This window comes from Myiozetetes cayanensis, unplaced genomic scaffold (assembly GCF_022539395.1).
Source record: "Myiozetetes cayanensis isolate MyiCay16 unplaced genomic scaffold, myiCay2020 scf7, whole genome shotgun sequence".
In the NCBI taxonomy this organism is placed as follows: domain Eukaryota; kingdom Metazoa; phylum Chordata; class Aves; order Passeriformes; family Tyrannidae; genus Myiozetetes; species Myiozetetes cayanensis.
The window spans coordinates 24,830,859-24,952,754 of record NW_026087964.1 but is presented as its reverse complement, the minus strand read 5'-3'; the positions used below and the strand labels follow the sequence as shown (position 1 = coordinate 24,952,754).

General features: G+C 36.9%; 3 protein-coding genes across 14 annotated transcripts; all 3 read right to left on the bottom strand.

Annotated features, from left to right (window-relative positions):
* Window positions 1–1,890: 1,890 nt before the first annotated feature.
* Window positions 1,891–39,014, bottom strand: CEP135 (centrosomal protein 135). 3 transcript variants are annotated; one of them, XM_050338848.1, is made up of 27 exons: window positions 38,880–39,014; window positions 34,495–34,675; window positions 32,823–32,989; window positions 31,500–31,690; window positions 30,852–31,019; window positions 29,328–29,469; window positions 29,075–29,159; window positions 28,006–28,134; window positions 24,845–25,060; window positions 24,202–24,267; window positions 23,225–23,375; window positions 22,073–22,266; window positions 21,414–21,557; window positions 20,717–20,860; window positions 19,852–19,929; window positions 19,539–19,690; window positions 17,389–17,504; window positions 17,164–17,318; window positions 16,614–16,669; window positions 15,449–15,617; window positions 11,893–12,003; window positions 10,108–10,293; window positions 9,008–9,217; window positions 8,089–8,291; window positions 4,562–4,666; window positions 4,004–4,150; window positions 1,891–2,480 (listed from the first exon to the last, which is right to left on the bottom strand). In XM_050338848.1, exons 3-27 carry the CDS (start codon window positions 32,933–32,935, stop codon window positions 2,459–2,461), a joined length of 3,453 nt encoding a protein of 1,150 aa, XP_050194805.1. In that variant the 5' UTR covers window positions 32,936–32,989; window positions 34,495–34,675; window positions 38,880–39,014; the 3' UTR covers window positions 1,891–2,458. The 3 variants fall into 3 exon arrangements, 2 of the variants coding, with proteins under 2 accessions (XP_050194805.1, XP_050194806.1); XM_050338849.1 differs by having other exon boundaries at window positions 4,562–4,663; XR_007631898.1 differs by lacking the exon at window positions 1,891–2,480 and having other exon boundaries at window positions 4,115–4,150; window positions 4,562–5,810.
* Window positions 39,015–39,991: 977 nt separating this feature from the next.
* Window positions 39,992–68,336, bottom strand: EXOC1 (exocyst complex component 1). Of its 10 annotated transcripts, XM_050338858.1 has the most exons (23): window positions 68,162–68,336; window positions 66,410–66,463; window positions 65,196–65,329; window positions 64,232–64,362; window positions 62,070–62,229; window positions 61,219–61,239; window positions 60,262–60,449; window positions 59,384–59,611; window positions 59,040–59,172; window positions 58,738–58,847; window positions 58,162–58,215; window positions 53,838–53,987; window positions 52,620–52,725; window positions 49,662–49,706; window positions 48,377–48,540; window positions 46,735–46,845; window positions 46,157–46,233; window positions 45,408–45,636; window positions 44,303–44,486; window positions 42,818–43,017; window positions 41,447–41,641; window positions 40,504–40,658; window positions 39,992–40,471 (listed from the first exon to the last, which is right to left on the bottom strand). In XM_050338858.1, exons 3-22 carry the CDS (start codon window positions 65,317–65,319, stop codon window positions 40,506–40,508), a joined length of 2,763 nt encoding a protein of 920 aa, XP_050194815.1. In that variant the 5' UTR covers window positions 65,320–65,329; window positions 66,410–66,463; window positions 68,162–68,336; the 3' UTR covers window positions 39,992–40,471; window positions 40,504–40,505. The 10 variants fall into 10 exon arrangements, with proteins under 10 accessions (XP_050194815.1, XP_050194818.1, XP_050194819.1 ...); XM_050338861.1 differs by lacking the exon at window positions 61,219–61,239 and having other exon boundaries at window positions 39,992–40,658; XM_050338862.1 differs by lacking the exon at window positions 49,662–49,706 and having other exon boundaries at window positions 39,992–40,658; window positions 68,162–68,335.
* A 2,821-nt stretch (window positions 68,337–71,157) lies between these two features.
* On the bottom strand, window positions 71,158–78,582 carry EXOC1L (exocyst complex component 1 like). The gene is made up of 3 exons (XM_050338885.1): window positions 78,462–78,582; window positions 74,672–74,802; window positions 71,158–73,541 (listed from the first exon to the last, which is right to left on the bottom strand). Exons 1-3 carry the CDS (start codon window positions 78,580–78,582, stop codon window positions 73,278–73,280), a joined length of 516 nt encoding a protein of 171 aa, XP_050194842.1. The 3' UTR covers window positions 71,158–73,277.
* Between the last annotated feature and the right edge of the window lie 43,314 nt (window positions 78,583–121,896).

The window sequence follows — 121,896 nt, the reverse complement described above, 5'->3', positions numbered from 1 at the left end:
TTTATTATCTCTAGTTGCCCCTGCTTCTGACATTAGACTTTCCTTGTTTCATAGAAAAACAGCCCCAATGATTATTGCTTCACCTTTATTATTTTTCTAAAGTTATTTTTCCTCCCCCTCCAGCTGCAGATAACCTGAGTATGCAGAGTTTTCCCTTCATTTCATGTCTGCCACACTCTCAACACCAACTGAGGACTACAACAGGTCATGAGGCTCCCATGTGCTTCTGATCTTCCAGAAGCTGAGGACTGCACAGAAGCTTTTGAGCAGAGTTCAGATAGTCACATTAACATCCTGACTCACATAAGGCTTCTTTCATACATGACATATACAGTAGTCCAAGAATTTAAATATTCCACAAACTTGTGCTTGTTTTCTATTTCACAAAATGAAATACTTGATGTTAAAGCAAGGTTGTATAAAATTTACTTTTGTTTTCTTCTAGTTGTTTACGTGTATATAAAATAATAGTAACAAGAAGGCAAAACGACAGCTATACTACAACCGAATATTAGTAATGTTTTAATATTTTAATATGAGAAACCTGCAAAGGCTTTGGTCACCAAAATGATACCAGTTTTATTATAATAGCTGTGCTCGACGAGCTGCTAATTCTTCATAAGTTATATCCACGTAGGAATTACTATTAATTGAAGTATTATGGTTTTAATTGTAATGTCAAAATATATATCTTTTGGTAAGATGAAATATACTGCTTTCAATACAATGGAACACCTGCTTTTTAAAAAATTTAGATTCCAGTTTAAGAGGGTTTATATACAAAATAAAGTATTTAAAAGTAACCACTGAAGACATCAAGAGTCTTCTCTTTCTTACATGAGTTTTCTCTTTCTTACTGAGCTGCTTCACCCTGAATAATTAACGCCAATTAGCATCAGTGGAAACTACTGACTTAATTACAAACAGTATAAGTAACATTTAGAGATGACAACCTCCCCATTCCTATAACTGGCAAATGAAAGACCTAGAAAATAAAATGTATGAGATGCACTCACTATGAATATATATATTGTTCCTTCTATGGCTCAGAAAGCTATTTTCAGATACTTCTGAATGGGCATTCTGAGTTGGCTTTAAGTAGTAGAATTTAATATATATGACATAATATTTCCAGGTAATGCAATATTCTTTATAATTACTAAGTATAACAATCTTAGTGCAACATAGAAAAAATCTAAGAGCAAAAAAGGGATTTTTTTCCATGTTATTTAATATGTGGCTTACACTTCAGAGATGCTTGTAATGTTATCTGGAAATCACAGCTTTTTATTGAACAATAGGCAAGCAGAACACTACCTGTTGGCCAGTACAAGGATGTGCAGCAATGCATACTCCCATTTCTAGACCTCTCTATAAGTCCTATGAATTCACAACATGTCAAGCTGATGGTGTGTAGAGAAAACTGCATGTTCTCAAATAGAAGGATATGATACACAATTATTTGTATAGATGGACATTAAGAGTATATCCTGTGATCACTTAATCACATCTTACTTCAAAGCCCAAGTTTGAAATGCTCCTCTGCTAAATACACCAGATATTTTAAAGATTAGTTCTCGCTTCATTTACCTAATACGTATGTCACAACATAAAGTCCTGTGTCACCTCTTCAACAGCTTGAGCTTAACTGTGCAAAGGATTCCAGGTGTTGCTCTGAACTTTTAAAACAGACATTTGAAAAATATCTCCAGATATGATTCAAAAGTTTGAATATAAAGTATTTTAGAAATTTATAATATTTATAGCATTTTAATACATCTTTAAAATGTAATTTTTCTCTTAACTTTTTACTTAATATAGGGTTATTTAAAGAGTAATTTCACACAAAGGTTGAATAAAAGGAGAAAAGTTAGTTGACAAAAACAGTAATAAAGATTGATACATATTTTTATTAAGAAAAGGTAAACAAAATACATTCACAAAATAGACAAACAATACTTTTAAATACCATGAAGTATGACCTGCAAACAGAAAACAACTTGTTAGAAGCTTAAATATAGGAATTCATCATGAGTATAAAACATACACTGGCTCAGCATTTGTAAGACAATTGTGGATGTTATTCTGTTAGCTCATAATAAGATGAATGAACTTCTGCAATCATATGAGATAAGCAAACAAACACAATAGTAAAACGAAAACAAGAGATTGTCAAATCAAGTACTCGTTTCCTTCTTATAATTATTATGTTTCGAAAGTCATAACAAAACTTAGTCAGGCTTGATACAAAACCTGTCAAACAGCCAGCAGAAAAATAGCCATCCCCACCAGTTAGGAAAGTGGAATTTTGCAAAGTTGATTACTTCACCCTTTCTCAGAGATTTCAAAGGTAATCACTGATTTGAAGAAAACAGAGGTAGAATACAAGACAGTCTTCATAATTAAAAAAAAAAAAAGTCTTTATAACAAGATAAGGCTTCAGTTGCTTAAGTACTGGTTATTCCTTGAAGCTCACATTTCTGGTGGAGAAAGAAAAAATGTCAAAATAAAGTTAACTATTTTATTTTAGTAATAAATATTAGGATAAATAGTAATAATTAACTTTAGCCTCCTCATATTCTCTTCTGTTATTCCTGAATATCAACTATTAGCATATTATCTAAAACTCTGCATTCAGTTCATTGACTCGTTGCTCAATGAGTTACAAAGAGAAGGGAGATGAGAAGGAAGAAAAATTTTCTTGAGAAGATGGAATCAGATTAGAGAAGGAGACAGTCGTAACACTACAGAACAGTAATTACAAAATAGATTTTACTGTGGTGAGCTCCCAAGAAGAAATAAATAAGTAGGATGAAAGACAGTGACAGTACTGCTGAGATCATTCTACCGTAACGCCGACTGATTGGTTTAAAAGGCAAGACATGCATAACAACTGCATGTGAATTCAGTTGTTAAAACCCATTTCCTTTAAAAACACATACTTAATGAAAATGGGATATTTTCTGATAAGATATGGTACAGAGCTGTCATTGTTAAAGTATGCAAATATTAGGACAAAAATAGTGCACTACACTGTTTTCTTCAAATACAGCAACTGGACTTTTTTTGCTCTCAGGACTCGCTGTAACGCAAGGAAAGAACTCTTTCTCAAAAACATATTATATGTGATCATCTCAGTCAAAATGTTGATTTGCAACATAACAGGGTGCGCCTAATGGCTCACCAGTAAACCAAGAGTTGTAACTGCTGTTTCATCCCCACTGACATCTCATTTGCTAGTTTCTGTTTTTTCCTTTGCTCAAAAACTCTCAGAAGAGAAAAAATGCTGACAATGTGGTCAAGCTGAGCTCAGTTCTCAAGAAACCTGTATTTTTGTTAACAAAAGTAAACTTATGAACAAGCCATAAAAATAAACTTTAAAATCTGTCAGATTCATGAGCTGCTACAGCACATGTATTTCCGACAACAATCACTGTTTATCTCTCCCTATCCTTCTGCTCTTCACTGCAATTTATTATGCAATATAGGACAGGCAGGATATAAAGCCAATAACCAGGCCTAATTATTTTTATGCACTTGTTTTGGAGACAGCTTCATCTAATGCATAAGGTTCAAATGCATTTTAGTTGGACTCTCTTCTGTGGAGTGTTTGTCCTTCATTGCTGTACTTGAGAGAATTTCACAGCATTTCTCTCAATATGAACCATTTGTTGTTTGGAGATAACTGTTAACAATAATAAACTGGCAAAATATATTTGGATATAAGTAATGACAATAATAAGCAGGCAACACAAGCAGCTGTCAGCTTGTGCAAGACCATTAACAAAAACAGGAATGAGAATCCATTCTATTATATGGTCTTTCGAGAGCACTTTGCATCCACTATTCTCAATCAACATTTTATAGTAGGAGAGACAGCAAAAGCAGAACTTAGAAACATCTGAAGAGTTTAACAACTTCAAATAATCAGAAAGGTTTTATTTAGAAACAGCTTAAACTTAACTCTTAAACAGAAACAGCCTGCTAGAATCAAATGACTTACTTTTCAGCTGATGCCTGATCAGCTGTCCTTACAACGCTCCGTTCAGGGGAACGTGAGGGAGACCTGAACGTTGAACTGAGAGGAGGCGAAGCGCGTAGTGATGATGTCGAGAGACCATGTCGGCGCATTTCCTGAATTGCACGTTCTCTGCCAACAAACGGCAATTTTAGTTACACAGCACTTGGGACTGCACGATGTTAAAGGAAGAAAATATAACTTTTTTTCTCTGTATTTTTACTTGGTGATTTTTCACAACACTTTGCAAGAAGTTTTGTTTTCTTGTGAAGTCACTCAATTTTATTCTTGTTTTCATGAGAACGAATTTTTTTATTTTTAGAGGCAGTGGTTAACTCATAAAATTTACAAGAAAATTCAGAAACTATGTAAGATTTTTCTTTCTTTTTTAATTAAGCAGTTTTCAAGATGAGCATATTATATTTTGCTCAGCAAGAGGAACAGTCTCTTCCATAAAAGTTTCTTACTATTGAAAAAAGCAAGTTTTAAAAGTGAGAAAGAAGAAATGAGAAGAGCCAACTCACTGAAAAAGCAGCATCTTACCGTTCAAACCGCTCAGTTGTCAGTTGCCTTTTTAAAACATCGCAGTCAGTCTGCAGCTGTGCAGCTTTACTTCGAAGTAAGGAAACCTCTCTATTATGGCTGCTTCTAAAAAAAAAAAAAATCATGAAAAGCAACAAAGTTTTCTTTGAACACCATCAGCTAGGAGCTAAGATAATTTAGAGCAAGATAAAACAAAACCAGATACTAAACACGTTCCTTCACACAGACCAAATCAAAGACAAATTAGAAGCAAGAAAGTAAGAACCAAGTGCATGCAACACAGTGTTTCCAGAAGAAGTAAGGTGAGAATGAAGTGAGAAGCTCTCACTATATCTTAACTACATTGTGTTCTTTTTCAGACAAAGGTATACACAGACATGTTTTACAAAAACAGACAAACCAATTCAAACATTAATTTATTGATTTACTACCCTCTTTTGCAATGTGAGATAGTCTTTATGTGTACATTTAAAAAAAAGGGAAGAAAAAAGCAGTAAGAATCCACAAAAAATACCAACATAACAGTAAAAATTATATCAAGTAGCCTGGAACTATCTGGCTAGCAATGAAAACTACTGAATCAAATCTATGTAAAAAATGTACTAATGCAAACACCAGACCAGCACAACCCAGAGTCTCAAGGTTTGTCAACTCTAACCTTGTTGTTTGGGCCCAACTGTTTCAACTGCAAGAATCAAAATGAAAAGCAACCTTGAAAATCTTAACTAACATAATTGAATGTACTTCTTAGTAAATCATCAGCTTGACCAACTCAATGCTTGATTGCAAAATACTATTAATTCTTTATAAAGGAAGAAAAAAAAATATTGAGTGTAAAATAAGTTGTCTAAATGAGAATCTAGACATAAGTTGTTCTAAATGAGAATCTGTGTTATTCCATACAGTCTTCAAAGCCAGTATGAGGTGGAGTGCTCAAAAGTCACTTCTGGAGAAGCAAAGTTGTACTTGTCTATTGCTAAAGCACTGGACCGGAATTCTGAAAAACAAGTTCCAATCCTAGGTCAGTCACAGGCTTCCTGTCTGGCACCCGCTGGTCTTTGACTCCAGGAAGATGCAAACTACTTAAGAGATTTGTTCCAAAAAGAACTGCAGAACATTTTTTCCCACAGTCCCTATTCATCGGTAAAATTCCTAGAATGGTATCTTGATCCAGTATGTTGAGAACAGATGCAGAAGACAAGAGATCTCGATGATATTTTATTCTAAGTCCTTCAGAGACAGGCATATGCTTTCAGGATGGAGGTAAGAATTCGGGGCCAGTATCATTATTGTAAAACAAGAAAAGAAAGCAAACACTTTGTGAGTTCTCAGGTTATTCCATGTCAATGACAATTAAAATTAAGAGCATGAAGTAAATAACTCAAAATTTAGAAATATTGTAATTTGAAACCCTTATGCACAGTAATCATCATTTAAGTTTACACAATGATATACAATTTTCACAGGAAATCTGTCTTTTTCCCAGTAGATACAGATAGCTCTCAATAAGTAGTGTAGCTATTTCATATTCTTTAATACTTTATTCACTCTAGAGCCTCAAGATCTCCTTCACAATACTATCACCCAAATAGCACTCCAAGTAATGCAACTACTCACTCTACAGAGCTCATAATTACAGCACTGGAGAATTTCACAAGTTAAACTTATTTCTGAGAATCCTAAAGTCAGAGGTTGTTGCCAAGCCAAATGAATTTTTGTATTTTACAAGACACGAACCTAATTGTCACATACTTCAGTCACAACTGTGAGCATTTAAACTAAACTTCCTGTTCTTTAGACTGCAACTGCTACAAACCAAATAGTAGAAAACAAGGTATACACAGCTAGTTCTCACACGTGAATGTTTACCTAGCAACATGCAGAACCTTTGAGATAAACAGAGGAAAACAATTCAGTAGAATAGCCACTCTTCCTCCAAGAGGTTTTCCTTCTTCCTGCAGTATCCCATACTACTAAAAATGCAAGTACTGACATCTACAACAAACAAGAAATGAGCCCTACAATGTGTGCAGAAGAAAAATAGTGAAAAAATTACTATGAGGTTAGTTAAACAGAATTTTACAATGTTTGCACACAAAGTAACTAAATTCTATTTAAATTAAAACCTCCTTATTTCCTGGTTTTGGGGGGTTTGTGCTGGTTTGTGTTTTTATTAACTTTCACATTTAACTTTATAATTGTGACTTTCCATTAGTTTATGTTCATTGTATGCAAATAACATTTTTCCCCCAAAGTAAACCAAAATTGGCAATACTAAAGCAGGAAGCAATTAGTTGCACAAGGGTGATTAATACTGTTGTCATCTACAGAGCCATAGAGACTGCTGCTACTTGAGGTGGACCATCATCAGCCCTAAGCTGCAGCCTCTATGTAAATCAATCAAAAGCATTTTTCTTGCACATCTGTGTCACCAAGTCACAGACAGTTTTTATCTGCTTAAGGTTGCTACATTCTGTATCTCATAAGGAGCATTATCTGTCCTATTACCTTCCACACATTTTCTTTCTCTCCCTACCTTAGTGTTTACTAACTGTGGTGTATCTGTTTTCCTTTGTCTGAAATTCTACTTGGACTTTACTCTTCACTACCATCTCCATTCAGCTGCTACTCCTCCTTCCTGCTCTTTAATGCAGAGCTATCACTACAGTCACTGCCTAATGTTTCCCTTGGAGAACTATCATGTCATGATACTTGGCAGTCTTAGTTTAACAGTTTGACTTGGTGATCTTAACAGTCTTTCCCAATCTAAATGATTCTAAGATGACAAGTGTCATGGACACTTCAAATTCACTGGTCCATAACATGAAGAAAAACTTTTAACCCCTCCACTTCTCTCGTACATGAATTTCACATAGACAAAATATCCCCCCCTTAACTTCATTGCTCCAAACAGATTAGTCTTTCTTCTACAAGTGTGTTTAAAAGTTATTTCTTCTTCAGGCAGATGCACAGTATAAGAAGTTGCTCGCCACATATAGCGTAGGTGTTGGGTTCAGTTCTCTTTATATTTCAAAGGAGCAATAACTGGATACAGGACTTTTTCCTTAACAGTTAATATCAACAGCAGCAAAAGTACCTTTGCTTTTTTTAAGCACTATGACTTCACTATTTATTATGTAAGTGATTCTACTTTAATCAAAGTAAGGATAACAGGCATCTTCAGTAGATAAGCAATTCACACTTACAATGGATTTAACATACTTTGTAATTTTTTTGTGAGCCGTAAACATGTGTTAAAATTTTATTTGGAGTATGTTTTCTTTGGAACTCCTGTTTAAGTTTACAGCCTGCACTAAACAGCTGTCCATCAAAGTGCTGATTAATGAAAGCAGTATGAAAGATCTGTAAAGAAACTTTAAGTTAATGATGTCAAGAAAGACCAAAAGACATTGCTGCAAAAATCTGCTCGACCATACTGAACATCCAGATTTTGTGAATAAGCATTGTCACACAGAAATAGTTTTTTTTGTAAACCACGTAACACACATACACTTGTTAAAACTTACAGTTTGCTCTCAGCAAGTGTTAGCTTGTCTTTCAGTAACTGAATTTCGGTATCTTTCTCTTGGGATGTTAATTGGTTCTGAAATTCTTTGTCTCTACTAGTAGCCAGTAATGTTTCAAGATTCTGAACTGTAAGTCTCTCACTGGATAACTGCTTTTTCAGCAACTCTACTTCTGATTTTATATCTTCTAATTCTCCTAGAACCTAAGGCACAAATTTTATACATTATTAATACACTGGTTTACAAACACAGAGAATTCTATTTTGTGAAGAGTTGTTATAAAATCTGAAATAATCGTAAGTCTCATAAAAAAGAAAAGGAAACTGAGCTCACAAAACAAGTTAAAGCCTACAATTATTCTAAACTATACTTAGTTTAAAACTATTCAAGCTGTATATTTTGCTTAAAATGTAGGAATACTTGTTTTTCTCATAAGTTTTATGAATATAAACAAATTCTACTGTTCTTGAGATCTTGAATATACAGTACCAGAAAGCCTGACCAAGTCACTAAATAAAGACAAAATCAGCTGTATCTAAATTTCAATTTAACTGAAGAAAGCCATTAAGAAAAGGTCTTTAATATCTAAATAAGAAGTGCACTATTTGCTTTTGGTAAGTTGAAAATTTGAGCAAATTAAAAAACAAACAAAAAAACCCATATAACTTGTCTCTGGTATCGCAAAAACTACAGCTGCAACATTTTGCATTGATAACAAATGAAAGAAACTCCATCTTTTTGTACAAAACCCACAGATACAGATCTAAATACTGTAAAATTTATAATTCATATAAAAAATGGGAAACTAGTGATGTAAATTAAACTTGACTTGCTCTCAGAAGTTTCTTTTCTCCCAAAACCATTAAAAGCAAAGGAAGTTATCTTATTACAGCAAATTAAATTTGCCTTTTCTGCTTACCCTTTCATAATCCATGCTTTTGGATGTCAGTTGTCGAGACAAATGTTCTTTGCCAGACTCAAGTTTCACACAGAGTTCCCTCACAGAAGTCAGGTCTGCTAACAGAGCAGCCTTATCCTGATTTTCACGTTTAAGATCCTCTTCCAATTTGGACATATTTTTCGTAATGGAGGAGATCTGAGATTCATATACTTGATGTGCAACAATATGCTAAACAAAGACAAATACGGATACACCTTCAGTGTTAAACTGAACAGTCTTCTGTTTAATAACTTGGGCTTTCTTAATACTTTAGTTTCTCTTTAACTTTCCCTATAAAACTAACTTTATAGTACACTCCTTCCCTTTCCCTAAATCATAGCTGAGGACAACTAATAAAATTTTTAGTCACCATCTTGAAGAATTATACAAGTACTATAAAAGAGTGGAATGAGGCTGTATTCCAGCTTCAGAGAATTAAAAAGCTTAAACCTCCAAAAACACAGCTTATTGTTTACCCGGCTTACAACAGAGTCTCTAACTCTTTTTGGCATGAGACAAAATGTAGTCAATACACAATAATTATACTCTAGGACTTCACGTCCATGAAGTTATTGCTTCTATAATATAAACCTCATTATGTTCTATGATACTGGTCTAGGTTTCAGTATCATGGAATCCTGATTCTGGATTTGGACTATGTCTACCAGATTTTTACCTTGACTCCAGCCACCAATGCTTCAAATACCTCATTCAAAGCTTCAAAGAAATATAAAATCTAAGCTTAGAAAGTACTCATAAAAGCTACGTGCAAACATTTTGAAGCAATGTACAAAAGTTTCTTACAGAGACAGTATCATAATAGCAATAATAACCTAACAGAAGAGTTCCAAAACTACCAAAACATATGCCATTATTCTAACTTTGGGAAAGCAGGGAGGAGGAAAGCACATCTAAACAAAACCAGTCACTGTTTCAAAAACTCAAGTGTCCATATTTGAAACATTCACATATAGAAATTATTTTATATTAATATGTTAAAAATACCACATTGACTTCATTGAAAAACATCTGAATGTATCCCACTTTCCCTGAGAAAATTTCATTGCACAAGTTATTACCCCTTGAATCTCTTTTTCCAGAAGGTCTACTCTCTCTCGAAGATGTCTCCGATCTGTATCTACTGAAAGGAGTTCCAGTCGTATTGAGCTGCTTTCTCCTTCAGCCTGATGAGCCTTCATTTCCCAGTCTTCAGCTTGTGTATGGAGCATCTGGAATTTTGCTAACAATTCTTGGTTTTCTTGTTCCTAATAAAACAGTAAATCACTCTGTAACAATCAACATACCTTCAGGGTGATTGATCTTATTTCATGCCAACTCCCTACAATCTTTTTTGGTTTTTTTTCAGAAGAAAGTAGATCTTTCTTCATTTTCCTAATCCTGCTGTCTGGCAACTACTAAAGGGCATCATCCCTTTTGCAAGTCCAGACAGCAAATAAATACAGTGATGGCATTCAGTTTTATTAAAATGGACGTACTTACATTTAAAAGCTGTTAACGAGTATCAAGGCCCCAGGAGAGGGGTTATTTTAGATCTCTCTGCATTGTCAAGGGTCACATTACTGAGATATACTGAGTGCTGCCCTTTCCAAGAAATTCCAGCAGCAGTCCGTTTTCAGCTCTTTTACTTACTGTGCTCTAACACTGAAAATCTATTTGAGCATATACACCTAAGCAGTCTACCACAGAAGTACAAAACTGGAAGCTTTACCATTTGTGCAGTAAAAATAAATGTTGCTTGTAAATTTTAATTTGGCCAAACTGCAAGTGAATATTACGAAGTAGTGATTAATTTTTCTTATTTACCTACATTCCCTTCTTCCCTGCTCACATAATGCCCAGCAGGATATGCATGTTGCTAGTACGAGTCAGATTTACCTAAAGAGGAAGGCTAACGTTTTTGAAATTCCTTCATTTCCTGCAGAACTGTTCCTGCAGACAGGATCAGGCAGAGCATTAGGAAATAGAAACTCATGATTAAGCAAGTGAACACTGTGCAGAAAAGACAATCCTTGTCTCCATAGGCATTATCCAGATGTAACACTAGACAAAACTCTGAAATCAACCATTCATAACTGATCACTGTCTGTATATTCTACAGCTTCCTGGTACACACCCTGAATAACTGGATTCTCATTTGCCAAAGATGTGGCCAACCTGTAGCTGAAGTACTTTGGACATATGATATATTGTAAGATTCTTAAAAGCTAAGCTTCAAGTGTTTTAAATTGATAGTTCTAAGCTAACTATACTACTGACCTTAATTTTTCCACTAACCTTCAGTTTCTACTTGTAAAGAGTGCTTGAATTTACGTGCATTCATCAAGTTGAAGTCAGATCAAAACTCATTCTTCTCATTTTAATTTCATGTAATAAACTTGCCAGTTCATGTAGTCTTGACACAATTTCTACTTGTTTTAACTGTTTTTAAGTTTTAATTGATATACATCACACTTTTGAATCCAAATATTAGGATAAAATACACCTACCAAGAGCATTGTTTTGGCAGTACTATCTTTACACTCTCATGCACAACTAGATAAAAAATTTTCTTTTCAAAAAGAGTAAAATATTTAAGACCATTGTATAAGCTGCTTGTTGCCTACAATCACGAAGCAGTACCGGATATTTTACTAGTTGCCTTGTCAAAACCTAAAAATGCAAAACAATATTCAAACATGATATGTTTGTTATTCTGCAGCACTGTGGCCGAATGGAACATGATCAACAGTGCAGAGAAAAGAAGACAAAATAAAAGAAGGAAATGGGACAGGCAGGGAGAACGGACCCAACCCATACAAATCTTGCTGAAAACAGTAATGACTGCCTACAGACTATATTTTTACCTTTGAAGCTATCAAGGTCTCAAATCTGGAAACTTCAGTTATATAATTATGAACCCTGGTTTTCATTTCTTCTTTTTCACGTATTGCATCTTCAAGCTCGGTACTGATAGCCTAAAGAGGTAACATAAAGGCAAAACTGTGCATTACAGTAAATTAATCACTATATAATACTTTCTCAGATTAAATCAAAGTAATTGCCTAAGCCCTAGATTTTTTTCTATTCTACCTGCAAAAGCCTTTGGGATTTATATGGTTCAGAAATATTCCCTATCACCTTAGATACACCAAAGGGTTTCCAGGCAAGAACAATCACAGAAAACAATGACTATCACACCAGCTCATAAAATATGCAGCTTCCCTGATGACACACCATACTGATCTTTGGAAAATTCGACGTAATGATGTTTGGAAGCTGGAATTTTTATAGCCATAAGATTCACTATCCCTGAGTGAAGGCAAGTTTTAGGTCACTGGAAAATCAACTTTATAACAAAAGAACATGCATTTTAAAGTGGAATTGCAAGATAAAAAACCTAAATGCATTACTAAGATCATATTTAGACATCAAAAATGCACCATGGAACTTGTTATAGATATTTGAACTGCTGACTCTGGCCCTCTCAGGTTCAGCTCTCACCTTCCTCAGAGTCCTCTAGTCCAGAGAGCCAGAAAGGAAGTATCTTTTTCTATCCCCATGATCAAATGTGGGGGAAATAAAGGATACTGCCTCATTTCTTCCCCTTCTTCTCTTTGTCATCTATTAATATTAATTTTTGTACTTTTGTACTGTGTGTCTTATTTAGCATATGATGGAATCAGTCTGCTTATCTCAGTGGTAGCCTTCCCAAACACAATGGGAAAGCTTTAGTCATCACGTTACGATAATATTTAACATTTCATCTTATTAGATGCTTGGGAATGGCAGATCTAATTTCAATAATACATCCACATATTTATGTATTGCACTACAGGTTTTGCAAGAACTATTCAGGGTACTACATCACTTAAAACATGCTGCTTTATTGTACTCTCTAGCATCAGATTCAGCCAGGCCAACTGAAGAGAACTGAAATAAATGTTTTAGCTAACAAAGTCCTGATTATTTTTAGTGTTGGCATTTACAGCAAACTGAAACAAACATTTTAATCTCAGCATCAAAATTGTAAAGGTATCTGAGTCTCATGAGGGGCTGTAATAGTTGTATTTGCTATACAAATTGAATGTAATGAGTTGCAGTGGCATTTTGCGCTGGCTCTCTAGGTCACACTCACATATTCTCTACACGGTGTTTGTAATGCTTAGCTCACTAAAAAATGTCACTCGCCCTATAAGACACTGAACATTTTTATTATATATTGTCCATATGCACATTCTATCATACAGGGATATCCATATCATATACTTGGATCTGGAAGGCTTTTGGTCAGCAGCAATCAGCTGGTTCACAAAACCAACTCATTATTTCTCCAACTATGTGAGGGATTAACAAGCACATCAGGCTGCCCAAGCCACAGATCCCAGATCCAGAGAATTCCAAGAAAGAAGAGATGGAGCAATGACGATTGCTAAGAGTACAAAGGAGAAATACTATATAAGCCCCATAGGCTTTTGAAAGATTGAGCCTTACACACCAATGGTTGGTTTAATTGTGGACCCCAAGAGAACATCTCAAGATGAAGATGCCACAAGAACAATAACAATTATGGTAATTGAACAGTCCAATCCACTGAATCTTTCAACTGTTTCAGTCTTGCAACATTTTTATTTAATTTACATAAACTTCAGATAGCTCATCTTTCAACAAAATAGTCAGTGATAACCTACGGAAATGGCTTATTCCTCAAGACTTTCAAGATTTTATTTCAAGTCTGATTCTACAACTGACATATAAGTTCAAGTTAGGCCTTTATAGCATGCACTTTACAAGGAAATGGATTTAGCCATGAGCAGCTGAGAGGGACTTATGTAATTCCCAGCTGGAAATCTGACTGTGAATACACATGAACCAACTCAGTGGCCACTGGGCAATTATAACCCAAATCCCAGCTGCTTTCTGGCCTGAAGCTACTGACTGGCCAGCTGTTAGCATTGTACATTATGATTCTAAACTAATAGAGAGCTAAAGAAAGATAAAATCAAATAAAACTAATACAAATAAAAACTCTTCAAGCAGTCAAATAAAGCACCAGAACAGAATCTCCAAAAAAACCCCAAAATACACACACAAAACCCCTGCAATATACAGCTGAACCTGTGTGTATATATATTTCTATCTATGGATGTATAAAGGTGACACCTGTGTGTGTATGTATATACACAACACCTACTTTACCTATGTAAAATAAATAAATAATGGCCAGTCTTCGCGAGCGAAGATCCGGGGAAGGTCTTTCCACCTTCCAGCCTGCGCATTGGATTTTTTAGGTGAGACACAGTGTGCGTGGAACTGAGCCCACCCTTTAATCCTAAGGTTCATCTGCCGGGGCCAAGCGAGCTTGGACGGTGGCAGCGAGGTCCTTAGGACGTAGGTGGGTTGCCTTTAAGGGCTAACGAGCCCCACCTGCCCGGGACCTATGTAAAGATAATCCAACAAGAACATTTTTCCAGGGAAATAGATGGCACCTGTGAATTCACCGTCTAAAAAGCCCACACAACCTTGACATAATGAAAAGGGAACCCTTCCTATTCTCATTTATTGTGAATCCTTATCCATTCCTGAAATCAGGAAGCAAATTCAGACTATTCAGGACTATCATACCCTAAAAATAAGTATTCTTCAATCTCTCTGTCTCTTCTAGTTGTTAAGCCCTCTTATATTTTCTCCTCCAACATTAACCTTTTCCAACTCACCAGTGAAAGCAAAATCCCTGCAGAGAAACACACATGAATGGCAATTCACCTAGGGCTAGAAATTAAAAACTTGCCAATATCCCTTTACAGCCACTGTTACCAAAGCTCACAGAACACAAACATTAAAGTCTACATTCCAAAACATCCTAATCTCAAAACTTGGCAAAAATCCTCACTCAATAAATCCAATATTTCATGGAAACTAATGGTTGAAATTAATGAGTTACTATGCACCAGAATGAATTCAGACGTGCTAGCAATCTCCTTCCTCTCCCTCTCACTTTCCGACTAACAATTTGTTGTCTGCTTTTGTGGTTCCTTGCTCTCTCAATAATCACTTCCACAGATAATAAAATGTAATTTTTATCAATTAAATACCAACTACCTAGTGATATAACCAATTAACATAATTTCATTATATTAAAAACAATTATGTCCCAGATTTATTTTATTTAAAACTTTATTCAGATTTCTTTTTTAATCTGGGGGAGGATGACTAAACTGAAGGCTTGTCTATTTCCCCCCCACTGTACTGACTACACTTATGTTACCTGAAGTAGTTGCTTTTACAATTTCAACATCCCAGTGCTAAGAAATAACAATAATTAAACATACCAATCAAGACCGGGGATTACAGCAGTTTTGATGTAGCACTATATATAAGCAAACAATAAGCAGTTTAATACATCACTATTATGTACTGTACTTGGTTTTCTCTGGCCATTGTAGCTAGGTCATCTTGCAATCGTCTGTTTTCTTTCAGAGCCATTTCCTTTACTCTTCCCACTTCTGCAAGCTCTACTTGGGACGTATCAAGCTGGCGCTGTAGGCTGGATATCTCACGGTCTCTGCTGCTCAGCATGTCCTTCATGTGGCTATCAAGTGAAAATATTATTTAAGTTGTTCCTTCCTGTACTACACCACATAGTGCCAAAAATGATGAGACATGGACAATGCCTCTGCATTCTTGCTTACTCAAGGCTGATAAACTGAGTTGAAATATAAATGTAAGTCAAGTATGTAAAAGTCACGATGCAGAAATAAAATGGAATTCATTTTCAACTTTGAAGATTTATCTGGTATGATGCAACTTATTAAGCAAACAGCAATTAAAGATACTTATGTTTATCTGTGTTTAGTAGTGGTTACAGTATGTTACCCATTGCATATTTTATAAACCATAGGAGGAAGAAGATAGCTTACACCTGAAAGACAACAATCAAAAGAGTAAGAAAGAGACTAAACAAAAAAATAGAGATATAAATATGTGTGAATTTAAGTAAAATTTTGCATCAGTTTTTTGTCACAGATATTTCATGCATCAATGCAGCAAATATTCAATTATGTTGGTTTTAAAAGTTTAAATATTGGTGTTTAAATATTTTCTCTTAAGAAGCTATAGTTTTAGAAGTCATGCTCAAAAAGAGGCAAGAATGAAAGACCAGATGAAGCCCAGTTAAAAACTACATAAATATATTTTAATTAAGACTGTAATGGTAGTTTATGCTAGGACTAGATTGCCAATAATTAAGAATTCAGCTCTGAATTTTACCTGGGTTAATCTAATAATATCGAGTGGCGTGCTACAAAGCTACTTCTTGACTAATTTAAGAAATGTTCCCAATTTAGGGAAATAAATATAGATAAACTGTTAATGGTTGTCTTAATAGTATCCTGGCAGCCTGCAATATGATTGCAGAATAGGTCTCTTCAAAAGTTGTGTACATCTTTCTCAACACAGCACATTCCTTTACTTGACTTAAATGAATGAATTCAGTTTCATCAAAATAACTAAAATAGCCAAATACTTTCACTTTAAAACCACGAGGTAAAATAAAATCTCTGAAGAAGGCATCCTAGTCTTTACTTACTCTGTTGAGGACTCCAGTTCAGAGAGAGTTAGACGTAAATGAGTAATTGTTTTTTCCTAGGAAAATAAAAACAAAAGTTCTACTAGGTATCAGTATATTGCAATACAGTAGATACTTAAATTTAAACAACTTTTCATTCAAGCCTTTATTATAACTCTTTGCCAATAAATAATTGCATCTTTGTACATTCAAATTTCCAAGCTTCTTATCTTTACTGAGAAAGGATTGTCTTGTCATCAAAAAAGATGGAAGCCACAGATTTTGTCACCTCAGGCTAGAATCTTGTATCTCAATAAATACCTCCACATGCAAAATGCAAAAAAATACTTCTTTGTGTTCCTGGTGTGTTTAGAGAATACAGTAACATTCATAATTAAAGTGCTACTGAGTTGACAAATGACTCTTTGCATTGGCTATGTCCAATCATAGTGCCTGTGTGATGCCTAATGCTCTAAACGGGCTCTGTCATCCAGGAAAAATGTCTTCTTAAAAATTAACTGATTTAAAAATTCCCAAGTGGACTGCAAAGTAGTACTTTTACTGCACATACCTTGTTAGCTAAGTTGTCATCTAAGCATGCAATTCTTTCTGTTTTTTCATCCACGGTTTCTTGAAGACTGTCCTTTTCTTTATCCAAAACAGTAATAGTATTTCTAAGCACATTGACTGCTTCATCCTGTGAAGTGCTCCTCTGGTTTAACCTATCTATAAATAAAAGAATAAGTATTTTCTATTTTAAAAGCAGGAAATAAGCATAAAAATAACTACTGATTACCTATTTTATCCTTTAGCTTTACAATTTCTTCTTGAGCTGACTGTAGATCATCCTTCCTGACGGACAAGCGATGCTGTAAATCTTCAACAGACCTCTGGAGCTGGTCATTTAAGAGCCTGTAAAATCCGTGTACAGTTGAAAGAAGTTTGGGACCTATTCACAGTCTTCAATTTATGGCTCTTAAACTGCTTGAAGTGCTGGCACAATTCCAGCATAACCTCCTGAAAGGGCTGCATCACACCAACCTGCAGCATGGGGTTGTGTCATACTAACTAGTCCTCTTCCTTGAGGAGACAGAGGACTTAAGGATTTCTGAAGCCAACACACTTGTTTGCTCTAGACCCCAGCTGCAAGTCCACCTCAACACCATTACAAAATGCAGCAGTGGAACCTCAGTGGGATCACCATGATAACCCAAAACACTCACTTCCTCTGATTTCTGTTACTCTTCATCATGTGCCTCTTTACTTGTGTCTTTAGACTGTTGCTTTACGAAGATTTTGATATGTAGCTCATAGCAGTGATTATCAATGATACATTTTAAAAAGCAAACAAACTGACAGCTACAGTTTTGATCCTATTTTTAAGAAGTATAGAACCTGAAAGATACATTAAATCATCCACCTACATAGTTGTTTTTCTTGGAAAGAAATATCAGAGTGACTTAGGAAAAAAAAAAAGCAAAACGAAACTCCAAAGTAATTACATGGATTATTTACAAGACGAGTCAGGAAATAAAAATCCCTCCCAACTGAGATCCCACAAAAGCTACAGAAGTTTTTCATTATTAGGAAAACCCCACCAATCCAGAATGCAGCATGTTTGCAAATAAAGAGTACTCTCACCCAGTTCAGAGTGAAATTTTTGAGAGGAAATAAAAAAAGCAAGGGGAGGGGGAGAAACACAGTTCTAACAAATTGCCACCATGCACAAAGTAGAACCAAATGTTGAAATGACTGTAGCCCTTATCCTTGTATCCTTCTTTTCATAATATCAATGCTTCTACTGAAATTATAAGGAACTTAACAGGGTATTTTGTATTTATGAATATTGACACAATTTTACAAACAAATACACTAATTGTTTTACCAAGAGCCTTCTTTGTGCAATCGGGAGCATTAAATGAACTTCAAGTCCTGCTTCTCAACTTCGGTTCTTCACAGTTATCCCCCACTAGTGTACAGTGCAGTGTAGTACTACTGTTCAGGGCGGGAAGGGAGAATAAGGCACAGATCCTGTTTTCCCTTGTAAAACATTCAAAAGATATCATCTACAGAATTATCTATCCTGCAGTCATCTCTTACATCAAAGGTTCTCATTTCCACCTGTATTTTCAGATTTCTGCCCAGATTTTCAATACTCTGTTTCTACTTTCTCTAAGCCTTTTCCTTGTTCTATGACATTTAGACAGCTGATGGGAGCTCTTTTCTAAAACAACTTTAAAAGAGCACAGCAATAATGCTGCAAGTTTAAACAGACCTTAAAAATACATGGATACACTTGATCCTCCAGTTCTGAGCAAGTTAGTTGAATTCCCACTACTGTGTCTATGGATTATAAGATGTCAGCTCTCAGAACTGTGGTATGCACGTGATGGCATTAGCATATGAAAGAGAGCAATACAAAAAACCAACTCGTGTAAAAATGCCATTACGGAATGATGCTCCATGAACCACTCAATTGTGGAATACCAATGCCTGCTGCTGGGCGTAAAATTTTCACTATTACTGACAACTTTGTAAAACTGGCACAGTCTGGTCCTACTGCTGCAGTTTGCAAAGGTATCTGTCTTCCTTTTAACAAACTGCATTTGGAAATTCTTTTAGAAACTTTCTGTTCTGCTACATTCATAAACAGAGAACATGGCTATTAGATGAAACTGTTCTGGAAGGAGGAGAAAATTTTCATTCATAACCTGCCATAAAAGTTAGAGGTATATCTGGTCATCAAATAACTTCAGGAGGAGCTTGCTGTGAAGAGCCACCACAGCATTTGCCTTACTCACACTTAGTTTTCCATAAGACACAAACAGTATAAGTGATTTTAAAAATATTTTATGGTCTTTTCCAGGAACTCAACTCTGCTTTAGAGTCATAGAATAAACAAAATTATTTTAGCATCTCTGAAAGATCATTTTGTATCAGACTTACCGAAGTGAGCAAATCTCAGCTTTAAACTGAGAAGAATCATCAGAAGTCTGGGCAAGTTTACTGGACTTCAATTTCGATTCATCTTCCAAATAGCTTATTCTTTCTTTCAGGATGGAGATTGTAGACTTCAGTTCACATCTTTCCATCTCGAGCTGCAATTTAAAATAAATAACCAAATATTATTTTTGCAGAAAGCTATAGCAGCTTGGTTTTTAAATAAATTTAAGTTGAAAACAGTTAATAAAATTAATAGCTGAAACAGACTATCCTATTTTAGAAATAATAAAAGCTTACTTCCTAAAAACGCACTTACTCCTTGAATGTTATTCTCCAGTTCTGAAATATCATGTTGCATCTTTGATTTTTCAAGGTTTGCTGCTTCTTGCTGAATCTGAGATAGAAATATAGAATTACATGTAACAAGGTAGACAGTTTTAGATTTGATCACAGAAATTTAAGCTTCATGTTTAAAAAAACATTGCTTTACATTCTTAGATGAATGACCAAATGCAAAGCTCTCTCTGTAAAATTACAGAACATTAGCTGAAAATACACCACTGCAGTTTAATATAACATCACTGAGTTTGGTTTTGGTTGTTGGTTTAGACTTTTTAAAATAGTATATTTATGTTTGGATCCAACTAAATTAGTATTTGTGATTTGCTGTAGAGTTTATCAAGCTACAGGGTAGACACATGTATAGCTTAGTGCCCTAAGACATTTTAAATTGATTTATTAAATTATCATTAATTACAAAATATAAGGTAGATTACAAAGCTAACAATATATTGCCTTAAATGCATAAAATATATTGTTGTTTCTCTCTTGTGAGTGAAGTGCATGATTTCTTCCACAACAGTGACACACAAGCGTCTTCAAAGTAGTGCATACCCACAAAAATATTCTGTGGCTGGTGCTTCATATCTAGATTTTTCACACAAGGTGATACCACGCTTGCCCTCAAATACTTTAAGCATGTTTCTCTCCCCCTTTGTCCAACAAGGAACTGTGTTAACAAGGAAAATTTGATACAATTCATTGAGCTCTCTCAAGCAAGTGTGAAATCAAAAGTTATTGAAAAGGGGAACTGACAGAGAGCCAGATACCAACACAGCACTACTGTACATGCCTTCCCTACACGCCACCTCACTGTAAGCAGTGAAGCTATAAAAGCTCACCTTTAATTTTTCTCTGAGGCTTTCTTTTTCTGCCATTAGTCTTCTAAAGTCGGTCAGTGCAATGTCTCTTTCTTCTTCCACGTGACTTTGAGAAACTAAACTATGTTTTGCTTCTCTTCTCATCCTGTTCAACTCACTTTGAGACTTAAAAAGATTACTGTTTGTTAGCATCCATGGACTGCAACATAGTGTACACACTAACAAAAGGAACTTTCAATGTTGTTATTACGACATAAGTTCTATTATAGTCTTATTTTCCTCTAGATAACTAAAATGTATTCCCTAAATCACTCAGTGGAGTGACAGTTTATGCTGACAACATAACCATCATTCTTTAACTGTTCCAAGTATAGACTAACTTTGCTCTGTTCTCTTATCAGTTAACTACTGCTTTCTTGGTTGTTATCTTTACACAACTTTCTCATGCATTCTATTGACTTTTTTCCTGATCTTTCTCATTTCTGAATGCCAGTACAATATCTTATTATGTCATTAAAATGGTTTTCAAGTTAATAAACTAAGTGGAATACGTAATTTTATTAACAAATAATAAAAATAGGTATATATTTTATTAGTCTTTGTTGTATTCTAGTAGATTTATACTCAAGTTCTATTATAAAGGTTTTTAATTTTAAACAAGTAACAGTACAATAAAAGTTAATTGGTTATTTCAGTGTAAATCACAATCTCTTCTTACCTGCTCATAAAGAACATTTAATCTATTTCTTTCTGCAGTCAATAATCTGACATTGGACTGAATTTCTATCATGTGTTTTTCAAATCTGTCTAACATGGACCGTAGCTCATCTCTTTCTCTAGTGATCAATTTAAGCTCTTCACCCTGCAAAGTGACCAATAAAATTTATGTTAAAATAGGCTAACTAAAATATCTGGATAATTAATACCAAAAAAAGAACTCATTCTAATAGTAATAAATAAAAAATACATACAAAATAAATTTTCATTGCAAGAAAAAGCCTGGCATTGGTGGTATCATTTAAACAATAAGAACTAATTGTTAAGAAGAAAAAGCAAAGCAATGAACAGTATGACTTCAATCTTTTTCTGGTTATTTTCTAATTCTATTTATTTTTCTGGTTATTATCAAATTCTATTTATTTCAAACAAAATGATCAATAATTAATCAATATGTTTGCTGTAAAATGTGACTAGAAAAATAAAATGCAAGTTCATTGGAGTTTCTCTCAGTTGTTTTTTTGCATTAAGAATGTAATTCAGAAAATTACTACAGTCATTTCCTGTCACTGAATTTGAAAATATTATTTGATGGTTTCTTAAATGTTTCTACAGTATCTCCATTGTTTTTTCAGTTTGTCCAGGCAGCAGGAACTTTACCTTCTCTGGAGTCCTGCGGCTTGGGCTAGACCTTCGTCTTATCATTTTCTGAAGATATTCTAATTCTCGCTTATAATAATCTCTGTCATCTTCTAAAGTCTTTACAAATGCATCTAGACGAGATGGAGATTTGTCTCCTAGGGCTATACCATATTCTACTCTCATTCTTTCTATTTCTAGGACAAGTTCTCGTTCTGCAAAAGAAACAAAGCAAAATAACCCAACTGTATAGGAAAGTCATTAATTTCCTCAAAGACACTTGCATTTGGGACGGACTAACTCCCAGTAGCTGTTGAAGCAATCCTGCTGAAAAAGATGTGGGAGTCCTGGTTGATAGACTAAACATGAGTGAGTAGTATAAGACCAATAGAGGCCTCACAGCACCTTGGGCTGTATGAACAGACTGAGGGATGTGATTATTCCCCTTTACTTAGCACTCATTAGACTGCATTAAAATACCGTGTTCAGGTTTGCCCCTCCTAGTACAAGACAGATGTTGATAAACTTAAGTCCAAGGGAGGCCCTCCAAGCTGGTCAGGGAGCAGAACACTTGCCCTACAGGGGACAGCTGAGGGAACTGAGCTTGTTCAGCCTGGAGACCTAAGAGCAGACTGACAGTGCCAAGAGGGAGTTATACATAACAGGGAGCCAATTGCTTCACAGAGGTGCATAGTAAGTAAACCAGGAACAATGAAGATTAATTGCTACAAGCAATTACAAACAACACAGGGAAAAATATTTTACTCTGAGAATAGACAAACATAGTTGCTTAGAGATGCTGGAGAATCCCCACACCTGGAGGTTTTCAAGATCCAACTGGATAAAGCTCTCAAGAAACACAAGTCTAAATCTACTTACTCAATGACAGAGTATAAAAACAATTTTGAAAATTACTTGCATGAAACTTCCATAGAATTAATATAACATGGGAACACAGTAAAAAGCTCTACTTTGAGTTCTCACACAGAGAATGAAAATATCTTTTCATGACAAAAGTTTTCACTTCAATTATGACTGAAGACCTACAGCTTTCTTTTAATTTACATATATCAAAAGTCTTTTAGTATTATTAACTGTATCTGAACTAGGAAAGTATTCTATTTCAAAATTTACAGGAAGATAATTTGCAACAATTTACATTTGATGATTTACCTTTTATTTCTAAGTTCTCTGTTTTTTCTGTCAGCCTTTGCTTCTCCTGTTGAAGTTGGTTTAACAACACCTCAAGATTGTCTTTATCACCTGTTCTTCCAAAGAGTTCTTCATTCAGTCTCTCGTTCTCCCTACGACATGAGCACAATTCCTGAAGTAACAAGTATTATTATAAAAAATTAGAAGTGCCAATAAAGAAATTTGAAAAAAAAATTATTAAACATTTTGTTACTTTTAATATACAACACTGTTTACTCCTGTTCAACCTGGATATTTTATGCTTTAACATTGTTATTATACTGGTTTTTATTACATCAAAGTAAACATTCCTTTTGACACAGTTCGCAATCAGCAAGAAAACAGGGAAGATTAACACTTGTTTAATTCAAGAAACCAACCGGTAGGATAGTGAGATACAAACAGGGGAAAAAAGTAATGATTAAAGCAATAAATAATTTTTAATGGCATTTGGTAACACTGTTGGCATTAAAGTACTTTACAATACAGCATCTCAGTCAATCCAACCCTGCAGCTAATCAAATGCTATTTGGTACACCTTTCCTATAATCTGATGCCCTGAAAACTAAGTATTTTTATATTTGTAAGTTCACTAGATGCACTAAAATAAAAAGCAGTACTCAGCTAATATAGAACTTGCTATATGGAGAGAGGTTGGTCTTCAAAGAATTGATAATACTGATGTTTTTTATCTGGGTCACTATGCTTTGCTTCTGAGTGAGTCAAGTATTGCATAATTATTCACAAGTTGAGTTTTCTTTCGGTTTATTTTTCCAACAGTATGATGTAGCATCTTTAGCTTTTTCATTTATTAATTACTAATTTTTTACAGAAGAGTTTTGGGCTACTACAAATGTTCTCTTGTTGATTGTTAAATTGATGTTTTTTATAATAAATGACTCATGGATGACAGTATGATTAAAATGCTACAAACAAGAACTGAAAATATTTTTACTTACTGATTTAAGCTTTGTTATTGTTTCTTGAAGATCCTGTATTTCACTGTGTTTTCTTTCAATTTCTTTCTATCAACCAAAATTAACCTATATGTTAAGAGTTACATATTCAAAATGACAACAATTCCTTTGTTACAAAAAAAAAAAAAAAAGGAAGAAGACTATTTTGGTAAGAAATAAAAGTATAATTAGTTCTCTGTAATAAACTAGTGAAGTTCCTATGAACTGAAAGCACAAAAAATTTGTGGTATAAACACCAATGCTCTTTTGGAGTACAACAATTAAATGAATCGCTGCATCACTCCTCATAGAGGAAAACCCCTCCAAACATATGCATTGCTGTTGCAAATATATATTGCCTATCAAAACTTTCAAGTATCTCAGGATTTTATTTCATCCTAAGCTATTAGAAGAAGAAAGACAGACTGCCGCTCAACTAAACTCATCTCACCTAGTACAATAAAGAGATAAAACTGTTGTAATTAATCATCCTTTAGTGAGAAATTCTGTATAATATTAAGTAAACTGGAAAAAAATATCTTTTAGTCTTCCTTTCACAAGCCAATAGGTCATTCCTTGCAAGTAGAAGACATAAAGCCAAATAAAGTTGAGCAGATCCTTCACTCTGTGACACGTTAGTGGTTACCTTTGCTTCTCCTATTTCCTTATCTGCAGTCTCGAGCACTATTTCCTTGTGTCTTTCCAACTGCTGTGCCAAGTGATCTATTTCATTCAGTTCTTGACACAGTTCTTCATTTTTATTGCTTAAATGCACCACCTCACTAGTCACATTTTGTTTCGTGTCCAAGAGCTCTTGAATGCGATTTTCAAGTTCTTTGTTTCTCTGCTGAAGATACTCAACCTGAAAGACATTTTTCATTAAAATATTCATATGCATTGTTAAACTAAGTAGCAAAAGTTCCTCCCAAACTTCTGAAATATTGTTTCTCCATATCCACAGTAAAAAAGTGATGTCCTACTAAAAATGGCAATATTTTCTATTTTTAAAACTTAATGTTTATCAACATGGAAAAAAAAATTATTTTACGAAGGTGCAAGGTGAAGGAATGTATCGCTACATCTTTCTTTTTCTAATCTCCTGAACCTGAGGTTTACTCTAAAAACAAAATATTGAAAAGCAAAGATCTGTATAGAAACCTTTCTTGGGCATCAGGCTGGTAGGCTCAGTGTAATCAGTTTTCTAAGTTTCACAAGATACAAGAGCACATTCTTCTCTCCACATCTGTGGTATTATTTGATAGGTTTAGTCTCACTGTTACTCCTTCATCAAAATGAAGCCTTACAGATCAGATGCCTAAAACCTATCTTGCCCCTAACATATCTCAGCACCTTAAACACATGCTCAGAAATTCAGCTCTACAGACATTGTTTTTCCCAGAATACCATTCCTCAAGAGCAAAGTGAAGAGGGGCAGGGATGTGGAGTAGGAATAACAAATATACACTCTAGGTTACACTACCCGGGAAATGGGAGCCTTGAGTATCTTTAAAGATTCAAGATAACAGAGATTCCCCACTTCTACCTCCACACAAACTTCCTCAAAACTCCAGAATTACTGTAGACACAGAAGAGATTCTGAGCTCTCTCACATTCTTAAATACTGCTACATGAAGATATTCATACATTTCTTGTCACAGAATAAAAGTGTTATATTGGGACTGAGTCTGAGCAAATAGTCCTGATGGTCCAAAATCAGCTTCACGCAGCTCTGGGCTCACTCTCTGTACAATCAATTTGTGTTCATCATGACATACTAATTCAGAATCACTGCACACAGCTGTACTGCTTCCAAGTCACAACTCATTCTGTATTTTTGCAGCACTGAACATGAGCTAAAAAATTCTCCAACGTGGCTCCCATGCCACTGTACATTATACACAATCAGTATACAAAACATCAAACCCAGTTAGAAAAAGCAAAGAATTGATGGCACATATCCAGAGATGGGTTTTACTTGATTTGTACTCCAGCCCATCTTCTATTTTTTAAATTCTCATTCTGAGACCAACGCACGATTCTGAGACTGAATGCACGATAATATGCACAGTAAACACAAACATCTTTATGAAGATACTCAACCTGAAAGACATTTTTCATTAAAATATTCATATGCATTGTTAAACTAAGTAGCAAAAGTTCCTCCCAAACTTCTGAAATATTGTTTCTCCATATCCACAGTAAAAAAGTGATGTCCTACTAAAAATGGCAATATTTTCTATTTTTAAAACTTAATGTTTATCAACATGGAAAAAAATATTATTTTACTGAAGGTGCAAGGTGAAGGAATGTATCACTACATCTTTCTTTTTCTAATCTCCTGAACCTGAGGTTTACTCTAAAAGCAAAATATTGAAAAGCAGAGATCTGTATAGAAACCTTTCTTGGGCATCAGGCTGGTAGGCTCAGTGTAATCAGTTTTCTAAGTTTCACAAGATACAAGAGCACATTCTTCTCTCCACATCTGTGGTATTATTTGATAGGTTTAGTCTCACTGTTACTCCTTCATCAAAATGAAGCCTTACAGATCAGATGCCTAAAACCTATCTTGCCCCTAACATATCTCAGCACCTTAAACACATGCTCAGAAATTCAGCTCTACAGACATTGTTTTTCCCAGAATACCATTCCTCAAGAGCAAAGTGAAGAGGGGCAGGGATGTGGAGTAGGAATAACAAATATACACTCTAGGTTACACTACCCGGGAAATGGGAGCCTTGAGTATCTTTAAAGATTCAAGATAACAGAGATTCCCCACTTCTACCTCCACACAAACTTCCTCAAAACTCCAGAATTACTGTAGACACAGAAGAGATTCTGAGCTCTCTCACATTCTTAAATACTGCTACATGAAGATATTCATACATTTCTTGTTACAGAATAAAAGTGTTATATTGGGACTGAGCCTGAGCAAATAGTCCTGATGGTCCAAAATCAGCTTCACGCAGCTCTGGGCTCACTCTCTGTACAACCAATTTGTGTTCATCATGACTTACTAATTCAGAATCACTGCACACAGCTGTACTGCTTCCAAGTCACAGCTCATTCTGTATTTTTGCAGCACTGAACATGAGCTAAAAAATTCTCCAACGTGGCTCCCATGCCACTGTACATTATACACAATCAGTATACAAAACATCAAACCCAGTTAGAAAAAGCAAAGAATTGATGGCACATATCCAGAGATGGGTTTTACTTGATTTGTACTCCAGCCCATCTTCTATTTTTTAAATTCTCATTCTGAGACCAACGCACGATTCTGAGACTGAATGCACGATAATATGCACAGTAAACACAAACATCTTTATCCTAAGCTTATCATTTCCTCACAAGTCTTTGTTGGAATAAAGGTGGGGACATTTGAGTTCAATGAGGAAGATTTCCCACTCTCTGAGAGAGTATCTACACGGCTACTCCTTATCATAAGCACATATACCATTGTTAGTTCCTAAAACACAAATGGCATGTACATTAATAAATAAATAAAAGTATTTCCTAATTGGGTGAAAGCAGTGTATCATACAGAAATTTGCTGATTACTTTCAGCTTGACATACTAAGCAGAGATGCAAGTTAATAGAATTCTTTACCAAAACCTTTCTGACAGACTTTTAAATCGAGAAATGAAATTTCCTTAGACAAGAAACACTGTCACCTAAGAAGAAAGGCAAATTAAATAGATTAATTTAATATCTATAGTGATTTCATCTGAAGAGCTAGAAGTTTTGTGGGTTTGTTTAAATCGCTAATATTTTTAGTTTTGACTAAACAAGTGTAATAAATCCATTACCTGCAAATTCAAGTGGGCAATAAGCTTCTCATTACTTTTAGTTCTTGATTCCAGAGAGAGAACCTCATGAGAACGCCCACCATCCAATGCCAGCAACAGGCGCTCTATTTCTTTGTCTCTTAGCTCAACCTTTGAGGGAGAAAAAAAAAAATTTCTATGTATCTTAAATACCATTTAATAAACACATATGTAACATTCAGTAAAAAGATATGCATCTAAAAATGTAATTTCTATCTTATATATAGACATACATATTTTAATTCTGGGTTCTTCTGAAAAAAAAGTGATTGCTTTGAAAGAAAAACAAATTAATCAAACAGCATTTGCAGGGAAAAGCTGAAACAATTTCTATCAGATTATTTTCTTGAAGAAAACCAAAGAATTTCCATTTTGAGTGAAGTTAATGAATGTTGCAATATAACTGTCTGAGACTAGCCCTTAAATTTAGGAAAAAGGCTTTTAAATGAGCTTAGTGACTATTCCAGTCACTGAAAAAAAGAAATACTGGAATGGGAAAAACAAGATGTGAAGGAAAAAAAAAGGGTGGTGTCCATCAATCCCTAGATATTGAAAGACATAACATATGAATATTTTATGCAATTCCATCACTTTAAGATTGTACATATCTTATCAATTCACTCTAATTAAAATATTGTAAAATTTGTTGTTCATAAATTAACTATTAAAAATTTTAAAAATATATTCAGTCCAATCAGTGGAAAAAGTCATTCTAAGATATCTCTAGGTCAAATTACTATTTTGGAGAAGTTAACACTTATGCACTAAAAAAACCATACACAACTTCTACCTACGATTGTCAAGTTTAGCTTATTTAATGTAATTTTAATACACAAAATATATCAGCAAAAACACTGGGCAAGCATTTCATCATTGCTGCTGTCTACAAAAGCAGAAGAGAGAAACAGCTCAACATAGGTAAGTTAGAATAATTGTATTTTACAAGCCTTACAGTGCCTTCGCAACAAGATTTTTAAAACATGAAAGCCATTGCCATGGTTACTACAGTTGGATAATACTAACAACAAAAATAATGATGATATAAACATACTTGTTTGCTATAATTTTTCATTCCACATTCAGATACCTCCAGTTTTTCTTGTAGCTCTGTCACTTCTGACTGAAGTTCATGAATTCTGAAATGTAGCAACATATTGTTTATGTGGATTCATGGAAGAATTGTGTGTATGCAATTGCATATAAGTATTTTCTCTTTGCTCCTGAACCCAAACATTTCACAAAGAGCAATATAGTGAGAATCAAAGGTACAGCTATAGTTCAAAATGAGAAGTTCTTTACATTACCGATTATCAGCCACTTGAAGAAGGTCTGCAATATAAGGGTCCTCTGGCTGAGGAACTGGGTAGGCACTGACACCTGATGGGGGCACAAGCTGGTCTATCTGCATGCGCTGACGCCTGAAGGGAATGCTTCTTTTTCTGCCTCCTGAAAGCCCAAACCCAAAGGTCTATTACTTGGAGTTAAAGCAAGAGAATAATTTTCTTTAATACAAAATTATTTTTCCTATTTATTGTACTGCTTCTGAACAGGCACATTTCACCATTTTAATCTTTCTGTAATGACTTGATAAAATTTATCCATTTTAGACAACACTATTCTTGCAGGTTTATATCAGTTTTGTTAAAGTTTACCTTTATAATGAGGAAACATGCAAAGTTTAGTATAAGTAATTTTCCCCAGTGTTGAAGACCCTAAATAATTTACAGTTCAAACTCGTTGAATCTGTTAGTGATTTACCTTATGAACAAAGCTAAAACATCATAAAAGACTTTTCCCTCCACATTTAAGAACTCTTTTATGATTGAACTGACCCCTGCATTGCTTGGTGATGTTTTTATTCTTTCTATTCTATTGTCATTTCAGTGAATATCATAAGCATATCAAGCACACTTTGTTCTTTCATTGCATCATAACATTATTTTTTTTAAAAAGCAAAACACAGTATCATTTCCAGATGAAACAATTACTCTTCAACAAATCATTAAATAAGAACATACAATACTGGATGATGTAGTAAAGAAAAATCCCAGAGGACTGTTGACCAAGGGTCAAGTATGCAGGAAGACAGACAAAGGTGTAACATGTCATCTTTGAAACAGAGGACATGTAGTGCAGAAAGGTGTGGAAAAATAAAGAGAAATTTTAATTTTACCTAATAATCTATTAACTTTTATCAGATGCCCAAAATACATAGATAACTCAATGACTTGGAGAGAAAAGACAATTTCAAAATTTCCCAAAATAATTCTATTTCCCTCAGCTTGAAAAACATTAAAAAAAGGAAACCCTACAGAAAGAAATTAAGCTGAAAGTAACAGCCAGACAGAACATTTTAAGCTAACAAAAGACCCTTTAAACACTGTAAGTTTTCAGAGGGTTGGAATATTTGTAGACGTATTTTGCATCTTGCTATTTTTAGATCTTTGTTACAAAAATGTGAATTAGTCACACAACATCAATTACCTGTCAAAAATATTCAAGTGTCAAACAACCTGCCTCTGACTAAATTAGGTGCAGAAACAAAAAAAAAAAGTTGATTATTAGTGTTTTCTAGTCATATTTTAACTTCATAGTCTTCTACTGAATCTAAGTTTGGATTCAAATTTGTCCCTAACACAAGTGATGACTCAATGAAACTTCATACGGAGAAATGACTGAATTCAGAGCCAAACCTTTTAACAGATAATGTTATTCTACTGGATATTCTACTGCAATACCTTCTCTTACTAGAGGAAGAAAATACTATGTTCTGCAGATCCAAAAAAGCCCAGAAAAACGTTAAAATATCTGTGATTATGTACACTCACCAGGTGTTTGCACCACTGCTTGCAGATTCTTCTCCTGAAGCTGCTGAATTTTTTCAGTCTTGGCTTTGTTCTCTTTTTCCAACATTTTAATTTTATGTATATATTGGTTATTCAGAAATTTCAAGTCAGAAGTTCCATGTTCAGCCCTCCTTAGGGAGGCTTTCAAGTCTTCAAGGGAGAGAAAAGCAGTATTATCTCTCTCATTCACTATTACTTTTCCTAGTTGGACCAAAATAGGCATAAAGAAAATCCTATATTCTTTTCCCATAGCATGAAATTATCAAATACAAATACATATGTGCAAACATTTACATACCAAAAAAAATATTTTTACATGTTTGGTAAATAACCCCCCACTGTGGAATAAAGGCACATTTAACAGTAGTATTTAATTTTAAACCAAAAAGTACCAATTCAAGGTATGAAAGCATGTGTTAAAATTTATAACATTCTCATGTTTGATTCAGAAGCTTTTTAACTGCAAAAGAAATGTCTCAGCATAAGCCTTAGTTCATTAAAGGCACCAGCCTCAGTGACCACTCCCACTCACTTAAAAGTGCAGATAAATCAATCTGAAGATCAAGGATTTGGTCACAATTCCATTCTGGCATGGAAGAATTAAAAAGAGTATCATAATTTTTATATTACCTTTAACATGACGATCAGACTGCTCTTTCAGTTTTAATATTTCTAAATGCAGTTCATTATTTTCCCTGGTAAGTTTAGCATTTTCTGTTTTATAAGGTTCCAAAATGGTATCATAATTGCTGCATTCTTTTTCAGTTTTTCCAGCAGATAACTTTGCACTGCGCAAGCTCTCAGTTGTATGAACTAAGTCACTGGAATAAAGGAGCATCAGATGTGTTAGCACTGTTATCAGTCTTTACACTGCAGATGCAAACGTTTATTGTGACCCGAGAAACAAAATCTGTTCCCCAAGAGGGGGAACAAATGGGTTTGAACAAAGGCAAACAAAACATTCATGTAAGAGAAACTGAAAGACGGGAACCATTTGTTTAAAAAAAAAAGTCAATAGGAAACAGCAGGACAAATATTAAAAAAAAAAGACAGAAAGCATATCAGGAGTTTAGATCTGATAATTCAATATACTCTCTTTTCTACATAAAGTGACATTTGGCAAGATGATTTTTTCCTCCAAGCACTTTGCAAGTTCTAGCACCACTTAACACAGAAGGTCACTAGTACTTATATAGGGATCAGAAGTACAAGTACCGTAAGAGAGATTAGTGGTACATAAACTATAAACATTTTTGTGAAAATAACATCAAAGATAGGGATGGGGAAAGTAAAACTATCTTCTAGACACCAGAATAAGACTTTATGTTGAAGGCAGACTACTCCACACCTGTGTCCCTATGGTTCTTCCATCTGTATTACATGCTAGAGAGCAAAAGAATCAGAATACCTACATTTGCATGTATAGCCAAATATAACTGGATTAGTGTGGAAATTACTATGTTCATAATTTCATTGAAGCCATGAAATGGCAGATATATTAAGAAAGTAATCTGAAAATCTGGTTTTTTTCTGTTATCTGTCCTGTAAAAAGTGCAGAGACAGCAAATTTAAATTTCTCTGAATGAGATCACAGTAGATGGAGACGTGAATGTTTTAAGTCACAGATCAGACAACAGACTATTTTTTATACAACCAGTTATAAGAGTGTGTCCTTTAAGCACACATCAACAGTGACTATTTTTCGCTCTCTTATGAGGTTAGAAAAGTTGAATTTTCCTAGACCACAGAAAACAATTCTATTGGATTAAATCTTACAATGTTCTCATCACTTAAGCAAACCCATTTGACTTCATCTACACAGGAACTTAATGTTAGGTCTGAAATAACTTTGACAGAAAGTGATCTTCAGACTAAGCATTCTTCCTCATATGTCAAAAATCAAACAATACCTACTACATGATTACTTTTTTTAATTAATCTTCTTTTGAATACCTAAAAAGTTTTTCCACCAAGGGCAAACTCTCCAATCCCAATGGTTGCCGATAGCCCAGCTGATCTAGACGTTTCCTGAGATTAGTGAACCTTCGCTCTGCATTTGTACTCATTGTAAACACACCTCCAAAGCAGCAGCTTTTGTCACAGTCAAGAAAAATGGACACCTGAAAAAGATCGTTGGTTACAGCAATAATACAGAAAAAAGAAGTTATGGAAAAAAGCATTTTTTTGCATAGAAAACACAGTGCATAAGCATGTCCTTAAAACTTAAGTAAACCAAACGAGGATCACAGAGCAACTAAAAGGTTTTAAACATATTTACATATTTCTTTAAAAAGATATACTTGCCTTGGCAGTTAGTTTTCTCATTAAATTCTGATTCTTTTGAATCATGGTCATCATTGTATCTTCCACAAGGCAAACTGATAGGTAATTTTCAAAAAACCCATGTATTTTTTTCTTTCATATATAAATCTTACTTACAAAGTTTACCAGCCAGTACTTAACATAACTTATGCCAACCATTTGTAAAACTGCATAAAATGTGTAAAATGTTACAGACGGATTAACTTTGAACATTTATTTTCTATGACAAAAAACAAGGAAGAAAAGAAACCACTGGTGTAGTCCTACCTGCATCCTTTTCTGGAATATACAGTTCAAGGATCAGAGGGTTGTTTTTTTCCAACTGACTAATTAGTTACCTTTTTATTACTAAACTGATCTGAAAGGGACTGGAGCAGCACTACTATATCTGAATCCAGATGATAATCTTGGTTTTGCCATGTACATTTGAGGGAATAGGAACTTTTAGATCATTAGGTCCTTCTGGATTTAGACATAGAATGAGAAAAAAAAAATCAAGTACTAAAGTTGATGTTTCTTCATATGTAGTAGGGACCAAAAAATTATATGCAGAAGATTTACTCGAGGAGGATAAAAAAATTTTCACTCAAGGAAGTTTTTGCTTCCAGGAAAGGCCCAGCATGGGAGAACCTTCTTTCCCATGAATAGCACTGTATTTATCTCTCTGCCTGTCTGTGGGAAAAGCAGGATTTTTGACTTCAGAATAAACTTTTCCTTAATACCGTAGCTATGGCTTAGTACCCGGGGTTACCTGCGTGCATATCAACTCTTACATATGTGAAAATCTCTCTTCAATAGTTAGAAAAATTTTTTAAAAATAGTTACTTCTGTAAAATATTTTCCTTCATCCTTCTTCAGAAGTTTTAGTATTAACCTACTGCCTGCAAAGACTTCAGCAGACAAACTACCACTCTGAGGAAGTGTTGTTTGCATCTCATATGAAAGGGACAGAATACAGATATCATCCAAACCATGCTCTTTCACAATCCTCTAGATTTTAAAAAATACATTAAAGAAATATATGCAGGTATTTGAAAATAAAATTATTTATTAATAATGAAATGAGAAAACATGCAAGTTTCTCTCATGTCGAAGGCTGGGAAGATTTCATCTCATTTTATTAAAACATTACAAGTCAAGCAACAAGTCTGTGGTCGCCAGGTACTGCTCCATGATGAGAGAAAATCACCAGTCTTACAAGCACAGCACCTGTTCCAGGTGCTACCAAAAATATTTGCTTGAAGAGGTTCAGGATGTTGAGATATTAACTAAGCAATGGTAGGAAGAACAAACCCTTACATACCGTATTGGGATGGCTGGAGGAGGCAGCAGCACACTTCTGTCCACTAAACGGTAACTGTCAGTGCACTAAGTGGAAGTCAATATCCTGATGTGTAGTAAATGCTCTTTGTACTCCTCTGGAAGCCAAAGATTAAAGCTAAAAGTAATGAGATCTTCGTATTTCTGCATTGATGTTGAGGATTCTGTATTGAATTCAGGAAAACAGTGATAGTGTTACTGTGTCTAGATTTAGGTTCAGGAATACATCTTACACTACTACAAGAGTAAACGGATAACTCCTAAGCTAATCTGCTCCTTAAGAAGAACTGTATCAGTTAAAAAGATTAAATTACTTTAAAATCATTAATCAGATTTGGTTTAAAAGCTCGTGTTTTAGAAAGAGCAAAGATTTTTTTACTAATCACATCGAGAGAGTTTTACAGAAGAAACATCAAGAACAAAATTGTGTCACAGTTTGTACAGGGATAAAGTCTTTCTGCAGTAACTGTGGAGAGAAATAAATGGATAGATGTTTGTGCTCCAGAAACTGTGGCTAGGAAGTACATACAGAATACTGCTAAATCACTGCAATGGGCATTTAAGGTGGAGTTATCTAAACATACTCCAATATTGCAAGGTACCGACAACTTTCTGGTGGAATCCCTCTCCTTCCTAAAGACTGAAATTTTTAATTCAACTCATTACTGTCACCAGAATCAAACAGGAAAGGGTATTATCTTACATTCCCTAGAGCCACATCTGACCCACAATAAGCCCAGGAAATTAATAGCTGGAGTATAGGTCCCAAAGGTGTCCAGGAATTACAATAAAAAGAATTGGGAGCTGTTATTTCAGAGAGTTTAACACAGATATTAAAGTCTTCAAAGACAATAATTTTTGTACATGCATTTTTGAAAAGAAATTATCTGTCAGTAATTCCAGACCTCTGTCATTACAGACCATAACTTAAATATCACATCCTAAACTTAGTCTATCACTAGTCTTATCATGACATCAGAAAGTATCCAGTAACTTCTCCATCAGGAAAATTTGTTTTTCTGGAAATATAAAATTAATATGTGAACTGCTGTACTGATTCAGTTGAATCCAAGACCTGTCTGACCCACTATCCTGTGTCTCTGACAGTTGCCACAACAGGAGTATAAAAACCTAAGAAACATGAGTCAAGTCTTACGCCTACACACATTCTCTTTCTCTAAGCCTACAATGCAGGGATTTGATGGGCCTAAAGGAGAACTGAAATCATTATAAAAGTACCTGATAGACCTTCCTTTGAGCAGCCATAAAGATTCTTTGCTGTAGACTTTACTATTCATATTGATTCTTAACTTACCATTTGCCTTTCTGATCACTCTAAAGCATCAATTGTTTATCTCGCATTGGCCTTTTTAGCCATCAGCAAGCGGGGGTAGAGTCCCTCCCAAATCTTCTTTCCCGAAGCTTAGCCATAAAAGCATCAATTAGATGCATTCACAGTGACACATCTCCCTGAACGGTTACTGACACTTTAGAGACAGTTTAACCCATTCTTTAATTTTACTGATCAGTGCTTGTCATGGCTTAACCCCAGTTGGCAATTAAGTTCCACACAGTTGTTTGCTTACTCCCCCCCGACTTGCGCAGGGATGGGGAGGGGAATCAGGGAGAGAAAAGTAAAATTTGTGGACTGTGATAGGAACCGTTTAACAACTGAAACTAAGTAAAATAATAATACTACTAGTACTACTTATAATAATAATTGATATAAAAAGGAAAGGGAGAGAGATTGATAAAACCCAAGAGATGCACAATACAATTCCTTACCACCTGATGACTGAAGCCCAGCCTGTCCCTGAGCCACGATCAGCCCCTCTTCCAAGCAACCCCCCCCCCCAGTTTATACACTGGGCACGATGTTCTATGGTATGGAATATCCCTTTGGCCAGCTCAGATGAGCTGTCCCCACTATGCTCCCTCGCAGCTTTTTGTGGACCTCGTCACTGGCACTGAGAAGTCCTTTGCTTTAGAGTAAACACTACTTAGCAACAACCCCAAACATCAGTGTGCTATCAACATTATTCTCAAACTGAATCTGAAACACAACACTACTAGACAGAAAATTAACTCTATCCCAGCTGAACCAGGACATTTGGTCTTTCTGATTGCTCTTAAGTGTTGATTAGATGTATTCACAGTGACACTAACGTTTCTCTGAGTGGTTACTGCCACTTTAAAGACCATAATGTGCATCACTTTGCCTTCATTAACACTGTTTCTTACCTCCTGCTTTATTACTCAGTCCAGCAAAGCTCTTCCGCAACCCTTGGACTGTACTTATCATGTCCATATAATGAGCAAATTTTGTCCCTTTCAGTTTAACCCATTCTTTCACAGCAGTAGTCAGTGTTAAACAGCAGACAATCTTCTGCATATTCACTGGAAAGTAGTACTTTCTACACTTTCTTTTAACCACTAGGGTTTTTTCTCCATTTTTTGAAAGAGATCTGCTTTCTTAAAAGCCTTTGGTAAAGAACTGTCTCAAAAAGGCTTTTTGGAAATCCAAGTTTTCTACATAATTCTTACCAAGTCAACGCAATCCAGAATATGTTTTTATATAAAGAAACTTAATATCCTTGTAAATCACAGCTGAGTCACGATGAAAGGTACATTGAACTGCAAAGTACTGGAAAGTACTCTTAACAACTTTGGTATTTCCCATGAGATAGGCTACATTATCTGCATAAATAGTTCACATCATTCATTGTCTAAATATTTCATGTAATTTATTGCTGTTGAGAAGAAAATGTAATTTCCATTTTAGATGAAAAGTAGGAAAGGGAAAATTAAATGGTAGTTTAAATTGGGCATTTCCAGACCAGGATTTATTAATATGTCTAAAGGAGTGCATCTTTCAGTTGTTCACTGAAGAGATATTCAGAGCCAATAGCCTCATTTTCTGTTCCCCTTTGTTCACAAAGACTGCTAAAAGTGACAACATTCACATGCTTCATTTTATAACATACCTGGATGGTTGTGAGCAGTCTTTTGAAGGCCTACATGTTTATGAAATAGACAGAGTTAGCATCTATGAACTGTTCCCCACTGTTCTAAGTCACCAATGTCTGAAATTGACCCCTGACATGAAAGACGGTCAATAACAGAATCTTAAATCCATCCAGTTTGGGCTTTCAGTAGTGAATCAATTTGCACAGCATTGTGTGAAAGAAGCAACAGTAACAGGTATTAGACTAACCATTACAGGTAGAATATGAAACAGAAAAGGTTTAGCACATTGAAGCCCTCCTTTCAGCCTGAGAACAGCAAAATTTATGGTGACTACAGGTTAAGAACTGCTGCAGATGCAATATCTGTGTTATCAGTAAGAAAGTGGAATAATAAAAAAGCAGAGCAAAGGTGTATTTTGGCTGTGGAAAAAATAATACAGTCAGTGAGCTCTGTGGAATACTAAACTACATCGCTAACAATGGAACACAAAGAAATTACTACGGATAAATGTATATGCTAGGAATTTTTTTTTTAATTGAGTCTGTAACATTAATACCAGCGACAATTATGAACAGGATTTTCCATTTTCAGTTTTGGGAAAGACCAAAATGCATTTTTCATTCAACAAAACTTGTACGTTAAAGGCTTTTTCCTTTTTTTTGCACGTACGTTAAATAGGTTTACAGTGTGTTCCTGTCCGGGTCGCACAGCTCATCCCACTATAAAGACCTGGTTCTACTTTCACCCAGGTACAAAAGGCACCCAGTGGACCAACCATTTGACTACAACAATGTTTTAACAGGTGGCTCTAGACAGCCCAGGGGCGCTGACGGCTGTGCTGAGACAAGATGCTGCTGCAACATCTGCTCAAGATACACTGAATGAGCCAGCGCCTGTTTTAGGAAAGTCTGCTTCCAAGTGGATTTGCTGGGAACTCATTTCTGACTAGAAATTCATACACTACGTCTGCTGTGAAATGCCAGTACTTTGCCAATGGAAAGCCAACTCTTGCTCTAGAAAACCAGATTTCTTCCCTAGAGAGTCACAGAATCGTTAGGGCTGGAAGGGAGCTCTGAATATCATCTGGTCCACCCCCTCTGCCAAGGCGGGGTCACCGCAGCAGGTGACACAGGAACGCGTCCAGGTGGGTTTGGAATGTCTCCAGACAGAGACTCCACGACCTCCCTGGGCAGCCTGTCACCAAACCCTGTAGGTTCACACTACAGCACAAGAAAAACCTACCGATTATGTGCCTGCTCATCACCTGTCTCCTCAAACGGGAAGCTTTGCAGACCTTTCAGCAACCCCAGCCTCTACCTACGGAGGCGCGGTCGGTCCCCTTGTAAACAGGCTTACGCTCCCTTTCCCGCCCTCCCTCCGGGCCGGCCGAAACACACTCACCGCCGGAACCAGGCGCTCCCAGCCCGAGCCGCTGCCGAGCGGCCGCGACGTCCCGGCCTCTGAAAACCTTTGAAAATGGCGCGCGGAGCAGCGGCCGCTTCCGCCCCGTCCCCTCAGCAACGGCGGGGACGCGCCTGCCCCGCCAGCCGCCCGCCCCTTCCCTGCACGCCCCTTCCCTTCCTGCCCTTCCCTTCCTGCCCTTCCCTTCCTGCCCTTCCCTTCCTGCCCACCCAGCAGCCCTCGCGCGGGGGCGGAACGTTCCTGTCTTCCCTGGGCCCCGGAGCCAGCGGCGGGGGGACCTTGGGAGAGGGGCTGCTGCAGATCCCCCAGCGCTCCGGTAAAACCCTGACAGGAGGGACCGGCCCGAAGAGAGCCCGGCTCCGGGAGGCTACGAGACAGATAGAGAGGGACTTTTTATATGGGCAAGTAGTGCTAGGGCACGCGGTAATGGCTTCAAACTGAAAGTGGGTAGGTTTAGATTAGATATTAGGAAGAAGTTCTTTACTGTGAGGGTGGTGAGACACTGGAACTGGTTGCCTAGGAAAGTGGATGCCCCATTCCTGGAAGTGTTCCAAGTCCGGGGTGGATGGAGCTCTGACCAACTTGGTCTGGTGAAAGGTGTCCCTGCCCATGGCAGGGGGTTGGAACTAGATGATCTTAAGGTCCCTTCCAAGCCAAACCATTCTGTGAAATCCAGATGCCTCAATGTTCCTGAGTTGTCACATAGCATGTTTGTTACAAAACTCAGAAGGAAAAACTTTCTCATTCATCCTAGTCTTTTATTCTTGCATCTGCATCTCAAAAACCATAATCTTAACATCTGTCTGCTTGTTTTCCTTTATTGTACCTGTTTCTATTCTATATACACCCCATCTCTATCAAACAACTTGGCACTTTCATCAAGCTGTAGAGAAGATCTATGTCCTGAATCCCCAGCATCTGAAGCTTCAGGAGGATGAAGGGCTTGCAGGAGGTGGGAGTATACTGATGCTAAAAGGAAGAAAAACAACACTTGGAGAAATGGAGCAAATGTACTTCAATGGCCAGAGACAATACAATGGAATTAACTCTGTTTTCACCTTTTTGAAATAACACTCCACAGAGCTAAAGAATATGATGAACATAGTTTAATGGGGAATAATAGCCATAGTCACATTACAACTCAGAAAACAAATTCAGTCTTCCCCTGCATAAAATTCCACATCTAGACTTCCTAGAACAAGGAAGGGAAAATATTTGATGGTCTTCAATGCTTACATAATTTCCAAGATGCAAAATATTAGTGAAAACAGTAGTATCCTTTTTGCATGCTAAGAAGGTAGTGCTTACTGCTTCTAGCACGAGGAGGAATTATAAATAAAATATCTGAATATTAGGGGAAAGGAAAAATTCTGTCCAACGTGTTTCACAGAATTAATGCTTTCAAACAGTACTTCAGCCCAGTAGAAGAAAAACAAATCCCGTTTCATTTTGCCCTAAAGACATTTGAAGTGGAGTGTAACTCAACAGATATGGCAGTTAACTACACATACGACTGGAAATCCACTTTTTAAATAGCATTTATAGTGTTTGAATTCCTTATACACAGGCACCTATTTTGCTAGCTTCTCTTTCCCTTTCGAGAACTTAATGAGACTGCGCAATACTGGAGCAGTAGTCTAAAATATCCTGTATAGTGAATTCCATAGTAATTCCTGATCCAGGATAGCAGCGAGCTATCAACCCTTCAAAGTGCTTGTATTGTCGTATAAACTCATCTTGCATGGAATGCCACACAACCTGCCAAAGAAAGCAAACTTTAGGAAAAGTCAACTGGCACAATACGCTACATATATGAACTACAAAACAATGCCTCATTCATTCATTCTCAGTTCAGGTGTCATTTTCCATTTAAAACTTGGCTGACAAAGTTCCATAAATGGAGTTCCTGCATTACATAAAAAGATTGATGTTTTTCACCCTTTAAGATCTGTAATGTTTACATGACTCCTACCAAATGTGCAAAGCAGAAAATAATAAAGATGAGGAAGTTTTCCTGAAAGAGGTATAGCTTTTGTCTTTCAAGAAAACACCCTGAACCAAAACCATGCTGTAATTCACGTTTCAGATTTTAAACAGCTGTTTAAACAAGCCTAACTCATAAATCTATTTATCATTTACTCTAGTAAGAAATTTGCAGAGTATAACAAAAGCATTAGATAATGCAACGATCAGAAAAGATGTAACTGCAAGTGTGTTCTGCTGTGTGCACCAACTCAATTTTGCATCAGGTTAACAGTGCATTTAAATCTAGTTATCTCTACTTCCAGTATATTTTGCAGAACAGAGATCACCTCTTAATGGTCAGCTAGGGAATCATAGAGGAATTTTCTTTATGAACTTTACCACCACATTTCAAATCAATGTTAAACAAATAAGAGTTATAAAATAACCCAAAAACCTTGACTCAAAATTCATGGTTTTTTTCAGAGTTATGCTGAACATTCTCACAGAACATATATGTAAAAGTAATAATAAAAATCCTCTGTGTAAACATTATAAGGTTTTTAAGTCATGATTTAGTTTACCTGAAGTAAGTTTTCTTCTTCACAGAGATGTTTATCTACCTTCTTGTAGAGATTATCCAATCCCTTCTTCACTTCCTTACCAGGATATTCCTTTATAACTTTACGAAGCTCTTGTTTATTGAAAGCCAGCTGATAACTTACTTCCTCTTCCCGTATACCTTGTGCCACGCGAGCTTCAACGCCTTCAAAAAAGTGCTAGCAACAAATAACAGCATTAATGACTACCACAACCTAAACTAATTAACTTGACAAGGATATATGCAGTTAAGTCTTGATTCTGCTTCATGACTGCTGTGTTCCCCCCCATTTTTGTTTTTTTTTAACTGGGAATGAAGTAGTACTCAGCCATAGACATTAAAACACAGCCCAACAATAGAGTGCTCCAAGTCCTAGCATAAAACTGAAATAATTTCTAGAAGCATTCAAGCTTTTCTTCACAACCTTATAACTAATAATCACTCAGCCTCAAAATCCTCAATTAATGAGCTTATAGCCTGGGAAAATACTGGATCTTTCAGATACTCACTAAGCACCTGAGCGTCTCTACTTAAACCATAATTACACAACAGCATAGCTGTTCACAATTGCCCTCACTTCTCACTGCTGTTGACCAGCTGGCTCAACATAATACAAATGGAGAGAAGTATTTCTGTGAACATGCAGGTAGAGCCACAAAAGTGCATCAGGTCTGGCCAGGACAGAGTTAAGTGTCTTCATAGCAGCCCATATGGTGCTGGATTTGTGGCTAAAACAGGGCTGATAACAATGTTTTTATTATTGCTGAACTGGACAAACCTGATAAAACCATAGTACATAACGTCATTCTCGACAACAAAAAGTAGGGTTGGAGGAGAGGGCAGGGATGGTGTTTGGCTTCAAGGTGGCTTGCTCTCTTTTTCTCTCTCTCTCACACACACACAAAATGGATGCCTCAAAAAGCAAAGAACAGTGGAAGACATTCAGTAGGCAGAACTGAGTCTGAACCTAAGTCACCACTCTTAACACTTCACACATACAAAGCTTTCCTAGAACTCTTCTTATTGTTGAATAATTCAGAGACTACAGTAATTTTCTCTGCAGCCGAAGTAAAGAAAATGATCCCAAAGCTCCAGATTACTTTTCCCTTCACTTTTTCCTTCTTCAAAACTGTTTGCTTAAGACACTGATGTTTAGTCAGTACTATCATTTGCCATGAAAAATTTGATTTTCATCCAAGACTGCTACCCTCATGAGTCAAGTACTCTTGCCAGACATGCTCAATCCAAAATAATAAGAGATTATGATAGAGGCAGTGATAAAGAGATCAAATAGTGCAAACTAAACATTCAAAGCTATTCTGTATCATTTAAATGTATACTCAAATATACTTACATTTAATTTTTCAAGAGGCTGTCCAAGTGAATAGATTACATAAGACTGAAGATGATCAGTGTATTTCTGTTTGGCTTCTTTTTTCTCAGCCTCCAGACAAGAAATTTTCAAGCGCGAAAGTGTTGCAAAAATATGATGGAAGTTCTCCATCATGACCACATCTCTGGGTGTTTTCTGGCTTTCATTAGCTACTTTCTCAACTGAAAGAAACAGGAAGTAAAATACTTAAAATACCCAAAGGACAACCAAATTCAAAAAACATAACCAATAATTTTAATACTGTCAAAAAAGGAGTTTTGGATTTCATGTAATTGATAAACAATTGTATGAGTAATTGCCAGAATTGCCACTAAACAGAACAGTATCTGACAGCCTTCATAAGTAACAGATAAATACAGGCTCTAAGACCATGAAATTTGTATGACAAGTCACAAGATACAAAATAGTGCCTATGTATGGTTTCATTTACAGAAGTGAGAAACAACCCACGCTCTGTGGAGGCTTACGTGCAAGCTTTCAGTATCCCTAATAAGTTTTACATGACAGAATTATTTAAAAAAAATCAATTCCCATCTTCAGTAGGACAAAAATCTTCAATAAGGCACTGGGGCTTTTTTAAATGTATTTCTTAGTCTTTCAATTTTTGCTTATTAGTTTTTTGTTCAAAATTACTGTCAGTCCCTAAATTTTATAATAAAAATAGATAATCCTAGATATTTTACTCTTCTCTCCCACTCAAAAAAACCCCCACCCCCCCCACAAAAAACGAACAAAAAAGCAACAAACAAAAACCCCACAACAAAAAATAAACAAAACAAAAACCAAAAACCCAAAAACCAAAACAAAAAAACCAAACAAAAAACCAAACCAAAACCACAAACCACCACAAACAAACAAAAACATCATCCCAAAACCAAACAAAACAACAGGCAGGCAAAAGAAATTCTACCTATCACTCCCTTACTGCACCTAAAAGCAGGCTAAAAGAGGATGGCTTCTACCAAGAGTACAATTAAGTCTCTGTGCCTGTTCATCCATTAATCCTTTGACGAAACTACCAGAGTACCAATAATGATTCACTTCAGCCAGAACACTGAATTGCCAACTAGGAAAAGTCTGCTACTGCCATATACTCCCATGGAATTTTCTACAGGAAGAAAAAAGACAGGAAGCCACTAAAGATTGAGCATGCTGTGTTGCTGCCATCTTCTTCTCCAGAGTCACAACCACATCCCTCTGTCACAACTCAAGATTACAGGTATATACAAAGGGAAATATCTACAGTTCTCTCTCAAAAAGTATATTACAATCAAAAGGATTACACTTTCTCACCTACCAATAAGAGAGAACCAAAATTTCAGTCACAATATCAGTCACATGGCTTGCAACAGACAGTCTTAAAAAAAAAAAATCATCTGTTAATTGTTATTATATATAAATAGGAGGAAACGATTTTAATAGCTATGACAACCTCAGAAGACCTACCACTGACAAAAACTGCTCTAATAAGTTTTGTGTAGGCTTTATCTAGATCTCCTCGTCGTTCTGCATTTTTGAAAATTGATTCAGCGAGAGCTGCAAACTCTTCAAACTCAGCAACAAATGGAAGGATCCCAACTTTACTCTTCTTTGAGATTTTTACTTCATCCATCTGCTTCATTTGGTTACTCTTAAATTTAAAACAAGAACAGATGTTAGCCTCTAATATATGAGTACAGATTATGTAACAACTATTAAAAAAATGCAGACATACTGAAAACTGGTATTTATCCAAACACAGAAATAATTTTACCTTTCAATTAATATATAACTATTGGGAAAAAAAACCAATGAAAAAACCCAAACTTATGCCCTAGAAGCAATTAACAATATTCATTCAATAATCTAACAAGGAACTTCATTTTTCTGATTCAGCCAAGCTAACAATTCTTTTTGCTGCAAAAGTTTCTTTATTCTTCTATTGAAATATTTTTGAGTCTAATTAAAAAAAAACCCCTTCAAAATATTTTAAGCATTAAACTGATCAAGAATGTATGTTGGCCTGGAGTCAAATTACATTGAGGAAAATTAAGAAAAAAATTATACCACGAACTACATTTTCACTAAAATTGCCATATTTCATATAATGGTCATAGTTGTTATTAGTAAAAGAAGTTCCTGGCAGTAGAGGCAGCCACTGCTCAGACTGCCAAAGAACTCCACACCCTCCTAAGTCCACGAGCTTTTGCTTCAGCAAGTAAAAAAGGCAGAGAGCTATAGTTTACTTAATGGACTTCAGTAATCTCTGTGGGAGTAGAAATACAAACAAAAACTAAAACTGCCAACCAGCTCACAGAAGTGAATAAGTGGTCTCATTTGTTAAAAATAGCTACTTACTGAAGAAAACTGGAATCGAGAGGAAAAAGAAACACAACCACCAATTAGTTTATCTTTTTCAAAGGCTTAGCCAGTAGAAGAGCAATACGGTTACTAATTTTCTCTTCAAATTTAAAGCAAAAATTTAACCATAAAGAAATTCAAAATCAAAGTGGGTAGGACTGGGCTTCCTATAATATTATAGTTAGCTTAATCAGAAAAACTAAAAACTTACAATGCACTTATCAAAGTTCCTTTTGACAGTCACCAAAACATTTCCAAGTGTTGTGCTGAGAAAGGACGCTGGGTCCACGTTTTGTGCTGTCCATACATGATGACTCATCTTAACTAACATATAAAGGGAATTAAAGCTATCAATCTTGTCCCCCAGTGCTATAAGGTTATTCAGCTCAGGTTCAATACAACGAAATATTTTTGTCATCATTTGTCGGATCATGTCCTTCCTATTAAAAACGTATAAGAGAAAAATATTACTCTGACAGTTTACTGGGCTGTATTACATATTCTTTCATAACATTTTTAGGATATATTTATTGGATATAGTAGTCTTGTTTTCATTCAACAAGTCTCACGATTTTCAGAAGGCTGCTAAGGAAGAAACGTCAGTGCCACACAGTAGAAGTCAACAGTCACAGGAGTAAAATATTCCAAAAAGTATTTTCTGTGTGGAAGCTGCCACACCCTCTCAGAACTTTGCTAAGCACAGTACCTACTTTTACTTTGCAAACTAAGAGAATTAAGCATCTCTTTTACACCACTGTAGACAGAAACACCATATCCTATATACAAAAATTTTCTATTTATTGACACACTCAATGTCTTGTAGCTAAAAATCAAGATTTCGCTATTCACTTCCACTAAAAGGGAACAATATCTGATTACAGGGAAAAGTTTTATATGCCAAATAAATTCAAAAGTAGGCTTAAGAATTAAGAATCAGTAATAAACAACAGCAGCACATACTCAGATGATATCGTTTGTGGAACACCAGAAGTGTAAGAACGAGATAAAGCTACTCCATCCATTTCCTCCACTTCATTCTGTAAGAAAAAGGAATGTAGGTAAAAAAGATACAAGTCTGTCTCCAATTCTATATCTAAGCAGTAAGTATATCTGATAAAACCTATATGATTAGCAGATTCCACCACCCCCTGCCTCCAGAGTAGAAAATATAGAAGTGTACAAGGTTCTGGTGTTTTCTGGTCATGTTCCACCAAATACACCACTATCCACAATTACTCCCCACTGTCCTCTTACATAGCATGGTCAAGTGTTTACTGTGATCTTCTGAGAAGATAAAGCCATGACAAAGAAACCTGTCAGTCCTTCTTTCACAGATTTTGTATTGGTCAGCCAAAAATAAAGATCCTTCCAGATCATGGAGAAAAACATATTATTGATCACCTAGATCACGAAAAACACATTATTGATCACCTAGATCACATAACTGCCAGATAAATTTCAAATTTATTTATTTCAAATTCCTCTTGTGAGGCCTGGTCAATACTTTTTACTTCAGTGATAGAGAAGGTAAGTCATACCGTCGTTGTTCCCGACGTGCTCTGATGTTGTTGTAGTTTGAAAAATTTACTAATGAAGTCCTGTTCTGCCAGACATAGAGGCTCCAGTTCACTTAATACTTGCTCAAAAATCTAAAGAAAGCCAAATATTTTATCAACACACCAAATACTATGAACAGTTAGCAGTACTAATTTTAACTGTTTGTTGCATATACTTTCTAACTTCACTAAGCTTGAGAAGGCTTATTACTACTTAACAGGAATGGAAACAGCTTGAACTTCTACCTTTTAAACTACAGCTGCAACTTCAACATAGTGTGACACTGGGAAGAAAAGAATAACCTATGTTTTTCCACAACTATAAGTTTTCTAAACAGAGCCTGAGGCAAAATTTAAAGCCTTAGGGAAGAAAAACAGGTCAACTGTGTATGTTTCTATAGATCTGCTACAGAAAGCAACAAGTAGGTTTTGTACTGAAGTATGCATCACAATTTTTAGATTTAAACAAAACATTATTTTGGCAATAATTAAAGAAAATAATTTCATTTTATTCATAGAAACTATGGAAATTGTAAGTCAAATGTTAGAGACATATTTTTAATCCGTCATCTTTACACAACACAGAATTTTCCCTGCAAGTATTCAGCGATTAATACATGCAATAACTTACATAAAAGAAACCAATCTCATCACAACTGAAATCCATACTGAAGAAAATTCCCATAGGAAAAAAAAAAAAACCTAGTAGGTCAGGTCAATAGCTTATAACTTTGTATATATACCAGTCCAAAGTTGAAAATAATAGCACAATACTTGCATAAAGCTGTTTTACCAAGCTATCTTTTTAATTCTAGGCAGGTTGCTGCTACAGGTTTGTAGTAACAGTTAATATTGTTTCAGGCATATAGTATTTCCTCCCACAAAAAGATTGAGCAAGGATTTGAAGAGGTCAGAAGAACACTCATCTCCATCAAACAATTCAATAGAGAACAAAAAATTTTTATCTCTCACTGATAACTGCTCCTTTTCCTTCCACTGATGAGTTAATTCTGCAAGAAATAGTAAGTCTTGCCACTTTTAAGGGTTTGGGGGGGAAAAAATCAACATGCTGGGGACAGCAGGTTTTAAAAGAGGATGAGGACACTCCAGTAGTAACTTAGTGCCATTGTTAAAGCTGAAAAGTGATGATAACTGATGTGAAACCAGTTAAATAAGATTTTAGGTCCATGCTCAAGTCCTGGATTACATATGTTTCTGCTTTCATGTCTTTCACTTTTGCTTACATACTGGCAAAATGTGACAGAACACATTAATATCTGTACTGAGAAAAATAATATCAGCTTAATTAATCAGCTCTATTCCTATTTGCTTAAAAATGTGTATTTGGCTTCAACGTAATAGACCATTTGTTTTATGTTTGATATTCTTTAAATATCACACACAGCATCTAAGGGAACTAAATAAAACCTTATAATCAGAGAATAATACTCTGATCTACATATTTCTTAGAAACTGCCTTTATTAGATGTATGGTGCATACAGACTTGAAATTGGCATGTTTTAAGACTTAAACACTACAGATTTTTGAACTGTACAAGAAGGATATATAAGATGCTTCTAATACAAAACTAAGCAGAAATCCTATGCAATATTCTGCCTTTACCTTATCAAATTTTGTTCTGTCAGCCACATCAAGGTCAGAGGCAGACATGTTTCCCATGTCTAACAGTGAGGATGACTGAGACCTACGGTTTCCTGAACTCTGAACAGAGAGTTTATTTAGACTAGAAGTAGACCCAGTCAGTTTTCCAGAACTTCCATGAAGACCTGTGAAATAAAGACACTATGAAGAAGGAAAGCAAAGGCAGAATAAAATACTGAAGAACAGGTTCATTACAGAACATATGAGATCAATATAGTAGTCCTATATTAAAATCAAACAAGTCAATTTTTGTCTAAGCTAAAAATGCTTTTGCTATAGACATTCTTTTCTTGTTACAAGGTAACTGAAATACTTCAGCAATTTTCAAAGTACAACACAGCTGTATAAGCTCTCATTGTAAACTATGGAACAAAGTATAAAAGGAATCGAAACTCTGAAATACAGGAACACTGGGATAGATATTCTCATTGAAAACCTGAAAGTGAAGACCAGTTATGATCTTTGTGAATATACTCTGGGCAAAAGCTGCTACAAGCAGAACTGATGCCCAAGAGGGAAAAAATTCAAAAGCTTTATGTACGCACAGGCACTTTTTCATCTTGATCTTCCTGCTGTTAACATCCTTTTGTCTACACAGTTTGTTCTAGCTATTTTGCTCGATCTACAGCTCCACAGTAATTCTACTTCTAATGCTCTCCTCTCCTTTTGATCATAATTAATATTCAGTCATTTCTTCCTGATATTGTCGGGCCTTCTCCTGGGTGAGGAACATGTTTTGTTTTGTTTGTTTGTTTTCTCAGAATTCTCAGAAATGTTAGACCAGAACAGAGAAAGCTAGTAACAAAAAAGATCAAGAAATTATCAGTATTTGGCTACCATATAAACTTCTCACATCTAAACCACAAAGAAACTTAAAAGTAACCCTGCAAGTCTCATTTAACTGCTATGTTGGTATCTAGTCACAAGACAAAGTCTGTAAATCTAAGTTGCCACCTCAACTTACTGGAAGAGTTGGAAAACTATGACAAGCTCTCAGGCACAAACATATTTTTACTAGTGGCATGGGGAAAACAGAAGATATTGCCTTTACCTGCAAACCTTTTCAACTTCTATGTTGGGACACTATAGCTGTGCTTCGTTTTTGCCTTGCAAAATCAATGATTCTGCTAATGCTTATTTCATTCTAGAGTGCTTCGGTGTTAGGTAGATTCTCCACGATGCAGCACATCATAACATCGACACACATGCATTGACAATACCAACTAATGCAACTAGTTATACTCACTCTCAGTTTCCTGTTTGACAGCACTTTCTTTTCGAGGCAGTGTAGCTGGGATGGATTAGGTTGCAAGCATCAAAGACAAAGACAAGTTAAAATGCAGTTTGCACAAACCATGCACAAGATGCAAGTTAAGCTCTAACTGGAAAGAAACATGCAGAGAACTATAAGCAGCAAGTAACTACATTGCAAACACATTTAGTTGGAGAGGTACTATTCTAGAAATTCAGTACCTAAGCTACATGGAAAATAGAGTAAGCTTTTAGGTATTAAAATTTGCTTTTTTTTATATAGTGTGTTCAAAGAACAAATTTTGGTAACATGTATTCAAGGTCTCCCAAATTGAGAAGTCCATTAAATTAGGGCTTTATTTGTCAGAATTAATATTGCAAAAGACTCAGTTTCCAAGATAAATCATTATATCAATAACAGACTTGAAGAAATTAAAATGTACTTATGTAATTTTTTACTGAGTCAGAGATATTGTCCAGTTTTTCAGTTTAAAAAACATACACCAATACTGCAAAACCGCTAATGGCTAACCTTTTCTGTTTGCAAATCAGGACGTTTACATAGAGAATACATCTTTTGTATTTATCCTGCACCAAAAACTGATGACTGCAAATTTGGAGAGGATGAAAATAATAAATATATATTAAAAAAATTTACAATTTAAAAAATTCACAATTTTTTCCCCCATTTCTTTCAGAATAAAACAGTTTCCTCAAGTGGACTTCAATGTGAAATTTAGAGTAAATGGGCATTTGTAGAAAAATAGAGAATCCCTAACCAGTAAAAGGCATTTGCATACATACACTAAAAGCAGTATGTGGTATTAAAGATCTTGATGAGGATGGATGCTACAAGCCCCCCAAAATGGAGCAGGCAAGCAGAACCTACTGTAATAAATGAGTAGATACTTCTAAATGCCACAAACATGTCTTAAATACCAGATGTTCTCAAGAAGGCAACACTACTGATAATTGTAACATCAAACTGAAATTTAATTCCAGCCTAGTTTTTAGATCTTGGGGGTTTTGGCAATGTTTGAATAAAAACATTTTAGGCATGATATATTTTGGTGTATGCAACTGTCATGCATTGGCCCCACTTCTTCATTGTCTTCAATTTCCAAACACATGGGACTTATAACAGAATGTGAAGAACTACAAACAAAGATCAGGCCCTGGACAATCAGGGGAGGCCCAGTGGCTTTTGAGAAGCTACACCACATAAACATATAACAGTAGTAGCACTCTTTCCAACATTGACTTTATGGTATTTAAGTACCAAAGTCTTGGCTTCATCAGAAAAGGAAAAAAAAAAAAACAAACCCAAAAAGAAAAAAACACTTCTTAAGACAAGTGTGGATGCTCACGACCCAGGTAGGGTTTTTTGCCATAAAAAGCAGACGAAGAACCTTGCGCTAGCACAGAATGCCAGAATTCTCCCAGCGTTTGAGGCATTCAAATAGCAGTGCTATTCCCAAAGCACAAAAAAAGGCAAGAACACACACCAACACAGCTTGGAAACAGGTCATCTTTAGTGTTCGAGTACAACTGGAGCATTATTGCATTTATGCACCTATACTATTCCTTAAACAAGTTTACTATTAAAAAGTGATGTATTTTGAATAAATGTGCAATTAGTAGTAGTAGTAGTATGATCCCTACATTGAACATGGAAGCCTTTGAAATCACACACCATTTTAAGCTGTTACAAAATAAATAAATTTACATGCATGACAGAAGTCTTCTCAGGGTGCAGCTTTTATGCTGGTGAATTGAAGGACCTCTTTCTCCAAAACGCCTGCTAGCTCCATAGTGTTTACACAAGTTATGGAATTGCTACAAAAACTGTTTCCTCACAAACACAAATCACAAGAGAACTGTCAAGACAAAGTGTTAAGAGTGTTTTAGATATCAATTTGTACTAGGGTAAAGGGTTTTTTTCTTGCAATAAAATTCCTTTTCAAGATTTAGGAATTGAAATGTTCTGATGATGACACATTATGGCACCTCTTGCTCTCCATGTCCAACAGATTGCAAAGACTTATCTTTCCAGTTTCCCCCTTCCTCAGATAAGCCTTATGACTCTCCTGCTTTATTCCTTTTGTTACATTTTCCTGTTTTCTACCATCAAACTTCAAAGGATAAGTTCAGGACTCAAAATAGGCTTGACAGAATTTACTCGTTAAAGCTGCACATAATTTTGGAATTCTGAATTTGCAAACTGGTGAACAGCAGCAAACATAAATACTTCAAACCACTTTTGAAACTTTGCACCTCAAAATATAGAACAGACAATATATAAATACTCTTATACCACTGTTGCTTTCTAAGTCTCCAAGTTTGATTTTTTCCTAAAGTTTCCTTTCCATATTCACACTAGACTAATTCTAGGAGGAATACATACACCCTTAAACATAAATGCCTACAAGTTAACAAATTATGATTTCTAGTCTCAGGTTACATAGGTAAATCCAACTGAAAAAAAAACAGTAAAATACACAAGTTTTTTTAGGCAGAATTAGCATTAAAACTAGCTTTCTAAAAATCCACCTAAAACTTATTAAAAGCAGAAATAACAGCAGAAGGAACATACACACTGCTGCCCAAACTTTTGCTAATTACAAGAGTTGATTTTTCAAACTTGTTCCAGTAATAAAGTGCGATAGGTCAAGTAATAAAATATGATTGGTAGTTTGTTAAAAAGAATCTGAAAACTTAAGAGAAATATATTTTATCCTTTTATCTTGACTAATTTCACAACATTTCAGTTGTTCTACTTTGGCCTTCCCGAAGTCAGAAGTTTTACCAATCATATTTTCCAACCAACTTCTTCAACCTTGCCAAAAATAAAAGAATTTTACCTCATCATAAAATTAGCTGTAAGTATTGTAATAAGTGTTTAATATGCAAATAATAAGATACAAAGCAAGATATATGCCTTCTGGAAGCTTACCAAACTTTTTTCCTTCTCTGGTTGTGCCCGTCATCTTGATCTTGGCAACTTCAAAAAAATCTTTTATTTCCCTTTCATACAGTCGTGATAAATAATCCATATAATTCTTAAAAGAAAAATGTAAATTTAGTTAACAGGTATTCATACTGACCTTCTATTACAAGTAAACAGTTGTAAAAAACCTGCAAGTTTATAAGTTCTACTAAATAACAAACTGGTTTGGGTAATATAAGTATATATATTTATGCAGCATGTACAAAAATATATTCACGATATTTAAGCAGCTTATATTCATTTCACAGTGAGTTCACTGAGCATTAATCAGAAACATCTCCTTCTCCATAAAGAAAGATAAGCAATGCGGTACCAGTGGTAGAGTATCACAGAATTCAATTCAAGGGTAAAATGGAGAGAATTCAGCACCATTCTCTGTACCATCTTTCATCAGACTCCTACTGTGCCCCCAAAAGCACACATAATACATAAATATACAACTCTCTCAATTTCTTATTAGAAGATCACAAAGATGTCAACCATTCATTAACTATCTGCCTTACACTGAAAGTGAAGGAAGAGCTGTTTTAAAGCCATTGAAAAAGTCTAATTTAAATCTTCCATTTAAGGATTACAGTACTTTAATTAAAAAGACAAGACTTGCTCTCTAAGGACTAACTTCCCTGTGATTTCTACCTAAACATTTTGTATACTTTTTCAGTAATTTTTTTTCACTCCATGTTCGTTTTAAACAAGGCAGTTAAAAGTTACATACATAGAAAGGAAAAACATTTCTATTTAATCTACTTTACAAGAGACTTCTTAAGTTTCTGATGTTCCCAAGTGAAATGAAGGTCTGTTGAAATAAAGATGTCACACAGACAAGAAGACACATCACTTTGAAAATAGCTTAATATAATTTTTCTTACTAGGCTATAAAATGGCAAACTTGTTTTACAAAAATATTACAATAAATATGATACTTCTGAACTCAATGTTTGAGGAAAAAAACTAACAAACAAAACAGGATATCACAAATATGAGAAAATTAAGTTTCCTATTCCAAAGAGGAACAAGTAAAGAGGAACACTGAGTTACATTTCATATATATACATTTCATATGCACCTGAATATTGACAGATACATACACACAGGCAATTCTTTTGACTTTCAAATCCAGTCTGCTGTGTACATTGACTATCATCATTTGAGCACTTCACATACCTTTGTTAGTCCTTCATATTTTCCATAATCTGTGTTCTTGAGCCACTCCATCAGTTTAGCATATCGGAGTAAATCTCTGTGAAACGGATGGTGGTTGGGTAATGTCAATTCAGCAGAGTGCTGGGCAAGAGTGGAACTCTGATCGTGACCCTTGATAAAAAAAAGTATTGAAGTAAATCTGGAAGCACTACACAGACGTACAGTAAGTTTCCTGAAAAACTTAATATGAAGACAGCATCTCATTCAGACAAACAGAAAAGCCTCATAAAAATACCTTGGATAGAAGTAAAGGCTAGAGACACAGACTGAAAGTGACACCTAACAATACTGACACCAAGCTGTTACAGTTGTGGCAGGTAATGCATTTTAATAAGCTTGTTCATTGTAAGGGTCTTTGCCTTCAGAGTGAGTCACTGACATTTTTTGCTGCCTCTGTTTAAAGATGTTACTCCCATATACTGTAAGACACATCAAGTCCCCATTTAATGAATGGCTTAGGTGTTAACAATGAGCTTTATATATTACACCTCTGCTCTGAAAGTCTGCTCCAATTCAACCTACTTTAGTCCACTTTGGCCAAGTCTTCCTTGGTCAAGTCTTAAAAACATCAGTTCACACACATTCTCTTTCCCTCCACACGCAGACATTCAGCCACGTTTTCAGTGAACATTTACTGGAGTTAAACAGTTTACAACATGCCACATAAACCAATCCATTTAACACAAGATACTAATTCCATGCTCCTCCTTTACTCTGGCTACTTTCCTAAAACCCACACTATCCTTTAAGCATCACATCACATTGCTGGAACAACATATGATTTAGGTTTTTAAGCTTTCAGTTGCTTGAACTCACAAGATTCCTAGGCAATTCAGGAAGAGCAAGCAAGGTAACACCATCGTGCAGCCACACAGCAGAACACACAACCACTGTTCCTGGGTTAACAGAAGGGAGGATGGGACTTAATTTCCAAAAGGCTTTAATATCTCCTGTAAAGCCTTTTTTGCTGGGCTTGTAGTAAATACTGCAACAGGCCCTGATCTCAAGTATAGTTTGTGGCATAACAGCACAAAAAGATTCCTACTCCTGTAGCATCACATGCAGGCGGTTTAAGCAGGTCAGGCAATGTCAGTCCCTCACAGAAGAAGAATTCCTGGACAGTTCCACCTTGGATATGACAAGTCAGCAGAATAAGTTATACAGGTTAAAAACTGCCTTTGCATGTTTTCAAGTTGGAACAGCAGCCAGTAAAGCAACAAAACTAAAGCAAATTTTGTCTTACCCTTTTCTGTTGTATTGGGTTCAAGTCTTTGGTTAAACAAAGCCCTAAAAGCTTCCACAATGCATTCACAGACTTGTTTAAAAAATTATATATATGATTCTATGATATTATTTGTAAAATGCTAACCTTTACTAAGTAATGCAATGCAAACATGCCAGCTTCTGGAAAAAGCTAATATACTACATAGGATCATAGAACGGTTTGGGTTAGAAGAGACCTTAAAGTTCATCTAGTTCCACCTCCTCTGCGATGGGCAGGGACACCTTTCGCTACACCAGGTTGCTCAAAGCCCCATACAACCTGTCCTTGAACACTTCCAGTGATAGGGCATCCACAACTTCTCTGGACAACCTGTTCCAGTTCTTGTTTTTGTATCCAGCATGAACATGAACTTACTTTGAGCCCTGTTCTCTTAAATATGTAAACTGAGACACAAATGGACCCAAAGAAACAAGTCCTGCCAACTTCATTAATTTGTTCTCATAGACAACGGGGAAGGATAACACTATAAATCTCCCTTATAAAAATAATCCTGTAGTCTGCCTTTAACAAAAAGCTAACTTAGCAAAGTGTAATTATTGGAACATATAATTTGGAATTAGAATCCAGCCAGCATTAGCAACACAACTGCTGATGTGATTCCTGAAGTCATACTCAATGCTGTACTTTTGAGCATGCATATAGCAAATATTTTCAACAGATCTTTGATAGGTTTCTATGAAAACAAGATCACAGAAAACCATTTACGGTTCTCTCTCCTGCCTCTGGTGTGTTACAGTCCTACAGCATGCATTTTAATGTACAAGTTCATTACAGTTTAACATAATTTACCCAGTGGCTTTCACAGCTTTTTTCAATTAAGTCAGTCCAAAGCTCGTTCATAATACTGCTAGGAAATACTCAGCTATCCAGATTTTTACTGTTTCTTTCATCTAACAATTTTATTCATGTCCCTTTATTACACACAACTTTTTTTGCTTGCTGGTTGCATTCTTCATAAAGCTGGATGACAAATTTCCTGGCAAAATAAATTTCTCTCTCAGGGTCAACTTTTCCACAGGACTAATCATTCTGGTTGTCCTAAGTCATGTCCTCTTCAAGCCTAACCCAAAACATTATGAAGCTTCTAGGTGTACTGCTCCTATCCAATTAACAGGCTTTCTCTCACTGCACATAAACATACACCATTACCAATAATATCCCAAGTTTGTTATTCAAGTATTTCACAGTTTCAGAACTTCAAACTATTTCATATTTCAAAGGCAAAAAGCCCAGTTGCCTTTAAATTGAGTGTTGAATATGGTTGTTAAAAAAAAAAAAATCTTTAAAGTTGTTGATACACGCATTAAACAATTATTAGTAGTACACAATAAAGACAACTGTATTAACTGTTAGTAACAGTTACTGTAAACAGTTTGTAACACTTCAGCACATGGCAATCCAAAGTTGCATTTCTGCTTAAAACTTTTAATATTTATTACCAATTTAATGTAAAGGAAATGAAGCATTTTAGTACCTTACAACAGAAGTTTGAATCAACCACTGGGCTTTTTTTGCCTTTAAAAAAATAAACAACAATTTCACACTTCCAAAATAATATATTTAGGCCCAAATGTCAATCTAACTTTGATTTTCCATCGAATGAGTTCCAAATCAGAATGTCTTACTTGTATTAACAGCTGCCTAGACATCATCGTGTTTTCATTTGTCTTTTTAATTGAGAATTCTTTATCTGCCTTAGTTTTTTCTGAAGTGCTCTATTTTTGTAAGAAACATTCTAAACAAATAATGCAACTTCAGATGTTAAAGGTAACAAAGTATTCTAGTTAGTTTTCAAGAACATCCACTTGAGAAAAAGCACAATCATTTTAGTAAGATAACACAAAAATCTGTATACCTCCAACACCTGAATCTGTACCTCAAAATGAAATACACAAATTTCTTTTTTCACTTTTTCAGTAATCAAAAAGGCTTTGCAATGGATCATCTCATGCAGTTCATGAACCCCTCCTCCTAAAAATTATGACTTTGCTGTTAAGCTTAATCTATTGATTAATACCTCACAGCAAACAGCAATCTAAAACTTTTCAGAGGGCAATTTTATATAAAAAACAATGTGAGGCCACTACTAGTTTCAGAATTTAAGAAGAAATAAATTGCAAAGTGGTAATAGCATTCTCAATAGCCCTCAAAAGTCTCCTTAGAAATATTTCATCTAATATACATAATATTGTATCAGTAATAATAATCTCTTACCATTTTTTAAAAATAAAATCCTCAGAATAAAACATCAGAAAAGATATTCTGCTAAGCAGCCATACACAATTCCAATATTCAGACTTTCCATACACAATTCCAATATTCAACGATGCATACACAGAACTTATACAATACAGCTCCTACTTCCTCATTTAAAGGCTGGGACAGGTAGTCTATACTCAGGCTTTCAAAATATCAAAAGTGACAGAGGAAAAATACCTTCTTAACAACAGAAGCTAAAGGCAAAAGAATTAACGTGCTGTGGAGCTCTTCTGCAAAGTGACTAAAATGTAGGAAGCACTTATCTTTGTCATAAAAAGCCAGGCTTGTACTCTCAAATACAAGTTTCTACACAGTTATCCAGTGTAAATAATCCATTTTTTTACACACAGTCTAATACAGCAAATCTAGAACTTTTAAACTTTTATTGCACTAATATGTACAAAACCAGAATTATTATTTCTTATTTACAAACACTGCAATTTCACACAATTGTAGTACCTGCACAATTGTATACATATTAAAATTTCCTGAAAATATTTTTCCTCCGTACATCTCAATCTGTCTCTGGAGATTAGATCAGAAGAATGTTAGCTCACAAATAGATAAACAAAGCTTAAGGGCTGACAAAAATAACGGAAGTGAGAAGGGGCGTTAAGTCTGATGCTCTGTAATCAGTAAAGACAAATTTCTTTTTGCAAAGCCAAAAACGCAGCTGCTAGTTAGATAATTCAAATAAAAAAAATTAGTTAGAAAAGCTTGTTTCAAACCCAAGGTACTCACTGGAACTGAATGATAGGAGGACCTGTTATAGAGTTGAAGGAGGGTCTGAGTAAACTAATTGGAGATAAAAAATACAGAAATTAAAAAACTGAGGCTAAAAAAACCACCCAGCCTTTAGTACACAAGTGTCAGGACAGTGATTTTTTAATATCTCAAAGATCAAAACCAAGGTTCAGAAATTTTACTTTAGATGTTTGGTTTTGGTTCGGGTTTTTTTCATGGCTCTTAAGGTTCAGATAGCAAGAACTTCAAGGTTTTCAGCCTCTAACAGCTTTAAAAAAAAGGTCAGTGTTTTTTCTCCTCAATTAATCAAGCTCTACAATTCTTGTATATCACATAGTGTGTTTAATTCAGAGAGCAAGTCCATTAAAAAGAGGTGTTTGGGTTTGTCTTTTTTTAATGTAAGAGACTTATGTAGGCAATTGTAGTTCAGTATGCTTAGCAGTATCTCTGCCTGTAGCGCCTCTAGCATTTACTGATTACATCACAGAATATATCCGATTGTAGGTAGACTGTTTTTCTTCTGCAGAAAAGTTTGTGATCAAAAATGTCTTATTAAATAGAAAGAAGTAATACCTGCTGAACAAATACGCTGTTCAAATGACTGGCAAGTCTCCGTGCAAATTGCTCACGCAAGTCACTAAACCGCTGCTGTTGCTGTTTCACTGCATGAAGCATATCGTGCCCTACAAACAAAAAGGATTTAGAGAGTACAAAATACACAGTAATATACTGTATATGGGAACCAAAAGGGCCAGAGATCACAACTCCTTCAATCTACAGAACAAAATGTGAGACTAGTTGGAATGGCAGTTACAAATAAAGGTAGTACCATAATAAATTTTGCATATTAGACTGAATTCTAGCAAAAACATTACCTGGGCGAAGAGCTACATTCATACACTGAAGAAGGGCATCTGCTGCATTAGTGCAGGCCTCAATGCCTCGAGAAGACGTCAGATCTCCCTCCTGAAGGGCCTTTATATGACCTTTTGCCAAATCCATGTGATTCTACAAAATAATGGATAGTATTATCCATAAGCAGGCTAGTTTGCTATGCTGCTGAACCCAGAATAATAAATACAATTTTATCATTATAACTTACTGAAGTTAGTGCAGTAACAAAACAGAAAAACATGCACATTATTTTAAGTAACAATCTTGCTAAAAGAATTTTATACTTCAAGTGAACAACCATAGTAAACAGAATAAAAATGCTTACCACTAAGAACTCTATCTCCGACAGTAGTTTCACATTATTTGTGTTACTGAGATGGATTAGGTGGTTGCTTTCTGAAATTTGATCCATTTGCTCTTTTACACTCTGAAGCATTTCTTCATAACTGCTCAGCTTTAGCTCAATTTGGTCAACTTCCTTCAGAGCTTCATCCAGCAACTTCATCAAGATATTCACCTGTTTCTCTGAGGCCATAATGGACTGAATATTTGCCTGTAGAGAAAATAAAGCAACATTCTAAGAGACATTTTATATCTCAAAAGCATTCTGATATATCCTTCTGCCTTTAGTGCTGTCAAACAGTTTTCAAAACTTGTGAGGAAATCAACCAAACTGTAGTACTTCTCATTTAAGGTGTTACTGAACACAGCAGTTGACTGTTCCCCCTGCGTCTCATTAAGTTTTCCAAGTGACCTCTAGAACGATGGGTTGTTTAAAAAACAAAATAGCAAATAATGTAGCACTGTTACAGGCAGCCAAATACTGCAATGTCATTAGACTAAAGCAGTTTCCTAGTTACATTGATAGGACTATTTTAGGCATCCATGGACATGAATGTCTATTCTCACTCTCCATGCACCCCTGCCCTCAAGAAAGGCATATGCAGAATGTCTTCCTTTTTTCCTCTCAGCTCCTCATACAAAAGCCTGCAATTCGCCCCAGAAGGTATGGAACGCAAAAAGCAAAGGTTGAAAACCTCTACAATCTGGTAACAGACAGGATGTAGCTCAGCTTAGGAACAGAAACACATTTACATTTAAATATGCAGCAGAACACATTATTAATTTTCAAAGAATGCTACGTGGTCAGTATCAATGAGAACAGTTCATGCTGACACACTGTACATCAGAAGGAATGTTTACCCCATCTAGCACTTGTAGTTCTCTCGACAATTTTTCTGCAAAGGCTTCAGCATTAGAAATAGCATATTCACACCCTTCCATCATTATTTCAATATCCTGTTCCTCTCTTGCATTTAACTCCTGGTATTCATCCACAGCTTCTTCATCACCTCCTGTTACACTTTGATTCTCTCCGCTTGGAACAGATTCTTAGGTAGAGAAGGAAAGCAGAAAACATTATCAAGTCCAGAAAGTCACAAGCATGTAAGTCACATTTAAGAGTACTTACATATGTTTAACTACCTCTAAGTAAATTAATCCATTAAACAACTTCCCTAACAAGCACCTGTTACCTATGAACACTTTTTCAAGTCTCAGTCTTCCATGTGCTTCATTACAATTACCAGAAGTGATTCCCAACAAAGATGTTTTCCAAATTATGCCACACAAGCAAAATACAAATATCCACCTTCCTTTATTTCAAAGGACAAACCTAGTCTCAGTTTATTCACCTCTTACACTGGTAATCAGCATCAGCACACATTACAGTATTACGCTTGATTTGCTAGCGGAAGATCAGTAAAAGTCAGATTCTCTTTTTGGTAGACAGAGCGTACTGAAGTTGATTAAGATATATGTCACTGAATAAATAAACGTTATCTTGATGGTCAAGATGAGTTTCACAGCACAAAGGTAAGTATTGGGGTAAGTGAAAATGAAATACAATGTTTTCATTAACTATGATTTCCACAGCAGTGCTTACTTAATTTAACAAATCACTCAAAGGCTGACAAATGATTTAGAGAACATTAATACAGTCCAGCCAGAAAGTGTTTAGGACATTTCAGATAACTCTCTTATCTCTACCAACTCGATAAGCTATCCAAAGCCCTATTAAACAAAACAAAACTAAAAAAAGGACATATTATTTAAGAAAATTGCTTACAAAGCAAAAGAAAGGAAAAAGGTGTTACGCACCTTCTGCAACTTTAGGAAGTTCTGAAGAATTAAAAGGTATGGAAAAGCAGAGGAAAGGAAGCAAAGATTGTTAGCTAGACAAAGCACGAACCGTGTGTATATTTTTAAGTGGCAGTAAGTTTGAACGTTTAATATTGCATGAACTTGAAATGTTAGAGGTTGGTTTAAAACATCAAAATACAGAAATGTTACCCTTCCTGTTTCACATTTCTAATTCAAATTCTTCTGCACACGCCAGTCTAGTATTTAATACCAATAGTTTAACCACTTCTGACCAACTCAACAGGAGATACACTTACTCACTATAAAATTTTAACTATAACAATGATAATGTTACTGTAAAAATATTTCACACAGCGTAAGCAAACAAGATACAAAGCCTCCTCAGCAACCAACCAGTCACAAAAACTGTAACAGGGTCCAGCAGAATTTAACACATGCTTCACAGTTTAAAAACTAGAAACTCATTAGTCTCTGGAAAGCTACAGAAGCACCACTTTTTAATGCATTTTTCTAATTCAGGGAAATGAAAACAAGAACAAAAGCAGATTCGTTACATAATTAGACCTACTAGATCTTGGAGGTAGATTTTATTTTGTTCAAGAAACAGAATGTCTCAGAAATACAATAAGCTTATCAATTAATCACTGTTAATTAAGTATTTTGTCTTGGTTCTCAGTTTTCTAACAGAAAATCTGTTATATAGTCACCTTGCTCATCTGAAGACTTAATATAAAAGAATAAAATTCTATATGAAAACCCATCAGGATTAAGAATATTTCTTTTAGTATACCTGTTTTACATCAACAGTTATTAAACTTAATACTTCAAATACAGTTGTAGAAATTTACCTTCCAACAGCTGTGAACTAACATTAATAAAGTCAATTTTCTTTCTAAGATATCTCTGATTGAGTTTCCAGATACATGAAATGAAGGTGTTCTTTTCCACTGTGCTGCTTGCAACCCATTTGTATACTTTGTCAAAATGCAAGTCAAATTCAGGATTCTCCTGCAAAAGATGAGATATGTTACAGGCTCCACAAACAAATGATTTTCTGAGTAGCAGAGATTGTTCATGCATTAAATTATTGAGATGACGGAATAAAAATGAAATTACACATGCCAGCCTTAAAGAGACAGAAGCTCATACAGCAAAAGTGTGGTGCCCTGATGCACCGTAATAAAGGTGCTAAAATTGTGAACGTGAAAAAACAGAATCCAAGCTATGAAACAGTATTTTGTCAAGCCAGATAAGGCAACAATCACACAAAATACAGAGATCTGTAAGAGCGTCAACGAACATCTGACAGCACTGTCTGCCCTGAAACACTGTCCTCAAAATGATTAATGCCTTGTGTTAGCCTTCTGAAAATAAAAATGGTAGCTGGAGTTACCAACAAACACCATACACAACACAATTCAGGGAGACTTGAGAGAATAGGCGGGTGGAAAAAAATTATGAGTACTTTATATATTTTATAGGTATGATAGTGTTTGATAGGATTGAACAGGATAGAAAAAAATCATTTGTCCTTTTAATAGCAAAAAACTTCTATGTAAGTATTTTCAAATAGATTTACTGCCTATTGAGAATGTTATTTGGATAGCAATTGAATGAAGTACTTGCCTTTCTACAGTCACTTAGGAACTCAGTATGGACTGGAACTCGTAATTGCCAGTTTTAAAGATGATAGTACAAGCATTTTTCAAGGTCCAGCCTCCTTTTGATGAAAAATGTTATTGCCTCAGATATATGTTAAATTCTTACTCATATATAGCTTGTAAATACTATTACTGTTACTTCCTATATAGTCACTACTACCTGTAGAAGCAGGCAGCACAAGAAACTGCACATGATGGGAATTTTTTCTTTATCTCATATTGATAAATATAATTACTAAATTAATAAATATAATTTATAAATAAACAGTATAGTCACATAAAACTTGACTTGTCTCACAACTAGTGCAGGAAAGGCCTTGTGTCAAAAGAGTTGCATAGGATCATATGTGAAAGCAAACCATGATGAACCTATCAACTTTAATTCTTACATCATTAGATATGAGAGAGTTTGGCATTCAACATTTGGTTTCTGAAAGAACATTTAAAAATCTTTCAATAGAGTGGTATATATTACAGTATATTTCTGTAAATGATTATTCAATTTTGTTTTGCAAGAAAAAGCCCTGAAATACAGAGTAATTTTAATTTTAATTTTAAGAATCAATACTCCAACATGGTATTTAGGAACAGTGAGGAAAATCTAAAATCTAGCCAACAAGTGGATATGTGGATAACCGAAATAACAAACCTACATGGGAGGGGAAAAACAAAGGGTTTTAAACTTTGTAGTTTTCTGCACTAATCTTCCAAATCATGAGTTACTGGAATATAAAAGCAGATATCATAGCATGAAGGATTTTCACCTCTGCCTGCTTGAACATCTTTAGTTTACAAACAAAAGATGAATTTAAGTGGTCAAAAATAGGTTGTTCTTGTTGTTCTGTGGAAAAGTCCACCACCTCAGGACTGTACCCTTCCCAAGAAATGGCCAATGTCAGGATTTAGAGCAGAGATTGTAAGAGCTCACCCTCCAGCTTACATACTGCTCATTAAGAACGCTTCAAGTGTCCTGGCTAAAAACATTACATGGAGCTGAACATCGTTAGTAAGATAGCAGTAGATTTTCTTAATGGCAACTAAGCCTGGAATAAAAATTTACTTACCACTTGAAACAAACAAAGCACAAGCTCTCTATAGTCACTGGGAGATCACTACAACTAAGAGGGCAGATATTCAGACTGTTGCAATTCAAGCATATCTAGACTAGTCTTATTCAAATTACCAGGGTTATATTCTTGGAAAGGCTGAAAGAAAATGCAGGCCTAAGCAGCACAGGAATGTATCATCACAATTTCTAATGAACTCCTAAGTAACATTAACTGTAACCAAATTGGATGTTATGTTCTGAGCAGAGCACTAAATAAAAAAAAAAAAAAAGGTGCACATACTTTAACAGCATCTTTGGCATCAACAACAGCAAGGTCTCGTAGTGCCCACGCAGTCTGCCTTTTGTAGAAATCTCCCTTGTCAGATTTTTTCACTTTTACCACGTTTACTTGCACTGGTCGTTCCGTTGTCACTATTAAGTGAAGTAAGAGAATAATTTCAAAACACACATATTTCTTTAACGTCTGTTTCTGCTGTGCTTCAATTTCTGAAATCCCCCTCCCTTCTGCAGGGGAGATTTCATAATATTTATTTGATGAAAAGAGACCCTTTGAAACATTTCCATCCACAATATCCACAACTCAGTTTAAGCCTCAGTCAAGCAGGTATGCATCTCTTTACAGCTTGTGATGTAATGAACCCAATTTACAGCCATTTTTTGATACAGTAGATCTTGGACCGTGACCACGTAACTGACAAAGCAAAGACATAATTGGAGATTACAGTCAGAATAAAAACATTATCAGAGATTTCTGAATCAGAAAAATATTCTAGCAAGCTCATTTATTGACAGATTAACTCACAGAACCTAATTTTTAAGAGATATAATGTAATTAACATACACTTAAAGGAATATTAGAACTCAGTTCAGTTACTCTGCCTTTCCGGAGCCCTCTACCTTGGATTCTAACCAGTACTCTTTATTGCATTTTATTTATGTTTATCAAGCTAAATGACTAGTAAATCCCCTTTTAAGTACTACATAAAGCCTGTTTCAAAATAAAGATGTTTGATTCCTTCATTTCAAATTACAATGAGATCTGTGAATAAAAGTTCAGGGGATTGTTTCTTTTTTAGTAGAAACAATAATGAAAGTACAAGCTACAACTGATCTTCCCCATTAGGAATGGAAAGCACCCGTTTTATACAGGTCAAGAAAAAGCACTGCAAATAAAGCTAAGACAAATGCAACTGAATAAAAACCAAAGGTGAACACAAGAAATACAGTGTGGTATTCCTATGTACCTGTGGCACACAAAAAGCAGTTTCTCTTCTTTTTGCCCGCTTTGCACACATTCACAATGCTCAACAAGCGTTCGTCATTGGGAGTGAAAATATCCCTCTGTAGAGCGTGCTTGATTGCAGTCATTTTCTCTCAGCTGAAAGATTTTAGGGAGTCATAATACACTCAAGCACATTTAACAGACACACACAAAAAAGTAAGCAGTCATATACTTATAGTGATTACAGTTTTTTAAAATTAAATTTTACAGGTAACTAGACAAGCATGACTTACACAGAAGAACAGCCCACTTCAGGTAAAACTTACTATCTTACTTCAATTAGACATCTGTAATTTATGAACACTCAGATGACCCTTCAGCTTAATTTAATGGAGAACAAAAAGCTTCTTTGTAGTAAAGGGGAATGCAAGACATTAACAAAAACCAAACCAACAAAAAAACTCCCTCACCAGTTAGTCGAATTTTAGAATGGACATGAATGTCATGGATCCAACAAAAATATAGAAGAAGACAGGTGAACCCAAAAATCTAATATGATAGATCATGTGAAACTAAAGTCACTGCAGAGATGATCTTAATTTAAAAATCCTGAATCCTTCAAATATACCTAAAATCTTCACTTAAATGTTCAGGACTCTTTCACCAAGGTTATACTCTGAGCAGACCAAATTGAAAATAATGCCCCATTTAGCAGAAGAAAAAAAGTCTCTCTGTCCCCCTACTTTGCAGGAAGATTTCTAGAATATATTCTGGATGCGGCATCTCTTAACAGTCAGTCAATCAACCACTCCAATGGCACAATTTCAAGTCTAACAAATTATTACTTTTGAGTCTTGGTGAGCCACACATCCTAATTCTCTTCTGGTAGACAAAAATCATTCTGAATCATTCTGCTTCCTCACATCCTCCTCCCTTGGTATCACAAGAGAAATTCTAAATTTTAAATCCCATGTTATGGCATTCCCTGATGTCAACGATGCAGTCATACACTACAGCAGACCATTAGGTTGCATAAATGAGGTTCATCTGTTGTCATTAACAACAAAAGTACTTTCCTAACAACACCCAGAAGTTTGATTTCTAGTTTTTCTCCTCAGTGACAATAGTTTTCAGGTGATTTGTGGAAGGCAGAGAAAGACCAAAGGCAAAGAAGGAAGAAAAACACTGTGGGGTGGAGTGGATTTGTTCACAGGTTTCCTCATTCAAGTGATTCACCTCTGGAGCAGCAGCAGCCAGCAGAAGGAGAAACTAAAGGGTGAGAAGAAGGGGCTGTAAGGGAAGAAAGCTGTTCAGATTTGTGGGATGCATTATCAACTGGTTTGTTTAAAAATGTTCACTGAGAGTTAGGAATTCTTTTGTCAACGTCTTTAAGTAAGTAACACGCTTGAAGGAAAGCATTTGTACTTCTACCACGTTCATTTACAATAAAGAATTTGTAGTGGTAAAGTAAGAGCAACAATAAATTAACCTTGCACCAAACAAAAACAAAATCCCAAGGAAGTCATAACATTCTGAAAAGAGACTTCCATGACAGATTTCAGTATAGTCAATGGGTTCCTCAGCAAAGCATGGTCTAGTCCCCATTGGACTCTAGAAATCCAGGGAGGAGGGGATGTAGATGGGGATGGGAAAAGACCATCCAATACTCAAACTTGTAGAATTCAATCACAAAACAAATCCAAAACCCCCACCAAAGCCCCTGAAAATTAAGGAATTAGCAATATTCACTTGATTCAGAACAGTTCCTTACACTATACAGAGATTCTACGAAGTCTGAAGAGAGCAACACTTAGACATCATTTCAGTGTTTTCATTTAAATACAGAAGCTCCAACTTGTTCCTTAAAATTCTACAGTGCATTAAAAATATGATTAATGCACACCACATGCTATGCTGCCAGATGCCAAGACAATATATGGAGTTAAATTTTAGGTTAGCTTGTTGTCTTAGAGATGCCTGCATTGCTTTCTCTGATAAATACACTGCAAAGACAAAATCTTAGGCACTGTGATAGTTTTCAAGATAGTAACTCAAGGGTTTTGGGAACACAAGGGTCAGCATGCCAAGGCAGAATCAGTACTGTCAAGTGCACAGAGCTCAGGGCATCCAAACAAACGCTGTTCATAGGACACCCCTATGGCTGTGTAACAGTCCATAGCTGCTAACAATTTGCCTCCTCTTTCATCAAATGCTGGGCCCATCTTTTGTTTCCCAAATTGTATCAGGTTGTCATTCATGTTACTCTTCAGCAGGTGCACAGGATGAACACACAATCTGCTGCATTTCAGAAATTTTCTTTCCTTCCTGATTTAGGATTTTATTTCCTGCTCTAAGTCATGATCATACTGCTGCAAATTGCAAACTCTCCCATTTCAGTGCTGACACAAGTTGTCCAGGTTATGCAGTATACACCTTTCCCATCAAACAAACATGATAAACCCAAGATCAAAGACAGGCTCTAACATACACTCCAACTTGTTACAAACTCAGCCCCCTTAGTCACAACCACCAACACCTTCGCAACGTGCCAGGACCATGCAAGTCTTAACCTTTCCACACTTGAATCCTGCTGCCTCAAAGGAACAAAGAATTTAGCCCAAGGAGCCGGAGATAAATCTCCTTCCTCAGAAAAATGCTTCAGGAGAGCGGAGACCACACCAGACTCAAATAAAGCCCTTTAGGCATTGCTGCATTTTTCCCCTGTAATGTTCCAGACAAAGGCTACGCGAAATCTGTCAGGCACATCCCATCCCATCACAGGCGTGGCCTGTTCGGGAAACAGACAGGCCAGGCAGGGCACAGCGATGTGTAAGGCTACTTACTGAGCACTGCGGGGCCCTCCTAAAGGCGCAAACAGGAAAACACGCTACGGCTGCATCCTGCCGGGCCACAGCGGAACGCGAGAGCGCAGCCCAAGGGAGTCACTCACAACACCAATTGTTTAACAGGAGAACTCAGAAGAGCTACCTGCAGCGGCGGCCAGCCCAGGGCCCGTCCGGCACCGCCTCACACCTGCGAGTCCCGCACACGGGCACGACCCGCTCCCGCCGCCGCCCCGCCCCGCCCCGACGAGCCGGCCCGCGGAGCACCACGGCAGGCCCCCACACGCGGCGGGGGAGGCGGTGGAGGGCGCCGGGACAGGGAGGCGAAGGGCCGGGAAGCGAAGGAAGGGCCGGTCCGGCAGCGCCGCTTCCGCCCACGTGACGGTGGCGGCTGGGCGGCGCGGCAGCGCCCCCTGGCGGAGGAGGGGTGGGGTGCGGGGGGATCTGGGAAGTTCAAACAGGGATGTCCGTCCGTGTCTGCCTGCCCGGTGTGATTCCATCTGGGCCAGGGATGTCCGTCCGTGTCTGCCTGCCCGGTGTGATTCCATCTGGGCCAGGGATGCCCGTCCGTGTCTGACTGCGCGGTGTGATTCCATCCGGGCGGGACTAATGCAACTTCATAGAATCATCGAGGCTGGAAGAGCCCTTCAAGATCAACCAGCCCAACCATCCACCCATCACTGCCACTGCCACCCCAAACCACTAACCTGTAAACCCAGAGCCAGAAGCCTCTTAAACACCTCCAGGGATAGTGCCTCCACCACCTCCCTGGGCAACCTATCCCAATGCCTGACCGCCATAACAGTGACAATTTTTTTTCTGATATCTACTCTGAATCTACCATCTCAGCTTAAGGCCATTTCCTCTGGTCCATCTCAGTGCAGGCACGGCAGAAGAGACCAGCCCCCACCTCATCACAAACTCCTTTCAGGTACTTGTGGATGGAGAGTGATGAAGTTCCCTCTAAGCCTCCTTTTCTGTAGACTAAATAAACCCATTCCCTCACCTGTTCCTCATAAGACTTGTCTTCCACACCCTTTGCAAACCTTGTTGCTTTTCTCTGACCATGCTCCAGTGCTTTAATGTTTTTGTTACAGTGAGACACCCAGAACCAAACACCAAGGTGTGGCCTCGCCAGTGCCCAATGCAGGGGGATGATCACTGTCCTAGAGCATGGTGCTAATAACACCAGGGTTGTGAGTTTGATATACATATAAGCCATTCACTTAGGGGTAAGACTTAGTGATCTTTGTGGATCCCTCTCAACTCAGATTCTGTGATTAAATACGACTGACCAATTAAGTCTTGATGAATGTACTTTTATTTTCCTACTTACTTAACGACATACTCTATAATTTTATAGTATACCATTTATAAGGGCTAAGGTTAAAATAGAAGTTACAGCTCGGCAATTTTTCATTTCGGCCACAAAATGTAACTGTCTCTGGCTAGATATACGACGACTGGACAGGCAGCCATAAGATATTGGACAAGGTTTCATAAAGCTGTTATTAGGCAGAACTCTCTAGTTTCCTGTCTCTAGTTAATTATGCGAGAAGTAAAAAGAAACTGCACCAAAATGCGGTTTCTAATGCTAAAATCTGTTTACAAATTAAAACTGACACAAGATAATCTTCCAGGATGCACAGTACCATCCTCTCCCCTCCTACTTAAGCTTCCCACAGATGCTCTTTAGAAAGGGCCTTTGATCTTCCGGTACTGGCTTTAAGACAAAATATTCTTAAATTGCATATTTAAAATTACATAATACAATCCCTTGCTTTACTAGAAAAATATTTATATGCTGAAAGTGGCTGAACCTATTGGGAAATAGGTAGATGACAGGGAAAGCGGTATGGTCTTGCATTAGAAAGAGGTGTGTTACTATAGGTAAGACCCTGAAACACAAAGGAGAAGAAGAATGAGAAATAACCCAGAAGACACAGTCCAGAATAGGCTCCCTGCTCTGTTTCACTTCCAAAATTATTTTTAAAATTCTGCATTAATCTGTATTTGCCTAATTTAAGATGTAGGGAATAATTAGTTATCCATGAAAGATAAACACACAAGAGAAGAGTACTTCTGCTTTAAATTAATAAAATTAAATAAATTCTTTTGTCATAGATTTTCCCATATTCTTAATTCTGACGTTGGTTAAAGAGTTTTAAAAAATACATAGAGGAAAAACCATGATCTGTCTTTATGACAGCTTCTGTACTCTTTTTGCCTCTTTTGTGATGCTTATGATCACTCTTCTTCATTTTCAGGCTGCCACACATTTTCTTTTCTCTGGAACAGATATAGCAATTCCCATCTTCTGAAGAAAATCAGCATTATACCCACAAACTCAAGTATTAATTCACTCCATCATCTAGCTGAAACCTTCTATAAGAATGCAACAGATGTATTTATTCACCAGAGTTTGTTCCTATTCAAGTTCGGAAAAGTCTTCCAAGAGAACTAGATAAACCTCTCATATAGCATTTCAAACTACATTCTACTTATTCAAGGTCAGGAAATGTGATGTAGGAAATAACTCTGCATTAACTGAACTATTTAGCCTGTCAGGTCTTTTCCATTTATAACTTAGCATATTCTCTCTGTCCTGTGGTACAGCTATGCTATACTCACCACAAAGTGACAGTATCCAGCACCTCAAGACAGACTTTTCATATTATGACCAGGCAGTTATACACTGTCTTGGTTGTTTAAATCTTAGAAAGAACTGTGTAAAAGTAAGAATTCCCTAGATTAGATTCACAGAGATCTTTTAAAGTATTTTTCCTTATAATGGTAACTGAAATAACTGACATGGACAATGTATCTTTTTTAACTTAACTTTAGTTTAGTCTGATTGCCTAGTGAAGAATGTCTGAAATACTATGCTATCAGACAGAAGAAATGCCAGATAGATTTTAATTGCATATTATTTCACATAAAATGCAGGTTTATTTGTCTTCTAATATAGGCAATTTACTGTTTGTACAGGAAAGAATAAAAATATATAAACAACCAAAGAAACTGTGGCTGAACATTATAGTAATTTTTTAGCTATCATCAGTTTCTAACATGATACAGACAATTACTGGGTCAAGAATTCTCTATATGTGTACTTTATTTCAAAAGAGTGATCTGAAGTGCTCATTTTTAGAGGTTCTATGTCTTTATTACAATTATGAGATGAATGATGGAAGCTTTTCCATTCAGAAAACATTTCCTTGTGCCTATTAAGCAAAGAATTTGTAAACATTACAGAAAACATTGTGATGTCAACAATTAATACATGGTTCAAACAAGACAATGTATAATGGACAGCAGTAGCATAAATTATACTTGCTACTGAAGATGGTTTTGTGGAACCTGGATGTTGGGCAGATACTTCTTGTAGCTAATAATCAAATGTCACAACACACATACTGGCAGTGGATTATCCCAAAGACATTCTCAAAATTCTCAAATTTCACAAACAATTACTATAAATAAAATCCTTCTCTTTAACAGTAGGTAGGTGGCAAATTTAGGACTTAAGTTCTTACAAGTTCCAGAGGATGTTACCCACATAAACTGCCCTCACAACTGTCATGATGTATATAATTACTAAGATTTGTGTTAGAATGCATTTAATTTGCAATATGTGCCTAGAATAAATATATAACTTCAGAAGATTAGCTAATCAAAGGTATGGCCTTTCCTATAAACACACAATAGGATGACATTTTAAAAGTAGAAAGCTGTACATTTTACAGTTTTTCAAATATATTCTCAATTATTGGATGTTATTTCAATATTGAATCCAAAGTACATTTACACAAATGTTTTCAAAGCTGGGAGTTCATGTGAAAGACAACAGCAAAGTACAAGTTACAGTACCCTTGTGTGACTATCCATTTGTACAGATGGCAGGTGCTGAGAGGGGATATCAACCAGCCTGTGATTTCCTAGCAGCTGTCATCAGTCAGCTTTAGGTCCACATCTGGTTTAGTCCACAGCTGGCCTTCCTGTACTCTCTTGGCTGCCAAAACAGAAAATAATTTTCTCCTGCAGGATGTTCTGACCAGAAGCTTCTCCGAATCACCTTCTGGGTTGGCATTCCTTTATTGATTATGGGATGAACAGCCAACTAGCATTGCTGACTGACACCAAGCAGCATCACTGTGCTTCTTACTGTTAACATTGTTCCCCTTCAGCTCCTGCTTCAATACAGCTTCAATTCATCCTCTGTTTCTACTGTGATATACTACTGTCACAAGTCCAGCTGTTACTTTTTATGAGATGTTCCAAACATTCAAGTAGACTCCACCCCGTGGTAAATGTAACTCTAAATACCAATATGCCTTTAAGTAGTGCACTGAATGCTAACATTAGCTAAAAACTGGTGAAAATAACTCTCATAATTCTATGAATTTTGAAAAGTCCATCACTTGCCTACAAAGTAAGTGTAGTAGGCAATAACTATCATTTACTCAGTATTTTGTTATGTCTTGGTCCAGAAGTAGAGACACAAACAATTTCTGTTCCTTAACCATGCCTGTTTATAAGCGCTGAAGTGCAAGAAAGGAGACCTCAATGATACAAAAGTTCTGAAAGGTGTGACAAATAAAGCAATGCTGCTTAAGAACATTTATTTTCTGAGACAGTACCACAAATGTGAAGGCCAAAGGGCGCACTAAATGTTCTATGAGAAAAATAATATAGCTGCATAGATGAAAAGTTGGTCCCATGGTACCTAAATGCTATACTCCAATTCATCAGGATGAGGGTTGGATTCTTATATGGATATAGGTATGATCTCTTTAATGGAGTTCTGCATTTCAACACATTTGAAAATGGAAATGTGCATCATTCTCATACAGAACCCAATTGGTTGCTTTCTTTTTTCTACTTCCAGGATATAAATTAACTGTTTATGCTCTTAATGTTGTAAAATGATTTCAGCTATTAATGAAAGATAATCTATACCTCCATGAATATATGAACAAATGCTGAACTCTACTTACAAAAGCAGTCACTAGTGACCATGAGAATTACTGGTTCTACACCGTGAGTCTCATGTATTTGTAAGCATTTGCTAGAGAGAGGCACCCCCCAATATATATAAATGAACAGTCAATTGTTTATGTAAACAGTATGCTCCATTTTTTACTTACATGTAAACTTAAAAAGCAGATACTGCATATCACTTACTATATTTTGATCAGATGGTTTATGAAATGCTGGTCAGTGAAAGTCAACCAGTCACCTTGATGTTAGAAAATGCATCTTTAGGACAAAGGACACAGGGAGAAACATAAAAGATTGAAAGCATAGAAGCATATCCTCATAACTACTAAGCAATCCCTATTGCTGGATGACCAGATGGAATCATCATTTAGGTAGGTGTCATCAAAGTTCACAATCTTCAAGTCCTTCTTAAGGTACATTGCATTCAGGTTGCTTAGCGTTCGAGCAAAGGTATATTTGGATGCACAACTATATGCTTCCATACTGTAGACCTTGTGGAAGTGCATATCAAAATATGGATTATCCTAAAAAAAAAAAAAAAGGAATAAAATTGAGAGAGAGTGAAATTATTACATGCGTTACAGTGTTAAAATGGCAATCTGTTGTTCCCTGCCCAGCTACCCATTTTTTCTCTGATGGGCTCTAAAGAACTTTGCATATTTCTGCTATTTATCTTAAGTGGTCTTTTAAACCTTTAAAAAGTAGTAGCATATAATGGAAATTTTTGAAAGTAAAACTTTCAAAGTTTACTCAACCAATATGCTGCACTTTATTGAGATTATACAATCTTGTTTTGAAATGAACCAATTTGTCATGTTGCCTAAAACATACTATATGAAAAGCACTTGCCTTGGATTATAACTATGTATGTCTGTCAGAAAAACAATACTGATTGCCCCTTTCTGCCTTAATTTTCTATCTTTGTGCTTTCTGGTTCTTTGGCACAATTAATCTTAGCAGCAGCTAAATTCAATGGATATGAATACCCATTATGAACATTTATAGCAGTGTTAATCACCCTGTAATTAAGAGTTTGAGGTTCATTTAGGCTTTCCTTTAATCAAAAATGAGACAGATTTTGATCATCCCGGTTGAGAAAGGTTGGATCATTTCTGAACAATATTTTATCACAACACTTCAGAAATAAAGGTTAAATTAATGCAGCAAGTGATAAGGAAATCCTCTGGCTGCCTTTGGCTGTGGAGAGGACAGGAACATTTTCACTTGTATGGTATTTTACACATTGACTTTGTCACACAGAGACATTCAAATGAGGGGGTCACAGTCTCCACAGAAATATTTAACAAAATTTTGTTTTCAAATACATGTCAAAACCTATGGGATTAACTGCAGTTTACACTGGAAGCTGCAGGTGGGGAACTTTTATTGCCCTTTATAACAAACAAATTAGAAAACCACCAGCTTCTGCCTCAGGTCTCAACCAGAGGGATGAAGATGATTACAATAAACACAAAAATCTCTCCTTCCTCTTCTGCAACAGTGAAAATGTGATGTGGAGCCTCTCACATGCAATAAAACAAGAATTCCTTGGTAACATAACTTTATTTTTCAGATAATGCATTTTAATACTCTTATCCTAAATTGCAACACAAGAAAATTATACTCTATGTATTTAATAGTACATAACACTTACAGTATCTGCTTCTTTTCCATCAATCATCTCCAGATCTTTCAAAAACCACTTTTCAACTATTTCATATTTCTCCTCTTGATTCACTCTCCAGTGTTTCACCATACAGATTTCTACTTCTTTACTCGTAGTCACTGCAAGGAAAAAAAATAGTTTAGATATGCAGGCAAGTACTTACCCAAAGTTCCGATAACAGAAGACTTAATCAACATGCATTTTAGACAATAACTTTAAATCGTGACAGGCAGGGCTGTATAGGCTTATACTGACTTAATAGTTTTATTTTGCCCAGGTAGTAGGAATAGCACCATGTTTTCACTCTATGAAACTTGTCACCCTCTAGTAGATCTAGGATTTAGTCTTGTCTGTTCAAAAGCCTTTCATGTGAATTCACCTGGCAGTGCAATGAAAGTGTAGTTCTGGCACTGGATCTGCACTTATGGTTTGAGAGGCAGTCTTTTTGGGGTCCTACAGTCAGAAAACTGCAAAACTTCTATTAAGGCTCTGTATTTACATGACTTGTGCTATATTTCCCATTCTGTAGAGGAAGTTCTCTTATGTAGCAACTACTTTTTCAAAGCAAAACTCTTATTTCTCTATATAATTTGTAAGTAGGCCAATTTTCTTAAAGCTTCAAGTTGTCCAGTGCTAACTTTATATAAATTACTGTTTTCCAGCTTAGGCAGGAAATTAGATTAAGAAGAACATAAAGACACTCAGTGCAATAACTACCATTATTAATTGATTACACTGAGTGCTGTGTAGGAGACTGGATTTCTGTACCACACAATGATGAGTGTGAAAAGCACCAGAGCCTGAACAGTCTCCTGCACATCCAGCTGCTGGTGGCTGCAGGGCAGGACACATCCCCAAGCCATCTCGCAGCCTAAGTTTAGGGTGAGGTGTCATCTATGTCTGGCAGGAACATTTCGACACCACAGCACAAGGCTAGAAACATAGGAGCAAAATTCTTTTATTTCTAAACACTACCTGAATTTTTGAAAACCCATTTTGAAACTTGACTAGTTTTATCTTACTCTTGTTAAAACTTCTCTTGCTTCTCACCTGCTTGTAAGAAAATGGTTATTAAATAAAGACAAACAAAGGATGTATGTTGGAGATATGCCTTCTTTCTATGGAAAAGAAAAACAGTGGAAAATATATAAATTGATTTTAATTTCTCTCAGCCTATAGCTTCCCTGCCTGGGAAATACAAATCAGTGTTGACTTTTTTTTTCTAGTCCTATCAAGCAGAGTTGCTTGATGATTTTTAATTAAAAAAAAAAAAAAAACAAAACACAAAAAGGCCAAAAACAACCGAAAGATCACCACTGTTATCTTCTATGGATGAGTTAAAATCATTTTCATTTGCAAGCAAATCTAGTAGATTAATCTTAGGAAGTTCTCTTCATGCTTTCAGTTTCTCCTTCCTTTTTTTTTTTTTTTTGTTGGAAATACATTGTCTTCCTCAGACTTAAAACAAAAGGAAACAAGCCCAGGCCCAAAAGCCCCCCAGTCCTGTCAAAAACACAAAGGGATGTCCTGATGGACCCCAGGTCCCCCACATTGCTACTATCCTATGACATAAGGACAGAGCACAGGAATACTGAAACCAGGAGTATGTCCTGCCCAGTGGTGAAACTTGGGTGGAATAGTTCCAATTAAAAATAAATAAATAAATTTTCTTTTCCTATATTTTACATATTGCTTGTTCTTGCACTCAGTTAAAAGAGTCAAAGAAAAAAAAATATAGAACATGAGCTCAGATCTACCATGTCATTCTATTAAGTTCTAAAAGCTTTTCTTGAGGAGGGCACAGCTATGGCAATGCCTCCATAGAGCACAAACTGTTTCTTAAAGTCTTCCATGGACCTTTTTCAGAGTCTCTGTTGGACAATACAAAGCTATTCCTACCATTCTTTCTCGGGCATACCAATACTGGGTTGTGAAAACCCCTGAATGTGGTTGCATTTCAGCCTTATGTTCTTCCAGGGTTTATGAAGCCTTCAGTGAAAGCATACTATTACTTTCATGCAAGAACTGGGACTTGCTGTTGTGAAAAGAAAGGGGAATAATGTTGGCAGAAAAATGAGATTGTTCAGTTACCCATACCAGGATTTTGTTGTAATACAGATTTCAAAAGGCATAGACCTCTGAAGTTTTGCCTATAGCTTGACTGTTTGGCTTTGTTGTTGGTTTGTTGGGATTTTTTGTTATGATAATTTGAAATGAACAGGAATACACAGAGGTTGCATTGCAGGCATAAGATTTTAAGATAATGTGTTTTGCTCCTACAGAATCACAGTGGAATACAGTGGCTGCTGGCAGCCAGATGCAACCCATTTTTCAGAGTCAGATTTCCACTCTACTCACCACTTACTTGACTGTGTCTGAATATAATAAGAGACTTTAATATTGAATACTGGAGAGATCCCACTCTTAATACTCTACATAAATTTTCCTTCATGTCTTTAAAGACTTCCAGTCAGTTAATCTGATTAGAGGCTTTCTTTAATGGCTTGTTCTCTTCTACCTTAAACTGAAATTTTTAGTAAAGGTTTTAAAAGTTGCATAATGTTATTTCTCCTCTTCGGATGTTTCAGAACAGTGACCTATTTAGATCTACCACATGCAGCTAACCATACTTCTGCTGGATTATGAGTAAGGTTGGTATTTCTGTAGGTTTAGAAGCTCTATGATATTCAGGAATTCATTTCTTAAAACTATTTTTACAGTTCTAAAATACAAAGCATATTTTACCAACATTATGGGAGTACAGGGAACACAGATTGCTCAGTATTTCTGATAATCTGTAAGACAACTCATATATTCTAAGGGCATCAGATGTTTAGAAAGACAATGATCACAGAATACTGGATACTAACCCAATCTACGTCTCAAGCACACAGATTATTTCTACCTGTTACATATTTTGAACTTGGAAGAGGAAACAGATCGGAAGAATCATTCACTTCAACCTAAACACTTATTCAAAACCAGAAATGCTGTCATCTGTATCTTCTAGTGTTCTGAAATAATAATTAAAAAAACCACTCAAACAAACAAAAAAACCTCCAACAAACCAGTTTGTCTGAAACCTTGTTCTAAAACCTCTATAAAACGGATTCCCTTGAAATAAAATGTAGGAAGTAGCCAGATAATTACCACTCACACCAATCTTGTTTTACTCACAATTTGTCCTAATTGCTAACTCTAATGTGTATTTACTTAAACCACAAGTCTAGTTTGTTGTTCCTGATGTAATTGGGACAATATGTAGAACATCAGACCAAGTTGGGGGATAGTGCAAAAGCTTTTAAAATGACAAATGTTTCCTGCAATGTTAATGCATTGTTACGCTTTCCTACGGCAAACCCGATTAGAACCGTAGTAAGGGTCTGGTCTTTTCAGCGCAGATCAGACGCTCACAGCACTGCCACGGCCCGAGCACTGCCACCAGTTTGTCCTGCAAGCATCACGTATCTCCGCTGGTGTCAAACCTCGAGCCCGTGTGAATCAGAAATCGGAGCAAACGCCGTCCCGGGCTTGCTGGCGATGCGGGGGCAGCGAGCTGGGCTCTGTGCCCGGCTGGGGAGCGGCGGGGCGGGACGCGGTGGCGGCCCGGGTGGCTCTGCCCGCTGCCCGCTCCGTCCCGGCGGGCGCTCCCGCTCCCGCTCCCGCTCCCTCTCCCGCTCCCTCTCCCGCCCCGGTACGTGCACTCCGCATCCCCACGCAGCCACCCGCGCCCGCCTCCCCTCGCAGCCCCACTCGCGCCCGGCGGCCGCCCCCGCACCTGCGGCGCACAGGTAGTAGCGCTGGGCACCCGCGCCCTCCACCTCGATGAACTCGTGCAGCCTCTGCCGCCGGGGGCCGAACAGCCTCTTGGCCAGGTCCTCCTTCACCAGCGAGGACATGGCACCCGCGGAGCCGCTCAGCGGCGGGCGCTGCGCCCCCGCGCCCCGCGGCGCTGCCAGGCGGGGGCTGCGCCCCGGCCGCGGGGGGCCGCGGGGCGCGGGGGGACCATGGCCGGCACCGACCCTGCCCGGGCCCCGCTCTCTCACGGACAACTCCCCGCCCCGCCGGGACACCCCCCTTAACGCCCCAGCCGTCGGCGCCGGGGGAGGCCGGGCCGCGGATCAACCCGCCCCGCGCCCGCCCTCCCTCCGTGTGCCAGCGGGACGCTCCCATCGGACTGGAGCAGGACTGGCTGCGCGGCCTCGACGGTGTCACAGTGAGGTCCAGGCAGAGGTGCCGTCGGGGCTCCCGCCCAGTCTGTCCCCCGGCCGTGGGGAGGAGGAGAGAACGAGAGAGGAAGGGTCGCAAAAGCAATCACGCTAAAGGCAGTTTACCGAAAAAGAGAATTCTCAATTAGCGCATTTTTTTTTATCAGTGGATGAAAGAGTTGATGGAATTTATAAAGGAATTAGATAGATAAATTTATAAAGGAATATTAGTTTATAAAGGAATTAGATAGATTAAATAGCTTTATGAGTATTAATAGTGTAAAGGGGAAAATTACCTTATGCCTTATATACTCCTTATAAGCAGAAAGTGAATTCACCTCCAGAGGAGTCGTCAGAGGGCAGGTGCAAAATTGGCACCATCCCCAGAATGTTTACATATGTGAGGGCCCTTTCACATCAGGCATGAGTATATTTGCAGAAATTTTGGTTGTTCCTGCCACTCTGCAGGTGTGTGAGTAAAGTTCCTGGAGGTAGGTGCTCTTTCAGTTTCAGTATCCATGGTAGCCTGTGTTAGAGTTTTCCTTTTGGACTCATTTCTTGCTGCTTCTAGAAGCTGGATGTTCTCTTCTAATTCTTGTCCTCAAGGTTAGTATGTGTGAATACCTTATGGAGTTTCTCATGGTCTCAATGCAACTTAGAAAGGAATCTAGCCTTAGAATGAAACTGAGAGCTAAAGTAAGATAAGGTTTAAAATCTGAGGATTTAGAAAAAAATTTACAATAGTAGAATTATTTAGTGACATAGGTCTATGTGGTGCTTTGATGATGTGAAACAAAATGGAATTCAGGTAAAATGATGTTGATGGACAATTATCTCTGCTATAGATACTAAGCATATTGGGTTGACAAGTGGGAAAGGGATAGAAAAGAAACTAAAAGTTTTTGGGTTATTCTGCTCTCTTTTGGTCCCATGTGTTTGGAAACACAGTTGTGATTCCTAGATATATAGGTTAATCTTCATCTCTGATTTGGAAGAGTAAAGTTACTGTAAGGTTCGGGGGTTTACATATTTTATGAGTATGGGGCTTAAGAACAGATTTAATCTCTTACCTTCAGAGGCTTGTTTTAGGAAAACAGCACAATGCTCACTTCCAAATCAAGACAACAGCGTATGAGGAAAATGCCTTGTTTTGGAGACCTTCCACTGGATAGCTGAGACACAGAGATATCCAGATGCCTGCCTACAACTTTGATGACCTGGTGTGAGAAACTGGATTATTATATTAATTATTGGCTCAGACAAATTCAAGTGTGTGTGTGGGGGGGAGATGGGACAGGTCAAATTTCACAAAGGTAGAATGGTGCCCTGCTCCATATCCCAGCGCCTTGGAGCCTCCTTGGGCAGCCCAGAGCAGCTGTCAGTCACTGGACACTGGGAGTACTGCCCCACACCACAGCCCCTGGAGCCCCTAACCCAGCCTCAGAGTGGCCAGTGGGCCAGAAGTCTCACCTGGGATGGAGAGGGGGGCTGGCCACAGGGGGCAAAAGCAAATAAAACCAACACCATGAGGTGTCCACATTGTCACGACCCGACTGTCTGGACAAGTGGAAGCTGGAATTGCATGGGACTCCAGGCAGTAGCTATAATGTCCCTTTTTTCTCTCTGTTTCTTTATTTCTTCTTCTTCTCCTAATCTCCTTTCTTGATATTTGGTTAACTTAAAGCTGAATGGGTTGGATTTTGCTAAGTTGTGTGGGTTAGCTTGTGCTAAGTGCAATGCTTTATTTTGGTTGAATGTTGCCCTTTAAACTTTTTACTAACTTCCCTTACTTTTAAAGTTTTCCAGTAAAAGTGTATTATTGGACCTCCTGAGAAATGTGTGCAGTGTTTTCTGCTGTGCATTCTTTCAAGATATAAAAAGAACTGACGGCTCTTTTAATAAATCTGACAGGCAGGTTTTTGGAGCCTTGTATATTTTTAACATAAAACCCCTTTGATAAGCCTGTAGTGCGAGCCTGATGTTTTATACCTGGCCACGCCTTGAGCACAGGACTGGTGTACAAAATGACTTGTAGTTCATGGTCACTCTTGTTCTGCCAGGCATTGGCAGAACTGTCAAGGTTCATGCCCTCAGTTCGTCACCACCAGTGTTAATAGTACCATGGCTGGAGGTTTCAGTGTTCATGCTCGGTGCCAGAGTACTCATTAGAAGCTGATTATGACTCAGCCAATCTGTAGCTTATGTTGCATCTCAGATGCTTGAATTTTTTTTTTTAGTTGTGAAGCAAGAAAATTACAGACAAAAATACCCTCAGAAAAATACCTTCAACTCTGGAAGAATTTTCAATCAGTCTTGCCCTCTTAAAATCAGTTTATACCCAGGTGGTACTGGAGAAAGTGCCTAGATGGCAATGAGGCATCACTGCTATCATGGAAGTGATGGAGCTGAGACAAAAGTGGTGCATAGATCTGTTCTCTCTTGAGTCAGATTTTAATTTTTCACAGTTTGATCAAACTGTGAGTCATTCTCCCTCAGTTTTCATGAGACTGTTTTGTGGTTTGATATATTAATACTCCTAGACTTCAACTTTTTTCTTTTTGGATATTCAGAAAGCCATGACTTCATTTAGGTGAGGCTTTAGGGCTGAGTAGCTGCTGTCTGAGCAGTACCAATGAATATTTGGCTGTGCCTCTATCTCCTACTTTCTCCTGTCCATGCCTACTTAGATTTCCCTTTGTGCAAAGAATGTTGCCTGCATAGTGACTTGAGCGTCTGTTGTACATGCTGGATAAGTGTTCAAATTGTATTTTAAAGATTATTATAGAGATTAAATTACTTTGCAATGTTCTTTATTGCATTCTTAAAGGATACATTAACCAACCTATCTGAGTAAATAGGTAGAAAATGATAATTTTTATGTAGAATGTTTTAATAGGAAATTGAAAAATTTGTAATTCATTGTTGCTCGATTCTTTTGATTCTTTATTCACCTATCCTCTATTACAACATATAACAACACTTTATTCACCTATACTCTATTACAACGTATTTCAGATCCACCTTAGTTACAATAGTGTGAGCCGAAATCCCAACAGTCTGAAGGGCAAGAGTTGGGTAGTAATTTACCCAGCCAGCAAGGATACACTAACCCTGGACTGGGATCAACTTCTCATTCTGGCACCCAATATCTCTACCAGTCATCCTTACCTCAACTAATCCCACCCATGAATGTGAATCATATAGACATAAACCAGAACAAACTAAACTCATTGTTACCAGGACCACAAACAACTTTACATCCAGATTTAACTGGGATTTACTCTTAGCTGTCCACATAGATGAATTGTAGATGATTGTGAAAGCTACATAACCCCTAACCTAGGCTCACAGGGAAGGGAGACTAAAGGTCTGCAACATGAAGTAGCCATCAGGGGAGTGTCTTGGACCTTTCTGCTAAATATTAATTACTTCTACTGCTTTTTTTGGCCCTGTCTTTACCCTGAAAATTTTTCCAATGTCCAAATACAGTTTTCTTTACTGTACCCAGGACATTAACAGATTTAGTAGCAGGTCCTAAAAGGATTAATCTATTTAATCTTTATTGTTTCTCAGTCACACTGTTGTGGTAAAAATCAATTCACCAACTTTAGGAACTGTGTTTATGGTGAGTCCCTATGCTCTTCTGGGTCTACTAATGAACATTAGTATATGCATGTAACTTGATTACTTGAGGCTTGATTCAAAGCCCATTAAGTCAATAGCAAGATTTTCTTTGATTTTGGTGGGCTTCAGAGTAGTCAATACTGACACAGTAGAACAGTCACCACGTTTAGGTGGGACTTCACTGTGTTCTGCATGTTGAAGCCCTCTAGAGGATTTGATATTTCTCGCAATTCCTGTCAAGATTCATACCCTTACAAAACAGTGTTTTCTGGAAGTACCTTTCCCATTACTCCTTGTTTGACAATGTTGTGAAATAATGGGAAGGAAAATGCAACATAAAGAATAATTTCTCTGAGCTGTGAGGGATCCTTGTATGCTGAAAAATATAAGTCATAATTTTATTTAAATTAGGCTTTACTTTCCTATAGCTGCTGTTTCTGTTTGAGGTTTCAGCCAGTCATGTTTTTCTCTCTTAACACTTCGTTTATTATCTGTAAGTATTCTTCACAGCTTTAAGCCTCCAGATGACTTTTAACATCCTAGATGAGATTTTAGAGTATTAACTAGAAATCATGAATTGCATTCTACAGTGAGCTGGCTGTACAGAGCAGTTTCCAAAACTGACTTCAGAAAACTAGTTCTGAATGATCATCACCTTTTTTTCTCCCTCTTGTTACTAACGATTTACTTTTCTCAGGTCTCTTTCCCCACTGACATTTATAGATGATCTGGCTCCTAGTTATGGCTGGTTATTCACATGTTTTGGTAGCTATGCCAATAAAATTATTGGCAGTGAAGCATAAACCTGGTTCAGTTTGTCCTGAAAACTGTTCAAGCAGCAGAGATAGTAGTGTTTCATGCAGAAGTGCTATTCAGTGAGGTATGGCTTGAATCACTCAGTTTTAAAATAGAAGCATATGAAATACTTGCTGGAGAAGATATCAGTTGGTTAAAATGTTTTTTGTAGAACTACTTTTCTCCTGAGTGTTTTGGAGAACCCATTAAAAGAGAACTGTCTCATACCAACCTCAGGATCTATGGGTGCTCAAACAGCCAATGACTCAAGATCTCATCTGTTCTGGTAAAGAACACTAAAATCCAAGTATGACTGGTGTCTCTGATGGTATGATGTAATTACTTGGTTTAAAAAAGCAGTACTGTTCTCTTTTCTTGGAAGAAAGGAGATTAAAGAGTTTATTTGAGCTTTTATTTAACTGAAGCTCAAATTTGTCAAGTTTATATTGACTTCATACAGGTTATTATCTTCAAAATGTGATCATGACCTTCACTGGGATAAATGATGCCAGACTGTGCCAACACCCCATTCAAAGCTTTTCTTTCCTTTCAATTCAGAAAATACACACGTGTTCTTCGTAGAATAATAACCAGATGCTGTTTTATGGATGGAGTTGGGAAGAATATTTTGAAACATAACACAAAAGTATGAGGTATCCAGTTCTTCTATGAAGAATTTACACATGTTGCATTTTACACACATATGAGCTAAAACTTAGGGCCTCAAATAAATTCACTTCCATGATAAGATTTAAAGTTCATGTTCAGCAAGCACCTAATAACACTCTGATGAATTGGAGTCATAATTAATTAACAGTGTAAAATCCTGGCATGATGGATTCAGTACTTTGGTATTCAAATATAACTCATTCAATATCACACAGTTTTCTTTGTGGAGGTAAAACGCTAAAGATAGGAATAAAGTAAAAACAAGTAGTAAAAAAACCATTAAAACAAATCCTGAGAGTTTCTAATCATACAAATGACCATTAATCTTCTGACAGCTGAAAGCTTTTGAAAGCTTAGCTTAGGATTTTGACAGCTGTGTTTAAAACAATAACTCAGTAGAGATATACTTTGACCAAGTAGTGAAGAACTATCTTGATGATTACATTTGAAGTAGATTAGGTTGTGATGCCAATCAAATTGCCCTTTTGTGTTCTCGTTTTCTTGTAAATGTTTTAAGAAATGCATTTTTTCTTCCAGAGTTACCCAGAGCAACTTTGACAGATATTCTGTCAAAAGCCTCTTCATACTTTTTAATAAATTTTCATCTCTACCTCTGCAGTCTCAAGTAATAAATTTCATTTGTCTTGGCACAAGAACCATTCTCTTCCCTCATGAAAATTGAACATTATTATTAATGTAGATAGTCAATTACTTCAGATTAATGTGGATTTATATTTTAAATCAATACATCAACATGATGCAAAGCACTCTTAAAACACTATAAACTTCTGGTGGATATCTAATCCATATTTTAAAAATTCATAGAGTCGGGAATCTATACAACTGCGTAGTTTGTATGGATATTTTATTTAGGGGATGAGCGCATAGTTGACAGTTGTGTGGCTTAAAATACATTCTATTCTATATAGATCTTTATAAGTTCTTATCCAGTCACTTACTCAAAAAAGTTAACGTCAAATACATTAAGAGAAGAAATAAAATACAAAAACATTGAGAGCAAACTTAATTTGTCATGGGAAAAAGCTAGTAAGGGAATGGTGAACACATCTCCAAATGCTTTCAAAGGTGGCTGCCATTGTTGAAGAGTAACTTCCGTCAATTTTAAAGTAAAGGGTTCAGTATAAGGATTATTAACTCAAATGTAATGACCCAGCATTTGCAGATCGTGTGATCTGACCTTAAACTAGTTTCTAGCTTCCTCTTCCTGGAGCACTGAAATGAAGGCAAATGGCTGTTCTGCTTTGTCCAATTTAGTTGGAGTCGTCCACAGGGAAGAAACTACGCAAAGATGAAACTACTCACAAGAATGGTGGGTCATTTACCTTTCCCATAGCAGGATCAACTCAGTCTAGCTCATTGTCCTGGTCTGCTCCTAATCAGAGCCACAACTTCTATAGTGGTCATAAAGTCTCATCTCTTGCATACCAAACTGCAGCACTTAAAGGATTCTAACCTTCTGTTTGCCTTACCCAGTGGACATCCCTAGGATGCTCTGGGTACATAAACTGACCGAGATTTGATGCAGGTCATTTGAAAAACAGGGTTGGTGTCCAGGGAAAACTTCTGCTTTTTTTTAACCTGAAAACTCCTTAACATTTGGTGTTGAAAACTTGGATTCATTATGGGTTTTTTTCTTGGTCTTCATTCAATTCTTACATTTCACATCATAACTGGAAAAAAAAAAAAAAAGATTACCTATTAGTGTAAGATCAATAAAATAAAACTACAGGTGCTTCATCTTTTTTTCTTGTCTGAAGTTTGAATTACAACTAGAGAATATTGCTCAATGATGGAAAAAGTGTGCATCAGGCCTCAGTTCATAACCTGGATTACATTTGCATCATCAGTTCCCCATTGTCTTCCCTTGAAGTGAAAGGTCTTGACTGTGAGTAATGGTTTCCAGACAGCTAATGTTGCTCATATGATTAGTATTGTCCTGTAATTACGTTTCTTAGTTTCCCTTTCTCTCCTTTGGTAGACAAATATATAATACATTAATTGGTTCTCTTCCCATTAGCATCTTGGTAAAGAACTGGGCGAAGACAAAGATTCTTGGAAGTGGAGACCAGGACCCTGCACCTAGTTTGGCATGGCTGATCTCTACCCATGGGTGGACACTGCTGATGGCGCTGAACCAAATCAGCCAACAGCACACTGATGGCCTGGGACTGTGTAATTGGAAAATCATGAGTCTTGTCCACTGAACCGTCTGTTCCTCTTGCAGCATTTACTGTGTGAAGTAGATCTACCTGTACAATTGTCATTATTAATTTTAATATTTATTTTATTAATCCTTTCTCCAGACTTATTTTATGCTGCAGGTGCAAAAGGTGCTACAATTGATGAGACAGAGAATTTCAGAGAGATTTGTCCTTCAGGAACCACACCAAAGAGCTAGAGCCACATCTCTGAATTCTTTGACAAAGATCTTTATATCTCTTTTTGTTTGTTTGTTTGGTTTTGGCTAAGAGATACCTTAGAAAACCTCCAACCAGCTAGTTTCATTTAGGATTGACACAGAAATTGTTAATTATGTTGTAATTACTTGCCTTCCATTGAACAAGTGCATCTATGTTAAATAAAATTAGAAAATATTCACAGACAAGGCCACCTTTTGTGTAAGAAGCTTGAAATTTCTGTTTGGTTATGAAATAATTATCTCAGTTTTTAGTCTTTATTTTAAGTATATTGAAATTATTATGGATGGATGCAGACTTGTTTGCCTTATTAGTTTGAACATCTGTGTACATTTTCTAGCTTTCTCCTCTAGTGTGTGCAAGTCTCATTTGAAACTGTATTTTAACTTATTCAAATTCAGATCCTTAATATTGTTTCTAATATCCCTCTTGTATATTACCCAAAGCCAATCATGCAGAATAACACCTGCAAGATCCTTTTTGTGTTGCAGACTTTCCGTGTTTGGTGAACTCAAGTGCTCCCTATTCAGTTACTGGAGAATGGAAGCTTGAAAAGGTCCTGTACTTTTCCATTCACTTGTTTGTACACTAAATCCTGGAATAAGCACAGGCTTATTTTGATTATAATGGCAGTGAAAAATTCAGATGCTGTACTACCATAGGGCAATGACACCTTTACTTCTATCACACTCAGTATATGGTGAAAGCCAGGTAGCTGGATTGATGGGAAAATCTTTACTAAACAGTGCTTTACATGCTGTTAAGATCTGATTAGTGAGAGATGTCTCTGCCCAAATTAAGGTGCAAATAAGATCATAAGCCCAAGTCAATAACACAGATTTTATTTAACAATACATAAGAGGTACAGAGGAAGGGGGAGAGAGATAGAGAGAGAGATATTGAGAAATTAAGCAGAATATAGTCATGACCCTATGGATCCATGGTATCCTGTTGGTCCTTCTTCACCCCGGGCTTCTCAGTGGTGAGGGTCCTGGAATTGCTTTTCTGGGGGGTACCACCTTTATACAGTCCAAGTTCCAGGATCCATGGAGTGGCTGCAGATGCCATTCCCCATAACTTGGAGTGGTATGTGTATGAGCAGTTGCTTCCTTTCCCACAGTATACCACAGTGGGAATTTTTGTCTGGATGCATTAACCAGGATGTGCTAGCCAGATCTCACCTCTGCCTGTCCTGGAATTAGTGCCTTCCTCCTGCAAACTCTCCATTCTGTGTTCATCTCAAGTTTCTGCTGCAGTGGCTTATCTTATGGGAAGTTCCTTCTGGGGCCTTGACAGTGTTTGAGACAGGCAACTATGCTCTTCAAGTCACTACACATGGGTTTGTTCAATAGTTGTTATGTAAATGAAATTTTAGGGAAATTGCTGTGAGTCTCTGAAGTTGAAAATACATTGTGTAAAGTGACACAACACAAGTGACGTGCCCAAAAGTGGGCACGGAAAGTGCCCACAAGTGACATATGAAAATTGTAAATAAATGCCAAATATTTTATTGAATAAAAAACCACGATTGAATCATTAGACAATAGTGTGAACTTTACACACTGTGACCACGTGAGTGATTGATACAGAAACCTGGCAAAACTTATACCCACAGTGCATTAAACATATAAGTAAAATATTTTTGCTGCTTCACCTCTAGGGACTCAAAACTGTTCCAGTTTGTCACCTTTAAAAATGCTTTCACAAGAGGTTAACTGAATAAAAAGAGGAAACAATATCTTTCATAAAGTATACTTTATGGTTTTTATAGCCTGGAACAGACAGAAGCAGTTTTCATCAAACAAAGCATTGCTTATTTAGGTCATAAAGTAAAAAATACCCACAATTGTTTTGTTTTGATGAGAAGATTCATTCAATTTCACTGTTTAGTTAATCCAAGCTAGAGATTGTCAATTTAATTTTCTTTTTTTTGGTGAATTTTTCCAATAGCCTGAAAACAATACTGAATAAAAGTACCAAATATATCCCTCCCCCACCCCAACAATTAGAGCATATTGCAACAGGATAGTGAATTTTCATTGTGTCTGCCAAACATAAAAACATTTCAGAATCAAGCCCTTCTGTTGAACTAATTAAATAATTAATTTATTCTGGAAGAAATTAAACCTATTTCCCAAAGAACTTCTGCCTAATGGGTGGTTGATTTTGTAGCAGAGTTGTACTACGTCTGTGTGGGACCTACTCCCTGTTTAGATGGCAGAACAAGCTGTTGAGGGCTGATGTGAATGTCCTACTCACAGAAAAAGTTCTGATCATAATTAATGTCTTAATGGACACCAGAAAATTCATATAACCCTAATTGCAGTTTCTTCTGGAGCAGATGCCCTGACAGAGCACTGACTCCAGCTGAAGCACGTACGGGTCTCTCTTGTGCTCTCTTTTGTGTGGATTTTCATATGTGTGTCAGTAACATTAACCAAGAGATGGGAAAATTGGTCTTGTGGCAATAATGATTGCATGCACTTGCATGTGTGCCTTTTGTACAGTTGCCATATTTTCTAGGCTAGAATGTTGCGGATGATTATGAGGGTTTAAATTATAAATGTACATTTTAAATAATGTACACATAGCAACACGTGTGCCACTGTTTCCTTGGTGTATATTGTTTTTTCATTGCTTTGCTTTGCTCCTCTTCTTTCCAGCTGCTTACCCTTGAAGCAAGTAAATAATCTCATTGGATTAACTGTTCTCATTTAAAGCAAAGCACATATTTATATATGTTTTGAAGTATTTTTCTTTTGTTGAAGCAATAACTTTTTGTACAGCTTTTTTTTTTTTTTCTAAATACATTGACAGTAGTCCAGCAGTGCCATGGGCAATGTTCAGCTTAGGCTGTTTTGTGTTGGAAGAGCTCTGTTTCTCAAAACCAGTGATTATTTTGCAGATAACCTGGCTAATACTATAGTTGTCTAAGTATTCTCCATAGTAAGAGTACACAGGACGAGTAGCTCACATACCAAGAAGATTAAACAATCATATTAGGCCAAAAGGGAGATTTTCCCTCCTTCTCATTATCCTGCCTGTACTCTGATACAGAACATCGATACAGAAATAATCATCGTGGGGACGTGCAGAGTGGTCTTTCCTAAACTCAGCTGGATCCTGGCAATCAATGCCTTAAGGACATTCTAAGCCTGAGATTGTGTTCAATCTATTATGTTTAGTAGCCATCAGTGAACCTATCTTCTATGAAATTATCTAATTTTATTTTTAAATTACTTTTCCTTTTGTGTTCCTTAGCATCCTTTGGCAGTGAGTTCCATAATTCTGTTAATATGTTGGATAAAAAAGTATTCATTTTTTTTCCATTTTAAACCTGGTATCAGAAAGTATCTTTGGACGTCTCCTCATGCTTCTGTTGTAAGAAGTAGTGAATGGTTACTCTCTGTTTCCAAATGGTTTGTGATTTTGTAGGCTTTTGTCGTACCCTTGCCCTTAGTCATTTAATTTGCAAACTGAAGGACCCTAACCTGTTTACATTCTCCTTCTATCTCTAATCAGTCTAGCTATATTTGCCTCAAGTTTTTTCTTGTTCTACTTTTGGAGAGTATTTCTCAGCTGAATGTAGCAGCCCATAAAAATGCTATCTATTTGTCACTCACTTTCAGCTCTAGATTTTACCAACCTGAAAAATGTTGTATTCTCAGCAAATTTTGTTACCTCATTATTTACTCCTCTTTCTTTTCCATTTCATTGTCTATATATTGAACAGTTTAAGTTCCAATAGTGCCTGAAGGACCTGAAGTTTTTAAATTTTGAAAACTAACCCTTTGTTTCTGTCCTTTGTTCATTCTCTTTTCCTTATTCATGGGGAGGAATTTCCTTTTTACCCTGTGTCAGCCTTAGCTATGTCAGTCTCTCTATTTCTAGTTCTTTTCAGAGAAATCTCTTGGAAACCTGTGTGTATTCTCTTAACTGGGCAATGTATCAATAGGATTGTTAGCTCTTTTGGACAGTTTAAACATGTACATCCATGATTTATCTCTGCAAAGCATATGGTTTCTTCCCTCACACGTTGGTTTACCTGTGTTACTTTTTATCCTGTTCAATATTACAATTTCTGGACATTTTTGTGGTGTGCAGTGTTAGACGCAAAATGTTGTCGGATGCTGTCTACCCAGAGAGACTTATTCCTCATTTTACCCATTCATTCCCCAACTTTGCTGTAGTCTGCTTGACCCTGCATATATGTGCTGGCTCCTTCACTTATAGGAGACGTGACTGGGTATGGTGGTCTGCCTGGACAGATCACAGCACATTCTTTCCACTTTATCCTGTATTCTTGAAGGAACAGTAAGAAAATAAATCACATCAGAAACCTTCACACATTTGAGATATGGGCTCTGTAGTGGATGGAGCAGGTGAAAAATTAGCTATTGTGTAAAACTCAAAATCGAAGGTTGTAGCTGTTGGCTGAGTTATTTGCACAGTAGAAAGCATTCAAATAAAACTGTTTTCTGTTAAGTATTTCACTACCTGTATATTATTGTGTTTTGTAAAGAATCTGTTTTATAGCTTAAGATGTAATTCAGTACTTTTTCTGAAGAAAAAAAATCATATCTCAGATATTTCCCTTTAGCTACAGTAGAAACTTATAATTAAAATACGTTAAGTGTCTGTGGGGAAAGGCGGAGTGCAACCCACATACTTGCAGAGCCCAATATTTGCATATTCTCCTTGTTTCAGACCAAAGATTTTGAAAAACTTAAGTATTTACTGAATAGTTGCTCAGAGCAAAGAAGCCAGCAAGACAGCAGGCAGGTAAGTAAAATAGATTTCTGCTGATAAATTATTAATCCAGTAATGCTGCTGCCCCATATACATGACCATTGCATTTATGCAAATATCATTTAGAAGGAGAAAGAGCATTTGCTTGGAGTGTGCAACATTATTGATAGTTCTGACGTTTTAGGCTCTTGCACTTGGACCTGTCATTCCTGCCTTGAGTATAAGAGTGCTAATCTAGCTGATATCAGTTTCCCAATCCTGAGGGACCTGCTCTTGGCAGCCTTTGCTGTAGTATGAAGGAAGAGCAGATGACAGTACTGAACACTGGCAGTGTGTATGCTCTAGGGAAACTTGGCCCTTCAGTATACATCGTTAGACGTAAATACTAGAGTTGCTTAAATATGCTGGTACTTTGAGAGAACTGTGACTATTTCTCATATTGAAGCAGCAGTTTGGGTTGAATCTATGCTGTTGTTTTGCCAGGGAAAACACTCTGCAGAGGGGAAGAGAAAGAACAAGGGTGAAATGAGATAGTTAAGGATGCATGAAAACAGTTATTTGATGCCAAGGCACTGAATATTCAAGATGGAAGACTTATTTCTGAATACAGGAAGAGTGTTTTTGACTTTCAGACTAGTTCAAAGACAATCTCTATAAGGTTATCAAGGTTTTTTTTTCCTCACAATTAAGCAGGATAAGAAAGACATACAGAAACATGATGTTTTTTCTGCACTTTAGTTTTAATATCCTTATGTAAACAGAGTAATCCCCTTATATTAAAATAATGTGCAAAGAAATTTAGATTCCAATTTTTAGTGGATACAAAGTAAACAGGCCTTTTAGAGTTAATAAGTTTTTGTTTAGTTGCACGAATAGGATAAACCTTCTCTGTAAGGATGAGGATTGGTCTATAGCATTTGGCAAATATTGACAAATATTGCCTCCTTTAAGAGACTGCAGCATCAGCTGTCTCATTTGTCATGAAGGTGACTATTAAAGTAGATATCACTGCTCTAATACTCCCAGTTAAAAACTTTTGCAAGCTGGGGTTTTTTTGTCCGTTCACATAATTGGCACTATAATCACTGTTCTCTTCTACCAAACGTTGCCATTTTCTTGAATGTGTTAATTAGGGCAAGTCTCATGGCTCACGTTGATGAGATAATTTCCAGTTCAGCTCATGCTGTGTTACTGGTGGGTAGTTTTATGGACAATTCAGGCTTTTGGACCCACAAATACTGTTACTACTTTTACCATCAATTTCTGTTACCAGTAACCTGTACTGGCAGATATCTTCACACTCATAGTAGCACCCACACCAGTTCCTTCCTCAGAGCTTAGAGAGGTTGAGCCTTCCTCGATTTTCTTCTTCTTCCAAGAGGCAGACATGGCTAGCACCACCTCTTGTTCCTCCTCTTAGCTAAAATGAAGGTTGAAACCCTCTCCCTTTGCTTTTTATAAAAAGGAGGTGAGGTGGGAAGGTCCTGTGTGCACTTTGATGAGCAAATTTTAGGCCAGATGACAATGAGGTGGGCATGGCAATAGCTGGTATAACTTGTTCCACTGTGCCCTTTCACTTCAGATGTGAGAGAAGCCCCCCACCGGGTCCTGAATTGGGGATGATCAAAGGTGAGTGATTTCACTTGAAGAACTAGAGAAGTAGGACATACCAGGGGTAGTATGCATCCTAGTCAAAGAAGGTGAAGGAATACGTGGCAAAAGAGACTTTCAAACTTTTTTTTTTTTTAGTGCAGTGATGGACCTAACAAGATAAAGATATGAGGTGACAGAACTAGAAAAACCAACCTGGCACAAACTTTGCAATAGGAGTCAAGTACTGTTTTGACTGAGCCAACAAAAGCACTGTTTGAAAACTTTTTTGCCAGTGAGTGATTTCCAGCAGAGTTCAGCATCACCACAGTGCACTTTCAGGTGACTCTTGTGTGTTCTGTGAGCTTTCACAAGCCCTTTATTAATAAAAATTTGGATTTTTTTTTTAAAGACACAATTCTGAGGAAGAACAGAACATTTCAGTATTTATTTAGTAAAACACACCTCCAAATTTGTCAAGCAATTGTTTATCAAAAGTTAGAGGAAAGAATGTTCCACCATTCTTCAATCAGGCAGTATTTTCAAATAAAACCAAACCCAAAGTCTCATGAAAAAAAATGTTAATCATACATCAGACTCATGACCTTGCAAAATAAGATGTTGACAAGTGTCTTTCTGACATTTTGCAAATTAAGCCACAGTCCCATCAAACTGTGTCAAAAGTAGTTAAGAAGCACATGTCCACTGTAGCAAAAGCAATGTTATGCTGCATAGCAAAAAAAAGGTGCTATATAGAAGGATTCTCTTTGAAATGTTAAAGATGATTATTTAAATTTTTCAAACTTTTCAATCAAATTCCAAGCCTACTATTCTACTATCTCTCACTTCCCTCCAAAATTTTCTTAACTTCCAGTTGCCTTTTTCAAGGCTTATCGTGGACAAAAGCCCATGAATACAGGGAAAAGCAGGTCTTGTAGTGCAAAGTGGTCCATTGATAAGTGCCAGAAACATGCTCAGAAGTCTCCAGATCTCTTCTGTGCCTCTTTCTCTTGCTTTGTGGGATAATAGAACATGTTTATGCCTAAGATGTGGTGAGGATGGATGAAGACTGTATGAATCTGGGCTAGCAGTATGAGACTAAGGGACTCATCATAGCTTCAGATCTAGTAAGTTATTTGACATTGTGAATAGCGTTCATGATCCAAGACGTTCTAGGGACAGAGGTGGAAATTACATGCCTGCTCTTGCTGCAAACAAATCACTTCATATTTCCACTCTGTTCTGCAGCCAAACAGATCCCAACTGGATTGCTGAGCACAGCAGCTATTAACAAATGACTGTTAGCCGTATTTCTTTTATCATAAGCACATATAATCATGTAATTAATATTAGTGACTCAGCCTTTGTCTGCCATTCCAGGATTTATTATGAAAATAATTATATAGGTATACATTTTAAAAGGTGCAGGTATATCTGTCTACTGATGAGATCAAAGGGAACTGAGGCAATCTACTCCTTTGAATAATTGCAGTAGCTCCATGGTTATTGGGACCCACTACACTGGAAAATTTGCTCCTTTGTAAACATTTCTGAAAGGATGGCCTGCTTTTGTGACAGGCCTCTAGACAGCATAAGTGAATTTTTTCCTTGACTTTGCTGCTTCCATTTCTAGGTTTTTGAAAGACCTCAAAGATCAGTATCTTAGTACAAAAAAAAAAAAAAAAATCAGGCTTTTAGAATGCTGTGTGCAAATATTTTGTATGAAAATTGGTATTTACGTGTCTAAATGTACAAGCATGATTGATGTGTTGGAGAACATCTGGAGTAAATGTGAATGCAAGTTACTGATCAAGTGTTTTGGTGTTGCTTTATTTGAAAGTAATTGTACAGGAGAGGTGAATATGTCAGTGACCTTGTGGGCTGTTCTGACCTTAGTATGACGTGAAAATAGGCTTGCTAGCCATATAGCCCTTAATAAAGTGTCAGTGAGGGAATTTTATGCTGAAATGTGATTTTCTTGATTTTCTAAGAAATGTTCTGATGTGTAAATTTTGATACAAACATTTTAAAATTTACTGATGATGTTCCATCATGTTTACTTTTTTGCTTTTATATATGTGTCTTTTAAGTGTGAAGTTGGAACCATTTTTATAAGGCATGGACATGTACCAAGTGAATGCATTTAGTACTGTTCAGAAAATTCAGAAATAGTGAAAATTTCAAAGCTCAGACTTTTGCCTCTGAAAGCTAAAGAGGGTACCTTTGTGTAGGTAGTTTAAAATTAAAAAAAAAAAAAAAGAAAATATTAAAAAGCCCTTAAAATCATCAAGGTTTTGTTTTCAAAGGCAAAGGAGGTAGGTCAGTACTTTGACAATTATTTCCTATCCATTTTATTAAGACTTGAATAATATTTATAGTGTCAAAATAGTGAAATCTGCACTTTTTCACACATGAATGTATATTGATGAGTGGTATCTAGTAATTTTGGTGTGCATAGTTTAGATTATATTGATGAATGGGAAAACTGCCCCATGGACAGCAACATTTGTTCTAGAGCTAGAGGAAGAACACCTGTACAGGAAGAAATGGCAAGCTGGGGTAGACTTTGTACTACAATTTGACATAGAAGTCTTTTTAGATATAAAGTTGAAGACTTATTTTTCTTTTAAAGGTTACAGATAAGGAGCAGTTTTTATTCCCCATCCAGGATTCTTTTTTATGTCTCTAAACTATTTACTGAAGGCAGTTTTAAGTAACCTAGTCATTATTCAAAGGATGAGTCCCTGAGGCTAGAAGTCTCTCTTAAGTAGTTTTCTAATCCTATTTTCTCAGTGTTTTTCTCTTCTAATGAAAGCAGTAGTTTTTATATCATGATGTGCCAGGTACTGGAGTTAATTGATTATGTTCTCTGTAGGGTACTTTGAAGTAAGAAACTTGATTCGTCGCTGTCAAGAATGGAGAAATGGGGGAACTTACTGGCCCTATTAGAACATTGCAGTGTATCTGTAGGGTACTTTGTGGTCTTCAGTGATAGCTCAGAAGTGCTTTTGGTTGTTGGTATGTTTAATGATATACACAGGAAAGCAAGGAGTGACTTCACAGAATTATTTAATGGAATCAAATAATGGTTCTAGATGGGTATGAAAAGTTAAGTATTTTTAATCAGACTCTTTTGTCAATGCTAAGCAAGTAAAAGTCAATATTTTATATTCTCAGAGGTAAATGAAACTTTGAATAATGGTCAAACTACTCTACGATAATGCAGCTCAATCTGAAAATGTCAAAGGCAAAAACAATTCCACCAAAACATTGAAAACCAGTTTCTCATTCTTCAAAAAACTGTGAAAGTAGGAAATGTGATATAGTAATCTCCTGTGCTGCAGAATACAGTGTTAAATAAATTTTATATTGTTTCATTTTTCCCCCTGTATTCAGCGCTGGTGAGGCCACACCTGGAGTGGTGTGTCCAGTTCTGGGCCCTTCAGTTCAGGAAGGATATTGAGGTGCTGGAGCAGGTCCAGAGAAGAGCAACCAGGCTGGTGAAGGGACTCGAGCACAAGTCCTGTGAGGAGAGGCTGAGAGAGCTGGGGTTGTTCAGCCTGGAGAAGAGAAGGCTCAGGGGTGACCTCATCACTCTCTACAACTCCCTGAAAGGAGGTTGTTGCCAGGTGGGGGTTGATCTCTTCTCCCAGGCAACCAGCAGTAGGACAAGACGGCATGATCTCAAGCTCTGCCATGGGAGGTTTAGGTTGGATATTAGGAAGAAATGTTTTACAGAGAGAGTAATCAGACATTGGAATGTGCCTGCCCAGGGAGGTGGTGGATTCACCATCCCTGGAGGTTTTTAAGATGAGAGTGGTTGTGGCACTTCATGCCATGGTCCAGTAATGGTGGTGGTAGTGGATCAAGGGTTGGACTTGATGATCTCAGACGTCTTTTTCAACATGGTTGATTCTATGATTCTATGATTCTATATGTAAATACTGTAGAGAGGAATGGAGAGAGAATCATAAAATATCCTGACTTCAAAGGAACCCACAAGAATCATTGAGTCCAACTCCTGCCCTTGCACAGGACCACCCCAAGAGTTACACCATGTGCCTGGGAGCATTGCCCAAAATGCTTCTTGAACTCTGTCAGGCTTGGTGCTGTGACCGCTTTCCTGGGCAGCCTCTTCTAGTGTCCAACCACCCTCTGGGTGAAGAACCTTTTCCTAATATCCAATCTAAACCAATCCTGACATAACTTGAGGCCATTCCCTCAGGTTCTGTCACTGGTCACCACAGAGAAGAGATCAGTACCTGCCTCTCCTCTTCCTCTCATGAGGAAGTTGTAGACTGCAATGAGGTCTCCTCTCAGTCTCTTCTCCAGGCTGAACAGACCATGCTCCTCACACAACTTCCCCTCGAGGCCCTTCACCATCTTTGTTTGCCCTCCTTTGGATGCTTTTTAACAGCACTGCTGGCTCGTCTTCTACCTTAAGCACTGCAAGAGCATCCTTTCTGCAATTGTGGTATACAGTCCTGAAGAGATTACAGGTACCTGGAGCACACCATCTCTTTGGGATCCAGAGGAAGGAGGAATCCGAAGGGTCCACAAAACTATCAGAGATTTAGAGAATCAAATTGTTGAGGAGAAAATTTGTTTTACCCTCTCATTATTTTTCCTCTGTAGACTAAATAAAACTGTCAGTATGTAGAAGCTTTCTGTGAAGAGGAGGGCACTGAAATTGTTCTTCATGTCATACCTACAATGGACAAAACAAAATGTGGAGCAAGAGTATTTTCACTAACACTCAAAACCTCATTATAAAGACAGTGAAGCACAAGAAATTGGTCCTTGGAAGGATTTAAGAACCTGTTTTATTGGATATTCTTTCATAAGAGATAAGACAAAACTGTAGGGATGGGCAACTAATTTGTTCTCGGAGTTGTGATTCTGACCACACTGTGATAAAGTGATAATTTTCTGCCCTCTGGGCACAGAAGTGCTATGTCTTTCACGATTCTAGGTACCAAAGTTCTGGTCCCTAAATCGTATCAGAGCCTCCCCACCCCTAAAGGCAGCCCTTTTGCTCCTGACCAAAGCAGTCACCGAGGGTGTAGGAGAGTCCATTAAAGGGGTTTCAGACCATATGTAAAATGCCTTTGGAGTCAAAATAGGATATAACCTAATCTCATTTCATCTCCAAATGTTCTCTAAAGAAATTATGTGCATAGGTTAGGCTCTGAGTTTTCCTATAGTTAGTCACATGAAGGTCAGACAGTGTCTGGTTTTAATGCTAAATGACAATCTTCTGTAATTTTAGCTGGATTATCATTCTTATTGCTTTTAAGTAAATAAGGTAGACAGTATAATTAGATTTAATGAACAGTTATTTACAGCAGTAAATGTTCTATGAGTTTAATAAGCCGCTGTGTAGATTGCTGATGTGAATTCTTCAGGAATTCAAGGAAAAAATTCATAGATGTCTTATGAGAGTCAGTGAAGTAAAGTTATCATGCTGAGTTAAAGTGTAGTTCTGTTTTAAAGAAGTATTACAAACATGTAATTTGTAACTCTCATGTTTTAATCTCAGCTGTAAAGACATTTCTGGGCCACACTGTCAGCTTTACCTACAGTAAGTTTTTCTTACCTACTGACTAGGTTAGTAACTAGGTAACAAATGATATAACTGAGTTGTTCAGTTTTGGTGTTGATAAGAAACTTCAGCATTTCCCTTAATCTCTGCATAAAAATGTGTTATATTTTATTGTCAGTCTTGACAGTTCTCATGGAAATCTGCATATAAATTTACCTTTTTTTGTTGCTGATTAAAAATACGTATGTTTGGAATTATTTTAAAAATATGAACAGGTTTACTCAGAAATGAATCCTTCATATTCCTATGTAACTGGATTCATTCTGTGGTACTAACAGTAGTGAAAACATGGTGCCTTTGTGATTTTACCAATAAGATAAACAAATGTGGTGTAGCAGCTTACACCAGTATGGAAGATCAGTATTGTGTGATGCAAAGGTGTCATTCCTACCAAGCCACTTTTCTGGCCAGAGCCCCTCTTTACGCCATTCCCCAGCTGCTTGATAATGCTGAGATAATGTGCTTTTGTCAGGGGGATTTGAGCTAGAGAGCACATTACTACATTTGCCTTTGTCAGAATTAACTCTGACATGAGATTCTTGCTGCTGTTACCAGAAGTGAGTTGTTAAGTCATTATAGGAAGCCTTTTAGTTATATTCTCGGCTGTGTGTTTTGTGGAGAAGGAATTCCCCCTGCGCTGCTTTCTGGGCCTGATTCTGTGAGTCAGGGCTGTGCGCTGTGTCTTTCAACCATCATTAATTTCAGTGAAAACTGAGAGTTCAGTGCTTTACAGAACCAGCAAGCTTTCTCAAACTATCGGAGGATTCAACCCCATAATTTTGTAGAGGGGGATGGAAATGGGACTTAAAAATCCAATCCATTGTATGCATACTTGAAAAAAAAAAAGTGCTGCACTATATCAACAGTGATTCACTCATGGATGTACAGTGGAATAACAAGGAGGTGATGTAACATTTAGCTGGTAGGATAGTGCCAGTGGTCAATAATGGTCAAGTCCAAACTTGAAACATGTAACAGATGGGTGGTCCATAAAACCTAGAACAAATGCAGTACTATGTGAGCAGAAGAACTACATCTTTTTGAAACTTGGTAGCAGTGTTGAAACGTAGCGATTATTTTAAAAAGTTAAATTTTCACTATCTGCCTTCTAAATCAAGACATCTATTTTCTATAATGTCCATATTTCTCTTTCTGTTTTGGATAAAGTAATATAATACAGCTGTTTAGTTACCTTTTCCCCAGATGTTAAGTTTGTTTTTTCCTTTCTTGTTTGTTTTGTTTTTTGTTTTGTTTGGTTTTGCTTGTTTTTAATTTTTTTAAGATTACCCTTTTGAGAAAGAATGATGTGTAGCTTGCAATTTCTGGGTATTTGACTGCAGAGATAGAAACAGATTGGTTCAAACTCTCTTTTTTTGAAACATCTGGCTCTTCTTTCATCAGCAAAATGCTACTGACACCTCTTGCTCTGAAAAGAAAAGTTCAAGTGTGGAAGGAAGTAGAGAATTATTCCTGACAACTGTGAGTTTGTGAATTTATAAACTTCAGCCAAACCCTACCAGGGAGGAAAAAAACCCACCAAAATCAACCCATCAATGAGGAATCCTGAAATACCATTCTGAAACCAAACTTAAGCAAAACAGGAAATGAATGTAATCTAGAAACTTAAACACAAAAATCTCAGAACGGAAAGTTTTCACTCTACCACATGAGAAATACCCAAGCCTCCATAAAGCTGTTTTTATTTATTATTGCTGTTGATTTAATGTGGAAGACACTTGAATGCTACCAAACCTGAACACAAGATACGCTGTAGAACTGTGTCTACCTGCTTCACTTTGGTGAGGTTTGGAGACACAAAACAGGGATCTCTTCAGTAATTCTTAGCTTGTTTTTGTTTAATTTTACTGAGCCCGGGTGGGAATTTAGCAAATGGCATATCTAGCTCAAAAGACTTAACTTTAAGATTTTAAACTTTGCTAACATTTTATATTGAGTTTAAAGAGAGAATGCCAGAGAGCATTTTCTATTTCTTACTAAATAGGAACCTTCAATAATACATTTTTAAGAGAGTAATTTGTTTAATCCTGAGTGACAGCTACAATAATCTAAGGTCATTTAAGTGAAAAGAAGCTGCAGAAAAATAGAGTAGTGCCACCTGGGTCAGAACAAACATTTAAAGAAGTAGCGTGTTAATACTTTAAGAATTTATTCATGCATTTTTTATAACTTCTAGCTTTTGTAGTTGAATGTAATGAATGGGTCTCCAAGAGCTTGAGTCATCATGCCCGTAGCTGATGCCAGTTTCCAGGCATTAACTTTAATTATTGATGCTTTCCCTAATAGACCTGATTGCACATTTTTAAAGTAAAGGTTCTGTCTTACTAAAGGCATGCCCTGCTGCCGGGCACACTGGCTGTCCCTGGCAGAGGTAAATGTGGAGCTTCCACCTGTCCTTTAAATTAAAGCTTCATTCCTCAGTTTGTGTGCTTTAGTTACTTGGTGCATTGCTGTCACCTCTAGGCTAGATTCTCTTCAAAGAGCTTCATAACTAGAGAAGCAAATCAAGTGTGAAGGGCTTGAGGGGTCTTTCCAAAGCCATGAAGTTGCTTCAGAAGGCAGGATGATGGTCTATCTATGGTTGCACAAGATTACTGAGCAGCAGTTTCCAGACTGACGAATGTGCCCCATGAATTTTCAATGACAATGATTTGTGCTTCATAGTACCTCACATCTTCAGTATATTTTTTACACAGAACCTTTTTAGGCAAGTAGCTGGTGTTCCTTTCATGAGATGGAAAAAATGGTCAGTGAAAGGTGCAATGACTCAGGTATCGGATTTAGAGGTGCATTTTGAGTTAAAGAATTCCTGGCACAAGTGGAAACAAAAGTTATATCTTAATTTATAATTTTACTTACATCAGTGCAAACTCATTTGTAAATCTGTTCTTCACCAGCAGCAATTGTGGAGGTGAGAAAGAGATGGTGCAGCGTTCTGAAGAAACGACTGATCACCAATGACTTAATGAAATAGCTCTTTAATAAGACATCATAAAACAAGACTATAGATGGTGAGTAAATTCCCTTCAGATGCTGAGCACACTTAGAGCATCAGAGAGACCCTGAATGGATATTCCCATGACATACCCCTCCATATCCCTTCAATGGTCAGAGGTTTCTTCTTTCTAGACATACAAGCTATTATATACTTGTCTGATGAGAAAATAACCCACAAAGGATATTCAGGTGAGAACTTCTTCCTGTACTTTTAGATAAAGGCAAAGTCATGCAGGTGGTGTAATTGCTGCTACCAAGTGGGAGCTGCCCACAAGTTCCAGTGTTGCAGTGAGGTGGCTGAGGTTGTCCTGCAGCCAAGGAATCTGGTTCAGCACAGCCCAGCCTTAAGGTCATGCTGGATATGCAGTACATCAGCTGCCTGCTCAGCTTAACTAAGTTAGTGTGGGTCACTAACTCCTCGATGTGGAGTGGTCTCCTGGTCAGGATGAATACATTCTCCCATCTGAAATAAGTCCTTCTTCATTTTGAGGAGGAAGGACCACATGCAGACTTTCACCAGCAAGGTTCAGGCTGAGTTCTGTGTTTTGATTGGAGCATCCTCACAGACAAAACTTAAATCTTGTGTGTAAGCCTCTCTCACTTTTTTGTTAATAAAAACTATGAATGGAAATGGAATTACGTGTGCGTTTTATTGTGTGAGATAAGTCATATCTCAGTGTAATTTTCTTCTGAAGTTAAAAGTATTAAAAGAACAATAATCATGAATCACAATAAGGCAGAAGACAGCAAAATAGACTGAAAAGGGGCTGGACATTCAGGAACTTCCAAAATTTAATCCTGGCATTATGCTCTCATCTTTAACAAAATGTCATACTGTACATCTCTTTCATGTTCTGTAAAATGGAGAAATTATGGTTCTTTCTTCTGAAAAATGTTGATTTTCAAACCCTTCCTGGGTACATCTACTCTGCAGGTGGTGGCTGCCCAGTGCTTGGTCTCCAGGATACTGCATCGCCCAGAGGGCGAGTGACGCTTTGCAAATGGTCACTTTGTCTCCACTGATGCATCTGGGGAAGTTTGAACAGAACGAGCTCAGTTTATGGCATGGGTGACTGCACAAACTATTTCCAGTCTTTCTCATTCCTCTTATCCAGCAGGGATATTGGCCTCACATAGTTTAAGTCACTTTCATGTGACAATATTACATTATATTGTTTCTTATGTTATCAAAAGCATTTGAGTATTTCTGAATGTTTTTTAGTCCACTAGAAGTTAAAAACCAGAAAAATAGCTTAAAGGAGAAATGCAGTGATTTCTCATGCTGTATTATTTATATTTGTTACTTTCTAAGTGCTGGGTTTTTTTACAAGAGACAAATACTGATCTGATGAACTTACAACCTAAATTAACTTATAATATAAAATGAATAAACACATTACAGAAGTCAGTGCATATGTAGAATGTGTAGGCATCCTAAGAATACATATATTTTTAAGAAACTTTAAGGACAGTGGGTGGATTCAAAGGTCAATATGATATAGTGGAGAAGAATCAGCATGGCTTATGTAAAGGTAAGTCCTGTGCCATGGAATTCTTGAGTTTCCTTGAAGGGGTCAATAGGCATATGGATAAATATGATCTAGCTGAGGCAATATTAGCTTTCCAAAAGCTTTTGATGCACAAACCTAGGAGTAAAGTTTGTGAAAGTAGTCCAGGTTTAAACATGCATTTTGAAAATTCTTCTAAGTACCTAATTTACATCTTCACGTACCTAAATACTGTCAAAGAACTGGCCTTATGACTTTACAGTATCATCATCTTTGAACAACTGATGTTAAAATTAATTAACACATCCCAGGAACCTGACAGCAGCTTTTCTATCATGAGATTTACTGATATTTTGTTTCTTACTCTTAACATTTCTCCAGAGCTATAACTCTCAATCATATTGCAGGTTTTCAATCATATTCTTGCAGATTTGCTATATGAAAAATGCTGCACAATATGCAACTTTCTAAGGTGAAGTTTTCTTTAAAAAGCAGATTTAAATCAGGCAGTAGCTATAATACTGTAAGGTATTATAGATAAGATGATCTGTCTTGGTGAGTTTTCTTTGGATTTTATTTAGCTTAATTGATAACCAGGTCTAAATCCCACTGATGTTAACTGGAGTCCTCCAGCTGACTTTTAGGTCTTGCATCAGGTCGTAATAAGTAGGCAACTGCAGAGTGCTGATAAATATTCCTGTACATCTCTAATTTAACCATGTCCTTTCCATAGAGATACTGCTGATAAATTCACTTGTGGCATTAAAACCAGTATTGATTTCATGAGAAACATGTTTGATTAGGAAACTGGAGATAAAAGGCAAAGGAGTGGAACATGCACCAATTAAATGATAAACGTAATAGAAACATGAAAGAGAAACATAACAGGGAAAACAACAGATCTTTAAAAAGCATCTTAATTTTGCATTATGCTTGACTATTATACCTATTTCTTGTAACAATCAGGGTTTTCAAAATTTCCTTGTGTTAATATCACCATAGTTGCGTCTCAGATATAAATGAAACCACACAGTATCCATAATGTGAGGCTTAATGCATGACACCCAGGGACATGCTCCTTAGTAATTTAAACTACACAGCTGACTGGTTGCAAATAAATGAAAATGGGTATATTAGACCCAATTTACAAATATCAGTCACATCAAACAGAATTTTTAGTTTAATTGCATTTTGATTAAACTGGTACAAACTGTTGAAAGAGAAACTTTTATTGATTTTAAAATGTTCTTATGCCTCTAAAGTTACCAAAAAAAAAAAAAAGGAACCAGTTTTAAAACTGAATGAAGGTTGTCAAGACAACACTTTTCATATTTTTATCAGATAAAAATCCCAAGTTTAGTTTTCCTTACAGCACAAAATCCATGTAAGACAGCAGTCTGTTCTGCACTGATCTACATTCAGAAGTCTTCAAAACTGGCTGTATTAATATCAAGCCTGTCATCTCCTGATTTCAGACTTCTGCCACCACTTAAGACACTGATTTCTTTTGCTGGTTGTGTGAGTGATTCTCAATTAGTAACAGCACATCTTATTTCTAAAATAATTTTATGGAAAGAATAATTTTTTCTGTTTTCTGAATACAGTCCACGACATGCCTCCTGTTCCTCTAACTTTATCAGTCTTTTTTATCACAACATCTCAACCACTTCAAAACACTGTAAGCAGAGCAGTATTTAGGACATCCCCACTCTTCTTGTCCTTGGGTGCTTCTATTTTTTTTTCCATCTCTTAAGTTTTTTCATTCTACATTCCCATGGACTTCCCTGGTTTGCATAGTAGCTGCCAGAGGTGGCTGAGGGTTTGGTCTCAAACAAGATTTTTCCTGTTGTGAGAGCCTTGAGCTGCGATTCTGATGACAAGTTCTCTAAAGCCCGATCAGCAAGAAGGGACCAACTTAACAAATCAGAAGGGAAGGCATTTCCTGAACAACTTCCATGGCCCAACTTCTCACTCCAGCCTTCAGCTTGTGCAGGTGTTTGCTGTTCCTGTTTGGTCCCCAGGCACCTTCTTTCACTTAGGGAGCTGCACCACAAAGTACTTAGAATGTTTTCATATCCTAGAACATATGCTATAAATTGAGAAAGGAGTGTAATCTCTGAAGGTGTGAGACCATTCAGAACACTGTTCAACAGCCTTCTCTTTTTTATATGACTTACCTCCTCGCAGCCTTCTCGAAGTCCAAAATATGTTCTGGGGTTTCTTTTGGCAACCTCAGATAGAAGCATGTCCATCCATAATGCTTAATGCTCCACTGCCACATTTACTGTTTAGTTTTGCTTTTAGATGTAAGCTTATTACTGATGTATACTTACAGTTAGAACCCCAATGTGATGTGGTCTTATTTTTTACGGCAACTCAGCAAACTTGGCTGAGGAAAAAGGATTTGTTCCCAGCATTATTTTTAGAAATGTTATATGTTGAAACCTATATTTAGAATTTTTATTCAGAATTATTGTTTAGAATTCTATATTTAGAATTTTTCTATTTTATTTTTCTAAAATATTTTCCTTTTTCTTAAGACGACTGGAATATGTCAGGTATTTCTGGTAGCAATTTGTGACTGAACTTGTTTATGTACTTTAGGTCTATTCTCAACATTGATGAAGGATTAAAATGATTGTAGAGGGATGTGGTGGACATCAAATAGATTCCTCTATGAGCAGCAAAACAATATTTAGTAGAGGCTAGGCTCTTTACTACTAAATATGTGTGGAGTTTGCAGCAGTAGAGTGATTTCTTTCCATAAAGTTGCAGTTTTTAATTAGGCAGCTGGTGACATTTGGTGCCAAGATTACAGACAGAATTTCACATGGCAGATGAAAGCTGGTGCCTGTTTCATAATGAGTAGAGGGTAGAAAAAGTTTTTTGCCTGGGATTATGTTCACATGTTACAAAACATATGCATACCCTGCTGGAAAGTCCTCTGCTAATTTACTTTCTATATGTGGCTAGCTTCGAGATATGATGTCTTGCATCTTGTAACAGGCAATATCCCGGTTTTACCCCATTTGAAATAGTAATAACCATTTAAACACCACTCTGTGATTGTACATCTTCTAGAAGCCATGGAGAATCCTATTATTTTAAGTTACCTTAATTATTTTGAAATAATGCTATGAAACTGAACAAAAATTAGCTTTTACTTAACAAATCTTAAACATGTTATCTGAGATAAAAGTCACGATCCAAGAGACCCATGAGGAACGGAGAGCCCATGAGAACGTTTGATCTCGCAGAGACCTCAGCTGATTCTGGTCTGCCTCCACCTGGTTGCCAACCTATTTCAGAAAAAAAAGGCAATGAGGTGTTATAGGAAGGAAAAAAATGTCCAGCAGATGGTGCTGCCTGATCGCTCATGGAAGAACCCCGGGCACAAAGGAGAAGCAAAACCCTCTTCTGAGGTCTCTTAAAAGGAATGATGATGAGAAAATTATCGTGTCATTCGAGCAGGAATTGTAATAATCGCTGAAATTTATTTTATTTTTTAGAATTGATGTGGTATTTTATGACCAAATAATTAAATCGTCTTGTTTTTTTCTCTATTGTCCCAAGTCTATTGAAAGTATATGTAAACAAAAATGGTAACTCTATTGAATGATATATTTTAAACTCAAATGACAACTCTTTTGAAGAATGTATTTTAAAGATATTTGCACATTATATAAGCACAGAAAAATCTATACTAGTCTTAAGAACTGTAGTTACATACTCATACTTCAGTAGGCAACAGTTTCTTCCCAAAAATTTGGTTTATGTATGTTTGTACAAATTTCTCAAATGATTTAGCCATTATACACTTCAGTAGAGTAATTTGGACTTGTTAAATCGTAATGATTTTAAAATCAAACATTTACTGTAAAGTAAATATTTATGTTGAAAGCAGAAAGCGCTGCTGTTCCTGAAAGAAGTCTGGTGTAACATATGATCTCGGCATGAACCTTTTAATGGTGCGTTTTGTACCTGCCTCAGCTCTCGACACGTGAATGATGCTGACTCATGTAGCATGTGCCTATAAGGACATTAATCAAAGAAGAAAGCCTTGGGGCTTCATAGTTTGATGAAAATAAAAGGATGCTGTCCAGATTGTAATTGGGAATTAACCAATTGGCAAAAATTCAACAGTTGTAAGTACAGCCTGCCTCCAGAGTTTTAAGTGGACGTAACCTCAAAATCCCATTAAGACACACTTCCCACCCCATCTTCTGCCTGTGCTTCCTAAGTTACCAAGCTTCCATGTGTTGGGCAGGTTTTGTTAAGGATTTTTTAAGGACTTTAGTTGCAGCACTCTTACTGACCTGTGTGAGACCGAGACCTCTTCTTGTTCATCCAGCACCTTGCCTAGGAGGTGAACACCCTTCACAGGGCAGCTGCCACTCAGGCTTTGCTTTTCCCACAGCAATGCTGGAGAGGGCAGGAAGCCCCTTCCCAGGGTGTGTTACCTCTGTGGAATGTTGTTTAATGTCTTATAAAATGAACTTTGGACAGCGTCGGGTTAGAAATCCAGTCCTGTATTTTTGAGAGCGTATTTGTCTGAGGATGTTTTCTGTGCATTCTTCCCTTTTGGATTTCAACTCATGCTTACCCATGTCCTAGTGCTCCAAGTATACAGTGATTCCATGATTTTTGAAACCTTCTGTTGGAAAAGCCAGGCTTAGGTAGCTGTATACATCTTGCTAAAAGCCAGGTTTTGAGTTTTCCTCCTTTCATTGTTCATATATAAAAATCTCATAAAGGAATGGTAAGGTCTTGTGATCTCGTTTCAGTAATAACATTGGAAATTTGTGAATTTGTGGGCTAATAGACCTTATTTTATTGTTGTTCCAAAGAAGTTGGGAGTGTCTTTGTCAGTCTTAGACTTGAGCAGGTAAAAATTGTTTCTTCAAAATTTTTCCTTTTTCCAGTAAAATCCACCCTTTTGTGGAAAAATTCCTTTTTTATTATTTTTATTTTTATTCCTGAGTAATTTCTCTTGCTGAAATATGTATTTGTCACTGATTTTTCAAGTAATGTGCTTGTCACTAGTTCTTCTCATGAGGAAAGACATTTTCATTTCACAATAACACTCTTTGGCCTTTTCTCAGATCCCACTGCTTGACAGTCAGACTGTTTTTGTATCCTTGTCTACTTTCACCAACATTTTCCTTCCAGTTGAGGTTTTCTGGTTTTTTTTCAACACACATGCAAACACACAGAGGAAAAGAAAAGATTTTGACAATAACAGCCCCTGTCACTGATTATCTGCTTCCTACCCTGTCAAATAAAAAGGATACAAAGTTTACCCTTCATCTAGTGTATCTATATTTGAATGCTGCTGCCTCCCAAGGCTTAATTTTCTCTTGTCCGAAATGTGATATTCACTTAAAAATAACTGTTAGAAAAGACTGTCATAAATTATTTGTTTCATTTATATACCAAGACATATCACTGTATCTATCTTCCCTTTCTCCAACCCAAACCTAAATTTTTGTGGGGTTCTGAATTTTTCTAATATTGTAAAATAAACAGTTAAGGAGGAAATCTCAAAAAGTTGACTTTATTTTTGAAGTCAATATTTTGGCTTTAAACAAGTTGAAATAAAAGACTCAATTTAGTTTTTGTTTCTCTGAGGTGTTGTCTTACTTGGCCAGTCACTACGGAAACACGGTTATTCACACTCTTTGCTATATCTTTCTGCTTTTAGTGCTTTTCCATTCCCTCCCCTTTCTCACTTACAATGCATCTTGGGCTCACTTTTCATCATCCTGTGACAATTCCCAAGTAACAAGCCATAAGACAAGAAGAAATAGCCTTAAGTTAGGAAAAAATTTCTTCGCTGAAAGGGTGGTCAGTCATTGGAACAGGCTGCGCAGGGAAGTGGTGGAGTCACCATCCCTGGAGGGATTTAAAAGACTTGTAGATGTGGCACCTGGGGACATGATTTAGTGGTGGACTTGTCAGTGCTGGATTAATGGTTGGCCTCAATGATCTTGGGGTTTTTTTCCAACCTTAACCATTCTATGATTCTGTGATTCTATTTCATTCTTTTTCACTAGGCATCAACGTTGCTCTCTCTATTTTTAAAATATTTCCTACTTAAGACATATTTCCTAGCTGTTTAATTTTAGCCTCAGCAAGGAAATGATTAGCTGGTGGACTCTAAGGCTTCAGTCTGCTTTTCTGTAGCAAATGATCTTGAATACCCCTAGGCCAAAGTTTTAAAGAAAACTCAAGATGTATACTTAGCTGGTGTCTACTATATATGTGTATTATATTAATATGATCTGTGTAATGAACATTCCAGTGAACAGTCATACTTGGTGGTTTGCAAGGAACAGTTTCCGAAAGCTCCAAACCAAAAGTTAGCAAATTCAGATGGAGAGAGGATTAGAACAGAACAATGAAAATAACAATTAGTAGCCATGCAAGTGCATTTAACAAGATGCCAAATCCACAATCCTGTAATTAAAAAAATTTTAAAAAAGCTTCTCTAGAAATATTGTGGAGGATCATAAAGCAAGAATTAAGAAACAATCAGAAAACATAGGGAACGTTTTTTGAAAGGTGAAAATAAAAGGAAAGGAAATTAATCTAGGAACACCAGAAGGAGTTCTAGTTATCTGAATTTCTGACAATTGTACTGGAGCACTTTAGGTGCAATTGGTTGAATTTTTAATTTTAATCTGCCAAAGGCAGAATTGCTTATTACTTGTTTCTATTCTCTTTTGGGGAGGAATTCAGCTAGTGGAGATAATATTTTCTGTGATAATGCAAAAATCTTTTTCATTCTCGGAGTAATGAGGAGTAATTTTAATAAAAATATGGTATTTTATCCTTACTTCAGAGGTCTTTGGACAACTCGTGTTGTCTGAACAAAAGTTAGGATACCAACCAAGTCTAAAGAATACAATTTTTTATATTTTTCATATAGTTACACAAACAGATATTGAGAGCATTTTTACAGGTTGTTGCATAGCATCCTAGGAAACAGGAGACTTGAAAGTGCTGCAGCTTTATGATGGAAAGCCAACTGACCATGCAATCCCACTGCAAACTACTGGACAAGTAGCCATAAGAGCCATTATTAATCTATGAATGCATAAAAAAGAGGAGTATCAAGTAAGTTATTCCCAAATTAAGGAATGACATTGAAAATTTGGGAAGACTGAAACAAGAGGTGTAGGAATGGTCAATGAACAGGAAAACCTAGTCTGCCTGCTGAAATAATTGTCTGAAATAATGGGAGAGTAGGATTCCCCAGACGTGGAGGAATGAGGTAAGCCCTCGAAGCAGTGGTCTGACCCAGTGGGCTGGCTTGGGCTGACTTCCTGCAGAGCCAGGTTTGGTCCCTCGGCATCCACCTCTCAGCTAAATCTGCATCAGCGACAGGCAGGTGTGAGCTGCTTGTGTGAAACATCACAATGGTCAGAAACTTAAACTAGACAAATTCAAGCAAAAAGAAGATGTGTTTCTAAAAACTGAGTGCTACTGACCATGAAAACTGTCTCCTAAAGCTCACTTCTCTGCCAGTGGAAATACTTGTAACAGAGGTAGACTGTTTTTCTTCTTAAAGACAAGTATTACTTGAGGCAGGAGTAAATTTCTCCTGGTTTCTCTGTGTGTTCTTTTGCTCTGTTCTGAACCTTTTGCTCATTTGAAAAACAATAAAAGCACTTTTTCAAAACAAAGCCTTATGATTATTGTTTTACTAGGTATAACCAATAAGTACAAAAACTAGACAGTTACATTCTCTACATTTGTTTGTCATTATACTTATTCTCCTGTGTTTATGCTGACTTTTATATTCATTTCACTGTATTATTTATATCTATTAAAGTGCAATGCTTCATGTAATAGCATGTTTAAAAGCTTCCAGAAATATTTTACTAAGGAACCAATATATCGTATGATTGTTCTATGCATTCAAGATGATTAATTTTTAGCAATTTAGACAAGTGATTTATCACTTAAAATGATGGAATAACTTTAGGTGTAGAAATGCTTCAAATCCTTGACTATGCATAGGCAGAAATCTACCTATGCATTAAAACTGACCAAGGCCAAGCATTGTTCCCTGGTAGTTACAGCCAACAAATACATTTTATCTGGAAAGAAGCTAAATACTTGATTGCATTGTGAGCACTTTGAAGTGTCCATGAAAACCATATTTATGAAAAAACTATGACTTGCAGCACATTTAGCGATTAATGAACTTGTCTTGAGGAACTGACGTAGGAACTTGCACTTTCAACCCAACACAGCCTCCCCATTCGCTCTAACATGTCCTGCCTCTGAAGGAGAGCAGCTGCTGGTGACAGCACACCCTGGGCTGGAGGGCACACCCTGGGCTGGAGGGTCTCTCCCCTGCAGGCACAGCCAGCACTAGTGCAGTTACGTGGCTTCTGGAGCACAGTTTACACGCTGGCTTGAACCATGGGCACAGCCAACACCCATTTGCATCCATCTGGAAGGTGCTGAGGCAGCAGGACAGATTTCCGGCAGCAGCAACAGGTGTGGCCAAGGCTCCTCAAACATTTGTATGAAACTTGTTGAGCTGACAACTGGAATTATATGATACTACTTCCTGATCTCCGCAATGGGAGACATCCCCTACCCTTTGTCCTATGGAATTTGTTCCTATGACTTAGCCAAAATCAATGGATTCAAATACAGTGAGAAGAAAACCTTGGTTTTTTTGAACGGCATCAATATGCATCTGTTCTGGTTATGGCTGGGATAGAGTTAATTTGCTTCTTCACAACAACATCATGGACTCCCTGCTGCATAATCAAACACGTCTTTGAGCATGCTGTTGTCTTACTGGAAGTTAGGAAGTTCTCTCATAGTAACCTCACGACTGGGTTATCAAGGATGTGCAAACCTCCAAATAGATGTGATCACAGACCTGATTGAATAAAATGGGTATTATTTGTTTCTGTATTACAGCAGAATCTGTGGGTAAATGTGCGTGAGAGTATGTGCATGAGAAAGAAAACTAATTTTGCAGCAAAGGAGCGCCTTGAGCTATCCTTTCACAGCATGTGCTTTAAATTCACTTGGTCCACTTACTACCAAACTGACCATGAAAGTCAAAGCTCAAAATTACTTCAGTCCAGAAGTCTTGCAGACGTAATCGCCTCCTCCAGGGTGGCTTTGCATCCGGTTTCCACAGCCTGTGAAAGGTGCCTTGGATCAGCCTCTCTCTGCATGCTATTTGAAAATCCTTCTCCACTTTTCATGCCAAAGCAAGATGCTTCACTGTTGTCCTTTCCACTTTGTCTGGGATTTTATCTCACTTTGGAAGAAAACTGATCGGCTGGATGGGATGGGAACTTTTCTCACCCAGCATTTCTGAGCTTCTGATAGTGACACCTTAAAAAAAGTCATAGGTTCACTCCTCTTTGACTTCATTTGCCACTACTACCCACTGAGTGTCCCTTATAACCCTATATATGGGAGAGGGATCCCCACAGCACCAATCTTTACTGACTCCCTTTTGATTTAAAGCCTCGGACATACATCCCCAAGGAAACAGTCATTTGTAAAGAATGACACCAGGAAAATTATCAGATTGAGCTGTCATTGCTTTGCAGTGTAATACAGTTTTAGTTAAGCAGCAGATGTATCATGAAATTAGACTTCATAAAGCATTTAGCAAGTAATTTTTAATGTTATTTTATATTTGTCTAATCTTTACAGGGAAATTTTCTTCCTTTCCCTGGGTCCAATTTAATTTAGAAAAAAATGGTCTGGATTTTACAGGACAGAAGCCCTAAAAAATTAAATTTTTTGCAGCTTCTGAGTACATTGCAGCTTATGAGTACATTGGTCCTTCCTCTGCAGGTCTCCTTAAATTTGCCATATGACAGTATAATTTCCAGATACTGCTGCTTGGTGGGAAAAGAGCAGATCACATGGAAAACTGAGATAAAATTATTAATATACAGAATTTTGTTGTGGCACGTTATAAAACTTTAATTACACTAAAATGGATAGGTTTAATGCTGTCCATATTGAAGGCTGGAGTGTTTTATGTTACCCACACAAACCTTTCACTACCATGTCCTCCTTTCTGGGCCTCCTCTTCCCACTGTTTTACTTAGTCCTGCCATGGCTGGTTTCAGTAGCAGGGATGGTTGCAGGGAGCCACCAGCATCCTGAGCTCTGCACAGAAAAGATTGTGTTGGTGGGGGTTTTCCTTCTCACTTCAGGATCTGCTTGGAGTCGTTTCTGTACATGCTGTACACCTTTCTCGTTCTTCATTTTGCACCTGAATGAACTATATACAGTGTGTGTTACCCTTTGGTTGCTTGGTCTCCCATACCTCCACTCCTCCAGGCTGCATTTTTATCCCACAGTCACAGGCAGCTGGCTCTGCACAGAATAACCTTATCTTGTCACTGTGAGTTACAGAAACAGGCATGTCTTGCACCACACACTACTACAAAGCTAAGCAAAAGCTAGAACAAAGTAGGTTGGAGTCTGGCAAAGCTGAGGGGTCTGGAGGGCTGTGCAAACACCTCTCACAAGCACCTTGCTGACCAAAAGCTAACCAAAGGTGTGGGTGGAGGTATGGTACTGCTTCTGCATTTCAAGCTCACTTTTCATGGTTACTTTCTTTATGTATTACAGAAAGACCTGAAGATCCCAATTAAAAAGTGCAATTCACTTCTATTGCAGTAAAAATACAATCTCATCCCCATACTTTGGATCAGAGTAGGAGGTTTATTAACAAGCATAAAACTGTGCTTCATTTTTCAACACTTTTGCACTGCACTTTTCAGAAAAAAGAGGCTCTTTTGTATACTGCTCCCTGTAGAGATATTACAGAGTTTTGCTAGTAAAATGTAACATAATCAAATATTTAAAAAGAAATTTTTTTCTTGAAACAGTAGGGAGAATTTTTTAATGACTAGATGAAAATCCAGTATCCAGTTCTAGTAGCTGTTTCCAGTTCTAATAGCTGAGAAAATCATTGCTTTGTAGCATTATTGCTTTATTTATCAGTCACCACTATATTGCTAGCCTGGATTTATACTGCAGGTCCTAGCTTTCCAAGCACAGTAAAGCTGCCCCTGATTTATATTGCTCCAGTGCACAGAAGAACAGGCTGTTAAAAACTTGACCTATAACTAAAATGTGTACCATATGGCTTCTAACAAGCTACACAAACACTATGTTTCTACTCATGAGGCTTCAAATTTCTCCATGAACTGAAAAACATGTAAAAAAAATTGCTTTCAAGCCAGCTTTCTGCAGTTTGCAAAGCACAAATTTCTTTCACTTCTGTGGGATGAAATTGCCCTAAGAAATTTTGGAGATTGCTTTGCTTTCAATAATTCGTGCTTTTTCTGCTCCTCTAGGACAGGAACAAGGATTATCCCAGGATCTCAAATGGTCACTGTCATACCAGTGAGTGTATTAAACATACTTGCTTTCCAGAAGGCACATTTAAAGCCACTATAAGGCAGAGTACTGAAAGTTGCTGTGAGGGTGCTAATGAAAAGTCTGACAGCTGCGAAACAGAAGAGGATAGTGTGTGAATGCAGCACATAGCAGAGTAGCTGCATATTTCAAATGACTCCATTGTTCTCCTTGGAGAGCTTTGCTTCAACATGGAAAATGGTCACAAAATGCTGTGTTCTGGTTCCAGAGTTGGGGCTCTGAACAGGGGCTATGAGTTGAAGCTCTTCACGTTCTGAATCTGAGGAGGGTGGGGTTTTCAGGGCAACCTCTTGTCTTGGTGTCAAAGTGGTGCTGAGCACACAAACTCAATGTTTGTGTGCCTTCTGCTGAGTGAGTACAGCCCCAGGGTAGGATCCTGACTCCCTCCACAAACTATCATGTGAATTAAGTACCTAGACATGACTGAGGGCTCCTGGCTGAGAACAGGTTAGAAAGGAATGGGAAGAGAAGTGTGATAAGTTTGCTACTCACCTTTCAGGCCTGAGAGTAATACCCGCTCTTTCAAGACATCTTAGGCTCAAGAAAGCCTAAAGTCCCCTGCTCTCTTCCTGAGTGGACTTCTTGAGCTGTGACTTTTGTTCTACAACAGACCTAAAGCTCCTGTGGGTACAAAAAATATTTATGGTTCATGTGATCGGATAGTCCCCTTCCTTCTGTCTCTCCCTCCTCCCATGCACCATTAACTGTTGCATTGTTGTTGTTGTGGGGAACCAAAATCTAGGTGAGCCTTCTAACCATGTAATGTAAACTATCCTATGAACTGTGTTTGTGCAGTCAGGATGCAGGATTTTGCTCATCTGTCAAAAAGTAAAACCACAGGTACTTAAGGGAAATGTCACATGGTTACATCTGTCTACTGAGACTTGAAACAGTCACTGAAAGCTGGAAGTAGATTTAACATCTCAGTAATCAATCATCAGAGTTTTGTTAATTATAAAGAGGTTTTCAAGACTGGAAAGATGATTAATGTTATCTCAAGAGCCATCTGGGAAGCACAGAAGTTTTCTAGAGCCAAGACTTATGGCTAAGATTTCACATTTTGATTAAAGGCTGATTAAAGACTCCAGAGCATGTGAAAAGGAGAGCATCTTCTACAAGCATGACTTTCTGGTAATCAGAAGTAACCTTAGTAGATAGGGCTGGTATTTGCATGTTAATACTGTAACGAATACTGTACCATAATTTTTTTTCTTCATGTAATTTGTTGGGAAAAAAAATATATTCCTTAAAGCAAAACTGTATGGACTCCTGTAGTTGCTACACCTCACAGATTGTCTTATGCAATTTCTTAGGCTGGAGATTAAAACACAAAACAGAAAGTTTGTGTTTTTAAAATTACTAGTAGAGTTCTAGTTTGACCTTCTTGCATGTTTCTGCATAAATATGAGAAAATGCACAATCATGATAAATATGTTTTAGTAAGCTCTAGCTTGGTACTCATGTGAGCAGTTTGATTGATTTGGATAGGAAGCTGGTCCTGTCACATAGTGATGAAATAATGGCTCTTTATTATGATTAATCTCCTTCTTTGTTTGTTTCTTTATTTGTATAGTGCCAATGTTGTGCATATGTGAAAGTGTCTAAGAAATAATATTAAGTGATACTTAAGCATATGTTAGCTTTGTATGGAAGACTTGTAAGTATGCTAAATTTGCTGATAAATCTTTGGCCAAAACTGAACCAACAAATATTTTTGGAAAATAAAACCTTGACTTCAGAGGTCACACGGTTGTTTGAAACGTCTTTTTTTGCTTTAATGTGCTCATCCTATCCTGGTTTCAAGCTGCAGTATTACACCATGTGAAATAAGGACATCATGCCTAATTGAAAAATGCGTGCCAGAATTTATTTTATTAGAAGGGAATTTAAAAAGTCAGAGAAAATGAATCATTTCCTAAATTAATGAATGTATCACTTACTAACTGTCATTAAAACCTTGTTAATTTGATCCAGTGACGAAACTAATTAAGAAGGTATACGTGCTTCTAAAAACTAATGAATATTTTAAACACTTTATTCCTTTAACATGTTCCTCAATTGGTTTAATAGACAATGGCAGCACTGTATCATTCTCTGTCAGCCAGAAGTGCCTTTGGTGACCCAACAGAGAGAGGTAACGAGGTGCTGCAGGCAGATCAAACAGCAGGCAGCCCTTCTTGGAAGTGACAGCTCTGCTGGAAAGCCGAAGGGTGGAAGCAGAACTTCTGGGTGAGAGCAGGTCTTCCTCATCAGCAGCACATGGCTGAAGCCAGAGACCAGTGTACTAACTTAAATGCAATTATGAAACTAAGGAAATAGCAAAAGCCTTGTCTCCCCCCTTAACTATTTAAAATGTTCTTGCTAGAAGATGTTCTTGGCAGCAACAACTTCAATAGCCATGTTTTCATATGGAAAACAGGTTCCTCTACTGTGCCCAGCCTTGTGCTCTTCAATCGCCTTATCAAATACTTGTTTTACCTGTCAAACTGTATAACCTCTCTTGAGATGTTTTGTCAGCAGTGAAGATAAAGATTTTAATGTGATAGTCTCTCTATGTCACTAATTTCAACTCTTAAATAAACACAAAAATATGAATGACTAGCAAGGTGTCATATCTAGTTTTGTACTGTAGCCTTTTAGAAATAATCCAATGACTAAAATGGACAGGCTTCACCTTTATTACATTTTAACAATAGTTTAAAGGAAATTCCACTATTATTCCCTTCCTGTCCTTCTTTGCTTACTCTTCTTCCACAAAATAAGCTATAAATTAAAATAAATCATGCAACTCCTCTCTCCTCACCCTTGCAGATATTACTTATTGCTTCCTGAACCATTTAATAAAAAAGGCTGAAATATTAATTTGAACCTAATGGTCATGTTGCAGATGTTCTTTACGATATTTTATGTACCTAGAATAGCTGAGACATTATTTTTATACCGTATGCTTTTCATCTTGCTGACATCTTCAGGCTTTTAATCCAAGCATCTTCATCAACATTAGTTGAAATGCTTTTTAGCTGGTGGAGATATCACCTTAAAATTTTGTACATGTGTGAATGTACAGTGAAATGGATGTTTAACAGAAAGGCCTAATACTAGAGAGAGGAGTACAGTCTGTTCATTATCAAGAAAATAATATAAAAATAGTATAGCTATTACACATTGAAAACCAGAAAATTTGGCCATTACCTTCTAAAGAAAGCGTTGGAGGAAGAAGGTTAATGGTACAACAGGGAAGACATCCTCATGATATACATAAAACACAATAGCAAATGGGATCTGAAGCCACTTCATTGTTTGTGATGTATGACTGGGGCATGGAAATATCTGGCAAATTAAAGTAACTGGACACTGTTGTGTCTCACCAGAAAAACCTAGAATTTACAGTCAGAGATGTAGCTGACTTCCTTGTGCTCTAAATCAAGAAGTCGAGAAAATGGCTTACGGAGTCGAGAGTAACACCCAGCCAGGCTTTGACCTGACAATGATCCCACTCCTTCTGTGCTCTACCAAGAGCCTTCCATGCCTCTGCACACTGGTAGAGGCATTGCATGAGTACCCTTGTAGAACTAGAGCTTGGACTGCAGCACTTGAGGTCTGCTGTTGCTGTTGCTGCACTGTGAACTAACAAGTGGATCGCAGGTGCTATTTCTGCACTTAGCTGTTGGCTCCTGAAAGTGAACCTGCTGTTGGCTCCTGAAAGTGGTCTCCATTCCACTACACAGCATTTTGTAAGCCTCTAAAATATTAGCAAAATTACCGTAAACCAGAATTTTGGGGATTTTTAGGCTGAAAGTAATTTTGTTTTATTGAGGAGTAAACCAGTAAAAAGCTTGTCAACATGCATTTAGAAAAATTGGTTTGGAAACTTCTTTGCTCATTAATGGGATGGAAAAAGATGTTTTAAAGTGCTCAGCATTTCATTAATCTGGGGAACGTTTTGTTTTCATGTCATTCTGACTGCTTTCATGAAAACAGATACAGGCTTGATGGACAGGATTTTTGGAGATCTTGTCTGTGTACCATCTCCAGTGGCTTTAAATGGAAATCTGGCTCTTCGGTATAGCTGGCACTGTGGGCACTTCATTCTGCTTCAGAGACTAATAATTCTGTCTGGAAAGGGAGGAAAAGAGACTGGGATCTTACTGTCTGTTGGAGAAAACCTCTAGGCTCTTTACAGCGTTTGTGCACACACACAAGCACACACACAGATATGCTCAATGAACAAAGAGTGACACAAAAGCTAAAAATATATTCCTTCTTTTAATAAGTACAAAATGTTTGGAGAACAATCACTTTAACTAGGAACAAAAATTGTAAACAAAGTTAATATTCATTAAATTATTAACATTGCATGTATACAAGTCTAAAAACCAACTTGGTGCCAGGCTTATATTATGTGATTGCCATGCCAACCAGTATTCTCTCCTAGTTTCCTTGTTCTCCTGAGTCTTGGTTTGATTTGGGTTTTTTTCCTAACTCTTCACTTTCAAAATGGAAGTGTTTCACTTGCAACAAATCAGCCCTTTCCAACCAAAATAAGTATTCCAGACAAAAAAACAAAGCCAAAATCCAAAACAACTAATCAAATTTCTTTCTTTCTGATTGTGTATATTTCAACTATGGATCTCATTTGTTTGATGCATGTATCAGGTCTTGGGCAACTGATCTTCATTGACAAAAATTACTGCAGGACTGAAAATAATAACAGTGCATTGAGACACTTTCCTCAATCCTCCTGCACAGGCTGTGGAGTGACTCCTTCAGCTACTCACCATGGCTTTCGCCACCAGTTTTATCATTAGGTGTTCGAATGCTGTATTGTTCAAGATTGAGTTAGTATTCACACTCTCTGGCCCTGGGTGGCAAAACACTTGTGGCAGACAGCTTGCTTGGGGCTACACAGATTTCCATAACACTAGCCTTTTTGTCTCACTTAAAGAGGAGATTTCCTTACACTTTAACCCCACAAAGCCCTGCTCCTAAAATCTGAAATGTAAGGATATACCACATGGTAGTTGGAGGTGCGGTGAGCAGTGACGCATTTCCACATGTGCTGCCCTCATTCCTCCCAAGAGCAGGGTTTCTTAAGGCCTCATGGAGATATTTGAGAAAGGCCATGCTACTACATTGTTAAATCAGAATCTGTTTTTGGAAGACTGATAATTCTGCTCTGCAATTAACAGTAGATGAAGCTACAATGGCTTCTCTTTAAACCCTGAGTAAGTTTAGCTAGCAAAACTGATGTGACCTGAAATCTGACAGCTCAGGAGAATATATTTAATTTTTCTGTCGTTTCAAACTAAAGCAATTGTCCTAATCATATCAGCAAAATGTCTGTGCAGAACATGGATGATCATCTAATTTGATTTTATTTTAACCTGTCTCTAAGTGCATACTTGTTCCTTGTAGGATTTCATTAAGTTCAAAATAAATACATAATTTTTCCAGACAGAAGAAAATATTATTCTGAATGGTAGTGTATTCATCTTTCTATCTCTTGCCTACAGATACATAATGCAAATTTGTTAGTTCTTGAACCTTGTCAATTCTCTAATTGAATTTAGTTACAATTCTGGACCTGGTATTTGTGGTAAATATGTATCACATGGTGGTAAATGCACATGCAAATGTAGGCAGTATTTGACATCAGCAATGCATGGAAACACCTAGGAAAAGATTTTTGTATTGCTCAGAAACCACTCTTTGTTTGTTTTTTTGTTTTGTTTTTGGTTTTTTTTAGTTTTCTACAGCTGAGAGCACTTTTATTCCTAAAAAAAGAGTGCCTAGAAAAGCACTTTTAAATCTAGAGGAGTGGCATTTACCATGGTTAACAGCAACCCAATGGAGAGCATGATTACTGAATAGTATGATAGTTTGAAGGTTAGGAGCATACCATGGACCCAACTCATCACTGAACATCTGGAGAGATGCACGAAGCCTTTTTCACCTTCCTTTTTGGAAGCCCTGAATGGGGATTACTTACTTGGTGAATAAATATTTTCACTCTCAGTGAAGTGAAAGGGTGATGATGCTCTGGTGTGTGCTCATGGGAAATTATTTACTTGCAGAGGTACAGGACCATGTATGATGTGCACATGATTGCAAATGATTCTGCAGACTATGGTCCTACTCTATCAATGCTGTGGAGAAGCTATGGATGGCTGATCTCCAAACAGCAAAGCCTGCCTATTCAAGTAAGACCAAATAAATCTACATTAGTGCTTGTTACTTTTGCTAGATTTAGTGCTGAAAGCCCACAAATCACTTTATAGGAACTTACATTTTTCATCTTGATTTTTTTTCCCAGTATCTGTTATTGCTAAAATCAGTGTTGCTTTCACTTCATTCATCCTGGCAGAGCAATTGCCAAATGAAGATGGTATAGTACTCAGAAATACCACGTGGGGAAATGTTCCCAACTGTTCATGTACCTTCAAAAGTCATTTATCTGCTTTATGCATTTTCTATACATTTCTATGCATTCACTGACTCTGATGATGTGAGTCTGATTGTTATTGACAACGTAAAGCACTGACATCAAACTTGCATTGCTGCATGTTTCAATTCAATATATCATTATGACAACTTGTGCTAAATCACCAAAAGCAAGTTTTGCAAATAATCCAAATACTCTAATCTAACTAAAAATATGATGTCATTTATTTCTGGTTCTGACTAGCAAATGTAATCTGAATAACTTCCTGCAAAATGAAGTCGTTTAGTATTTTCAACATTCCCACAGTTCAAAATAAGGCAGGCATTAGCAAATTACCACAGAAGAATTATAAAATACAGGTTTAATAGATGTTTAAATACATATATTGTCTAGAGAGTTAGTTATTAGATTAACAACAAATTATTTACAAATTAAATTAATACTGAGTTACTTCATCTTAATATTATAAGGACTTTATGGACAGTAAAACAAACGACAAAGCTGATTGACCATACATATGTTTCTTAGAGGTGATGGCTGTGCATACATGTCACAAGGCAAAACAGGCCATCTGAGACTGCCTGTGTTTCCCTGAGCTTGCAGCACGGCTGAAGTAAAGGTAGAGCTTGAACAGCAGGTTTGTTTTTTTCTTGCAAAGTCACTTCAATTCTTCTTTTCCATTTGGAATGATTCCATTTACTTGCCTCAGCAGTTTACCAAGGTTGGAAGGATATCCAGCTCATCTGCAGGCTCAAGCCCTGGTGGTTGTAAAACTTCCCTGGTGGAAGTTGTAAGATGTGAAGTGTACATTGAGTGGTGCTGGCATCTGCATGGTTAGTATGCAGAACATAAATAATTAATGTAGTGTCAGACTCAGACTGAGCAGCAGAGGGCAAAGGGGTTAATTGTCTGGTGTCTGTCATTCTCCAAGACACAGTGGGTCAGTGCTACAGGTCCCCAGGGATTCACAGCTGAAACAACCAGAAGAATAAGCAGGAAGCTGATTCCTAAAACCATCAATTCCCGTAACAATATGATTATTTTACTAGCATTTACCTTGCAGCTGAAAGAGTTTGCAGGCTGGACTAAGATGTGGCTGGATGGCTGCCCTGGCCTCTTTCTCTTAGTCCA

Bases quoted from the DNA above. Each gene is read 5' to 3' on its own strand.
- CEP135 (XM_050338848.1), bottom strand. From the start codon at position 32,935: ATGAGTACAAATGCAGAGCGAAGGTTCACTAATCTCAGGAAACGTCTA. The intron at 28,135-29,074 runs GTATGTTTATAT...TCTCCCTCAAAG, and splicing joins TGAAAAATTATAGCAAACAA to GTTGAGCTAAGAGACAAAGA. The intron at 16,670-17,163 runs GTATGTGCAGTA...TTATTTTCCTAG, and splicing joins ATGACAACTTAGCTAACAAG to GAAAAAACAATTACTCATTT.
- EXOC1 (XM_050338858.1), bottom strand. From the start codon at position 65,319: ATGACTGCAATCAAGCACGCTCTACAGAGGGATATTTTCACTCCCAAT. The intron at 61,240-62,069 runs GTAAATTTCTAC...TTAATTCTTCAG, and splicing joins TAGTTCACAGCTGTTGGAAG to AACTTCCTAAAGTTGCAGAA. The intron at 46,846-48,376 runs GTAAAGGCAGAA...GGCTTTCTTTAG, and splicing joins ACAGAACAAAATTTGATAAG to ATTTTTGAGCAAGTATTAAG.
- EXOC1L (XM_050338885.1), bottom strand. From the start codon at position 78,582: ATGTCCTCGCTGGTGAAGGAGGACCTGGCCAAGAGGCTGTTCGGCCCC. The intron at 74,803-78,461 runs GTGCGGGGGCGG...TTTTCCTTGCAG, and splicing joins CTACTACCTGTGCGCCGCAG to TGACTACGAGTAAAGAAGTA. The intron at 73,542-74,671 runs GTAAGTGTTATG...TTTTTTTTTTAG, and splicing joins ATGGAAAAGAAGCAGATACT to GATAATCCATATTTTGATAT.